Source organism: Mytilus galloprovincialis, chromosome 8 (assembly GCF_965363235.1).
Source record: "Mytilus galloprovincialis chromosome 8, xbMytGall1.hap1.1, whole genome shotgun sequence".
Lineage (NCBI taxonomy): Eukaryota > Metazoa > Mollusca > Bivalvia > Mytilida > Mytilidae > Mytilus > Mytilus galloprovincialis.
The window spans coordinates 70,653,841-70,763,792 of NC_134845.1; the positions used below are offsets into that span (position 1 = coordinate 70,653,841).

Consider the following 109,952-nt stretch of genomic DNA (forward strand, 5'->3'; position numbering starts at 1 on the left):
GCGTCTTTTATTACAAGACATAATGGCATGATAATTCGTTTTTATAGTATTGCGTTTATCTTTATACATTTGTAGTGTGGTTCAAAACATGATTTATTGCATGTCAAAGTGAATTTCCAATTTCAAATACAAAATTTTGTTTGAAAAATTGATGAACTTACATCATGCAATTGCTGGCGTTGGTCTGGTTTTAAATAAATGAGTTTTTACAACGAAAAAAAATACAGCAATTGCCAACATGCAAAATGTTAGGGTTTGTCGTAATTGTTTATAATTTAGCTGTCTGCATTTAAATAAGACCAATAATTGATAAAGAATCAACAATTGTCAGTAAATAAACATTTTCTAAGAAATCTTATCAACTTTGTTGCGTAACGCTCTTTACTTTTAAAGACTCCGAATTGGTATCTACAGTTACATAAAATCAAATTTGCCATATCTGATTTGTTTCTAGACTTCCGATGAAACTGAAAAAAAACAATGCCACAATCAGATATGAATTTGAACGGAAACCGTGAGGATTCAAGTTCTCTTTTGTTTAATACCATGGAAACGTGAGAGTAAATAAAGCCAACAGCAGAATAGGAAAACAAAGGAACAACAGAAACACTGAAGTGCAACAAAATCAAACACTAACATACATAGAAACCAAATACCGTATTTGATAACAACTGCCATATTCCTGACTTTGTAAAGGACATTTTAAGAAAACAAATGCGGGTTAAACCTCGCTTAATGGCTAGCCAAATCTCCCGCTTCAGGAAAATGTTAAAAAAAAATATCACTAAAATGAGAACACTATGTGACAGAAATAGAACACAAACACACGCAAGAACATTCACCACAGAGAAGCGCACATACAAATAAAATTATAATCGACACAACATGCAATCCATAGAACAACAACGAACATGTTCCATTACCGATCCGCGACAGACACCACGGAATATCACAACAGTGACGCGATTACGTAACTAACATAAAATCTCGAACTTTATACAATTATTTTTACCAAAGTGAATACTAGTTCAAATTTTTGTTCATGACAATTATGTTATGGAAAGGCAATTTTAACTATTTGGACTAAAACGATAAGACATAACAGATTATCAACCCGAAACCATAATAGAAACATAAAAAATAAGTACATGAATTTTGGATACATGCGGTATGGGCTTTGCTCATTTTTGAAGGCCGTGGTAGGACCTATATATAGTTGTTATTTTCTGTGAAATTTGGTCTTATATGGAGAGTTGTCTTATTGGCAATCACATCTTCTTTTTTATACTTAATAGAATACCCTAAAGCATCTAAGTACATTTTTGTAAAACGGAAAGCTACAAGAAATAAATGCATGTTGTAAATCAAGTCAGAGAACTTTAGTATCATAAATCACGTGACATCTGGTATGCAACAAAAATATAAGCAACACTCTAGTAATGGCATCCGTATTAAAGATTGATTGGAATGAAACAAACACAGATATTCATTTTACCTCAACAATTAGCAAATTGTCAGTAACCATCAACAGCAATTAAATAAATGGATGTCAGAAAAATTATCAGAAATTATGGCGGAATGCTCCAGTCACTCCGGATATCATTTGTGATGTTGCAACAAAATTCATTTAACACAATCCAACTATACCATACCGATGTATGAAATCTGGTCATAAAATCACACTAAAACTAGAATATAGAAACAGAGTAAGGAATAATGGAAGCAATGGACGATCTTTAATGGCAGTCCTGTCACGTGAAGATCATATGTCATAATGATCCAATTATATGTTATTTCAGGTACTGTAAATTCGGAAATCAATGTCTGAGTGCAAGTATTATTGCAATTTTTGAAGAAAGGACAAACATACGAGATTAAATATTGCGATTTCGGGAAATTCTGAAATACAGATATAAGTATTAGATATCATAATGTTAGTTGTTACTTCGATACTCAGCAATTCGCCTTATTCGAAATTCGAAATTATAAACCTCAATAATTTTTCAATTTACAGTATTGTATACCATTCTATTTAATATTGAATGATATGACAGTTTCTGAAATGATTTGAAAACGTTATCTGACAAAAATATGATCACTTCAACTCTAAGAATTAGTCGTTAACATACTATGGTACATGGGGTTGGTTATTTCAATTCTTCCTCAAGTTGGGTTAATGCTAGGTTAATATGCTGCCTCATACCACGGTGGCATTGGCACAGAACGTTCAGGGATCTTAAATGAGATAAGCCAAAGAATGTCTATTTGTGGAGATATTGATATTGTTTATGGAACATTTAAGCAGATGTGAAGTAAAGTTTGATATTGTTTGATTTACAAAGTATTTAGGCGACCGTGATCATTCTTGTATCTTTTACATTCGTTTTTCTTTGTGCTTGTTTGTGTTATTTGTTTCAGAAATTAAAAATTGATTGAAACAAAACCACCATAAGATGATGTATAACCTCCGAAACAAAGAAGAGTACATAAAACACGGAGAAAACATCTGCCAACGCACCATTCAGTTCTCTTCCTTAAAAAAATATCACCCTTTGAACCTGTTACCTTCGGGTTACGTCAAATTTTGCTCATGGACAAAAATACCCTATTTCAACTTTTCGCAATATCAGTTGTATTGTTGGTATTTTCTGTGATTTCGAAGACAAAACAATGCTCATTCCTATCTGAAATTTTGACCATCGTTGCTCTGCCATGTTGTACTTTATTTCGTCTTTTTGAGGATTTGAGTGCTTCTGGTGTACACGTATTTAAGCTTTGTATATTAAAGTTTTATTTGTATAGCAAAAATACATCATTGTTGTTTTAATAACTAATTAAATTGGTGTATAGAACTTTTACCCGTATGAGCTGAAGTAATAAAATACTGTGCATCTTATGGAGCTATTTTGAATGAAAAGGTAGTCGCGCATAACTTCACATATTAGTTGAGTTGAAAAGAAAGCTTGCTATAGTTGTAGTCCTATCAGATTGGCAGGTATGGGAGACATAAACGGCTAACTGTTGAAATACTTGGCTACGAGAGAGACGAGCCAGTATATCAAATTAAGTAGGCCTTTAAAACTAAATATAGACAAATAATATTCTCATAAATTCCTGATCTGGTGAAATAATTGAACAACAAGCCCTTGACAATTCCTATACTTACCACACCGCACCGTGTGTTTGATAAGGCTGATATATCAAGGGACATACTTTATGTCAGCTGCCATGCATTCCTTATTGTTTTATTGACATTTCTGTCTTTAAAGAAGCAGTATATGGCTCGAAGATGAGTCTCGTGTCACATTTGGGTTTAGAGTTTTCGATCTGATATCTGTGTCCTAATCTGGTTTTAATTAGGGTTCATAAAACATAATGTGATATTCCCTTCGGAAAATCGCCAGTTTGTTATCTTGTCAGATTTGTTTAAGACCTAACGAAATTCAGTAATTATTAGAACTGTATTTCTGTTGTTTAGATGAACATTCATATGCCGTCCAACAACGACAAACATTTTTCAAAGTTTTTGTCGTTCCAAATAGGTGATCTTAAAATACTTCTTTTACAGACGGAGGGTAACAGTTTAATGTGTTTGGTCATTATCTTATCTTTGTATGCTCAGGCCGGAATAGAGAGGGAAAATGTGGAAAAGGCTGTTATGAATGTATAAATCTAACCTACCATTGCATGGTGTATACATTTATACTAAGTCTTCTCTCTGGGTATTTGTGCGTTAAATTTGTGCTGCCGTATATTATATTTGAAATTCTAAATTCTTTGGAAAATAGCTCAGCAAATATGTATAATGATTACATATATATCTCTGTTAATGTTAACAAAGTTTCAAACGTAGTAGGCAGCAAATTAACTTTGATAATCAAATAAGATCTACACTGATGATTCGTGTAAAAGTGCACATTACCTGTTAATAAAAAAACTGTTCCGCAATAAATGTAGATTGTTCTTATAAATTTTGACACATCTTTGTAATTATTTGTATTGCTTCAGTTTAAACATTGATTTATGTTATTTAATCGACCGCAGTACTAACGCTAACATTGAATCTCTCAGATTTCCACAAACTGTATAATAACTTTATAGCATCGACTACTTTCCCCTTTATTTTTTTTTCTCATTAACAATTAAATTAAAAACCAAATTGTTAGATAACACCTAAGACATCGTTCCCGGATATTTAATTAGTATTGGGAGCATCAATAAACTCATTATATCTGCCTATGATGAATGTTTGATATGCACTTCAGATTACTTGATGTATTAAATTCACTGGAATGCTCATCACTGCCAAGTTTACATACAGCAAAGTATGACAAACCAGCTTTGTTTGTCAATAATACGAAACTACCATTGGCTTTACATTGTAATTTCCCCTGGGGTGACGAATCACAAAACATCGACTCACCACCGATCTTTATTTAACACATTGTTGTCTCCGCGTAAATTATTTTCATTTCCAGGCTTTTTCCACAGGATTAGATGGGAGTACACATACAAAGAGGCTATTCGATGATATACTCGACCCGAGGGGTATTCCAATATCTAATTTCTTTGATTAATAACATATCATTCCACATGGATTTGTCATTACTATTTTATTACATTGGTCCAGTTGTCCAGGAACAAAGAGGCATATTGATGATCGCCTACAATTCATTATTTTTATTATATTCTAGCGTACTCTTTTTACATATTCCTAAATATTTTATTAGACTACGATTTAGATCAATTTTTATGCTTAAAATATGAAGAACAGAATATGAGCTAAACCGTTATTATTAGGGATTTAAACAATGGATTGACAATTCTAACTCAGAAATACTCATATACTCCTTCGCACCATACGTTCCTGATAAAACACTATTAGTTTTAGCAAACCGCAACGGACACACCAAATAAATTGATAACACTTCCCTTTTATTTTTTGTATTTTTTGCTTTCTAAACCCATGGTTATTACGAATATCTCTGTTAATTAAAAGTTAACCCAGAAACATGTGTTGTGTTCATGAAAATCATGTCATTTTAATTGCCCTAACTCTAAATATACCTCAACACAAAGATTGCTACAGTTATTTGGCCGATATTGACGTAATTTATATCATAAACTAAGGATTTTCTTATCCCAGGCATAGATTACTTTAGTCGTATTTGGCACAACTTTTTGGAATTTTGGATCCTCAATGCTCTTCAACTTTGTACTTGTTTGGCTTTAGAAATATTTTGATATGAGCGTCACTGATGAATCATAAGTAGATGAAACGCGCGTCTGGCGTACTAAATTATAATCCTGGTACCTTTGATAACTATATCATACCATTTTTTAACTGAGTTCAAAACTGACCAAACTTCTGGAGTAAGACAACTTAAATGCGGTGCACACCGGCGGCAATACTATCACTTGCTTTTGTTTGTATTTCCGAAGCCTATTCCAAAACAACTTCGGACGTTCACATCATGAGATCACCCCCAGTTTTTGGTGGGATTCGTGTTGCCTTTTCTTTAGTTTTATATGTTGTGTCATGTGTACTATTATTGTCTGTTTGTCTTTTTCATGTTAAGCCATGGCGTTGTCAATTTATTATCGATTTATAAGTTTGACTGTCCCTTTGGTATCTTTCGTCCCCCTTTTGAGACGGTTTGATTTTTGAAGAAACATATTCAGATAGAATTTAAATTCTTTCTCTTCTTGAACTAATGCAGAATGTGACTGAAAGCGTCTATACGCCAAAAAATTGATAAATTGATGTCAACATTCATTGAAAAAATAATATTCTGAAATTGCTCCTGACATTTAAATCGTCTTTGAACTGAATCCAAGTCAGATGCTTGCTATTCAGTCGCCTTCTTTGTTGATGTGTATCGTATTTGATTTTTGTTCAGTGTGTGTTTTGTACACAAATCTGGCCTTTACGGACACAAAGTTTAGGAGTAAAATTAAAAACGAGTTGAGTCGAAATAGTGTGTTTTGCGAGTCCGGTAACAATTACATGTCTTCCTAGTCTGCGCACAATACCCTTGTAATATAGCATGTTAAAGATCCGACTCATCATGTCGAAAAAAAAATTCTCACCATTTCCACAAGAATATTTATACTGCCATTGGGATTAAGCAAATTCTTACCAGGCAGTGGAAACAGTGGAAACAGTGAAAACAATAACAGAGGAAATAGATGCTATAAAGAGCTCTATGCTATTGGATTTCGTTCTGATGAAAAATTGACTTTCAGTCAATACAGTTTCTTTTGACATTACAGTTTTACCGGCATTAATGCAGTACCGAGTTATATTAATGTCGCTTTCTTTCATTAAGTTTTTAACACAAAGTTTTCGTAAATTAACTTGAACCCTGTCAATCATTTAAGATGAGTGTCAAAATAAAAACTATTTAATAAGAATTTCAATTAGCGCTCACAGTCTTGTTTAAGCGCGTTGATGGCAACAGCAAGTTAGAAGCTTACAGGCATCGTTTCAGAAGGATTGCGTTAAATTGAGGTCGTGTTCTTTTGAAAATCACAAAATATCAGTTTAGTGCATCCTTAATATATCTGGAAAACAATTTTAACTTGAAACATAAAAAATGTTCGGTACAAGCGTTCTTATTTTCATTTAAACAATTACACAGATAATCTTTTTTTTATAATGAAAAGCGTTTCCAAATGCATAACTGCTAACATATTTTGAAGAAACTACAAATATCATTATTCCTCAAAGTGATCAAATGTAAAATTGGTGATGATTATAACGTGAAATATGAGAACGCATGTGGTTAACATGGTAAAAGGGGCGAGAGGATAACAATAGGGAGTCTGTTTTGCTTTATTCGATTTGAGACATGAAACTCATGATTATAACCTTTAAACTTTACTATCAATATAATATATTATGATTCATATTTATTTCTATTGGTTGAATTATCTATTGATTATATTTAGATTTTTTTTATAAAATCAGATTTGTACAGTCATTTATAGGTCACATGGTACATTACAATGACGAATGGTAAAATTAGATTTTATAATTTGAAATTATTGAAATTTAATTTGATAGGCATCATCATTTTAAAAAATGTAAGAACACCTGACCTTACTTTACTTGGGACTATCGTTGTTCCCAACAGAGACATCTGTTACCAACAATCTTCATATTAAGTAAGGGAGAGAGAAGCGGAAGTCAGAGAAGGAACCAGGATGAGAGGACCAGTAATACAGGTCATGTGCAAGAAAATTTGGGGAGGAAGAAGCATGCAGGAATCGGTGACTCACTTTCCACTCATCAGAGAAGCAGAAATAGAACGGAGCCATGCTTCAGAAGTATCTTTGAATTCCCTAGGTATCCGTTTCTCGAAAGTATAAGTACGCATATGCAAATCAACGTTTATTATAGGATAAAACGCATTTTTAAAGGAATTTATTTATATGTAAACCGGACCAATTCACTCAAAAACAAATAAAAGTTCGATGATATATATGCTACATTGATAGATATATCCACAACCCTTCTATAGAAAAAGTTAAAATATGAAATTATTCTTAATTATAATTCAGATTCAATAAACTTGTTTTATGATGGAAGATTGAAAGTATTCAAAGACTTAAAATTGTGGAAGTATTGGAATAACCCTTCGAAATTTGTTAACTAATGTCATGACTTAACCCATGGGCATAATTATAAAGCTGTAATACATCACTTTGATTAAGGCAATTTTAATAGCGTATTACTAAGGATGTAAAGCAGTTGACATAATTTCATTTAAATCAACAGATTTATTTAGAGCATCATCTGGAGACTGTGGTTTGTGAATTTAGAGACTAACTTTGACACTAATTCTATTTTTAAAGATTGATCTGCGTGAAACACCAAACTATGCACAATTGATGCTGTGAATATAGTACAAAATTTGTCATATAGAATAAGACAAAAATGGATTGACCCCTTTACGTTGAAGTTATTTCTAGTTTGTCTGTGTGCTCTAATAGCCCTTGATTTAACTCATGCATGCAATGTACTTATCATTTCGATTGTTTCTCGCTTTTAAACATAGTTGGCGGAATGTCTGGTTTCAACCGAAGTGGGATTGAAACCCGTGACTCTTTCATTGGACGCGACCACTTTTCCACGTGACTACCAAGGCGATTACAACTTTATATATGACTTTCTTTTTTGATGAATCTCGAGAAAAGGAAAACTAAGTCAATGAAACATTTACAATTTCTTAAATATAATTGTTATTTCATGGAACTGAATTGTCTTGACATAAGCCTATGGAGTTCATGTGGTCTATATAGGGTATACAAAGTTTATCTCATCACAGTTATACGTCTTTTTTTCTGTAATAGGGACACATTTGAGAAATCTCGGAAAACAAGACTAACCGATCTAGCAGTTGAGAGAAAATCTATCGTGTTAACATATTAACTCAAGCGTATTAATTGTGGTAAAGAGAAACGCATATAGGATTGAACTGTTCGTTTTAAGTAAAGATTTTATGAACACAAGTTATTACATAAGTTTTGAATCCGTAGCTGTTATTTTTACGGACTGTTCGTTTTAAGAAAAGATTTTATGAACACAAGTTATCACATAAGTTTTGAATCCGTAGCTGTTATTTTTACGGACTGTTCGTTTTAAGAAAAGATTTTAGGAATACAAGTTATCACATAAGTTTTGAATTCGTAGCTGTTATTTTAACGGACGGAAAAGTATGTCATACACTAATACTAAGGGTTAGCAATATTCTAAATAAGTATAAAAGAATAAATCCACATAGCTGTAAAGGAAATCAATAAGAGGGACTTTGTTATAACTGGTGACATGTATGTATTTTTTAAATGGAACAAGCAGATTATATAAACGGTCTTTTATTTAAAGGTGGAAGAATTTATGTCAACTGATACTTTGAAATAATCACAGACAGAAAGTGTTTTTTTTTTTTTTTTTTTTTTTTTTTTTTATTGCAAAGATACAATTCTTAAAAACAACTGACATTGAAGATAAAAATGGAGTTTGTACATCAGTCCTGTTGTTTTATTTAAAAGATGTTGCAAGATACAATGCGATCATCACATTTTATTACTAGGATGTTATATTGAAGTATACTCAATTGAAGAAAATTAATGTATTTTGTGTAATAAACGTTAAAATTATTGATTAAATCATGATGATGAAAATGATTATACAGATATAGCTTTAGCAATATAGGTTATTGAAATGAATGGACACACGATATGTCTTGATTTTCTATAAAAGTCAAACATCAAATTATATTAACCTGAAATCAATGAAATAATAAAAAAACACATTAGACTTACTACAAGAACAGATTGGATATTATTTAATGGACCCGAGGGCATGAAACGAAATAAAGGATAAATTGTCCAAATACTTGTTTCAGTTTTATATAGCGACTGACATTAACCGAAGACACGTTATACAAATAAAACTAGTGTTCTTGTGACTAGGACGAACGGCTAATATAATGCTAGTATTGACAACAGTATCTTACGAAAACTAGAATGTGTAAATTTCACAGCAAACTGCCACTGAGAAAAATATTTCAGATCAATCTTATCTCTACAATTGAAGTTGTAAACGTGGTGTAATGACCGTCAATTTTATATCTGTAATTTTTTTATCTATAAATATTCGTATTCCTGTTTGTAACACAAATAGATAAGAAAGTTAGTTGGAATGACTTGTGCAATGTTAAAGGTAAACTATTCCTATTTAAAATAACAGCCAAATGATTTATAGGATCGTGATCTATAATATGATATATTTGATTTAAAATGTATCTTTGATTGGTATTTACGTGTGCTTCTTTCAAACTGGCCTAGCTACGACGACCGCTTTTTGAAAAAAATCATGAAAATCCTACATTTTTTTCTCCATTGTCAATTGACCCTCGCTAAAATTTATCTCATATGATTGTCCAAATGATTAATTGATAATAAACTATTCCAACCTCGTGTAAAAGGTTCCTTGCCCGATTTCGTCTTAATCAGAATGGTATCCAAAGGGTCTGTAAATTATAGTTAACGTGTGCATTTTAAACATGCTAGTTTTAGAAGGAATAGTTTGAGGAATTACCACAGACCATATACTATTACTATTACAAGGCTTCTACTTAAGACTCCTGTGAAAGAACATATAAAACAAGACTTGAATGATTTCATATGCATACATGTAAAATATTGCCAACTGTTGAAGCAAAAGGAGCAATTCGGAAATCATATCGTTTCGTTACAATAATATTTAAGAATATTTCAAAATAATATTTGATTTTAGTTTTCTTTTTTTACAGGTCCTACTGCTATTACATTTAACCACGACTGTTTTAGTTGCAAAGGCTTCTTTTTTAACCCCACCGTTATGGCCATCATCATATTCCGTTGATTTTCAAGAAGAGGGTCATGCACCAGGATCAAAACCTTTATACACCAACAAAGGATCGTGGTATTACGACTTTAAACAAAACATAGGTCGATTTGATAAAGGTGCAGGGCAACATGATTTTGCCTGCCAACAGCAAGCACACCATCTAAGTCCAAATGATCTACACGCACCCTGTCAATTGTTATTTGCTAAAGACACAAACATGTATGTGATTTATCCTAATACCAAAGCATGCTGCACGCCATGTGGAGAGAAAGAATTCTGTAGTTTAATCAAACCTAACTGGTTGTCAAATTCCACGTACGTCGGTACACGTGTATATGAGGGAAATGCTTGCTATGGTTGGGAAATTAATGGTAGTACCAGCAAGGATTATTGGTTTGCAACCAAGATGAATGTTCCTTGTGAATACCACCAGATCCCATACAAAGTCAGTGAGGCCATTGTATCCATGAACTTCACACAGGAGAGCTACAAGACAGACGAACCTGATCAATCCTTGTTTCTCATCCCATCGTACTGCAAAGAAAAGTGTCCATCAGCAATGCATTCTTTACATGCATTTCCCTGATCACAGTTCCTGTGACCAAAAGTCAACATTACAAGTTATCAATATTTAACTAGTTTTGCGTTATATAACTAAACTGACCAGGCTACTTGAGTGGGTTTTTTTTATATAAAAGATGCCAATACTCTGTTTTAACTGTTCTATTTTTACCCTTTCGGTTAATGCACTTAAAAGATTCTCAATTTTGGCAATCAAAACTTATGTACAAGTGAACACGATGAAGGTTTTCCAGAAAAAGCGCATTGTCAGTATGGAAATACTATCTTTAGATTTTCTACCTTTAATTTCATTTCTTACTATTCTGTTTAAGCCTTTAATATATTACTCATATATCCTTTCTGATTAAAAGTTTCATGAATCAATATTCATTATGAATACCGCGATTTAAGTCCTGTATTTTTTTTTAATCATATTCAAACTTGTAAATGTTTTTATTGGAATAACGTATACACTTGAGGTGGATTTATAGATAAAAAAAAAAGAAAACCAGGACATCAATTTGTCCTTACCAACAACATTGTACTCGCGGCTCTTCCAAATGCTTTACGAAACGTCGTTCTAAATTATCAACATTTATTTCATCAGCAATCAAAACTGGGGCTTTAAAGTTATTGTGAACCTACCTATTCTAGAGGCGGTTTGAATGAGATGTTGATACACAAACAATCCAAAGCGGACATACAATCTAGACTCTTTTATCTTGCAAAAGTAATGAAACATCTGACTTTTCTATAATTTTCATAAGTACTTCTCATTCCAAACTAAAAGACAAACTGAAAGAGTCGAAAAAAGACCAATGGATATACAATTATCTTGTCGAGATACAATTATCGTGCTTTAGGCATGGATAAATTGTACCAATAAAACACTCTGATTAAAAAAAATCAATAAAACTGACATTATCAAGATGCTTTATTTCTTGATTGACAACACATTGTTACGTTGGCGGGCGTTTTTAACAAACAATCGACATTCCAATAGAAACCAACTGTGCTCCTTTTCTTGTCGACTTGTTCGTTTATTCATACGAGTTAGACTTCATATATTCAGGAGCTCATAAAACAAGATGAAAAGAGACTAGAAATATCCGTTAACTTTGTTTTCCGCAATATAGATAATTTCCTCTAGTTAAGTACTAATTAACAAAACTGTACGACAAAAGAGATGATTTTAACTGTGAACTTTCCATTTCTATGTAGTAACATTCCAACAGCGTCCGTACATGGAGTATATATATCACGGTTGATACGATATGCAAGGACTTGCGTTTCCCTTATTGAATTCATGGGTTGCTGCCCACAAAGTGCTATTAAATCAATTGCTCCAAGTGGTAAAGTTGAAATTACCCCTAGAAATTTTACATAAGTTAACCGTTACGGAATATCTGTTTCACAGATGACGACGGATATGTTTCAATCGTCGTTTCTACAAGAACTCCCTTCTTTCCCCCGAATGTGACCTACATAATTAGACTTTTCGTCGTGTTTGTACTTTCATTAACAACATGATAGATTACCCTTCCGCAGCACCTAATATCACCCTTGTTTTTGGTTGTGGTCTTGTGCTCGGTGTTTGTTTGTATGGTTTCCATATGCCATGTTTTATTAACTGTCATTTGTCATTTTGTCTTTTTCGTTTACTGTCATGGCGTTGACATTTTTTTTTTTCGAGTTTCGAGTTTGAATGTCATTTTTTGTATCTTTTAACTCTCTTTTGAAAAAAAAGAAAAAATTGGAGAAGAATTTATAGGTAGAAAAAGTAGAAAGTACAGCTTTTCAAAAATAGGGTACATATGAGTAAAGTTATTAAGCACACAAAGCAGAACATTCACTGCTTCGAACTTAGTGTTCACTAGATTAGATACTATTGGGAGAAGAGACTGATAAGAACAAAGGTTACACGCTTGAGTAAAAAAATAAAAAAAAAAAATAGACAGGAACAGAGGGATCACATAAATCAAAAGAAGGAGAAAAAAAGCACTTTGAATTAAAAAAACCTAGATACTAGAGTAAAATGTATAGGAACGAAAAAGCAGAAAACACACTGAATCTAACATTGAGTATTTTGGAGCAGAAAATATAGACGGAAAGAGCAGTCAACACACTGATTCGATCACAAAGTACACTGGAGTACATGTAGAATGCTTAGGTAGACAAAGTAAGAAGAAAATTTATTCGACCAGTAAAAAGTATGGGTATAAAAATAGAAAACACACTAATTCAGACATTGGGTGTCCTGCTGTATAATTTATCCTGCAATTGGGTGTCCTACTATACAGATACATCCTACAGATATCGCTATGCTGTATCTGTATACTATCCAGATATCGCTTTAAAGCTCCGCCCACTGCCGGACTGAGAATGTGTGTATTCCAGTTGCATTCAAATGACGATGACAATTGTCGATTTCAAAACTTGAATGTGTATGATTGTGTTACAAAATCAACCATGTCAATTTCAGCATGTTTAGTGAATGTCAAGTCAGAAGCGTAGGACAACTCGTACACTTCTGTTTCAAATTTGACAATGTTTTGTTATTTGTTTTTACTGTTGAAATTAGTTGTTATATTAAAATAGATAATTTTTCACCTTGAGCGATATATTATTGTTGACCATTCGAGATTCTTTTTTGCGAACCCGTCTTCAGCGTAATGTGTGATTTTGATATTACTACGCGGGCCTCAAGGGATTACAAATCGAAAATAAATGCTAAATATGTTAGTTTTTGTGTCTTTCAAAACACAAACAATATACAGAATTAATTGCAGGATAAAGACAATAACTGTTTAGTGTCTTTAAATATCAGTTGTATTTGTACTCGGCTCGAAACAGGTGTAGTAGCTCGCTAAAAGCTCGCATACCCCTTGTTTCCTAGCCTCGTACAAATACAGCTGATATTTAAAGACACTAAACAGTTATTGTCTATGTAAACTTAGAAAAGGAATAAACACACTGATTAGAACATGAGATTCACCGGAGGAGAAAAGTTGTGTTTGGAGAAAAAATGTAGACCCACACCTTTTTAAAACATAGACATCACCTTAGTTGAAAAGTTTTGTTGGCAGAGAAAAGACAGAGTGCATTATATCGAACATGAAGAACACCTGTACTTGATTAGCATGTCAAGTGTAGGCCGAAAAATGGCTGACTGATTTAAGCATTTAGAACACTAGCACTTAGTTGAAAAATACAGAGGGCACATCCATACGAACATATGGTACAGATAGTAGAATAATCAGTGTAAATGTAGGAAGGTCACGCCAATTCGAAGATTAAAGTTCTAAAGTAGAATGGACTGTTAGAATTATAAATGTAGACACAATAACAAACGAATATTGTTATTGTACTTGTTCGAAATTTCATGCAAAATGTTTGGTGTAATTGCACAATTGATTTATATACGGTAATATCGTTCTACGTCTACATATCTTAGATTGATTGTGTCTATTTTTGAGAATAATACATTTGCTGATATAGGTTAAGGTAAAAAAAAACAGGCATACAGATAAAGTTTTATTTTTACAGCTTTCCCCAATATTCAGGACTATCCCTTCATTTTTGAAACATTCTAACGATATTCGAGGTTTTTTTCTCGTTAACATAATTTTAAACTGAATTTTACAAATTCACTGTAACATATATATGCTATGATATGCACACAATATCTTCCTTTGTTAATATCCAACAGTTATATTCAGACAAGAATTATCCATGCTAATAAATCAAAAAAGTAATTTCTTGTATCAATTGTGATGAGATATTTTTATGTTATTGTTTTACTTATTTTTTAATTTTTTTTAATTTTTTTTTAGTTATTTTACTTTAAGGATGTATATATAATCCATGTAATACCAATTAATGCTATTTTCACAATTACTACTGAACACGAACAGCATCAATACGACAAATAGCAACAATGACAGTAAAGCGTTTTATTCTTTTTAGAATATCTTAGTTTCTTCATTGATATGGTTAAATTTATAAATCATCTCGTTACAAAACTTTGAATTGTTCCAAAATACTTAGAATTGTCTACAACAGGAATAGAGGAACTTTAAAGTATTAGGCAAAGTCTTTCGGAACTTTTTAGTTTTTCTACGCTCGTCAACTTCAGAGCTTTTTTGTTTTTATTTTTATTCGAGCGTCACTTATAAGTCCTGTGAAGAACAAAGTGCGTTTCGTCTGTTGTAAAATAAAACTATCATTTGAATAATAATGTATCTTTTTTTACATCAGATAGCCAACAATTGTGGTTGACCGAACTGTAGAGGTGTTGTATTGACATTAATGTTAAAATGAATTACATATTCTAAGTAAGAACAATTCAGCAAACGAATTTATTTAGATAAACACATATCAGTTTACTGGTAAGTGTAGGGGAAACGTTGTTACCGTAAATAAATAATCAGACTCTGATGTCATCAAAAAAAGGATTTGGACATTTTTCTTTACAGTACGTTGGTATTTTGAAGATAGTTTCTTCCGGTTGTCCTGCTTGAAAACTGGCTTGATTAAAAGTTAAGGCGTGTGAAATATTGCCTTTATATGATTTTTCCGTGTACAAACACGGTACGTTGTTGTCTGTGGCGTATAGTGTATCCAAGAAGGCAAACCCTGGCGTAGTCCAGCCATGACACGTAGATCCCTGTATAGTTTTATCTCCGATGTATGAGCCATTCGCTATCCATGTTGGTTTTAATACTGTGCAGCCTTTTTGTAGACCACAAAGATCACAACAGGTCTTCGCTTCGGGATAATAAACATACATGCTACTGTGATTTGTAAATAACAAACTGCACGGCGCATGTGGGTCTTTATCACTTAATTTTTGACCAAAACAAAAATTGTCTCTCTGTCCACGTAAATGGTCATATCTAGCTCTACCATTAGGAAAATCATAATACCATGCTCCTTTACTGTAAAATGATTGACCAGACACATGTAATTCTTCTTGAAAATTTACTGTGTAGGCTGGCGGTAGCAGTGGTACCTTCTGTGAAGCTGCTGACACCACCGCAAGTACAAGAAATTGAAATACCTCCTTCCACATCTGAAATTAATAACATTTTGTTTTTAAAAAGAGACAGAAGATACGAAGGGAATATTCCAAACGTTTAAGTCGTAAAAAAAAACTGATAATGCTATGTCAAAAATGAAAAAAAAAGACGAAAAAACTTTTCTACAATGTACTACATAGAAAATGAAAGAATAAGCAACACGACCACTTCCAAAAAATTTGGGATGATCTTAGGTCCTCCAGAAATAATTTGAGATCCTGCTCCACATTTGACATCCATCGTGTTTTATACATAAAAAAGACGAAATACCTAGAGGACTGATTTTATCGTTTTTTTTATTGTAGTATCTTTTATGCATATCATATATTCATTCTTATATTTGTATCTCATTTTAACATGACTTACTGAATGCCTACACTATATTTCAGAAATAACGCAAACGAATAAAGGTGGTAGTTTTTGCAAAGATTTTTCAACAAATGCTTACCAAAGAAAAACAATGTTACGAATGATGATTGAGTCTTTATCGTTGTTCCCTAGATACTTATAGTACTAAAGGACAGAGCTCTTATGATTTATGAGATTTACCCTATCGAATGACTACTGTTGGCTTTATTTACCATTTTATAGTAACAGTATTCAGCTTGGAACATTCAGAGCCAAATGTTGAGGGAGCGAAGTAAAACATTATGATAATTTCATTTTTGATGTAAATGATACATTTACAATACACATAACATGCAGAACCAGAAGATTTTTTCCATTTTTTCTATTATGTCCGATTTTAACAAGTTTTTTTATGCATACATGATAAACTATAATTAACTTTCAAATGACAGGTGATTTAGAGAAATCTGGCGAAGATGATTAGCGCTATCATATAATACTCATGGCTAATCAAATTGGGGATAATATTATAATACTATATTTAAACAAATATTGATTTGAAATAAATAAAATAAAACTGGGACGGTGTGTAAAGGGGGCCTGGTAGTATTTCTTTGCCCATAAGGGATCATGATAGTCTTTTTAGAATTTTCGTCACTTTCTAAAACTGCCAAAAATTCTACATAAAAGAGTTAACTGAAGTACTTTCATTGTATTATTCAGAAATGAATTTGAAAATGTAGCAGGACCGTTTAATTTTTTTTTTATATCTTTAAAAACACAAGGCCACTAGTGTTTTTATGTCTTTTATCATGCAGTGAATACAAAACTTTCTCAAAAATTAATTTTCACCAGTATGTAAAATTATTCTCAGTTTTGGAAAGTATGTTTATTTGATACTGTACTTTTTGTCCAATCAGACTGTTCAGATACATTATCTTAAGTAAGGTACACAAAAGAGCAACCTAAATTCTATTATGCAAATACCACCGTGCTACCTAAAGGACAATTGGAGCCAAACATTACGGTTTTAGCATAACATTTTTGATAATCATTGGATATACGATCGTGAAAAATCAGTATGTCTAAGAAAATGGTAAATATGCCGAAAAATTGCAATACGACTCGGAAGTACAATTACTAAGAAATAAAAGACATGCGGAAGATAGCAAAGGCACATTCAATATCGTAAAGTATGTAATACGTTACATAAAGATATATTTTGATGGTTATAAATAGGTGATAATTGTGTCACCCAATTATTATACTTAAGATTAAGGATATATGAATTGACGTCAAATTTCATTAACTTGATCAACGTATGCTACTGAGTAATATATTCAACTGCTTTCCCTCATTGTCTTCGCTGGTAAAAAGAGTATTGCTAACAAACAATATCGCAACAAATGCCTTTTTATGAAATCTCATTTCAGAACTCCGCTCATATTTTGTCTTAATGACAGAAGTTCCTTCTACCAAAGCTTTTACGTAGCAAACATTATATTCATCATCATCAACAATTTAAGGAGACCTAAATATACATTCAACAAACGCTTCCAAACCCAGAAGATCTCGGGGTAGTTTTTACAATACTACCGCTGGAAATTAAATTTGAAACATGAAACTGGTAGGATATTTGTTACCAATGTCAATACCTTCATGAAATAAAATTCACATGGAAAATCATTTTCCGTTTGTTCAAGTAGGGCGTGCAACGGAGGGAGAACCACTTTGAGAGGATCCTATTAATATAAGGAAGTCAATAGTTAAAGAAATGTTTGTTTTAGTTCTGCAAAGGACGATCTATAACAAATAAGGCGGTAAAAACTAATTTATATAATTATCATAATACCATGTACCGGACGCTATTATCTGCCCAGAATATAGGAACAAGTATTAATCAATTATGTCTGTTTTAGTCGTTCATCCTTTTGGCAATATAAAGGAACTATAAACATATCTCATGCAAATAAACTCAACATAGATACCAGGACTAAAATTTTACACTTACGCCAGACGCGCGTTTCGTCTACAAAAGACTCATCAGTGACTGACGCTCGAATCAAAAAAAATTAAAAGACCAAATAAATGACTAAGTTGAAGAGCATTAAAGACCAAGAATTCCTAAAGTTTTGCTAATTTACGTGAAGCATGGAACAATGTATTAATCAATCATTAAACCAATCGATTTATTTATGATTTTTTAAATTAAGGAAAATTGCAAATGGCAAGTAAAAATAGTAGCAGTTATGAATACAGGTTAACCCACCATTTTCTACGATAAGTTCCTGTACCAAGTGAATATGGCATTGGTTTTTAATTCGTTACGTTGGTTGATATAGTTTAACTTTTGATTTTGTCTGGTCTTATGAACTTCCCCCTTTTTTAATTTATATTGTTTGTTATTTTTATAAATACTTTTTTTTTCTATTCTGATATCGATATCATTGACAAACTTTGTAGTTGCCATTGCTGAAAGTATTAAGGAATTAAGAAATTGATATGGAATTGTGTCTTTACGATTGTTTAAAGACATTATTATCAAAAGTAGCAATGAAAATATTTAAAATATGGATATATCTCATTAAAATGTCTGGCTCACTGCATAAGACATATATGACTCACTCAGTAAAATTTGAACAGCTGTTTGGCAAAAGTTAGAACACAATTGCGTAAAAATTGTTATGACAAAATAATATATCAACTTGTGTAGTTCAGTTATACAATGACTGCTTACAAATACCTCTGTGTTGTATTTTAGAAATAGTATTTGTAACTTTTAATTTAATAAATCATAAATAAATCGATTGGATCAATGATTGATTTATACATTGTTCCATGCTCGACGTAAATTGGCAAAACAAAATGAATTGAGAAACTTTACATACCTTTATTGACCTAAACTACTGACCATTCACTGGCCTTTTATCAAAATGTACCAACGATTATATCAAGTTAAGCATACATATATCGGCCGACCATATTGCTTTAGGATTATCTTAGTTTGAACCCATTGTGGCTATCATTTAAAACTTTGTGCAAACATCTGTCATAGCTATATTAATTGCTTAGTTTGTTTCTGCATATAATTATTTCAATTATTGATAATATAAAATCACTCAGACCAACGGCATAAGAAAAAAGCGAAAGAAACAAAAAAAAAAAAAAAAAAACAAAAAAGACAACTGAAATAAAAAACAACAAAAACCAGACAGGACCGGTACGTACCACGTATCAAGTGTTAATTTTTAAACTACTGATCTGGCTTTGTTTGTTATCGTCAAATTTTCAAAAAGCACAAGATACTAAGATACCACTAAACCTAATGTACTTGTATGAGAAAACAATATAACAGAAAACACACGTTCATATTGTCATAGACCTCTATTATAAAGGTGTTTTTGGTCATTTGAGACGTTGGATTGCTGTATAGATAACTTTTTTTGATATAGAAAACGCATAAGGTACACAGATTGCCAATAAAGGCAACAGTAGTATACCGTTGTTCGGAATTCATAAATCGATTGAGAAAAAAACAAATCCGGGTTAGAAACAGAAACTGAGGGAAAGACGTCAAATATAAGAGAACAACGACACAACAGAAACACTAAAATGCAGCACACACAGAAACAAACTATAACATAACAATGGCCATTTTCCCGACATGGTACAGGACTTTTAAAGACAAAAAGGTGGGTTGAAACTGGTTTTGTAACTAGCCAAACCTCCCGATTTTATGGCAATGTTAAATATCACATTTAAACACACAAATAAACAATACAATAGAACATTACGACAAGCTTATAGAAAAAAAAGGGTTTACAAGAATAGAAAGTAAATGAATAGAAGGTAGAACGTTAATATATCTGATTTAAACATAAGATAAATTTGAGACGAGTTTTAGGGAGCAACGACAACATTGATTCAAACATAGAGTACACAAGAACACTTGAGTAGAAATGTTTGTGTAGGAATAGAAACTGCATATCTGATTCAAACATGAATTACACGTGTGTTAATTATATATAAGTGTGGAAAAGTCATGGGGCACACCCATACGTACAAATCGTACAGATTAAAAATGTTTTGTGTACATGTAAAGAAATTGAAGATTTTAGACTGCTCGGTCAATTTGAGCTTTTTCGAGTTTTTAAAAGCAAAACTGTATAGCTTAGGATTTCTTAAATGCATTCAATTGGATAAGTTGTCATTGGAAGACTGATATCTTAATTAAGCAAGAGTTATAACACATGTTACAAGTATTATTTTCTTTGCAATATTCATCAGACTCATGCAGGTTAATGAGATTCTGTAGTTCCAGTTCATGAAGATCTTCATGTAGTAGACATTCCTGGCTTAAAGAAGTTCGGGTTTTGGCGTTTTTATGACGGTTTACTTAATCGTGGAAACCGCTTTGGAGGTATGATTGTATAAAGTCTCCTTTTCTAACATATTAGTGATGCCTATAGTGGACCATATTAATAACCCCTTTTTATCTACTAGTATATTTATCCAAAACGTATCTTCTGCTAAAAACTATCAATGTTAAAAAAATCCTAACTTAACATGATTATGTAACGACGTTCCTTAAAATGTTCCAGTTAATTTCTGACCATAACAAAAATTGTCCCTCTGTTCAAGCAAATGGTCATATATATCTCTTGAATTGGGAAAATCGTAATACCCTGTTTCTTTATTGTAAAAAGATCGACAAACCCAGTGTACTTCTTCTTGGAATTCTACTTTGTATGCTGGAGGTGACACTAGTATCCTCTGAGAAGCATTTTGCTTTACAACAAGTACAATAAATTGAAATGCCGCTTTCCCCATTTTAATCTTAAATGAAGTTTTGGTTTTTAAGAGGCGGATGATACTAGAAGACATTAAAAGCTTACAAGTCGAAGATAATGAAAAACGACAAAAAAAAAACCAAAAAAGTCCACGGTACACTACATTGATAAACTACAGAATGAGCAACTCATACACCATCTAAAACTGTGATTATTTTAGGTGCTCCGAAAGGGATAGGACATCCTGATCGACTTGTGAAACCCATCATGCTACTCTACTAAAGAAGCAAATAAAATTTAATCACTATCTTTTACTTTTTGTATCTTATTTATATGCTTATTAAATATCTAAATTTATATTTTGATCACATGTTAAAATAACCTGACATAACTGTTAAGCTAAGGATGTATTAATTCCAGGACCTTCATAACCAAAAGATATCTAAATAAGGCAAAGCAAGTCATCTTAGATAAACTTTATTAATCAGTCGTAGTAAATCAAAATTATACATTATGAAAATGATGTGTGTGATGCGCATTTCCTGAACAGCAGTCATTAGTTTTGAATGTTAAATTCCAATTGTGTAGGGGCAATAAAAATTATTAGCCATTTCTGACTGTCACGTGCGTTTATAACCATGTGTTCATACATTACAGCTTAATTATAAATAACTTTATTTGTCAAATGACATTACTTTCAACGAACTTGACCATGATGATTAGGGCTATCTTATAATACTCAAGACATAGATTAAGGATAGTATTTGAACACAATCCTTAAACAATTATTTATTTGATATATGTAACAATAAACGGTGGGCAAAGGACGAGGTACGATTGGGGGCCAAATTTGTTAGTATATATATAATCTTAATTTCTTTAAATTTTTGATTCAGACCAACCTGCAAAAAAGTTATAGAGCACAATTTTAAAACAGTCATAGCCAGTGTGACAATTTAAAAAAAACTCGTTCAAGGAAAATATATAAAAAAATACGCAAAATAACTGCTAGATAATATGACATATGTAGAATATTATTAAATAAATAAGTCTTATTGATAAACATTTGTTTATTTCATAGTTGATAATGTTACAAAATTGCTGAAATTAAAACCAATGTCATTTATCATAACCTGTATTTCTTGAAGAAGCAAACAGGAATTTTTTACTAGAATGCTGGACTAAAACATTGTTAACAACATAAGTGCAATCTATTGTCGAATAGCTAAAGGTATAAGTAAATTAATATAATATTATTTTTGTTTTATCAAATATCAGCCCAAAGGGTTCAGGAAATCTAAAAAAATATTTAATGAGTTGCTTCTACCAAAGCTTCACAGAGCAATCATTCCAGATTAATTTTATCATCAGCAGCCGTTGTGGAAATCCAACGAAATTCTAAACAGTTGTTTCTAAAACAAAGTTGACCTTGTGTAATTTCCTACTGGAAGACAAAATTGTAATCTAAACCCATTATAATACTTTAATGAAACAAAATTATTAAAGAAAAATCCCTAATTTACATGAATTTGAAACAAATTGTACCATTATAGAAAACAGGAAAATAATTTGGTTAAATGTTTACTATGAAGGTTGAAAGCTGAACACAATTCTTTCCTTTCATTAAATTTCTATGTTAAACTTTCATAACTAGATCAACGAAAATGAGTCTTAAATGTAATATGTAGCATATTCTTGTACGACATTTTTGTTATCAAATGTCTGTTCACTTAAGCAAATAATTGCAACATTAGTATACCACTGTCCATAAGTCATAAATCGCTTGAGAGAAAACAAATCTGGGTTACAAACTAAATCCGAGGGTAACACACCAACTATAAAAGGAAAACAAAGGAACGCTGAAGTGCAACAAAACAAACGCCAACATAAATAGTAATGAACTATTTGATAACAAGTGCCATATACAGGACATTTTAAGAAAATAATGTGGACTAAACCTGGTTTGATTGCTAGCCGAAACCGCCCGCTTAAATAATAATGTTATAAAAATTATCACTTAAATGACAACACTACGAGACAGAAATACAACACATACATACACAAAAAAACTCATCCAAGAGAAGCGTACAAAGAAATAATATGATATTCGACACAACATGCAAACCACAGAACAACAGCGAACATCTTCCATCAACGACAGACAGCACAAGCAGTGACGCACTTATGTAACGAATATGTAAATGTGAACTATATACGAATATATTAACAATACCATGCCAAAAAAATGACGCGACTGTCTTACAAGTGAAAGTTTTAGCAAGATATAAAACCTGGTTGAATCCACCATTTTCTATATAAGAAAATGTCTGTATTAAGTTAGGAATATGGCAGTGATTGTCCATTCGTTTGATGTGTTTGAGTTTTCCATTTGATTAGGGTCTTTCCGTTTCCAATTTTCCTCGGAGTTCAGTATAATTGTGATTTAACTTTTTGTCATGACAATAACGGTATTGAAAGTTTTTTTATATTATTATTTGGACTAAAAACATCAAACATATTTAGTAACACATGAATGTTAAATATACAAAATACCGAGAGACAACGTATAGCAATGCAAATATTCACACTCGGTAAAACAGTCATATCCAGACATAAGTCAGGTTCGGTACTTAGCAGACAGACGACATAGATGTTAAACAACAATCTCAGACGTGGTAAAATATCGTTAGTTAGTTTAAACTCGGACAAAGCGTATAGATCAACCAATTCGGGATGGTGTCCTTAAAATTTACGGAGTGTTATTTTTCGTTTTCATTATAACTCTGTTGAATCAGTTTCTGCCTAAGGAGCATACTCCTGTGTATGAAGTCTGTATAGTGTAAACATAAACGAGCATAACGTATTTTTTCACACCTTCGTCTACACCTGAACAAAAGGAACAAAAGGAAAATATATAGCAACATTCAAGTAAACCTGCTCGCGAAATGCCTATTATACATTTCCTACTGTTGTTCGGTTAATGGTTTTTATGACAATGTTTTTTTTCTGATTAAGTTGTTCACCTAAATATCATCCTATTCATGTCAAAATGTAATTATACTTCCGATGCATTCAACAAATGACATGGTCTTTTCTCTTTTTCTTTGGTTTCTAACATTAGGCAATCGTTTTTCCTTCTTTCTGTTACATTTCTTTCTATTAGATCTAGCTTTAGACAATTGTCAGTTTTCCTTTATGTGACGTTCATTTCGTTAAGCTCTTACTTTAGGCAATTGCATGTTCTCCTTTATGCGACGTTTAATTGTTTTCGCTCTTACTTTGAGAATTTCTCCTTTATGTGACGGTTATTTCTTTAACATATTATTACTTCAAGCAAACTATTATTCTCTTTTATGTAACGTTTCTGTCTTTGCGATTTTACTTTTTGTCTATGCTCTTTCATGTTCAATATCATTCCCTACTTAAAGGTTTTGGTCGCTAAAACTTCCGAAATTAAAAAAAAACACAGACATAGCAATTAAAGTAACTTTATTCGTATTTCCGTTAGCAGAGATAATTAAATGGGAAGTGTGTGATAAAGCTATATACTTGATTTTGACAAACTTTGATATTCACAGAAAACAACAATAAACATATTTCAGTAATGAAAAGCTATAGACAAGGTAAATGGCTTTCCTTTCACGTGCGGAATCGTATTTTTGTAAATAAGCTAACGTTAATCCTGTCGGGAGCTGGTTTTATGTTGCTTGTCCTACTTCCGATATATTAGCACAGTAAGTTTAACCCCTACTTTATTCATTCGTTGTGTCGTTTTCTGTTATCGTTGACCTATATTTTTTTAGTTTAATGTTTGTGTTTTTCTCCTTTAACGAACAAATAAATGGTAATTGAGTAGTTTGCGATGTTGTTCGATATTATTATCAGTTTGTAAACTATCATGTCAAGTTGACCGGTCACTGATTGCATGAATCCTGATCTTCAAAATAAGTATAAAACATGTAACTCTTTCTCCTATTTTATTATTACTTGGATTCTTGAACTCTAAGGTATGTTAGATCGAAAAAAAATATGTTTTAATCGCAATACAAATTAAAGTTTTATTTTGTTCCATGTCGTTCACCGTAAGATTTGATAAATATTCACAAAGTACGGGAAAATCTTTAAGGAAAAAAATAACCCTTTTTAAAATTACAATTGTAAAGATAAGAACCGTGTTCATGTTCAAACTGGATGATTCTGTAGAAATCAATAACTTAATGACAGAACTGCTATTGTTGTTATTAAGCTAACGGTACATTTATTTTTCCAATGAGCAAACAAATAATCTACATCTATATTTCAATAAGTAATCTGTTCATAATTAAGAGAAATATTATTTCCTAGGCAGGCTTTCTTTCTTCTTAATATTTGACAGAGTTCATGAATTAAAACACGCATTGTTTCGTTGAATATGCGACGAAACGTACTGAGGTTAAGTCAAAATATATTTATTAAAGATATATTAATGTATTTATTGCAGCAGATATGGACAAACTAGGAATATCTCTCACAGTTTTGTCTGTTTGCATGCTGACTAATGCAGCTCCACCAGTTTGGCCGTCAGCTTTTAGCGTTGACTTCCAGGAAAGATCTCATTTGTCGTTTGTGACTTTATTTATAAATAACGGTTCCTGGTATTACAATTTTGACAACAAACAAGCCCGGTTTGACCATCTCCGAGGACAGAAAGATTGGTTCTGCATGAACCAACATCTCAGTGACCACGATAAAGAAGCTCCGTGCAACATGTTGTTTTCAAATGATACCAATTTATACATTCATTATCCTGAAGCAAAGACGTGCTGCCGTTTGTGTGGACAAGAAAATTATTGTACAGTTATGGAACCTAATTGGTTGAAGAATGCCACATTCATTGGTGATGAGATGTTTTATGGTTCCAAATGTCATGGATGGCAGACACCTGGATTTACTTTTATGGACACGTGGTATGTGACAGATGAGAATGTTCCCTGTCAGTACCATGAGAAATCAGACCATCTAGGCACCATTCATAATATAACATTCAATCAGAAATCTTTCAACTTAGGGTCTCCTAATCCGGATATATTCAATGTTCCTTCCTATTGTCACAAAGAGTGCCCTAATCCATTCAAAGGACAGAAAAGGTTTCTATAAAACTGTTATTCGACAAAACTTTTTAATTGAATATTATGTTATCTGAATCAGTTAAAGAATAGATGTAAAACAATGGAAGATAAACAAAACAGTGTCCAAGAAAATCCACCAAAGTTTAACAACTTCATTGCGAGAAAAAATCTATTCGCTGAAATCATTGATAAGAACGAATGTTCATATAAAATGGACGTCTTTTTGCAAGACTGAAAACGTTGTACATCATAATTCAACCTGTGCATACTATGTTATGGAACGCCATGACTGCCTTATGTTAATGATCAGCATTATATTCAGTGATCACAACATTATATTCAGTGCTCACAACATTATATGCAGTGCTCACGCCATTATATGCAGTGCTCACAACATTATATAAAGAATTTTATTTGTTTTTACACTAGATTATTGATTAGAAATGAGTAAACAGGTCAACAGGGCTTGCTCTTTCCTTTATTTTTTACATAATATGTCAACACTTTGCGTGCCTTGCACATTTCATTTAACAATTTTTATATATATAACCATTCTACTTTGTGTGTGTGATTGTTTAAAATTGTATGCTATAAGTAGAGGTCAACAGGGCTTGCTCTACATTATTGTTGTCTTATAACTTGTTAATGATTAGTATACACACTGAACAATGTACCCAGAATTTTTGCTTAACATGTATTTTATTATTTTTGGGGGGAGGAGGTGCACCTCTCATAAAACTGCATTGACCTAGGAGTTTTCGGGTGGCGGTCTCCCCAAATTTAAAATCTTTAATATTGGGGATTTTTTGGCGGTTTTTATTCGCCACCTTTGCTAATTTTTTGTCATTTATTCAGATTTGGATTTATTGCATAAATTCCATATTTGATTATATAATACAGAATATTATGATTTTATGGTATGTTTGAATAAATGACCTTTATCGCAAATAGTTATTTAATTCACAGCAAATGAACTCAAACTCCTTGGAAATTAAGGTATGGTTTTAAATAAGACCGAAACTTGGTATTATGCCTGTCTGTTATTTTCGGAGGTTGGATTTGCCCCTTTTTAGTTTACTCGACTCTACTTCCTTTCCCTATGTTTGGTATGAAAATTTAGGTGTCAAAAAATTAATTTTATTGTAAGTAAAAGGATTTTTGGCAGTAAATTTGAGTTCTCTTGTGTTATCATCACAGTGGGGAACCCCTTATCAATATCGTAATATGAAACTGGGAACTTTCCATAGCCACTGTCTATGTATTATGCAAGTCTTAATCAAATGCAGTCAAGGTCAACATGGTCATCTCATGATCACAGTATATATTAGTTGCTATTGGCTAATTATAATTAGAGTGACCAATCAGGAAACCGCACATGATAGCACCATTGCATGTGAGGGGACACTTGGTCTTTTACGATTTCGTTTTGGAAGCTGCTAGACGCCATTTTGTGATTTCAAGAGAAAAAGCCAATTCTGTTAACCCACCCTCCCACACCTTTAAGATATTGTTTTAGCATATGTTTATGTTTTGGGTTTATTTGTTTTGTTTTTTTTTTGTTTTTTTTTTTGTTTTTTCTTATTTGTGTAACATATTGTATACTTTATACTGGCGGTTTTTATTCGCAACCTTTGCTAATTTTTTGTCATTTATTCAGATTTGGATTTATTGCATAAATTCCATATTTGATTATATAATACAGAATATTATGATTTTATGGTATGTTTGAATAAATGACCTTTATCGCAAATAGTTATTTAATTCACAGCAAATGAACTCAAACTCCTTGGAAATTAAGGTATGGTTTTAAATAAGACCGAAACTTGGTATTATGCCTGTCTGTTATTTTCGGAGGTTGGATTTGCCCCTTTTTAGTTTACTCGACTCTACTTCCTTTCCCTATGTTTGGTATGAAAATTTAGGTGTCAAAAACAAACTTATTATCCGGAAAACATCTGTCTTCGGCGACGCTGACGACGACGACGTGATAGCAATATACGACCATTTTTTTTTCATTTTTTCTTGCAGTCGTATTAAAACATGTAGATTTATACACATGTATTGTGCATTTTTGAATAAATATATTCAGATTACTCGGGATTGTAATTAAGATATGTTATGACCCAGTATTTTTCAAGGAGAACCAAATATCTGTCAGAAGTAGACTGTTCATTGCATATTTTTTTTTATCAATGTTGGTCAGCAATTGCAAATAGAATTTTACTTAAACCTTTACGATTTTCAATCATATTTTAAAAAGGCATGTCACAGCAATGTTTGCAAAATAACAAGTTTGTGAATTTAAATTCTTTTAAGAATATAATTCGGACTATGCTATACATAAAAGTCAAATTAATTTCGACAATTTTCCATTTTTTTTCCGCGAGTGATCTATATCCATGAGAAAGAAGCCCCACATAAACAATCACTATCCGTCGTCAAAAGTAACTTTCCAGATAACGAAAAAAATATTCAGATATGAAATTTTCAACCTTTTACATTGATCCTAGCATGGGATATGGAAAAAAAATTAGTAGCAAAAATAACAGAAATCCCCAGACTATAGACAAGCTTGTATGTGAGAAGAATTAGAACGCCAATAACAACAACGAGAAGAATTCACAGTAAAACAATACTAGAAGTTTTCAATTAATATAATTATATTACAATTATATATTGACATAATAACGAGTATCGTTTTTTTTTTTTTGTGTGCTTCTGTTACAAAATAAATTGTATGGACTTAAAATAAAATCAAAGAAGTGTTCAGCAACAAATAGCATTCCTCTTTTATGTGTTGTTGCTATCATCTGGACCTAAACACAAATTTGAATCTTTTTTCGAGGTCCATTGTTATCAAAGAAGTGCGATCTAAAAGATATTATTCTTCTATGACTTGTAGTTAATTATATTTTGTATCTTAATGTACCTTAACCAGAATTAATTTAGGTCAAGTAGTTATCAAAGGTACCAGGATTATAATTTAGTACGCCAAATGCTCGTTTCGTCTACATAAGACTCATTAGTGACGCTCATATCAAAATATTTATAAATCCAAACAAGTACAAAGTTGAAGAGCATTGAAAATGACTCTTTTTTCATGGACAATCGTTACTATCCAATAATAGTAAATCATTCTTTTTTACTCACAGTTTGTTTCAATCTTTACCTAAATGCAAAACTTAGATGCATGTTTTTTTTTATTAGTTGTTAGTGGCATTGAACTAGCTGTCAGTAACTGCGAGTACTCTCAGATCAGTACTTATAGTGTCTTTTTGTTGTTGGGACATATAAATACCCGCCCACGTCCACTCTATTTTCTTGTTAGATGTATTTATATTTGTACCCATCTGATGAGTTAAGCCTTTTACAACTCATTTTCATAGTTCATTCTTATGCTGTTCTGTTACGCCACTGTCCCAGGTTAGAGGGAGGGTTGGTATCCCGCTAACATGTTAAACCCGCCGCACATTCTGTATATATGTGGCTGTCCCAAGTCAGGAAGAGCCTTTATTTCAGTGGTTGTCGTTTGTTAATGTGTTATATACATGTTAGTTTTTCGATCGTTTGTTTGTACATAAATTAGGATTGTTTTACGTTTATCATCTCGGGGCCTTCTATAGTTGACTATGCGGTATGGGCTTTGCTCATTGTTAAAGGCCGTACTGTGGCCGTTTAGTTGTTAATTTCTGTGATGTCATTTTGTCTCTTGTGGAAAGTTATTTCATTGGCAAGCATACCACTTTTTTATATATATCAACCGTGCAAACTGACGAACAAACGTAGTAAACGTTTTATTCATCCCAACAAACTCAGTTTTCATAAGAGATGATAACTTTAAATGAAGATGTTAAACTGGGTCTTGAAAGAGTAAATTTTTCTTATGAAAGTTTATATTTCTATATAAGACTGCTGATCATACTTAGAAGACAAACTACTTGGCGTGCTAAAAAGCTTGTAAAAAAATGGAATAATTGATGTAAAGTTATGTTAAACACCTACAATGAAATGCTTTAAACTGCATTTTCCATATCTGTTAGATACTTATTCATGTAAAAATGCCAAATTCTGAAAATCGATGCCAAAAATGACTATCATAACATATATAAGCTAGCGTAATATGGCACTTATGTGTTATAGAAAGCTGACTGTTTTATTTAAAAGGTAATTAAGGTTTAATACTGAGTACGGACTATAAAGTGGCACCTTGCTAAAGTTCTTCAGTAGGAAATGAACTCGAGGAATATATCATACAAATTTTCCTTCGATATTTCATTAAATAAACATTTTATTATTTAACTTACATTTTGCCATTCGTATTTCTTACGACGAACAGAACTACTTCAATCATTCACCTCTTAGTTTCATCTTTTCCTTACTTATTTCAATCAGTTTTAAATATTGTATACTGCCTAATATGATAACATGACTTTTAGTTTAATAACTGTTTTAATTTGTTTGCTGGGCATTACCGTAATTTACCAATTATGGATTCGGTAATTTTCGGTAAAAAACGAAGTTTACCGAATGATCTCATCATACATCAATCTCATCATACAACAAAAAACGTATAATGTTGTGACCACTTTATATAATGTTGTTAGCACTTCATATAATGTTTTGACCACTTCATATAATGTTGTGACCACTGCATATAATGTTTGGACCATTGTGTATAATGTTGTGAGCACTTAATATAATGTTGTGAGCACTTAATATAATGTTGTGAGCACTTAATATAATGTTGTGAGCACTGCATATAATGGTGTGAGCACTGCATATAATGTTGTGAGCACTGCATATAATGCTGATCATTAACATAAGGCAGTCATGGCGTTCCATACTATATATATATATATGCCATTTTTTTCTCCATAAAATCTAATTTTCTTTATTTTAGTTTATATGATTGTTAACTTAAATATATCATCTACAATAGTTCCAAAATATACCATAGCAATGATTGAGACTCACGAAAGAACAGTCACAATAACTACTTCCCACTACATTTACATAGGAAATACAAGTCCGTATCAATTGGACATATATTCCGTATACAGAAGCTTCAGTTATGGTGCAACATAGTAATGAGGGTTCAGTGGAATCCTTAACGAATGTATTATGATACTACTTCCATTGCATTGGAGAACTAATGAAAATAAACGGCCGGACTAAGTTGTGTGTGTATATCCATCCCCCTTATGTCCGAAAAATAGTTATTTGTTTTTAGATATATACTTTTCTGATATTTGACTGACGTTCCCCTTTTTAAAACAAATAGCTCTGAACATAAACTCGAACTTTAATTTGAACTTGAACTTAATGGATAGCTTCAAACATCCGAAACACATTAAAAAAACTACTGATATGGACATCGGTTTAAAAGTAGACCTTTGTTTTTTTGCAAAATGGTCACGTGGTTTTTACCTTATCATCAAATAAGCAAGTTGTCGACTTATTCTGTTAACAAGTTGAGTTGAATAGGTCGACTTCTTTTTACTTTGTCATTAGATTTATTCTAGCAAGTCGACATTGTAATGCCATTTTTTCTTCATCATTCCGACAAGTTGACTCCACATGATGATTTTATGCCAGCTTATGATACACAACATAACTAATAATTCCGACTTATTTTAACCGACCCTCATTGTCAATTTCTAGCTGTAAGTCAAGATATGAGGCAGACTTAACCACAGACTTAACCACATTATTTATGTATGTGCCTGTCCCAGTCAGGAGCCTGTAATTTAGTGGTTGTCGTTTGTTTATGTGTTACAAATTTGTTTTTCATTCATTTTTTTTTACATAAATAAGGCCGTTAGTTTGCTCGTTTGAATTGTTTTACATTGTCTTATCGGGGTCTTTTATAGCTCACTATGCGGTATGGGCTTTGCTCATTGTTGAAGGCCGTACGGTGACCTATAGTTGTTAATGTTTGTGTCATTTTGGTCTTTTGTGGATAGTTGTCTCATTGGCAATCATACCACATCTTCTTTTTTATATTAACTGTATCTGTTGTATCCTTTATCTTTAGTTCGATGGGTTCAAAAGCATATATATTATATAAACTACAATAAGTTTTTACATGGTTAGATTAAAATCATATCGGTCATGTGTTTTGCATTTCGTCATTTGCAATTTACATCATTTATCATGTGACATGCACTTCGTCATTTGCATCTTACATCAGTGATCAATCAAACATCACTTATCAAATCATTATCAAGTGCTTGTGGGTATTGACAACGTTAAACTCTTATTATAGTTATAATATTCATTTCTAATTTATACATTAATGTATTTACTTTGTTTAAAGGTGCATTTCTTTTACAAATTGTGACATGGATGGTCAATTTGCACTCAAACCCGGTCTTCTGATATCTATTTCATCAATAACTTTTAAATCGTTATCATGAGGCCTAGATTAAGTACACCCTCATGATTAAACACTACTGATATCTATTTGTAAGTATTTGATGTACGCAATAAACAGAATGCAGCTCACCAAGCTGAAATATTTGAAAAAAATTTCAAGTTAATGCAGAGAACATCAAAAAAGTGATTTTCCAAGTCCTTTTATTTTATTTTTTTTTCAATTCAATCGCTAGGATTGGTTTGTGTCATGAAGTTATCCATATATATAATCCTTATTTCCAGTGAATGAAATGTATATATTCAGTATTCATGTCATCGGCAATGGTTTCATTATGCCTTTGAAATATAATTACGACAAATTATTTTACATCGAGTATTTAAGAATTGAATTTAGAATCAAATAAATTTTATTTTAAAGTCAAATCAACCTTTTATATGAAGATACTTTGAAAGCATTAAAACCGGATTATTTTATACATTTAGCTGATTGTATGGCTCGTGTTTTAATGTTTCAAAAGTAACTTACAAAATTCATGAATTAAAGAAATTGATAAGAAAGTCACATCAACATGTTATCTAACTGAATACGCATTAACCTTTTCTCCCCATTCCATAAATATCTAAGTTGTTTACACAACTTAACAGTAAAGAAGGTTCGTGCGGTGTGATTTAAAGGGGGCATGGTAGTATTTCCTAGTCCATAAGGGATAAAGAAAGCCTTTTTAGAATTTTCACCACTTTCTAACACAGCCAAATATTCTACATAAACAGTAAACTGAAATACTTTCGCTATACTATTCAAAAGTGAATTTGAATATGTATCATGTCCGTTTATTTTTATTATATCCTTAAAAACCCAAGGCCACTAGTGCTTTTGTTCCCTTAAATTATAGTGTATTTTTACTTTATTTTTTTTTCTTTCCCTTTCTCATACATTTCTTAATTTTTTCTGGGACGGAAATGAAAGAAGAGAGCTTAAATAAACTTTTGGATGTTTTATTTTAACTGATTTTGATAGGGAAAGAGTGATTCGGACAGGTGCAAAAAGGTAATATTTACACTTTTTGGAACATCTCTTGACTTGCCTATAGGGGTATGGCTGTGTAATGACCAAATTTGTATGATGTATACCAGCAATTTTTCTGAAAATTGGATATACTTTTGGACTTGTACTGTACATTACACACACAAAAAAATTAGACAAAAAAAAACAAGAGTGCACACGCTGAAATGTCTCGCCTTCTATACTAATCATTGATATTATGTTGATAGTCCTAAGTATAAAGCTAAGCTTTATTACAACTGTCACATAAACTTAACATTAACCAAGATAACTAAACAAAGACCAATGAACCTTGAAAATGAGGTCAAGGTCAGATGAACCATACCAAGCAGACATGTACAGCTAACAATGTTTCTATACAACATATATAGTTGACCCATTACTTATAGTTTAAGAAAAATAGACCAAAACACAAAAACTTAACACTGTGCAATGAACCGTGTAAATGAGGTCAAGGTCAAATAAAACCTGCGCGACTGACATAAAGATCATAAAATATTTCCATACACCAAATATAGTTGACCTATGGCATATAGTATTAGATAAAAAGACCAAAACTCAAAAACTTAACTTTAACCACTGAACCATGAAAATGAGGTCAAGGTCACATGACATCTACCCGCTAGACATGTACACCTTACAATCATTCCATACAACAAATATAGTAGACCTATTCCATATAGTATGAGAAAAACAGACCAAAACACAAATATTTAACTATAACCACTGAACCATGAAAATGAGGTCAAGGTCAGATGACACCTTCCAGTTGGACATGTACACCTTACAGTCCTTCCATACACTGAATATACTAGCCCTATTGCTTATAGTATCTGAGATATGGACTTGACCACCAAAACTTAACCTTGTTTACTGATCCATGAAATGAGGTCGAGGTCAAGTGAAAACTGTCTGACAGACATGAGGACCTTGCAAGGTACGCACATATCAAATATAGTTATCCTATTATTTATAATAAGAGAGAATTCAACATTACAAAAAAATTGAACTTTTTTTTCAAGTGGTCACTGAACCATGAAAATGAGGTCAAGGACATTGGACATGTGACTGACAGAAACTTCGTAACATGAAGCATCTATATACAAAGTATGAAGCATCCAGGTCTTCCACCTTTTAAAATATAAAGCTTTTAAGAAGTGAGCTAACGCCGCCGCCGCCGCCGGATCACTATCCCTATGTCGAGCTTTCTGCAACAAAAGTTGCAGGCTCGACAAAAACCCAGAGCAATTGTTTTCAAAGCGACAAAACGTTATAAAGAAGTGATAGAGGAATTAATTGTGGTCTCGGGCTAATATGATACTATATTTTTAGTCCAGTCACACTGTTCAGATACATTGACTTAAAAACACAACAGAGCAACCTAAATTCTGGAATGCAAATACTACCGTGCTACCTAAAGTTATACATTTCATCAATAGTATGTACACTTTTTGACCTAATAGTTCAAGCAAAGGCCACACTTGAAGATACTGATAAATAAAGAAGTCACGTTATTTCAAGCAAACATGCACTAATTAAATATATATTATCATTGTGTGATTAAAAGTCGACATTGATTCTTGTCTTAACCTAAGAAAAGGTGAGTTTGTAAACGCTTGTTACTTTTCCATTTTAATATACAACGAAATCGAAGTTCAAAATAACAAATAAATGATTTTATAAGTGTATTGAAAATATTTGTTTGTTTTTTATTTTATCAAACAGATGCACTTGCATATTTGAAAACATATGTATATGCACTCCAAATCAAAAGTTGAAAATTTTTATTTGTCTTAAATCTATATTTCAACCTAAACGACGATATGCTTTACAAAATTAAGTAGACAAATGATTCAAAATCAAAATCATGGCCTTCGATCAGTGCTTACAAGTGGTAGAGTTATATTGTCGGCGGCCTGTCTCTTTATCGGTTATCACATATTTCCTTACATTCAAGCGATACTTATCCCAATTGTGGTAAAAGGATGTATTATTTTTAACGTTTTATCATTAGGAAACTAATTATAATGTATATGATACAAAGGAGTCAATATACTAGTAGTTTCAAGTGAGGTAACTATCAATTCGATATTTAACGTTTAATCCTGTTGTTCCCTTCATATCCGCTTATGGTATTGAAAAATATTATAGTTGGCATTAATTTATATAGTTATAAGTCGCAGAGCTAAACATCCTTTTCAAGAAAATTACCGATTGTTGAACGAGTAAGGAAAGCAATGTTTTGTCCTATTTTCCCATTAAACAGAAGACAACTACTAGTTGTGGTCAGAATTGTTTGTCCTGCATTTGGAATTCGGAAGAAGTCGACGTTGTTTTAAAACTCTCTTGATTAAATAAAAATACTATGTCCACGTTTCGATTACTTTCCGATCTGGTAATGATAATATCAGCTAATGAAATACCTGCCTATAAATTTGTGAAGGTGTAAATTATTCAAAACCCAGCAAGATAATCGTTTTGTTTTATTTCTGTCAAAAATAAATGTATATATATTTAAGAACATCCAAATACTTCAAAATCTTATTTGAATTAGTTCCGTGCTTTTAAAGAGGTTAAAAAATTCAAAATTTGAATATCTGCCACAACAGAAAAAATACTCGGTTATGATTTGTCATAAATCTATTTAAAAATGCACCAAACAGGACATAAACTCGGGGAGAAATTGGTTATTAGACAGCAAGCAAACTACAAAATTAACCTCAGGATTTCCAGAAGGCAACATATAGTTTTACCTTACTTGGTATAATATCAAAACTATACGTATGGCGATATTTATTTGGGCTTGGTGCCCCAAAACACATAAACTCCCAATAACTTGAATAAGATACATATCCAATCATATTCAAGCAAGTTCATGTAACAAAAAAATCCAATGCTAGTAATATATAAGTCTATAGTATGGCTAAAACAAGAATGTGTCCGCAGTACACGGATGCCCCACTCGCACTATCATTTTCTATGTTTAGTGGACCGTGAAATTGGGATAAAAATTTGGCATTGAAATTAGAAAGTTCATATTGTAGGCAACATGTGTACTAAGTTTCAAGTTGATTGGACTTCAACTTCATCAAAAAATAACTTGACCAAAAACTTTAACCTGAAGCGGGACAGTTTTTCTCTCTTTTGTGTTCACAACCTTATTATATGTTTTGTTTGTTTTCCATCTAGAGTAACATTGTGATTATTTTTTTGATATTCTACTTCTTGAGTATTACAATATGAAATGCTCTTATTTGAATTAGGAAACGGATTAATATATATAAGATAACAGCTCGTTTCTGAATCCTATTAATTATTCACTTGCATTAATATGCAAATGCCAATTTGTACACATTACTTAACCTGAATTTAATTAATAAAATATACTAACACTAAGTTGGACAGACGAATGAACGAACGATGGATGAACGGACAGACTCACGGACGGACGAACGGACGAACGCACGAACGAACGGACGCACAGACCAGAAAACATAATGCCCCTCAACTATCGTAGGTGGGGCATAAACAGCAGCAGTTATCACGCAAACACAACACCCTTAGTAATGCTACTGTAACCGGGTGGGTGGGAATGCAGCCATGAGCAAAGTACTGTTTAAAAGCATGTACAACTCAAACGAGGCTTGACAAATTGCGGCATGCAAAATACACAGGCACTTGTCTCAGAAAAAAAATCCTATATACCTTAATAAATCCTATATACCTTAATAAGGTATATATACCTTAATAAGGTATATAGGGGAAAAAATCCTGTGGCAAAATGCATGAGAGAAAGCGCGGTAAATTTAAACCTAGGTACGTGCTTAAAAAAATATTTACTGATAAATACAATTTTAACGGCGAACAAGTGTCTATAGCTTAACACTTATGTCAAGTTCTAAAAAGTCACGAATTTATACAAAATTTTGAATAAATTTAACAGAAACAATCAAAGAGCTGCTATTAAAACGTAATACTTCAAACCATATAAGAATTTAGGCCCTGAAAAACATGAATATTAAAATAGTTTATAATTTAAAAGTAACCAACCTTTTATTATTTCCCCTTTCAGAGAACTTTCCAATGAGCCGTGGGTTGAATCAACAGTTTTTGGGCAATGCAATCGGTATATATCATTTTATCTGCACGGTCGGATGATTCTGTAACACAAACTCGCACAATGTTAGGGTTAAGAAGGTTCAGCCGAGCAAATTGAATAACTTAAACTAATTTGTTTGGAAAGTACATATAACCTAATCAGATTGAACAAATTATACCTTACGTCACATTTATCAGAAGTTATGTAATTATGTCTATATACCACGAAGATATTCAGATAAGAAAAAAAATATTCTTGGTGTTGAAATAAACTTGTCAAAAAGTCCATATAATCGCTTGACAAAAAAGTATTAATTCTTTGGAACAAATATTCAAAACTTTCCAAATGATTTTAACAATTTCCTTATTTATTCATATTATAAATTTATGTTTTTATTTTACTTGTAGATGAACAGAAGCTTGTTAACGTGCGTTTTTACGGCTTTGGTTGTGATTCTAACATTCACTGATGCAATTCCTCCACCGGTTTGGCCATCAGCCTTTTCTATTAACTTTAGCGAAATCGCTTATCTATCATTTATAACATTATACCAAAACGATGGTACCTTATATTATAACTATTACGACAAACAAGCACGGTTTGACCATAACAGAGGACAAGGGGATTTTTTCTGTATGTTTCAACGTCTTAGTGAACATGATAAAAAGGCTCCATGCCAAGTTTTGTTCTCGAACGACACTAACCTATACGTCCACTATCCGGAGGCTAAGACTTGCTGTCGTGTGTGTGGCACGGACCATGCCTGTGGCGTCCTGAAACCTGATTGGTTAAAGAACGGCACCTACCTTGGGAGCGAAATGGTTAATGGTACCAAATGTAATGGTTGGGAGACACCCGGTTATGCTTTTATGGACAGTTGGTATCTTACAGACGCTAATATTCCCTGTCTTTATCATGAAAAATCGAATCATATTGGAGCCATACATAACATGACATTTAACCAGAAATCGTTCACTTTAGGCGCACCGAATCCAGACATTTTCAATGTTCCATCATATTGTCATAGACAATGTCCATGGGATCCTTTCCATCCTATTGGGAAATGATGTTCCTTGCTTTTAAGTTTCTTTCAGGTTTTTAGATTTTGAACAGATTAATTATCATATATAATAACAATTATATTATCATAATTATAATAATAGAATAAAGGAATACATCTGAATCATGTACATGTACATGTGTTTTATTTAACACGCGATAATACTACTTTATTTGGCCTTTTTAACTTATTTTTATTCGACCGTCACTGATGAGTCTTATGTAGACGAAAGTGCGTCTGGCGCAAATACAAAATTTCAATTCTTGTATTTATGATGAGTTTATTAACAAAATAATAAAAACAAAAACGTGAACAGACACAACTTTCTTATCCATGTAACCGACACCAAAGGGTTGACTAGGGATGAGAAATAGGACAGCCTCGAAACCTCCACTTCAGTAGTAAAACAAATGCAAAAGAGAGGCTCTCGTGCGGGATGTAAACATACGCGGCAATGCCCAGTCGAAAAAAGGGACACAATACTGCCTGCTTTTCCAGGGACAATGCCACTCTCTCTGCAGGTTAACGAATGCTTATATCAACTCTTTGAGGACTCAGTCGGTTGTATGTTTAAAGGCCAAATTTCGTTTTTTTTTATGTAGAATATCCTCCCCCTCCCCCTCCCCGTGACGAAGGCACGAATACAAGCATTTTACACCTGTCACCCATCTAGGTATGAATGTATTGTTCATATATTCACGAGCGAAAATGAACTGCAATATATTATCACACGCCTCTCTTTTCAAATATGGAGTGGATTTCACTATTCTATAATACATAATATAATGATTTGATATACTAGGAGGTTTTTATGCTTTAAATGCTTCCAATTAGCTAATACATGTAATACATTCCATCTTTAACGGTTTAAGTCAAATTTTTGAATGTTTTATAGGCGCCGACAGTTGTAAAATATTTGTATCTTTAATTGCTTAAAATGTCGTAGCAACTATCCGTCATATTTTCTTCAATTTAAAATCAATAATTACCGAATTTTCACCTTTCAACTCGCCGTGCGCCACTAGCTGAATCAGGAAGTAAGAAATATTAAACTTTTAGAGACAATAAATTCTCCACTTGTTTTATTTGGTGATGTTCGTGTTGCTCTATCTGTAGCTTCTGCATGTGGTGATTTGTTTTATTGTGTGATGTTTGTGTTACTGAGTCTGTAGCGTATATGCATGGTTATGTTTTGTTTTGTGATGTTCGTGTTGCTCAGTCTGTAGCTTCTGCATGTGGAAGTGTTTTGTTTTGTTGAATATTTTTACTCAATCTGTAGCTTTTACATGTGGCACCGTTTTTTGTTTTGATTTTCCGGTTTGTCAATCTGTAGCTTCTGCATGTAGTAATGGTTTTTTTTTATGTTCGTGTTGCTGAACCTATAGCATATGCATGTGGAAGTGTTTTTTTGGAGGATGTTCTTGATGCTCAATCGGTAGCTTCTGCATATCGAAGTGTTTTGTTTTATGTTGTGATGTTTATATTGCTAAATCTGTAGCTTCTGTACGTGATGGTTGCTACATCGGTTGTTTCTGCATGTGGTATTGTTTTGTTTTGTGATGTTCGTGTAGCTTAATATGTAGCTATTGCACGTGGTAGTGTTTTATTTTGTGATATTCATGTCGCTTAATCTGTAGCTGCTACAGGTGGTAGTGTTTTGGTTTGTGTTGTGATGTTTATGTTGCTCACTCTACAGCTTCTGCAGGTGGAACTGTTTTTTCTGGTGTTCGTGTTGCTAATTCTGTAGATAATTCTGTAGATGCTGCATGTGGAATTAGTTTACTTTGTGATGCTCGTGTTGTTCTATCTTTAGCTTCTGCATGTGGTGGTGTTTTGGTATGTGATGTTTATGCTACTCAATCTATAGCTTTTGCATGTGGAAGTGTTTTTTTTTTTTTTTTTTTTTTTTTGTGGGGGGGGGGGGGGGTGGTTCTTGATGTTTAATCTGTTGTTTCTACGTGTTGGAGTCTTTTGTTTAGTGATGTTCGTGTTTTATTAAATGATTGACGCGTAGTTTTTAACATAACCCCCAAAACACTTAATTTTTATCAAACGACAAAACAAAATCTCAATAACTTACGACAAAGTGATTTTTTTTTTTGTTTTTCTGTTTTAGAAGCATTTCCACTTACAAATCTCCATGACTGTCCTCCAATAGGTGACCTTTGATTAGATGGATTCTGTGTGTGAATTATTTATTATATCCTTTATTTTTTATCCCTATTTCGCTTTATTTTTCCGCCATTATTCTCCATTTAGTAACTGCATCCAGTCTCAGACTCTCGTATATGTATTTATAGAATGTAATTATTTTTTTTCGAATCAAGGAGGGGAGATTTGCATTTCAATCTAATGGTTTTCAGAAAAATAACACACTAAGCCTTTCAAAGATAAGTGATAAAACGAAAATGTAAAAAGGAAAAGGGACAAAGAAAATAACACTTAGTAAAGTGTAGTATTTTGAATGACAACTAGAACACACCCGCGAAATCGCGGGGAAATAGAGCGTATGTAAACTGTAAAAAAAATATGCTGACTGGAGAAGTTCAGGAGAGGTATCAAAATTCAAAGGTACTTAGGGACTGGGCACATTTTTTTGCCCTCCTCCTATTTTCCAAATACCGATTTTTTCTGTTTTTCTGTACTCTATGAACATGCATATATATACTTTAATTACTCAATACAGAGAATTTCAGGAGAGGTATCAAAAGTCAAAGGTACTTATATATATATCATTGAACGCCATGAATAGTAAAGAGTCCCCCCCCCCCCCCAAGATAACCATTGGAATTTATAGTAAATTATAACAAATACAGTAATTCATAGTAAATGTATGTAAGTATATAGAAATATATCCGCAGTGACCGCCGTTGATAGTAAACCATAGGCGGATCCCAGGGGGGGGGGGAGGGGGGCTGGGGGGGGGGGGGGCTGCCCCCTTTCGTTGGAAAAAATTGTTGATTATATGGGGAAGCATGAGAGTAACGCCCCCCCCCCCTTTTAGGTCAGTCAGCGCCCCCCTCCCTTATGAAAAGTTCTGGATCCGCCACTGTAAACTAATTGATAGTAAATAGCAAATATTATTCATTTTCGTTTTCCTCCCAAAATAACCCAAACTGAAACACGTTAAGCAAGGATGATACATGCTAGTACTCAAAATCATAGCAGAAAGCAAATTCATATACTTTATTTCATAGTCTTTGTATGTTCAAAGTACAGAAAAACACAAACCGGAAGTCTAATCTGACTTAAAGTTTTGTCCAATGACGGGAAAATATCCGGACGCATTCTTTTTCGTTTTTTATCCCAAATAACCCAAACTTAATGATCATAAGAATGGATGACAAATGCGACTGTACATGTTACCTATAGGACACAGAGGCATGATGATTAATTTATTGTGAAAGGAGGAGAAGCGACACCAAAAATGAGGTCTTCTCGTTTAATAGTATAGATGCTTGTGGAGATCTATTTATAATGTTAGATAAAAGTATGACGCAATTTTACAAATGTTAAGGCGAACTTGTCAAGTTTTATCATATATTAGTATTTGATAATCGACTTGTGACAGCCAAGGTCCATGGTATGTTATTTGTTGTAGATTAAATGCACAATTTATTAAATTTGTCAAGGTATTTTTTCAATAATAGCTACAAAATTATCTAAGTTATTCTGCTGTTTGTTTTGAATCCATGAAGTTCTTTATTTAATGAGACAAATAGGTTTTTTTCGCACTAACTTTTCTTAGAGACGGTCTGCACTAATTTAAGACTACTATCTGAGGATTTCGAAATATCTGATACAAAAATATACAGAATGCATAAAGAATATAATAAAAATGTACGAATATCTATGAATACATTATTTCCTTATTTCTGTCAAAGACATAAGAAAAAAAAATATTGTGTACATTTTAGAAAACCATGACGACTACAACATGGCTGTTGAGTTTTGTTTATGTCATGCTGGTTTCCAGTTTACAACCACCGTTACTTCCACCCGCTTTCTTCGTGTCATTTATAGAAAATTTCAATATTGATGGACTGAAGATGCAGAATAATGGATCTTGGACGTATAGCTTCCAACTAAATTCAATGGTGTACGACAAATTAGAAGGTCAGATAGACGTATGGTGTCACTTATCTAATCTCCATCCAGAAGATCGTTCTGCGCATTGTAGATTGTTATTTGCGAACGACAAACAATTTTATATATTTTATCCAGAAGTTAAAAAATGCTGCATTCAGTGTGAAAAAGACCAACATTACACAGCCCTTAAACAAACGTGGCTATCGAACTCTTCTTACATTGGAGACGTACATTTCAATGGAACGATTTGCCACGGATGGCAGATCAAAGGGGCATCAACAACAGACACATGGTATGTGACGGACAAAGGTGTACCATGCCAGCTCCACACGAAGTCTTTCAGGAGTGACATAGCCCATAACATGACATTTAATCAGAACAGTTTTATAAACAACCCTCCCCTTGATCCGACTTTATTTGCTGTTCCTAACTACTGTAAAGAAAAGTGCCCTATACCTTTCCCGGGATGACATTACTACACTTGTATTTTCAAATATTGTTCCATGCTTCAAAATTGAAGATAATAAAATTTAGATCGACTTTTAAGATGAACTAAAACGACCTTTCTACAGGATGTTACTGCAGTTGACCTTTAAATGCATCAGGGAATTGTCCTAATAAAGTAATTAGTATATCGATGTCGATTCGAGTTACTCAGTAAATGCACCTTAATTTGTCTTCCTTTCACGTCAATATTTTGTAATTTATTCAACCATCTTATTATCTTTTCTAAATGAAATATATCATGCAGGCAGTTTTAGCATTGACACTGATAGTTCATTCTAGTTTTTCTTCTTCACCTGCCCTATATTGACTGCAAACAAATTGGCTTAAATTAGATTCTTGAAAATCCTAAACAAAGAAAAAATTTCTTGTGAGTAATATTCGTTTTTAGCTCCGTCGTCCGTCGTCGTCGTCGTCGTCGTCGTCGTCGTCCGTCGTCCGTCGTCCGTCGTCGTTAACTTTTACAAAAATATTCTCCTCTGAAACTACTGGGCCAAATTAAACCAAACTTGTCCACAATCATTATTGGAGTATCTAGTTTTAAAAATGTGTGGCGTGACCCGGCCAACCAACCAAGATGGCTGCCATGGCTAAAAATAGAACAAAGGGGTAAATGTAGTTTTTGGCTTATAACTCTGAAACCAAAGCATTTAGAGCAAATCTGACACGAGGTAAAATTGTTTATCAGATCAAGATCTATCTGCCCTGTAATTTTCAGACGAATCGGACAACCCGTTGTTGGGTTGCTGCCCTGGAATTGGCAATTTTACAAATATAGTCACCATGACCGAAATGGTCAGTTGACCCCTTTAGAAGTTATTGCCCTTTATAGTCAATTTTTAACCAGTTTTCGTAAATCTTAGTAATCAATTACAAAAATGTTCTCCTCTGAAACTACTGGACCAAATTAATCCAAACTTGGCCACAATCATCTAGTTAAAAAAATGTTCAGCAAAATAAAATCTTCAAATAAGTCAACATGACCAAAATTGTCAATTGACCCCTTAAGGAGTTATTGCCCTTTATAGTCAATTGTTAACAATTTTCATAAATTTTTGTTAATTTTTGTAAATTTTTAGGAAATATTTTCCACTGTAATTACTGGGCCAAGTTCATTATAGATAGAGATAATTGTAGCAACAAGAATGTTCAGTACAGAAAGATCTACAAACACATTACCATCACCAAAACACCATTTTGTCATGAATTTATCTGTGTCCATTGTTAATATGCACATAGACCAAGGTGAGCGACACAGGCTCTTGAGAGCCTCTAGTTTTATGCCCCACCTACGATAGAAGAGGAGCATTATGATTTCTGGCCTGTGCGTCCGTCCGTTCGTCGTACCGTTCGTCCGACTGTCCCGCTTCAGTTTAAGTTTTTGGTCAAGGTAGTTTTTGATGAAGTTGAAGTCCAATCAACTTGAAACTTAGTACACATGTTCCCTGTGGTATAATATTTGTAATTTTAATGCCAAATTAGACTTTTTATCCAATTTTACGGTCCATTGAACATGGAAAATGATAGTGCGAGTGGGGCATCCGTGTTCATTGGACACATTCTTGTTTCTCCTTGTTTTTGTAACTTTTCTTACATTGCTATATAGTTTTCTCTATTTCTTGCACAATATGTTTTCTTGCGTCTAGCGTAATTTTCATTTACGGTTCGGTGATAATTTCAGGGAAACGTGTATATATACGTACGCCAATCTTGAGTTTGGGGAATTTTTATGTTACAACTTTAGTGATGAATTTTCGGACGTGAATACTAATTTATTGTTTTTAGTAACTTTAATCCTCTATCCGAACGTATTAACGTATGTTAATCGGTGCTATATTTCAATCAATAATCCCTTTTCTACTGGACATAAAATTGATTGACTATTCTATAAAACGATGTACATTTGTATGGGTAAATTGTTTTCAATTATTTCTATTTAAAAAACTAATTAAAATTACAAATAAAAACTTCTCTCAATTCAACAACTTTTATTCTTCCTTGTAACTTATTAATTAAAGCACACAAAATGAACCACTAATAATCAATCTATGGATGTGTAAAACAAAATATATGATGGCTTTCGGAAGAACATAAATGTTTTTTCATTAACTTGTGATCGGAAAAACAAGATAAATACCTCATCATTGATTTCTAATTACAGCTCACCTGCCGGGACAATATTTTTTATTTCAGTGTCACTTTCATCTTCCTCAAATTCATGATACAAAGTCTTGCATGCTAATGTCTCATTTCATTAATTGTTTATGAGTTTAAGTATAACACAAAAAGAACAAAAGAAGATGTAGGAAATCTCCTCTCTCTGTGAATTCCCTGATATATTGTGTATTGCCTTATTAAATTAATTGACAGTTGTAATCAAAACAGAATAGAACTGTGACAGAGAAACTGTAAATCTGTTTTCGATTGGTTTACTGCTGGTAATATTGATCCAATGGGAGAAGTTGTTTTATTCATATAAAGTTGCTATACGTTTTTAGTTTTGCATTTTGTACCATGCAATTCACGTAACTAAAAGCAGAATTAGTTGTTTTCGGTGCTAATCAATTTATCTTCAATGTGCCTAATTCAAAGTATATGTATCACGTGATAAATATAAGAATGCTTGGATTTGTTTTGATCATTCTATTAATTGCAATTACAGGTAAGAAAACTTTTCTAAAAAAATTTGACATTTTTAAAAGATTTGTAAAGATTTCTAATAAATTTTTGTTAAGTTTTTCATTGCCGCTATAACTATCCAATAAGTTGGCAATGCCGCATGATCATTTTAAAATGATTATGCACCTCTCTCTCTCACACCTTGTGCACAGTTGTTTCATCCTTCTCATTGTAACAGTGTTACTACGGCCATACAACAAACGATCTATTGATATATCAAATCAAAACTTTCATATAATTTTCTTAACAATTAGAATGCAAATTTACAACAACACGTTTTATAGTTTCAGATTATACTTTTGACATTTATTATGTTTTGTTACGATTTGTTTTGTTTCAACTTACATGTAGTAGAAGAAGCATTTTATCGTTCGATTGTCAATATAGTTCAAGTAAGAAAAAACATTTTTTATCTTCGTTTTAATTTCTGCAGCCTTTATATTACATTGAAGTTATACTAAAGTACCTTTAATCTTTATAAGAACAAAAAGCTATGCCATTAAAAAATATCGCATGAAAAAAAAGTTTACCAAACTAGTGTATATATCATTTGACTAACTTTATCGCTATTCTGCGACAAGTGACCAAAGATTTTATGACACTTGAAATTGAAACATCCTTCAACTACTTTTGCCTTGTGACGAAAGATGTTTCCTCTACCTTTTTGGAGTGAAATCTGAAATGCGCATGCAATAAGTGAGATTTAAGTGTTTAAGATTTTTCTAACTTTTCTGCTAAAAAGTGGTCTGAATTTCTCTTTCTTTTTCATTGTTTCATTTTGTTTTATAGTTTACGACATAAGTTGTTGATATATGTGCCAAGTTGGAGAAACGAATTGTATCATGAACATGTTAAATAATGCAGGAAATAGAGAATTAAGAAAAATCGGACATTGGAATGGTTTACGGATGTGTAATAAGAATTGTAGCCATTGCTCTCTTCCTTTTTAGATAAACTATTAGTTTTTTTGTTACCTTCTTGATATCGGACTCGGGCTTCTTTTGAACTGAGTTTTACTATGCGTATTGTCGCGTTTTTGTTTATTCTACATTGGCTATAGGTTTATCGGAGGGTTGAGATGATATGATATCACACAAAATGTTTAACCCCGCTGCATTTACACCTAAACCAAGTTAGAAGCCTTTGGCCTTTGTTAGACTTGTATGTTTTTTTTTTAATTTATATGTGTTGGAGTTTACTGTGACATCGATTTTCACTGACCAGTTTACATTTTGTTTAAGGGCTATCTCAAGAAAGCCTCCCGATGCGGGATTATTTCTCGCTGTGTTGAAGACCATTGGTCAGGTTGTTGTCTCTCTGACACATTCCACATTTCCATTCTCAATTTTACTATTCAAAAGAAGAACGTCAGCATATTTCATGTTTTCAATTTTTTTTTTTTCCTTCGCTATTTCCATTTTTTGCTGTTTCATTACACTGATAACGTGATTATTGTTTTACTTTGTTTAAAAAAAAACTTAATCTCTACTGACACCGTGGTATATAAAGTTACAAAATTGTCTACATTTCTAACATATATATTACACAGATTAATTGTCTGTGGAAAGATATTGCGTGACTTTCTCTCATTTTTGTCGTTTAGTCTCCATTTCATCAGTTAGAACCACAATGTTGCTAACGGAATCTAAAGATAATGGAAACATTTTTTTTACATTTGAAAATAAGTTTTATAATGTGATTGACAGATGCATGTGTATATTTCATATTCTTTTTAGATTTATAAAAGTAAAATATTTCTTAAAATACATTGAACATAATATGTAGTTGTGGTGTGGTTTTGTAGAGTTTTAGTGAGCGCTTAAAAGATTCCAGTTAATTGCAACAGTGCATACACCACTGATCTGCCATATAGGTTATGATTATTATTGGGGGTGGGGGTGGGGAGGGTCAAAATGCATCGGTATTATTTACCAAGGTAAATAAGGCAAACGTTTAGAATATTAGTGATAATCAGAATAAACCTATAGAAAAAGCAACTAAAATTCGCAATGAACAGACGGGTGTTAAAGCGATATATGACGCGGGTATGAAATAAATTATGTTTGTATGTAATAATTATAACATGTGTGATTGATGTGGCATTCTTACATATGTGTGTTATGTACATGTCACATGTGTGACATAGGTCCATACAAATTGTATTCTTGGTGTGTGACATAGGAACAGATTAGTTTATATTTTAACACGTGTGACTTAGAGCCAAATTAGTTGTATATTAGGTAGCAACCATTTGATTTTCGGGGGGGGGGGGGATTTTTTCTGGACAAACTTTTTTTTCGCCTGCGGCGAAAAACAATATTTTTATGGCGACAAGGCGAAAACAATTTTTTTCTTTCAATTTTAGCATTACATATAGTGGCAGCTGAGGGTGAGACAAACAATTTTTTTTTTCTCAGGGTCAAAAACAAATTATTTTTTATCTCCAAAAACTGGAAACAAATTTTTTCCCCAAAAAATCCATAGCCCCTCCCAGAAAATCAAATGGTTGATGCCTTATAATATGTGGGACATATGGACCAGATTATATACCAAATTTAGTCTTAGATACATGATTTTTTTTTATATTTTATTGACTTTGAATTAGTTTTCAGTAGCTGCGAGTAATCTCAGGTCTGTACCTAGTGTCTTTTTTTTTGTTGGGATGTACAAGTACCCGTCCACGTTCACTCTGAGTTTTTGTTAGATGAATTAAGCATTTCTTAACTTATTTTTACATTTGTTCTTATGTTGTACTGTTATATCACTGTCCCAGGTTTTGTTAAATCCCGCCACATTATCACAGGCACTTGTCTCGGCCTTAATATATTAAGGTATGTAGGACAATTTTTCTGAGACAAGTGCATGTGCACATTATGTATGTATGTGCCTGTCTTGAGTCAGGAGTCTGTAATTCAGTGGTTGTCGTTTGTTGCTGTTACACATTTGTTTTCCGTTCAAAATTTTGTACACAAACTAGACAGTTAGTTTCTCATTTAAATTGTTTTACATGAGTCATTTCTGGGTCTTTTACCACTAAATATGCGGTTCGGGTTTTGCTCATGGTTAAAGGCGACATATAGTTGTTAATTTCTGTGTCACTTGGCCTGTTGTGATGAGTGGTCTCATTGGCAATCATACCACATCTTAATTTTAGATGCATACAAGTATTCTAACATGTGTGATATAGGGCCAGATTAGTTGTGAATAGGACCAGATACGTTGTATCTTACGTGTGTGATGAAGTGATGAAGGGGCACATTATTTGTATCTATCATGCGTGATATAGGTCCAAATTAGTTGTATATTCTCATGTGTGTGATATACGGCCAAATTGAGTGTATAGTTCAACATGTGTGATGAAGGGACAAATTAGTCGTATCTAACATGTGTAAAATAAGGACAGATTAGTTGTATATATTTTATATGTGTCATGCAGGTACACGTTGGTTGTATATATAATGTGTGATATAGGGCCAGATTAGTTCGATGCATTAAGTTTGCGCGCATTACCATTAAATTTGCGCGCAAAAATCATTACGTTTGCGCGCAGCTTTTGATTACATTTGCGCGCATTTTTTTGACAGGCAAACTCAGGTAAAATACAGGTAATAAGAGTTTACCTGTAAAATGAATGCGCGCAAATGTAATCAAAAGCTGCGCGCAAACGTAAAACATTTTTATCCCCAAATGCGTTAGATATTTTTATATGTGTGATGAAGGGAATCATCAGTTGTTTCTAACATGTTTTATAGATACGAGAGTATTCTTACATGTGATATATATATAGGGCCAGATTAGTTGTATCTAACATGTGTGACAAAGGACCAGATAAGTTGTATATTCTTAGGCCTCATCATTATTTTGAGGCACTTGAACTGAAAATCTACTCCACTTTAACTGTTGACGTAATACAACAATCAGTTTCGTTTGTCCAAGGGGCGTCGGTCATTTTCTGTTGTGACGTCAAAATTTTACGGGAAATGTTGGAAAAATAGCGATGGTGAATTTTTTGTTAAATATATTTCCCAAGCATCATTGTTTTAAATATGACTATAATACCGTTTATAGAAGATACGGACAACAAATCCACGAGAGATATAAAGACTGAGTTATCTTTAGCAGAATGTACGTGATCATCTTTAAAGAGTGTCTAGCCAATTACAATCTTAATTCTCAGAAGAATAATAAAGCCTTCTGCATACGAGCAGTTTACATTTACCATACACAGCCTGTTGCTTAATTTCGTTAAATTTTGATCGACCATTAATTTTTGGGATGATCTGAATGTTGATAAATGAGTTTCGACATATATTTGTAAAAACATCAGACTATGATACGTATTATAGGTATGATATACACCAAGCGCTTGTTCTAATGAATTCAATCCCGTCTTTATTTACCCAATTATCACCGTAGTTTCACTTGCAACGAGTACACTAGTGGAACAAGCACTGCTTATCCTTTCGGGGCATTCCCGCTTTTGGGTGGAGTTTTTATGCCCCACCTTCGATAGTAGAGGGGCATTATGTTTTCTGGTCTGTGTGTCCGTTCGTTCGTTCGTCCGTCTGTCCCGCTTCAGGTTAAAGTTTTTGGTTGAGGTAATTTTTGATGAAGTTTAAGTCAACTTAGTACAAATGTTCTTTATGATATGATTTTTCTAATTTTAATGTCAAATAATAGTTTTTATCCCAATTTCACAGTCCACTGAACGAGTGCTGCATCCGTGTACTATGGACACATTCTTGTTCGTTATTGTTTTTAGTTTTGACCATAGTGTGGTCTGTTATTGGACTTATGATTTTTGTGTCCCTTTCGCAGAGTCTTTTTCCTTTTAACTTGACTTGAACTATGTCAAGAAGTATTATTATTGATAAAGTTGTAGTGAATGTCAGCCTATCCTGAATATGACTTGAAGAACCCTTATCCTCCGCTAGATTCTCTTGACAACAATTGATATTTGAAGTTGGTTAATTCCCTTGATCTATTGAAACACAACACAGCACAGTTTCCGTTTCTGTTGAACTTAAGTCTTTGTCAATACCAACACTATGTAAGACTTGTAACTTTTTATTAATATATTTGTAAAGACGTTGTGTTATTGTATATATTGGGTCGGCTGCATGACTGCCGGTCATTGTTTATACCTCTAAATCAATTTTAAACACAGTTTGATTGCAGTTGGTGATCAATGTTTTATGAACTTGGACATCCTCTGGTAATTACTTTTTGTATATAGTTACATATATATTTATCTCCTCTTTCAGAAAAGCTAGACTTTGTCGTCATTTAATTAAATTGTAGTATATTGGTATTACATCTAGAGCACAGTACGGTGATCGAGGTGATCTTCGTTGTAATGTTCAGGTTATTGTTTATTTATGATGTACTTACTAACACGTGTCTTTGATTGCTATTTGTCTGTCACAAAGAAACAATTCATCATCATTTTGTCTATAATCTATAGAATACTTTAATTACTTGTTTAGAACAGGCTCTTAAAATAGTGTCTTATAGTATTTGAAGCTGACCGTTATTATACAGATTGAGATTAAAAGGAAGAATTGAACTAACTAAAAGGCCATATCAAAGATCTTCTCTGAAACTACAGAACCAGTATCTAAAACGAACAAAAAGTACATAAAAGAAAAAAGGAGTACGACTATTTTCATATTATCTACTTTTGACAACGGAATATATATCTTTTCGACAGGTTACCTATAGTCTGGGATAGGACATTCTCAGACTGATACTTGGTAAAGTAAAAGAAACAAAACAAGTCGTGTACACATATAAAGAATACATTCAAACAGTTTTCCCCCAAAAGCTTGCACCGATTGTAAGCTTGATGGAACTTCTTTCAGTTACGCTTTTTGACCGAGTACCAAAAATGTCCGACCACATAGAAGGTAGTCTGGCGAAAAGTTGAATACTCCTGAGTCGAAAGTAGGTAATATGAAAACAGTCTAATATTTTGAAAATCAAAAAAAAAAAAAAAAATAAAGAAATTCTGATGGGATAATATTTTCAGAATATCAAGCTCTACCAAAATATCAAAGATTCCAGCTTTGTACACCACACGCGTCTACAAAAGATTCATCAATAACGCTCGAATTTAAAAAGTTCAAAGGCTGAATAAAGAAATAAGACGAAGAACACTGAGAGCCAAAAATTCTTCAAAATTGTAAGATCACTCCTAAGAGAAGTTATTGCAAATAAGAAAATTATTAGTTTTGTCTATTATCTTAAAATATATGATTAAGATAGAGAGAAACTTTACATAGCAAAAAAAATTCAGTAAGACAAGTTCTACAAATAAATCAAATGAACATTGGTATCATCAGGTTCACCATGCTTTATTTGTATCAGATATAACCGTGTAACTTAGTTATTTATTCCTTTTGATCGTATTAGTAAATCACATTGAAAAGAAATATAAAAGTAAACGTTTAAAGTAAAGAGATATTTATGCAACTGATTATACAAATTTGTACATTTTGAGCATACGACAGCCTTTATCAGTATTTATTAATACATTTGACTTCAGGTTGTAGCCTTTGATATCTGGAAGTTTAACACAGCATTATTCGATCCATCTATTTTAGACCATTTCAAGTTTTAGTTATTAGAATTTAGAAAGGTTAAACATTTAAACAAAATCGAAAAGGAATACAATGCATTGTATAATGATAAACGATTTGACACATGGAAATGCAATAACATTTCTCCGAGCCTCGTATTGAAGTCATACAGAACAAGTTTTTAAGTCTTATAAAATTGACAGTGGGAATGGGGAATATGTCAACGAGACAGTGAGTAACCCGACCTGTCTTTATTGTATGATCTTCTAAGACACGATCTAGAATTTTAAAAAACTAGAATAAATAGTACCAAATCACGACCGAAAAAGTTTCCTGTGGAAAATGTAAGATTGTATATCATACAATTTACATTAATCAACATTAACAAAAATTTTCATAACGTTTTCCCGGCCCTACTCACATTTCCTTTCATTTTCCTTTCTTTTGTATTTGTAGTGTTGTTGTTTATTTTCATTGCGTATAAGGAATCAATAATTCTGTGTATTATCCGATTGTCTTCACCTCGAGGAACTAACACGGCATCAACATGGAACTCTTGATGCCTCGCGTATAAACAAGATACAAAGGGGATTTGAACCATATAAGTCGAAGAGAAACTTACAAAGCTAGGACAAATAAAAATGAAAGACGACGAAAAAACTAAAAAATCCTCTAAAACATCATAGAAATCTAAAGACTGAGTAACACAAAACTAACAAAAATTGGGATAAACCACAGACCCTCCGGAATAGTAGGCAGATTTTTAATTACATCACTTGTCCTATGAAACTTTGGAACGGTACAAAAAGTTCTCATCTCCTGCTTATTTGAGACAGACACAGGAAAAGAACAAATATACATCAAACAGTTTTGTAAATGAAAATGTGTCTATAAATAGACGTGTAATGAGTATATGGGAAGGTTAGCATGTCCTGCAAAACCATAGGGATTTTTAAAAAAAGTACCTGAGACATAATTGAATATTCCATGTCTCGGAGGTAAATACATAACTAAGTAGGATCAATGAATATTTCTCTTTGACACCCGATAGACATTGTATAAGTGAGACAAATACTTTATTAATTCTTACTACATTAACATTTGTGAACATTAGCCTTTACGATTTCAATTTGCATAATTATTTTACAAAGGGAATGTACAATGAGGTTTCGTATACAATTCTGCTTTTTTAAAGATTACTGTGACATAACAAACATCACATGTGTATCCCCTTGTGACACTTCTTTCATATGAATAGAAGGAGATGTTTATTAAAAATTGTCAATAAATTAGATATTTATGACAAATGAGAAAAACACGCATGCTTTCATCTCTTTGCACTTTTCTGCAATTACTTTTGATGACACTTTTAACTATTTAAATTTTATTTGACAATATTTGTTCATCATAAAAAACATCAAACAAAGTCTGGGGTAACTTCATTCACAGTTGTCGTAAAAGTTATTTTAATTTTATACTCGCAACAATAGAACACATAAGAAAAGAGTGACCAAAGTTAATAATGAATTATCAGCTGTTTGGCACAGTTGTTATTCATTAGGTGGGAGAAAAAGACATTTTGACAGTCAAAACCCTCAAAATTAAAACAAATTCTTAGAAAGAATGAAAAATATTAACGCTCCATCAACAGCCCCAACACACTCAAAGGAAAAACTCGAACATTGTTTTTCAAAAAGAATAGTCTGGAACTGTGATTTAAAAATTCAGTATTATTGTTGCATATTGACAGAAAATTTTATTAACATTCCTGTGAAGAGTTCCTCATTATATATTTTTAAAAAATGCAGACAGCATATATAGCACTTTGAAACTGGAATTACTATGTTACTAGTCAGAAGCACATCAACACTGATTTTGTAGTTCGTAGAAACATTTTCTGCAGCGTTTATTTAAAATCAAAGCACATTATAGTATACTATGATATGAATTAAAGGCACCTGAGATCACCCCCAGATTTTGGTGGGGTTCGTGTTGCTCAGTCTTTAGTTTTCTATGTTATTTCTTGTGTACTATTATTTTTCTGTTTGTCTTTTTCATTTTTAGCCATGTCGTTGTCAGTTTTATTTTCGATTCATGAGTTTGACTGTTCTTCTGGTATCTTTCGCCCCCTCTCTTATCGCCGAACGGTTATCGCCCCTCCATTTTAAGTCGCTCAGCCTTCAATTTATATATATTTTCTTTCATTCGTCTGCATGTTACCTCTGAAATATAATGATTTAATGAATACAGAATTTAAACACTTTAGAATATCGAAATGCATGAAAGATCAAGCACACTCAAATAAAAGATTCTGTAAGAGTGACTTGTGTATAGAGTTATGTTGTAAGAGTGACTTGTGTATAGAGTTATGTCGACCATGGTCTTGTACCTAGATGCATTGAACCCTTGCGTGAGTGGATTGTGTGTTTCTATAAGAGTGACTTGTGTATAGAGTTATGTCGACCATGGTCTTGTACCTAGATGCATTGAACCCTTGCGTGAGTGGATTGTGTGTTGACTCTGCGGGTTGAATCAATTCACAAGCCACTGCTAATCAGAATGAGACGCAAAATCGAGGACACCAAAATTAGTAAGGATAACAGGTCTCGCCAAATCCCTTAAAGCCAATGATTAAGAGCTTTATAAGCCATTCTTATGATAAATGTTATATATGTATACAAGTGTTGGTAACTTCAAATATACATCCCTGATGTACAAATCATTCCGGCACAGATGAGTAAACGACCTTACATTTGTTATGTTGTAGTTCTCGAAATATGCTTCTTTTCAGGTAGATTGTGTGGTTGAGTTCAACATTGTTCTTGATTATTTATTATATATTTTAACATAATTGCAAAGCTATGAATTATATCGAAAACTTTAATTATATAGACTTACAAATAGTCTGTGGAATGAACTAACATGACCATTTCATTTTCATATAGAAGAAACCACGTCTATGAATAATTTTTTTTTCATCGATGTGGTTAATATTGACAAACAGGAGACCAAATCTATTGATTTATTTTGTAAAGATACCGACTTTGTAATTGCAGATAACCTACAACATGACAAAACAAAGCAGTAATTGATTGTTTACATTTTATCTAAACTGTCAATAAATCATTTGCCGCGGATCTGATGTAAACCTCTTTTTTACGATTGTCAGTTCTTACAATTAATCAATGACAATGAAATAAGAAAATTATTTACCAAAGACCTATTTAATATTTGTCATAAAAAACGTGTTTCGTTTTTTTTTTTTAAGTTATGAGTGATGACCAAGGTCATTAGCAACAGCTTGAGTTACATTGCAAGTGAGCTCTGTAACTCTGGAATGAGCTATGCTAGGGTGAATTATAGAAAAGTGGTAACCAGATGGTGATATGTATGTAGGTGTAATTTCGCATAGGTCGCCCGACAAAGGTGCAGGACAACATAATGCTCTTGTGCATTTGACATACAAGAAATGTCATCGTTGTTACTTCATCATGGATAGATATGATTAAAGGGGCACTAGCTGTCAAATTCATGTTCACCAATTTTAATAAAATTCTTATATTTGATTTATAACAATGTAAAACATTTATCGAAACTGTTAAAAGTCTAAAATAACAGGGCACGGGCATGAAAATACGTATCTTCGTTTTGCATATATTTTAGTTTAGACACCATCTAATCAAATATCGAGTTGACCTCTAAAGTCATCCGATGACCATATAAGCGTTGTAAACATAAATATAGATATAAATAGATCAAGCAAACTCGTGCTGTTGGATTAGTCTAGGTCTATTTAATTTCATATTATAGAAGAAATATAAATGTTTATCAGCGTTTTTACCTGTATAATAATGATTCTTTTGTGGATCGAATCTGTCAATCAAATGATTTACTTTTGTTTCACTTTCAATGTTGACACCTTTTACTTTAAATAACTTTACGCATACAATTCACGTGTTGTCCATCTCAAGCTAAGGGGTTAAATTGAAGTTCACATGAATACGGATTCAATGAGGTCGAATAATTCACGTGCAAGTTTTGACAAAATTAAACCATACTGACTACTAAAAGCGAATTATTATTTCACTATTTGCATTTCATTAATGATTAAGCAAAAACAATAGTATATTAGATTTTTTATACATCTCGTATCTAGTGCCCCTTTATGTACATGTGTGAATAAATCAAATCGGGTACGAAATCTGCGACATCTATCATTTCGAGTTTAAAACAAGAAGTTTTGACTAGACAACTGATAATGCGTCTCGTACTATAGCATGTAGTCATGTCTTTAAAAATTGGTTTTTATCAAGAAACTTGCACCAAAAAAAAACCTCAAATCTGTAAAAACAGAAACTGGGAAATGTTCGAGAAAACAGAGCACTAGGAACGACTACTTTTGAAAAGGAAAAATATATTTTAACCGGTACCTACCGTGCAATATATCATTTTCTACTAACTATTTCCAAAAGGACCATATCTATCTAGATCTATAGTATTGTTATTTTGCCTTTAACGTATTTATTCGTTCCAAAACACCACCCTGAATCACACAAATACCCCGAATGTGGCTTTTTGCATGTTATGTAACCTGGTCACAAATAACAACCGCTAGGAGTCGCAATACAGATTGTAGAAATCAAAAGACAAACAATTTCTTTAATATTGACCATTTACGTATGTATAACTGGTTGGACTATTTCTCTCAATCTTGGTGTCATCAATGTTGCTACCGAGGTCGGGTGATGAGTCGAAATTTATAGAACAGACGAATATCATTCAGAGCTGTGTAACCTTTGATGATAAATACGTAATGTATTATTAAACAACATAACTATATTGAAAAAGAGGGCATGTGTGAGATACAATGATGATTAAATAATTTTCTGTTAGAAATAATCAAACAATGTAATTTTTGAATGGTATATTTATCGAGCATAATTATTCTTGTAGTGTTGTATGGTTGTAAACAAACACGTTGTAGTCTTGACTGAATACATATTCTTATGCAGTGTTCCTTTAAAACGTTAGTTTCTATGTATGTTGTGGTTTGTTTTTGTTGCAGTTCAGTGTTTCTGTTTAGTTGTTTTCCTCTTAAAGATGATGCGTTTGCATCGGATTTGATTTGTTTTTCGCTAAATCGAGTTATGACAATTGAACTGCGGTATTCTACTGTTGTCTTCCATTTTTATTCTATGTTTTCCTTTAGACATCAAAGTAATTTAATAATTTAAATTAACTCGTGGGTTATTGTGCATGCATCTACAAAAGAGTTTTAATTTAAAACTTTATTACACAAACGAATATCATATTGTTTTTTTTTTCTTCTTTCATTATCTTGCCTCTTGAGACCATGAGCATGAGAGAAACCATTCAATAACACTTTACAACTTATGTACTACAAAATACAAAATTACAAAACCCTTAAAGTACGGGTTAATAAGTTTCTCAATAAAAATCTATTCAAGCAATTTGTAGATAATAATTTAATTATAGATGAGAAACCCAACACAGTAGGTCTTTGAGGATAGTGTTTCAAAGTATGTCGTTTTACTTGACTTTTGTGGAATTGACAATTAATTTTGAGTAATGTCTCGGCATCTGACACATTCACTTAGGTGAACATGTTTTCTTTGACCACTTCAAACTAAACAAGGAAGTAATATTTTTTAATGTGTTGCTCCCTCTGTAGTGATCATACAAGTGAGGTCACGTACAAACTATATTTTAAGTTAACAATTGAAAAAGATAGAAATTTTTTCTTGAAGAAAAGCTTTTTATTCGTCATTTTCAAATCATATCAATTTAGTTTGATATACTGATCAGTTAAACAATAAAAATTTCCTAGATAATATCCTGTACAGAACTCAATGCGAAAAAAAGTTTAAAAAACATTTTCTATCTTGCATTTATCATCGACGATATGTTTATAAATGCCGCTTTTATATTTAAAATTTTGAATTCCTCTGAATTATGCAAATTAGATATGCACCGAGTATGCAAACAATATAGTTATATGTGTAAACTACTTTGAAATAGCTGTTTCATAAAGAAATTATCAATCAGTGATAGCTCAATTGGAAACTCAACATGTACAGATGACGACATATATGTTCGAATTGTTGTTACTATAATCCCATCATCCTCTACTTGAATGTACCGACATAGACTTATAATCTGATTTGCACACACATGAGCAACACGTCGAGTACATAATTTGCTTACCCTTCCGGAGTACTTGAGATCACCCCCTTTTTTCTGTGGGGTTCGTGTTGCCCAGTCTTTAGTTTTCTATGCTGTGAATTGTGTACTGTCATTTTTCTTTTTGTCGTTTTCCTTTCTTTGCCGTGACATTGTCAGTTTGTTTTCGACTCGTCAGTTGGAATGTCCGTTTGGTATATTTTGCCTCTCTTTAAATACCCCACGACACTTATCAAAATAACACTGGCCTGTTAATGTTCCTTCGGATTTTAACCAAAAACGAAGTCTTGGATCTTCCTTCTCCTTATTTGAAACCTTATACTTTTCTGACTTATGAGTTTGAATATCACCTTGGTATCATCAGCTTCTATTCTATTGTAGTCAGACTATAGTTAAGTGACATTCATAATGGCACCTGGACATATTCTATCTTTATGTTAATTACATTCAAATCATTCTTAATCATCATACATAAAAGATTTTTTGGAGGTGGATTTTGTCAGGTTTGCAGTCAGTCGAATTATACATATGGTTTTGATGCAATACATAACAAAGAAAAAAAACAGCATAAAACAATTTATATCTCCTAAATTGAACAACGGAAAACAATCTCTCTAAACAAAAACTAGATAAGGATATTATAATATATTTTACCATAGCAGACATCCCGCAGACATTCACGTGTTTCCTCTTATTCATATTTTTGCAAATTAGTATTTGTATTATATAACTACATTGCATTTTCACGGAAGCGTTTGTAATCGCTAAATAATTTTTACATGTTATTTTCCCCCAAGCACGAACGTTTTACCTGTCTTGCTATTATTTTTTAATGTATTTCATCATGTTGTCTGTGATGGCTATTTATCCAAAACATAGAATAATCGATGACATGAAACGTTCTTGCCAATCTGCTGAATCACGTTGAAGCATTTCTAGAGAACACAGTTTTCGAAATTAAATTCTGTTTGAATTGTAAACCCTAGTTAGTTCCTACCAACAACAAACCTAATATAACAATTCTGAACATCGATTTGGGCTATTTTTCTGTTATAAAATTAATTTACTAATGAATAGTGAATGCATCAGACAATCAAAGTAACGTAAACTGGTATGAAGTATCGTAAACTAGTATGAAGCATGACCATTAGTATTGGTCTTCACGACAACTATAGTTATTTCCTGTTAATTAGATCAGACCTGAGCAACGACATCAACAATGACAGATACAATGTTGTGACAAATAATTGATTTAGGTCTTCGTGCACTTTAGTGGACAATCACAATACCAACAAATGAAACCGGAAATTGATAATCTAGTTTTATGCTTTTAGCCTTTTGATGTATATCAAAACCTTTTCTTAATAAGTCACCTTCAATATAAGTACATTGTCGTATACATTTGCATATCGGTACTGTTGATAGAACAGAACAACAGACATTAGAAATATGTTCATATTATAGTTAGCATTTACTGCTCATTGAAGTTGGGTATTTCTGATATTTTTTGTAATATTTGATTCGCCGAGTACTAACTGAAAATGTTGATGACTGTATGGTGAATTCTAGATGCCGTACTTTGTTATAAATAGTATCAAATCATTTTCATTAGAAAATCTAACTCTATCACATTCTCGTCATCTAGATTTTAAACCATTCTTTTAAACATATTGATGGGTTGTGTGGAATGGTCTTATGAATTTATCTTCTGTATCACTAGCCTGTCAAAACTGAGGTTGTACAAATATTAAAATTTGAATCCAGCGGTTGGCAGATGCATCATTGCTTTGATTTTTTTTCATTTTTATAATTTGTAAGTGAACGCTTTAATTCAGTTTTGCACTTCAATTTTCCCCGGAAAGCCTTTACATACACAATATTGTTTAACTATATTATGTATTTTGATTTTTCCACGATATTATAGACTATTGACTCAGTTCATTTGGTATGACATGTTTTTACTGACCATTGTAGTAAAAGGAAGGTACATCGTCAGGTAGACAAGGTTTCGTATATTCATTTACTAAAAAATGATTAGCTGTGCAATTTAATTACTTAAACCAATGCATAATAGTTATCAAAGGTACCAGGATTATAATTTAGTACGCCATACGCGATTTTTGTCTACATAAGACTCATCAGTGACGCTCACATCAAAATAGGTGTTAATCCAAACAAGTACAAAGTTGAAGAGCATTGAGGACCCAAAATGTAAGGATTTAGCTTTTGATAATTTAGTTTTTCATTTTCAGATTGCAGTTCACCGTGGCAAGAATGGTGGATGTATGAAGGCGTCTCAGGTAGGTTTTGTTTGAACATTGAACATGTTTTGCATGTACTTTACATAATCACAAATAATTCATAAATAAAATCGGTTTTTTTTTTTCACTTTCCCTGCTTGTGTCTATATTTGACGGACGTTATCTTCTCTTTCTTTAACAAAATCCACTAATACTATATTGTTCCAATATTGTTCGGTGTCCTAGGCACTTTTGCTTCAAAATTAGTAACACATCTTTTTGGCGCGTAAAGTTATAGTTTCAAAAATATAAAGCAGTTGGATTTTCTAGGTATTGAAAAATCAGTCGGCTCATATTCTGATATATTTGATCCCCGTCTTGTTAGTTATTTGCTCGTTTTAGGTAGGATTCCTGTTACTCACTCTTTAGTTTTGTATGCTATGTTTTGTATACTGTTGTTCGTCTCTTTCATCTTTTGCCATGCCGTTTTAGTTTATTTATTCTGGCCTATAAGTGTGAATATCCCTTTGGTATCTTTCACCTCTCCTTTAAGGGCATACAATACAGTTACAGGGAAGGTAATGACGTTGCTGACATATCGGGAAAAGATGCATTTTTTGACTGATTTTTATCATTCAAACTGATTTAATTTGAAAACGAGTGCATTGACCCCTATTTTTTAAAACAGCAATTTGTTTCATTTTGCAAGGAGATTATGTGACCCAAATTTTATAAAACTGTAAATAGCGCATTTTATTAATTTTGATAAACATGCAGCAAAAAATGACGTTTTTTCCTCTATTCATGAACGTTTGATAAATATAGAGTTATTTCGGAATAAAAATTGCATAATTTTTAATGATACTTATATGGTACAGAAATTACCGATTATTTAACAAAAACCATTTTGTGTTTATCGTTTAAAACAAAAAAGTTATGTCTTTCTTTCGAAAAAGAAAATACGGACACAAATCTGAATTTTGAGCAAATATACAAAATTTCGAACTCATTTCACTCAAAAAGTAGCACATGAAGGTATATTTTTTATTACATATTTGATTTAATGAGGTAAAAAATAGCCTATATGCAAATTTTCATCAACTTGTAAATACAGGTTCAAAACTGTATCGTATGCCCTTAAGCTCAATATTCTTAGAGATATAATGGACATTTAAATCAAAGTCTTTTATTTTAAATTCCGTAAAATGGACACTTTTTTGCTACTGAAAGTACAAAAATGTAGCTGCAAATGAAGAATTAGCCATTCTCTATATAACTCGAACATCACAGGCAACTCAATTCACAGAAGGTTTGAAGGTTTTATTTGTTTCATTGTGTTTATTACTTCATAAATAATCAGATTTAATTAAACATTATTGTTATTTGACAACACGCATTACTATATTAAGTCGAAATAAAATTCACATCGAACACTGCAAAACCAGCAGTAATTAAACACAGACAAATACAACTGCATCGTTTTATTCCACAAATTATGACAATGAACGTCAGTGTTTGATGAATTCACGTGTAATAATGAAAGTTTATGCTAATGTAAATATATCTCCTGACGAGCAACACAAAGCGTCGGATGATTAAATTGCTATAAATTATTCAAATACTAAGTATTTTATTATTATTTTAAATAGCACATTCAATTAAAACAAATAAAGTGCAAAATAAGTCAAGAAATCAGTCAGTCATTTAATGACACATTCGATCCCCTCCTTATTAGTTATATGTCCGTTTTTAGGAAAGGTTCGTGTTACTAACTCTTTAGTTTTGTATGCTGTGTTTCTGACTTATAAGTTTGAATGTCCCTTTGGTATCTTTCGCCTCTCCTTTAAGCTCAATACTCTTGGATATATGATTGATTTTGAGCAAATCAAGAAGTCTTTTATTTCTAAATTCCGTAGAATAGACACTTTTTGGCTACTGAAAGTACAAAAATGTAGCTGCAAATGAATATTTAGCCATTCTCTATATAACTCGAACATCACAGGCAACTCAATTCACAGAAGGTTTGAAGGTTTTATTTGTTTCATTGTGTTTATTACTTCATAAATAATCAGATTTAATTAAACATTATTGTTATTTGACAACACGCATTACTATATTAAGTCGAAATAAAATTCACATCGAACACTGCAAACACAGCAGTAATAAAACACAGACTAATACAACTGCATCGTTTTATTCCACAAATTATGACAGTGAACGTCAGTGTTTGATGAATTCACGTGTAATAATCAAAGTTTATGCTAATGTAAATATATCCCCTGACGAGCAACACAAAGCGTCGGATGATTTAATTGCTATAAATTATTCAAATAATAAGCATTTTATTATTATTTTAAATAGCACATTCAATAAAAACTAATAAAGTGCATAACCAGTCAAGAAACTCGGGAGAAAAATATATTCCTGATGGATTAAATGGATTTACTGTAATAAAGAAACCAATCATGGTAGTTCAGCTAATATGTACTTTTGTTGATGTTGAATTAAGAATTGATGACATCAAAATAGAAGACAGTTATATGCTTATGATGAATGGCACTGATAGTATATAATGTTTTATTCTAATTTAAAATTATTAGTTCGTGTACTATATGAAATAACTTTTGATGCATGAATATGAGTGAAGAGAATCTGTCCAAGTAGTATGAGTTTTTCGGATAATTTATACCCTAAAAGCCATGATTATATCGTGTTGCTATAACCTATCTTTCACATTTTTTTGTACAACAATAGAATTATTGTATAAACTGCAACATGTACACTTTGGAGCAAGCTCCGTTAATTACACATTGAAAAAAAAGTTATGTTGAAGGACAGTGAAGTTCCCATGTATGGCTCTTCATAGTTGTGACCATGTTTCATTTTATTCTTTAAGGGGCACTAACTGTCAAATTCGTGTTCACTTATTTCACTCAAATTTTCATATTTGATTTATGACCATGTAAAACATTTATCCAAAATATTAAAAGTCTAAGATAAACAATTTACAGGGCATGGGCTTGATAACATGTGGCTTCGTGTCGTGCTTTTTTTAGTCTTTATGCCATCTAATTAACTATTGAGTTGATCTCCGAAGACCTCCAATGGTCATATTGGTGATAAAAACATATATAATGATATAAATAGAAAGTGTACTCATGCAATTGGATTTTCTAGGTCTATTTAATTTCATATCATAGATTAAAAATATATGTTAATAATCGTTTTAACCTGATAAGAATGATTCTTTGTGGATCGAATCAGCCAATCAAATGATTTACCTTTGTTTTACTTTCGATGTTGACGTTCTTTTCCTTTAAATAATAGAACACGCATAATGCATGAGTTATCCATCTCTAGCAAAGGGGTTAAATTGAATTCTCATGAATACGGATGCAATGAGGTCGTATTATTCACTTGCAAGTGAATAGTTCATCATCACTGTTTTTTAGCTTAATTTGACAGAATTGAACCATACTGGCTGCTAAAAGCGAATTATTATTTCATTATTTTATTTTCATAAATGATTGAACCAAAATAAATCAAACTATACATTTTTATATATCTCGTACCTAGTACCCGTCTTACAGCCCACATTTTCTATGAAATTTATCTGAGTCAGTGTTAGGTTTTCACGTTGGTGTGAACTGTGATTAAAAAGACATACACGTTTTCAAACAAAACGAAAGATAATTATCCGAAATTCCAATTTTTAATTAATGAAAAGAATATAAGTGAACATATATGTATTTACAATTGTTTGCAACTCTTTTAAGTCAGGAATCTGTTGTTCAGAAGTTGTTGTTTGTTGATGCGGTTCATATGTGTTTCTCGTCTCTCATTTTTTTTTTTATAGATTAGACTGTTGGTTTCCCGTTTGAATGGTTTTACATTAGTATTTTTTGGAGCCCTTTATAGCTTGCTGTTAGGTGTGAGCCTAGTCTGCGTGTTGAAGACCGTACCTTGACCTATAATGGTTTACTTTTATAAATTGTGACTTGAATGGAGAGTTGTCTCATTGGCACGCACACCACATCTTCCCATATCTATTAGATTGACTCCTGGAGTACTATATGTCCTCGGAGATAAAATCTGCCCAGTAGCCAGAAATTTGGTACTTGCATGATTCGAATAGTACATATTTTTTTTGTTAAATCCATTTCATAAAATTATGTCATTGTGTTTATATCACTGTTTCTACTACCTTAGGCTAAACTGACTTTAGATTCTATTAGGAACATTTCGATTTTATTACTTTTATGCGTTTCATAATTGTGCTTTAAAGCTTATAAATTTTTAGCTATGAGCGTATCTGATGAAGGATATTCCAGAATTAAACAGAAACACGGACGGAAAACAGATCAATTGTGTTTGTCCTTATTAATCTCGACGCTCCTAATGCTGTTTAAGTGATTAAAACTGTCATAGATTTTACCTAATGACATTGCCATATGAATGTTTTATTTATTTAGACTGTATTTTTAATTTTGTAACATTCCTTGATAAATGACCAAAATTTAATTGATTATTCATACAGGTGCGACAGTACCTCTGATAGTCTATCAAGGAAATAATGTAAACGAAGCTCTCGGAAAATCGCACCAGTTTCAAATCGTATCAGACTCTTTAATTCCAATTTTACAATAAAGTTATTACAATATCCCAAGAAGACTATAAAAATATAGCACATACAATACTATACAAACTATGAAAAGGTAAATGAACGCCACGAAAGCCGAAAATTCACAACTGCTTTTTTGGGGTTTGTGTTGCTTTCTTTTTCAGTGTTTTTTCTATATATTTTCAGGTCCTCATTACTGGGGAAAAATTAACACAAAGTGGATATTATGTAGTAAAGGAAAGAATCAGTCACCAATAAATATTGAACCAAAGGATTTACTTTTTGATCCAGGCTTAAAGCACATCAAGTTAACTGGAAAACAGGTAAATAAGTAAACAATGCAAAATTTTACATACATTACTATTATTTGAAATAATTACATATTAAGAATGGTTCTCACTACAATTTGGATGTATTTCATAGATCCATCGTGTCATATGTTTTATATATTCATATTACACCGACTTTCATCAACTTTTATATTTTGACCTCGATAGTGATATAAATTCAAGGAAAAGTTTGCATATCTCTTTGTTAATTTATTTATCACAAGATCTAAACTTTAAACGATGGTGGTTGATGATTGAAAAAAAATATCAACAAATGCGAAAACTCCATTCGACAGACGAAATAGAAGTTTAAATGGTACTCTTATCATTTTTATGTAAAGACGTTTCAACATCTGCACATATAGATTTTTTTCTTTCTATATTTAAAATTGGTGTTTGATATCAGACTTTTTCTTGAGGGAACCTGTATGAATGGAGGCTGCTGGATCCTTAATTTATGCACAAAGGAGTAAGGGCTATAATGGTTTTCTAATTTAAATTGGTCACCATGATCGATAATATTTACGCAATACCAGTGTTAGAAACGCCCGCATGCATGTTTTATTTTTCATGTTCACAATCTCGTTTATGAATCATGCCTGATCTTTATGTGCAGGTTGAAACGATGAATGTCTTATAAACCGTGATCACTTACGTTAATACTTGTCCTGCACATTCTATGATAACATTGATAATTACCTTACCTGTATTTGGCAAAACTTTTAGGAATTTCGGTCCTCAGTGCTCTTTAACTTCGTACTTTATTTGGCCTTTTTAACATTTTTGGATTCGAGCGTCACTGATGAGTCGTTTGTAGACGAAACGCGCGTCTGGCTTATATACAAAATTTAATTAATGATGAGTTTATTTGTGTGTCTTATATGACCTACCGAATTAGACTATTTACCGGATTTGTAATGATATAAGCAACGCGACGGGTGCCATATGTGAAGCAGGATCTGCCTACCCTTCAGGAGCACCTTTGATCACCCCCCAGTTGTTGGTGGGGTTTGTGTTGCTTATTCTTTAGTTTTCTATGTTGTGTCTCTTCTTTACTATTATTTGCCTGTTTGTTTTTTAAATTTTGGCCATGGCGTTGATAGTCTATTTTTAGTTCATTTTTAATCTATGAGTTTGACTGTCTCTCTGGTATCTTTCGTCCCTCTTTTATCACCATGATGTAATAACGATACACGATGTCGATTAAGGAAGTGGTATTAATCGTTAGGGCTAGTATTGGTTGATGGGTGTTTGTTTTACGCCGCATAAGCGCAAAAAGGCTATATCTTTATATATCACGGCGTAAGCTAATTCAAGTTAAAACTAGTACGAATGCTACATATTCATAACTATCCCATAACTCGTCATTCATAGTGAAATTCGAAAAAAAGTTCATTTTCTTTGTAAGCGGAAATGACATTCATGACTAAAGACACAAGATAAAATTCTATAATTCTTTTTATGTTGGTGTTGACATTTTACATCTTGTTTTTCAGATAAACGGCACACTTATAAATAAAGGAACAGATTTAACGTTTGAACTGCATTCAACAAGCACAGTTTTGATATCATTAGGTCCTTTATCGTACATTTATAGATTACATCAGGTCAAGTTTCACTTTGGAGGAAATGATAATTTTGGTTCTGAGCATTCTGTAGATGGTAAACATTTTGCTGCTGAGGTAACTGGTTTATTTTATTAGTTTAAACATATTTATTTATAGTGAATTATTGGGAAACAAGTTATTGCAACTTATATTAATCCCTTTCCACTTTGCGGGTGTTTGTCCTTGTACTACTACTGTTGGGGACCTGTTGTTGGAATTGAAATAAACATGTTGAACTTTGAACTAGTATTTACAACTTATTTTAATGAAAATAATTCAATCATAAATGAGAGTCTGGATGGGGTTTACAAAAATGGACTAACATTGATGAAGAATAGAGAAAACTGATATAAAAATAAAGAATAACATGAATAAAAAAAACTAGCCTTGTAGCGGCATTAACCTTTTTTTTCGAAATCCACAAAAGTGTCTTTTACGAGCAAGAGACATGGCTCTTTCTCAACACTGGTCAGCCATTTATCGTCCCCTTTCGACGGAGTATCATCGCTTCATCAAGACCATACTTGCAAAGGGAGAGCCGACAATTCAGTCCCTGAAAGGTTCTCACCGGAGAGGAGATCGAACCAGGAACCTTTGTGTTAGTAGTCCGATGCACTAACCACTACACCACGGCTCTCATTTATTTTATTGATTTGTTAACAATGAAAACACAGTTAAACTGATTTGTAATGGTTTAGTTCATTGTAATATAGTATATGGCCAACTGATAATAGCTTTTTATTATTGGTATGAAATTGTCTTCTAAGGTAATTCATTTTTCAAAAATTCCTATTTTGATCTGTTGTATTGTATAAACAAAGTGATATATGTAATCATTACCTATGGTATGGACAAGGAAGTAGTGAACGACTAAAGTAATGATATATTAAAACTGTTGCTTTGACGTCAGTTTTCTCTTTTAAAAAATATGAGCCTGATATCTTTGAGGAGTTTTTACAGCAGGTTCTTTTCATAGATTTTAAACTAATAGGATTTGTTTGTTCCATTAAATTGTCTTCCTGTTTAAATTGGGTAATTTATGATTTCTGTTTACAAATAAATTTTGTTTAGAACAGACGAAAATTCAATGATGGTTTTTGTCAATCTCGTTTACTGTTTTCTGTTTCTTTGTTGAAACAGTTATTTGTTTTTACAGCGATTAAGAATATATTACAATGTTGATTGCTATACCCAAATTTTTGACGTTTTTATCTATTATCATTTGTTTGGCTTACACGTTATATAAAAAAAAATATCAGATCATCATGCAAGTGCACGTGAAAGATGTAACTAGCTAAACATCAAGATTTAATGAACCCTTTTCTACATCAAAAAATGAATTTATGAAGTAAGAAATATGACAGTTGTTTGCCATTTGTTTGATGTGTTTGAGCTTTTAATTTTGTTTTTTTTTTATAATGGACCTCCTGTTTTGAATTCCCTTGGACTTCGTTATTTTTGTCAATTATACTCTTTTCTGTCCTAAACTGACATTCACCATACTTTATGATTATGACTGTATCGTACAACTATATCACTTCTGCTGTTTGGGCTGGATCGCCATTTTAGTAGTGTATATAGTTTTTTGTCATATCTGAGTGGCGACCACCTCATGAAACGTCTTATAATCGATGTGTTATTCCATTGTGATAATTTTCAAGGGCCGCATGGATTTTATAATTGAAGGAATTTTTTTCGAATCTGATTCTTTTGTATTATGGTTAATCTGTTACCAATAAAGAAGTTTAGAAAAGAAGGTAAACCTTGATGAGAGAAGGGTTTTTGTGTTAGAACAACATTTTACGCTTCGTCCTTAGTTAGGTGTTATGTTACAACGTTGTTTTTTTTTTTTTACTTTTTACACTTTTCGAGTACAGGGAATAAATACATGTCACTATGTGCTTATCTGTTAAAGATGGATTAAAACCTTTTTCATGTCAGTGACAATAGCGAATACTTAATGAAATCAGTCAGTATATAGTAATAAGAGATGATATACTTATATTTTATTTTATCCTTACACATATGGTGTATAAGGGAGTCTTTTTCGTGACATAATATAAATCTTCTTTCTTTTTACATAGATACAGTTGATGTTTTATAATTCTGATTTGTATACAAATTTTACCCAAGCTGTTAATTTGTCAAGAGGTGTAGTGATATTAGCAATTTTTGTAAAAGTGAGTATTAAATACTTCAAATTTAACCAAAATATTTTAAACAATTATTTTTTATAAGCATGATTAAAAATGGAAATGATATTATTTCACAGTTGAAAGGTTCAGTTCTGTTATGAAACATTGATTTACCGTATTTCCATAATAGAACTATATTTACGAGAGAAAAAAACTGTATCAAAATAAATAAATGAAAGGTATTAGAATAACTTTTCCGACGTATTACCTTATGAAAGAGGGACGAAAGATACCAAAGGGACAGTTAAACTCATAAATCGAAAATAAACTGACAACGCCATGGTTAAAAATGAAAAAGACAAACAGACAATATGCATGTGGATAAATTAATTTCTTTCAACTAATATCTGACTTCCTTATTCATTTTACAAAGGATTGCAATTCACTGATTTGTAATTGCAATTATTTCTTTGTAACATTTATTTCTATTGGGAATTGACTCTGTTCGCTGCGAAACTATTTTATCACAAACCGTTTCCATGCTATAAATATTAGATTATCCCTAATAATATAAATCAAATATTTGTCTTCCTATAATTAATTCTTATGATATAGTATGAGGTCTTTTGAAATAATTGTTTTTATTGTATGTTAGTCAATACGTTAAAAAGTATCGACTTTTTTCCACAGCTGTTTTTTGTATAAATTTATTGTAATTAATTACAAACATCATCCGTAAGTCAGTTTTAAACATGATGGAAGATTAGTGGAAAACACATATGAAAAATAGAAGAAACCAAATACCCCAACCATAGTTTCACTGCTGTCAAGATTGTTATATTCTCATTAAGAGCTGTAGTTATTTTGGACTTCATCTCTGTCAAAAACCTATCATCTCTCAGAATAAATCCGAAACTTCATCAACACTCCATTCCTTAATGTTAGCAATAGATACATGGTTACATGCAGTATTTTGAATTTTTATCTGGCACCAGTTCGAAAAAAAACCTGGTGAAATGAACTCCATCCTTGAATACATTTAATAGATTATTGAGGGTTTGATTCAAAATGATCGAAAGCAAACCCAGTCGTTACATTTTACATTTAAAAGTCATTTTCTGCTAGTATTTGCAGTTTTCGTTCATCTAAAGCATTTTACTGACTTTCTGTGAAATGTCCTAGAGTATTAAAACAAATAACGTTATTGTTTAATTTAGAAAATCAGACTAACTTTTATAATAACACTTCAATATAAAAAAAGATTTCTTTACATTTTTCATTAGGTGAAAGACAACGAAAACCACAACGAGCTATCCAAGATAACAAACTTTATTGAAGATGTACGATATAAAGGTAATATTTCTATCAACTACTATAATAACCAGGAAAACGTTGGGGGTTTTTTTTTTTGGAAGAAAGATACATGAGTACTGAACGAACTTTATTTTCTTTTCTTTTTTGTTCTTTTTTAATTTTATAAAAACGACTTAAATTGACATATATGATTTTAAAGATCACCACCAAGAACAGGTTGTCTGATACGATGTGTCTTGCCTCATATCAATAGCAAAATATTTTGCAGTCTTAGATAATTAACAGAATTTCTCGAATCTTTAAGCGATCATGTCCTATTAAGTTGTTTTAAAAGGTGTTGTTTCAAAATGAAAATAGGACTTGATAATTTGGTGTGTCCTAAGTGTTATTCTGGATTAAATTTTCTAGGGAAAGTTCAGAATAAAATATTTTACAACCAAGGATTTATAAGTTCCGAAGTAGGTGCAGAGCTATTACAAAAATAGGCATATATTAGTAGCCTATTCAACTAACAGCTACAGTTTAACTGATCAATACTTATTTTCAATTTACCATCAGTGAAATGTTGACTGCCAAAAAAGAAGAAAAAAAAATAATGAAAAAAATCAATCGATGAACAGAAGGATCGATTGTGCATTTCATTTGTGCAACCACTAAAGATATGAATGCCCGATTGTCGTGTATGGTGTTATACCTACCTGGTACAGTGATTGAACAATTAATTGTAACACACATCAGATTTATAACTACTACTTAACCATTGTTTCATAAATAAATATGATACTTTCATATGTTGAAGAGACATCTTACCATATATTTAAAACATCATTTTTTAAATGTTTTCAAGGTGAACAAATGGACGTCAATAACATAAATTTACTGAAGCTCATTCCCGATAGTCGACATTATATGACATATGATGGTTCCATTACACAACCTGGGTGCCAGGAAACAGTCACGTGGATAATTATGAATCGACCTATTACTGTGTCAAAAGATCAGGTGAGGCGAGTACTCTTGTTAAGCAGGTCTGAATCTAATGACCTCTTTGAAATAAATATTTAAACTTATGGTTAATATTTTGGAAATGAAATTTTACTAATAGTTTATATATTTCCCATCAGTAAGAAAACCCTATAGCGGGTATATCTTTGTTATACAACGTTAAAAATTGAAATTAAAAACATATCGTGGCTCGAATGCAAAACCTGATGTTTTCCATACTGTTGAAAGTGTGTAACAATAAAAAAAAAAAAAAGAGGTAAAGCAGATTAAGTTCTTTTGGCAGGTGAAGTGCCTGTGGCTTGTGGCATTTCGTTTGAAATTTATGATAACACACTAACGAGGCCTTTTTCATTTAATGATATTATAAACATGATTTAGCAGGTGGCCATATAACCATACAGTTCGAAAAAAGTTGAATATAGTATTGTAATTATCGTTAATCGTTGCCCTTAATATACTTTACTGACAATATAACTATGTGCATTTAAACTATTTTGAATAGAGTTACTGATACAAAATGTTAATGTCTCTACTATTTAGCAACATACTTTAACAGTCTTTTAACATTTTTGTTTATCCTGGTATCTATGATGAATTTATTTGCAACCACTGGGTGATGCCTCTGCTGGTGGAGATTTATTTCCCGAGGGTTGACTTCAGTTATCATTGATATGTTCATAATTATAAATAAGCTGTTAACAAAACTATAAAGTTTTGAAAAACTAAGGTTTTTCTTCCTCATAAATAGATTACCTTAGCTGTATTTGGCAAAACTTTTAGGAATTTTTGGTCCTCAATTCTCTTCAACTTCGTACTCTATTTGGCCTTTTACACATTTTTTTTATTCGAGCGTCACTGATGAGTCTTTCGTATACGAAACGCACGTCTGGCGTAATTATATATATTTTTTGATCTTTGTTTCTATGATGAGTTAATTATATCTTTAGGTACTGAAATAGTCGTCCGATTTTTAAATTTACAGATTGTTTTATTTTCGCTATTGTGACATATTGACTGTTGATTCACATGATGGGTGGTGAATCCATATTCTAATGCAATTTGGATGTTACAATTTTTTTCATTGGCTAAAAGTTGCCGTCAAATCCACAGTTGACCAGGCGTAACTAAGGAGACCCGTCATTTTGAATTAATTGAATCAACAAATGTTCGATTACTACTATATAATCGAAAATACCTCGAATTCGCCGTTTTAATGTAATTTTATCCGAATTTGAAGCGTACAGGTAACGTAATAACCTCCAGTTTGTAAGTTTTCATTTGTATGACGTCACGTTTATCCATGACGTCTTTGTGCCAAAATCATTCATGAAGTTTCGCGGATTTTTTTCTATATGTCAAATTTAGACATTTTTTTCAAGTTTTATCGTATTTTTTTCTTTTTGTAAGGCATTAGAATCGGAATAACAGTACTGTAGTTGAAGAGTTGCCACCGTCAATTTTTATTTGACGGTCACAAATCTGCGTTTAACTGTCTCCGCTACGCGTCGCCAGTAAAACTGCATTTACGACCGTCAAATCTACAATTGACGGTGGCAACTCTTCAACTACAGTACTGTTATTCCTTAAGTAAGCAATGCTTAACATCCATGCATCATGTTTTTATATTTTTAGGGTTCAAATGATGTGTTTTGTGAACTTTATGTAGTTTTAATATATACTTAGAAAATCAAAAGGTCAAAAATAAGTTAACCAAAAACAAAACTATACTAACAACAATATTATTTAGAAATAAGTTATTTAAATACAAATTAGTCTTTTGTATACATATTGTAATCTATTCACGATTACGACCTATTAATTACCGTTGTTGTTTTTGCATGCAATGGCAGGAGACGCTTGTCTTCTTGACCCACCGGTTTGTTTTTTTAGAATTCATGCGATTCGCTCAGTTGTTTTTTGCCTAACTTGTATCTTTTTAATGGAGTTAATTGAGTTATAAAATCTTAGTATTGATTAACTACTGTTGCTTCTTTTAAACTACTACTGTTACAAAATAACAAGATTTCTCTTTATTGTATGAATGTCATGAACAGTATCTGAAAACATAAAAATAAGGAATTACATAAAAAAAAATTCTGATTTTTCAATACGACAGGTTCAGTAGTAGTTGTCGTAGTAAATCTTCCAAGTTGTAATTTAATTCATAAATAAGAATTATCAATATTTTGTCAAATATAATCGAATACATTGTTTTCACATTTATTGACGTGTTGATTAACTGTATCATATATTTCCTACATTACTTCTTGTATCTGTTATTTTACAGATTTATGCCCTGAGAACTTTACGTCAAGATTTGCCAGAAAATCCTCAAGCATTAATGTTCAACAACTATAGACCCACACAAACATTAAACCAAAGAACTGTTAGAACTAATATTAATTTTGTAAGTAATCCAAATTAGTATTTATATTCTTGTACAAAACTAACCATATTGAAAATTTTGTTTAATCAGAAAGATATATGTATAGATAGAGGCCGAAAAATAAAGAAAAACAAACACCATAAGTCAATGAAACAAACAACACAAAACAATTCATACAAAACCTTCTCGATTACCCGAAATAAAAGACATTTCGAAACGTTCATTTATTCCACTTCCATGTATATTTATGATGTCATGTCATTCATTCACACATATTTTAGCGAATTCTTGATCATAATATAACCCTGTGAACTTGAGATAAAGGATACTACCAAAAACAAGATAGTTGCTTCATATCTTGAATTTTCCCTCGAAATGAAACAGATGGACTTCACACTAGATTCTATGGCAAACTAAATGAGTTTAACTTTCCAATTATCAACTTCCCATTCATCAGCTCCTTTTCGCTCGTGTCTGTTTATACAACACGGATTATTTAAGACGTGGATATGCTAGTCACATATATGCTGCCTAAACAATGTGATGAGGAAGAAGAGATTATATCGGCGATACATAAGTTTTGATGTCACAGTCATGAATTGGTTGACCGATAGAATATATCTATGACTCAAATCACTAACGACATGTTTTAACATTTTTAGATCTTAAGATACACCAATGGTATTGAAATATAAAATTTTACTGATGTGTCCTATTTCAAATTATTACATCTGCACTGATGCAAGGACTCATCTGCCAATGATTTGCCAATGATTTGAGCATAGCGTGGAACGCCTACGTATACCATGTCGATGGATTTGTATCGGCTTTTCTGGAGTTTTCCTTTAGTTGGTGTTTTACATTGATTTTATGAATTGTTAACATCAGTAAACTACTGTTGGCTACTTGAAAAGATAGGTGTAATTGTCTTGATTTGCCATCTCCAGTTTCATGTACGTTCATTAAACTTTATTCTGTACCAACCACATATTAATCTCTGAATTGTGTTTACACAACCAGTCACTGGTTAGTCTTTGTTGCAGAAACGCGTGTTTGGCGTAAAAAATATTAGCCTTTTACCTGATATGTGTTTTATTTTTTTTTGCCTCTTTGTAAATTTATTTCGTTAGATATGTTTATGATGTCAGGTTTTCCAAGAATGTCTCCGTATTTTTTTTAAGAATTGTCTATGTAAAATTTGTGAATTTATGTACTTTACATAACATTGGATTAATTCAAAAAAAAAAGTATTTCAACTGCAGCCATATTCTACCTGATTTCTAACTTATCCCAAGTCAAGTTCTTTCATTCAATATTTGTTTCATTCTTTATCATGAATACACTTTTATGTGGTTTTTTTTTTAATTGTGTTTTTTTTTTCCGAAAAAAAATCCCCGAAAACCGTTTGCTCCAAAGGTATACTAGATTAATTTCAAAAAGAAAAGATGATGTTGGTCAATTTCTGGTATAGCTAGTTAATATATATAACATCTACACACGCTTAAAAAGCACGTGTCTCATGTCTATCTCTAGATTAGCCTTCCGTGACAAGGTAACACTACGACTATTGAAGTTATATTTTTATATAGCGGATGTGGTTGAGTGGTCTAGAGCGCTGGACATGAGGCTAAGCGATTGGTGCTGTAGTATCAAAGGTGTGAGTTCGAATCCCGCTGAGGGACGAACAAAAAAATGTCAGTAGAAAATCTAACTCTAACACTCTTACAGGAATAGCCAATGGTTTTGAATGTCCATTTATGCTCAAGTATTAGTTGTAGTAAAATATTCAAAACTTGATAATTATTGAGAAATAAATCATAACAAATCAGAAAACATTGCTTTCTGATGAACCGATAACCAGAAATGGTATATTTCGATTTATAGCCTCTATCTTTTCGTATAAATTGCTTGGTTTGATGTAAATGTCGCGTGCTTTAATTATGTAAACTACTTTCTCATAAATAATATTGATACATACAACAAAATATAATATAATTAATGAGATTTGTTCTTTGAAAACATATGTTCCTCGAATGTATCCAGAGAACTTTGGTAACTCATGTGTGATTTATAGACGTGGTAGTTCTCTATCTTTTGTCAAAGAAATGGAATTTATATTACATGATAATGAATTATTCAGAGAGAAGATGTTAAAGAATCCTTTGTTTGACATTGTTGTAATTAAATTACCACAAAGAATGGTTTGTGTGTTTGTTATATAGCTTTTAATAAAGATTTTTTTTATTCACGAAGACAAGAAGCAGTACTGACACGCATTCCCGCGGTATAAAGGTCAAGGTTTTATTGTAATTATGTACGATCCAAAGACATCAAACAGAATATTAGAGAAGTTCAATAAGAAATTATACTTGACAACTATTTTGATACAAAAACTCATTCAATATTGAAACGTTTGTGTGTTTATAGTTGTATTGATGACGTTGTGGTGTAATCTAAGACATTCTCAATACATATAACATTCGTTTTTATTCTCATGATTATGGAATTATCTAACTTAAAATTTTTATATTCTGTTAAGATAAGAGTTTTTTTTTAAAGAGCTACATAAAACAACATATAGAAGAATTATATCCGACACAAATATATGACGATTAGAACAGACTCCATGATTTTCCTTAACTATAAAAGAGAAAAAAATATATCATAAACTTAAAAAACTTCGAAAGCATCTTGTCCTAAGAATAATGCGGTAATTGTGGGGGTTATTATAACATTAAGTCCTGTTCATCAATTGACATTATAGACTGTAAAATACATCCCACTATTTACGTTTTGTTTAAATGAGTTAAGAGAGCTAGAAGATATCAAGAAGTTAATCTAATGTAGGTCGAAGAACCACTGACAGCGGACTAGAACAAAATACTCCAATGTGACTAGGAAAATACGACATGAAGACAATTTAGCGTCAACAAAACACTTTAAAGAAAACGAAAGATTCATAAGAATACAATTAACAAACGGTATTCACTAAAATACTCAGAAAGGGTCCCACTTTAATAGCTGTTCTAAACCAGGTTTGATCCACCATTTTTTATATAAGTAAATGCCTGTACCAAGTCTGGAATATGACAGTTGTTTTCCATTCGTTTGATGCATCAGAGCTCTTGATTTGTTTAATTTCCCTCTGAGTTCAATATTTTTGCAATTTTACTGTTGACTCGTGTAAGAATATGTTGGCGAATCAGGTCATATGTCAATTATTTTGTTTAACCCTAAGATACTACGAGATTTTTAGCCATTGGTAAATAATAATTAGTTTCCCATAAAAACTTATGTTTTGAGGGGGCGAGGTAAAGGAAAGAAAGTTATCGGCAAAAATAACACAGACATTTAAAAGTAAAAAGCTTCCAGGTCTATTTGGTAATCAGGTTGTCTCTTATTGTAGTGATTCCTTATAAGAACATAAACAAGACAGAGCCTTTCTTGAGCTCTACTGTTTTCTTTCCTTCTGTATGTCTTATCGTCATTTTCATTTATTTTCTCAGGTTGTAAAGGGGTGTTCTATGCAACGAGATATGCAATATAAAGGTAAGATTGGCCTTTCTAATTACCCTGGTAGATTCATTAATGAAAATTCATATCAACATCTATTTGATGAAGGTTACTTAAAAGTAGCGCATAACACACGACTTTCTCTTTATACTTGAATAATTAACGCAAAATAAGGTTACTTAAAAGTTGCACACCAAACACGACGTTCTCTTTATACTTGAATAATTAAGGCATTATGCATCGATGTCACTAGTGTATGACCGTAAAAGATCTGCTTTATAGGTCTTTTGTACTTTATATTGTCATCATATTTAAAAGTACAGCCTCGATATTGATATTCAATCTGTATCTGCTGTGTCAATACAATTTCTCCTCTTTTATTATGCATTCTAAACAATAATATTTAAGCTACCTGGCTGCATGTTCTGAGCTCATTATGTCAGTCAGCGTTATAACAAATTGGTATGAAACTTTTCATTTAAACAGCCAATTTATTTTCAGTTAACGAACAGATAATGACCAGAAATAGATAACCTAGTTCTGATGAGGGGGTTTTGTATATTTCAAGGGACAGTAAACAGACTGTTGAAAGAACGCCCGATCTGGCAATAAAGAGTTTGTAGATCCTGCTTAAATTGTAGAGGTGTGTATAGTTTAAATTCTCACTACTACTGTTGCCTTTATTAATCTCATGTAATTACCTGTTATTGGTACTGCTGTTAACAGAGATCAAAAGCTGAAAAAGACTACAACATCCATTGTATCGCAATGCCAATTGGAAACTAGGGCAAAAATCTTTTATGTACAATAGGCAAAACAGTTGCTTTTAAAATCAATCTGGAAGACATATCGTATCTACCATACAGATAGTTGGTGATAGGGTGTGTTTAAAATCAATCTGGAAGACATATCGTATCTACCATACCGATAGTTGGTGATAGGATGTGTTTTTTTATTGTAAAGTTCAAAGACAAATTTATTCTTATAAACCTTTAGTTGCAGCTTCCGCAAGCAAGCTTGGTCATATATTGTTTCGATCGTACCGTTTTGTTGTTTTTGCTATAAATTTTTTAGAACATTTAAAAGAGGGGATAAAGAAGTCAAACTCATCGAACGAAAATAAACTGACAACGCCATGGCTAACAAAGAAAAAGACAAACAGACAATATATATGTGGTTTCCAAACTTAGATATTGAGCGTTCTGGATGAAAGTTATTTCAGATATAAGAGTCGAGCAGAAATAAGTTTAAGACGGGTTTTTCACAGGACCTTGAAACAAAATAGATCACACGTTCTGTTAACTTTAGATATAGATCTTGAAAATTGTTGATATCAAATTTTTAGAATTTATATAGACATATCGATAATATCATTTTTAAACATTCATCTTTTAGAATTTGACAAAATATACTCAGTGTTTTCTTTATTTTATTGCAGGAAAAGTAAGTTGATGTTAAAGTCGATTGTTACATCGTGTAATGATGCTTTGTTTGATTGTTTAACCAGAAACTTGAACCACAGTGTTCTTAGTTCGAATAACATAGTGCGTTAACTGAGCTGACTTTGTGATCATGTTATTGCTTAATGACATCATGTGATCGCTTTTATATAAAATGATTAATTTGAGTATTTGTGTTTTGTATATGCACCATAACAACGTTTAAAATTTAGTTTGCTAATCAACATCTACACCACTGCTGGTTGACGGTTCGTCTCCGAGGGTATCACCAGCCCAGTATTCAGCACCTCGGTGTTGACATGAAGATTTTTTACATGTTTATTTTTATAAATTTACTGTTTGCAAAAGTATCAATTATTTGAAATACTCAGAATTTTTTTTATCCCAGGCATAGATTACCTTGTCCGTATTTAGCACCACTTTTGGGAATTTTTTATCTTCAATGCTTTTCAACTTTGTACTTGTTTTGATTTTCAAACTGTTTTGATCCGAGCGTCACTGATGAGTGTTATGAAGAGAAAACGCGCGTTCGGCTTATAGAATTATAAGCCTGGTACCTTTGATAACTATTATCAAACAAGAAAGCATTTTTTTTTATATTTTCATTTCAGCGTTTATCAATTTTAAGTGGTGGCGATTTAAGTCAAGGTGGTATCCTGTAATTTCAATATCTCATTTTAAATACTTTACTAGCCATTGACGCTAAAAAAAATTACTATAACTCCATCCCCAAAATACCCACTCCTAAAAACAGCTGTGCCTTTCTTGATCGCAGAATTCGAACGGCATATCACAAAATAACTGTTCCTCATATGGATAAAAGATCGATCACATCTTCCTTTAAACCGTCGGCAAATTTGTTCTTGAGGTAAAGCGGAAAAAAGGTTTCCTGAGTATTTTAAACACAGGACTTCAGGAAAGTTTGAAGAGCTCGGCGACAACTTATATGGCGTCATTATATTGTGACATATTTTACTCTTTTCCGAGGAAAAATGTGTAATATCTAAACATGCCATAGATTTAGAGAAAACAAAAATCTGTCATAGATTTGATTTGTTTGGCGTTTGTAGCGTCATATTTCCCATATATTAGGAATCTGTCATAGATTTGGAAACCGCCATAGATTTGAGTCCTACATATATAAGTCGTTTATTTAATTTCCTTTGTAATAACTCCCTATTACCCTTTCAATGTTCGTCAACAATTAATAATAGTCTTTGGTATATGTCAAGTTCTAATTCGCCTAGAGTCCAGACAGGTTTTACATGAATCCAACCGAGACAACAAAAGATATGCCATCAACAGATAATTTTGCAATGTTGAAAACGTTAAAAATATAAAGCAGACTGTAACTACTGATATGGTTCTTTTCATTCGATAGGCACAATGGCTATCATTTATCATTGGAAATGAACTAGACTTTTTGTTTCTTTTCCATTGTTGTGCTATGTGTAGGATATTCCATTTTCTGTCTATCTCTGGTTTACCTAATGGTGTTAAGAAAATATTGCTTAAGGTCTTAGGTCAACCTTTTATAATTTTAGAAACAATAGCAAATATATTTGAACTTTCAATTTCAAAATATAGGTAATTCGAAATCTAGCCATCTTAAATTCTTAGAATTTTATATGTTGGAGCACCATATTTTAAATAAAATAGTTTGAATTCCCATGCAATAATTTTCGTTCATGGTTAAACAAAACTAATTATCATAATTTCCGTCCCGTTGGAAGGCTCCGTTGTTCGTGTTGATTTTGTCGATACCCATAGAAATTCACGAAAAGTAACGATAAACCGTTATTCATTTCACGATGATGAAACGGTGTCTATAGGCGGATTGGAGATCGTAAGTTTAATACAAATTGTACCTTGGATGGAGAGTTATCTAAGTGGCACTCATACAACATCCTCTATTATCTATCTATATAAAGATTTTTTCCACGATGATCAAACCATGACTATAGATGGATAAAAAGATCAACTCAGTATTCTATCTATTTACTTTCCTCAGTAACTTTGGATACCAAAATAAGTCCTGCTGTGGGGTAGGCAACTACTGCTCCGTTCGAAACAAATGCCTGTTACTAAAAACCTTCTATCCAAAGCCTTCATTAGAATTTAACTTCTTTATATGTTTACCATTAGTAAATTGACCTCGGACAAACTTCCCTTACAATTCTTTTTTTTTATTATTAAATTTTAATTGATACACATCTAGCTGCCGGTTTTAAGAAATATGAATTCAGTTTTTTTAAAGAGTTAAATTTCATCTTGAATCGTTTATTGGAATGTTATTGGGATACATAAAATTTGTTTTCGTAATCTTGTTTATTTAAACATGTTTCGCTTATATCAGTATACATATATATACGTTGAATGTAAACGTTAAAACCCTTGTCAATGAGTTTGCAAGTTGAAAGTTTATGCCTTTTTATTGAGAGGAATAAGCGGAGAAATGGAGTGAACATCATTGAAACACAACCCAAACGACCCAAACCAAAAAGTTATAACAAATACCTATAGACGTGTACAAATTGGAATTCATTTCTTTTGGAATTACCAAAGATGACTTATTAATGACAAATAAAGAAAAAAATTAACGTTATTCCAATGATGGAGCAAACCAATAATATAAAATCGGAGTATTAATCGTTAAGAAGTGAAAATACGATATTAGATAGATCTTAGATCGATATATGTCATGTTCTAACTTCGGACATAGACTTTTATAAGAATTGAAACTCAATCTTAATTAGTATAAATAATAATTTCAATTTCTACTATAAGTTATTAAAATTTCTATTTGCAACAGACGGATTCTAGATCGTACTGAATTCCAATTTGTACTCTAACATAAATATAATTCTGAACACTTGTATTTTCATTCCTGCAAATCATATTAATTATTTTTATTGATATTATCGAATTGTTATAATCGTGATATATAATGCAATACCATTAAAGCATGCCTGTGAATGACACTAGAATTTTATTTCATAAAACATAAAACAAGATAAGATATAGTGATGCATGACTTTAAGTCAATTTCCTTATATCTTTGAATACTAGCATTTAATCACACCAGGCTGATTATTGGGAAGTCTTTAAGATTCAAAGATAAACGCAAAATATACATGACGGTTTCCTAAGGAATCATCACTCCTCAAACTAAAGGAATCCAGCAGACAACAAAATAATCAGAACAAATAAACGTCTAACAAAAGTAATAAAATACTTTTGTACACAGCTACTTTTGCATAGGTACTATTTCTGTACTAAAAATCTGTAGTACTGGAAATTTACTTTTAATATTCGGTACTATTTTGTTACTTTAAAATTATTGTAATATTTAGGTACCTGTATTTTACAGTACTTAATTTGTACTTGAAATTTAGGTACTACAGATTTTTGGTTACTAAAGTTACATTTTCAGCATTTTGAAAGTTTTCTCTTTCAAATCTCTTAAAATTATGATTTTCAAACATGGAATATTGTATTAATTCTGTACCAAAATATTTAGTACAATTCAAGTACTGTAAAAATGCAAGTACCTAAATATTACAATAATTTTAAAGTAAAGAAATAGTACTAAGTATTAAAAGTAAATTTCCAGTACTACATATTTTAGTAAAGAAATAGTACTTATGCAAAAGTAGCTGTGTAGTATATTTCTTGTACTCTAGAATATACAATAGAATTGTGGTATATGTCACACGATATCAATACAACAATAGTTGTTGACCAAAATAAACCTTTACAGACAATGAAACGTGTATCTCTGCTGACAAAAAATATTTCTATACAAAGATGACCAAACTAAATAACGTTAAATGGACACTACCAGAAAATGTCAGACATCCAATTTAAGGGGCCTGGTAGGATGTATGATTAATTTTCATACCTGTTCATTAAAACAGGAGTGTTATCTGATAAACCAGGATCCGTCTATATATTGTTTTGATTTCTTCAGCGTTCTATTATAGTTTGAAAATTATTAAAAAATAACACTTGATTGCTTTCGTGCGTTTGAAGTGGTTTTCTGTATTTGATGAAGGACTTTTTAAAGACATGCACAGTTTGCAGTGTATATCATCTCTTGTTCTCAAATCGTACCAAGAAATACGAGTATTGAACCAAGAGTTTCAAATGGTGAAGTTGAAATCATCCCTTCGTAAATTTTACGGACGCCATCACGAGTTGGTGCCCGTTATGGAATAATCGTTTCACAAATGATATCGGATATGTTCCTTACGTCGTAACTACAATCCCCTTCCCTTTCATGAATGTGACCTACCGAATTAGACTATTTGCCGGATGTTATCACATAAGCAACACGACGGGTGCCACATGTGGAGCAGGATCTGCTTACCCTTTCGGAGCACCTGAGATCACCCCTAGTTTTTTGGTGGGGTTCGTGTTGTTTATTCTTTAATTTTTGATGTTGTGTCATGTGTGCTGTTGTTTGTTTGTCTTTTTCATTTTTAGCCATGGCGTTGTCAGTTTGTTTTAGATTTATGAGTTTGACTGTCCCTTTGGTATCTTTCGTCCCTCTTTTAAAAAGAACTTTGTCAGATGTAAGCAGATAAAAAGACCACTTGGCAGGTTGTTTTAACCTTTTTCCTCATTTTTAGAATCTGTCTGCAATTAACCCATAACAAGCAGCCAGTACTTCGATTCTGGCATGAAAATGCAGATAATTTAGTTATTGGAGTTTGCTGATATAAAATTTGAAATCGTTTCAAATCAAGGATTTATCTGCATCTAGTATAGCTCTGATTCCTTGTCTGGTTTAGCTTTACTGTTGGCTCTTTTGTTTTCAGCTTTTTGCAGGTTTTGGATCACTTGAAGGATATTATTGTCGTACATAATTTCTATTGTAGTAAACCGTGTGCCATTGATGTTATTTGACCATTTTTAGTTGTTCAAGTTACTTACCTTTAAATTTTCATAACGGAAATGTAGAGTAAATGTCATATCACCAATTGAAATATCTGAAACGGTTTCAATTTTAAAAATGTCTTTGACGTTGAGTTACACAAGTTCTGCCGTACTAGAATTAATTACTAACATCAATCATTGTAAGTGTCCCATAAAGAGAATGAACATAAATAACATTCAATCAAAGTACCATTTCTGATTTAATTATAAGTTTTATGCTATAACAAATATTGGTCATAATAAAGTGACAATATATCAAACACGAACATTAAAAGGAAAATAAGTATATTAGAACTAAAAGGGTGTTTTTATGACATCTTTGCCAAAGACAGACTTCAGATATAATAAGCTGATAGGTTCTAAGATTAGACCAGACTGCTACAATTGTTAGGTAGGTGGGTGCCACTTTAATGATGACTGTTGATTTAAAAGTACACAGCTTCCCACAGAAAACTATAAACACTCATTCAGTGTGACATGGCTATGTCAATAACTGGTCACGGCAATACTTAAATCATTACCAGGTTTTATTGTTATCATTGACTATCGATTATTTTGAGTAATAAGTATAGATATCATCAAATAAATGGTACACAATAGTTTATACCTTTTAGTAAAAAAGGTTTGTCCTAGGATGCAGATAAAATGTGTCAATACGCATAAAAACCAGTCATTTTGGTATTTAGAAGAGGAATTGTGTGCATGCCTTAAAATATATATAAAATATTCCATGGAAAAATGTCTGCCTCATGAAGAATGCGTACATACATGTTTCCATATAGACAACAGTTTATTTGCAATATATTTTGTATCCCAGGACTACTGAATGCATGACGGTTCATAAATGAATAGCTTATGGGTAAACATGCTGTCCCAAGGTCGACTGCGTAGTCTCTTTAGAAGAATATATGTCCTATAACAAATTTGTGCAATGATCAGTGAGCACATTATGGTAAATTTGGTTTTCACAGAACGACGCGTACAGTCTTTTGGCAAAACTTTTTCTTAATTAGAAAAACTGTGTGAAACGTTGCTCACATAGAAATCGTCTTTTTTTAAATTGCATTTCCAAAACGTGGTTTCCGTTTGTATAATCTATATTCGTGTTATTAGATATCCCAAGGTGAATTTTTGTTCGCCTATAAAAAATAGTTTGATTATTTCAAATATAGTATCAGAGTCGTCTGAAAAAAAAATGGTTATTCATATTGGTTGTCTTTTGGTTAAATCTATTATAGAAAGACTATATTTTATGCGCACGATTGTGTATATGACTTGTTTTTTTTTTAAATTCCTATATACTAAGAGTTCTTCGATTATGCCCTAGAACAAATGTAAGAAGGTTTATTGTGCAGTTCATGCTAATCAATCGTTTTATAGTTTTTATTTTAAATATTTGCATGATAATTCACATTTGATCTACATGAAAGGTAACTGTCTTTCTATAAACGGACGTTTGCATAAATAATGGAACAGTGACTCAAGAATTTCCTTTTCTATGACTATTACACTAATTAACCTTCAGTTCATGCAGTAGGCAGTTCTATTGAAAATCAAGATAGGAAAGATAACTAAACCGAGAATATATATTCGGTTTTAGTTTGGAATCCGGATTTGTTTTCTGTTAATCGAGTATGACTTTAAAACAGCGGCATTCTTCTGTTGCCTTCGTTAGTTTATCATTACAACAACAAAAACACATAATCGAAATAGAAAGAAGACAAACAGAGGACACAGCAGTCCATAAAACGCTGCACAAAAAATAGACATAGTACAATATAATCAAATCAAATCAAATATTTTTATTGTCATATAAACTTTACAGTTTGTGACCAACATATATTAACACAATAAACATGCATATTAAACATACACAATATCAACAGCATCAAAATGTTTTAACAATAAATAAGTTGTAAAGAGTCCCCTGTCCTCAGTTCTAATGACTTTTTTAAGAAGGATCCTAACTCATTTGTTTGTAAAGGCGATGATGGATTTAGTAAATATTGATTTTTTTCTTCTTCATCTAAATTATTAAAGTTATTATTTTCAGTACATATGTGATGAAAAAATTCATTTCTTAGAGTTTTATTATACTCACAATATAGTAAAAAATGTTTCTCATCCTCTAGTATTTTACATTTATGGCAAAGTCGTTCCTCTCTTGGGATTTTAAAATATCTCCCCTTTTCAATCAAGAGGGAGTGATCGCTCATTCTAAATTTAGTGATTAATCTCCTTATCTGAAAATTAGATGTATTTAGATAAGATTCTAGTTTGTAATCTTTTTTAAGTTTTTTATAAAGAAAAAATTTACTTTTATCATCAATGTTTGAAATTTAGTTTGAATTAAATCTTCATATCTATTTTTCATTTGTAACTTAATATCGTTTTTTATTTTATTTACATCTTTTATGTACTTACAAGTAGAAAGAATATTAAGGTCAACATTAGTCTTTTTAACAATATTTTTTGCATATGTATACCATGAGTAAGTTCCTGTCAAATCTAGAGACTGTGCTAGTGAAAAAGCTTCCTTTATCAATGGATTAATATTATTATTATATAGTCTAGCTTAATATAAAAGGGTTTGTGTTTTAATAAAACATTCTATAGGCAATCTCCCTAATTCAACTCTTGCTACTAAATTGGATGCATTGTTTCTTATTTCTAGAGTAGATTTACAAAATTTAAGATGCATATTTTCAATGGGGGTTTTGTCTATAAAATCAAGTTGATTAATTTCTTTTCCTGAAGATAAGGCTCTGTTTTTGGCTCGATGAAAAGAAATATATGTATCCAAATATGTTACTTCTGAATTAATTACTTAATAAAAATGGATGAACTCAGTTCAGAAAACACTTCCTGCGACACTAATGACTCCGTCAATATGTTGATATTGCATACTGATAAATCTTGTTTTAGTTTTAAGTTTTTTTTTATGTAATTTGTTTACCTTACAGTTCAAAGGAAAGCGTTATCATAGACGTTTTTTTAAGTTACACGGTGCAATACAGCATTATCTTTATTTCAAATTAAAAACAACTGTTAAAGTACATTAATGGTATCTAGAAAGGAAAAGGATTGTTTCAAAAATATATATTTATTAAAATGTATCGTCTGTTTTGAATAACCTGCATTTTAAAAAAAAATCCTGTTAAATATAATTGAGAATGGAAATGGGGAATGTGTCAAAGAGACAACAACCCAACCATAGAGCAGACAACAGCAGAAGGTCACCAACAGGTCTTCAATGCAACTAGAAATTCTCGCATTATATCATTTAAAAAAAAACATGCAAGTAATTTAATTTGGATTTGGCTGAATTTTTTTTTTTAAACTATCAGCCTATTTACATAATATTGTCATGTGTCCGTGACGTCATCAACGTTTTTGTTTTCATAATTTATTCCTTAAAAAATAGAGTCTTGATTAAACTACGAGGACTGACTGTGATCCTTTTCTGTCCACTCAAGAAAAAAAAACACTCAAAAATGTAGTGCACACTTGTAAATAACACGTTTCGCTGTTATCTAGTGTAAACCACGTAAGTTTTTTTTTTATGTATTCGTAGACTGAAAAATATTTACGGTCATTCCTTAAGGTAAATGTATCTCATTTTCCATATTTCTGAGATATTTGGGGTAGAAGTGTTACCATGGAATATAGAAAAAAATGTTAATCTTGACTGTTACATAATGCGCATACAATATTTAAAGCTCTTTCCAATTTTCATTCTTCCTAGTAACTATTTTGTTGCTGTATATAATAATCAATGCTGTTGGTATTTTTTTAGAACTTTTCTGATCTTGCAGCATACATTTACAGATAACTGATATGTTCCAGTGAGGTAATCGGTTTCTTTTCTTATTACATTAATGTACTTTAGAAATAACCGGTTTCTGACTGCATCTTGTTTATCCTTGGTCGTTCTATAGTGAGGGAGTTTGTTAAGTTCCGCTGTTATACTGTGACTTATAATGAGAGGTTCTTATGGCGTTATGCCGAAATTAGAACTACAGAGCTTATTGACATAAGGATAGCGACGTACGATTATGTTGCTAGTCAGTAAACAACATCAAATGGAGTTTGGTACGCAAAGATTTATGAGCATAGCAACATAATAGCCAATGTTACACAAAACCACTTTGTTGTTTGGTATCAAAAAGAAGAAACTAACATTATATGATAGTTGTTACAATCTACCATTGTGAATATATAATCAAAATCGTACTTTCGGTGAACATGGAAAACAATTATCAGATTTTGTAAAAGAGGGACGAAAGATACCAAAGGGACAGTCAAACTCATAAATCTAAAACAAACTGACAACGCCATGGCTAAAAATGAAAAACACAACCAAAAAACAGCACACATGACACAACATAGAAAACCAAAGAATAAACAACACGAACCCCCCCCCCCAAAAAAAAAAACAGGAGAGGTAAGAGAGGTTAAGTTTGCCACTGAACATAAAATCCTATAAATACATTAGAAGGTAGACATGTATTGTTAAATATCAGTCGCTCGCCAAAAAAGGTTAACAAAGGACTCAGTAGGAATATTTTGCGATACAAATGTTCACCGAATAGTCTATATGGTCGATGCCACTGTTGGTGAACGTTTCGTCCCTGATGGATATCACCAGCCCAGTAGTCAGCACTTTGGTGTATACATGAATATCAATTATATGGTCTTTTATAAATTCACTGTTTGCAAAAGTATGAATTATTCGAAATACTTAGGATTTTCTTATTCCTGGCATAAATTAACTTAGCCGTATTTGGCACAACTGCTCTTCAACTTTGTACTTGCTTGGCTTTTTTAAATATTTTGATCTGAGCGTCATTGATGAGTCTTGTGTAGAATAAACGCGCGTCTGACCAATTAAGTTATAACCCTGGTACATTTAATAACTATACTGAATGGTACAAACTTCTGGTTTTCACACCATTAATATAACGTCAAACTACAATATCAATGGGTGTTAGATACGGAACAGAATCCACCGATCCTTCAAAAAACTTAAAGCTGGTTTCGATTGAAATGTAAATTTGGTCTTTTTATGTCATCATTGTCAACTTTTGCAAACGACATTTGATATATCAGTTATAAGAATCTACCCATCTTTCTATTGATTTTTTATATATATATATATATAAAAGCGGTCTTAACAGTTGAGGTAAAGCGATTGCCGGGATTATTGCATGGATTTTTTTTTCCATGTCGACTAAAATGCTCGATTTTAAATATTTACCTTTTTTCACCATTTGCAACAAAGTGACCTTTAATTTCTAATTGAATTCTAAAGCAAATATTCCATAGTTATTGAAGTATAATACCTCGTTGATTTGTTCTTATTGGGCATTTAAAGAAAACAAGAATTTGAAACATCGATAACATATGTCAATTTTATCGCTTTGTTAATGTACGAGGAAATCTCCAATTATAACAAAAATCTTTAAAATTACGAACCCCACTAATTACAAAGTCAACGATCAATTAACTTTGTGATAAACGTCTGCAAGTAAACACTAGTCTTCATTAGACGTCAGTAGTAATGACTGATTTGTATCTCACAGGAAACCATTCTCAGTGATAATCAACTACAAATGTCATTCTTTTAATTGTTTTACCTGGGACCCGGAAATAGTTCGGAAGGCTGCATTCTGTTACTATCCTAAAAGGAGAGTTATTGACCGACTGACCAATTTTTAGCGAGTGTTGTGAAACGGAACCCGGATATATTAATCCTACGTAAGAACATCATTTTCAAGAAAATTACTGAATAATTAAAGTGTGCAAAGTAGCTAAAACAAGTGATTTCCTCACTTAACCATTTGTAAAACCTTTTTGTCCTTTTCGGCAGTGCATTTTGGGTTTCGATGCTTTTTGGTTTAAACCTTATGTGTCCTTTTTGAAATTTATACTGCATTATTTATTGACTATCAGTATGTTGATTAATCAAACAAATTTCAATTGATACTATTGCAGGGTGGAAACATTTCGTTGCAAAAGAGAGGTGAAAAATACCAAAGGGACCTCCATTCCAACTCAAAGTTGGAAACATAACTAACTGAAAACGCCATGGCAAAAAAAATAACTGAAAACGCCATGCAAAAAAAAAAAAAAAAAATAAATAAATAAAAATAAAAAAATAAAAAAAACAATCAAAAGACAAATCGATATACAACGCACAACATAGAAAACTATAGACTGAGCAACACGAACGCCAAATAAAACTTGGTTGTTCTCAGGTGCTCTGGAAGAGAAAACAGAACCCGGTAAACTGATACATTTACCGACGATAACATCCTCTCGGGCTCACGAAATGATACAATTCAAAGCGTAAATTGTTGTCTTTCGAACAACAATGTGAGTTTTGTTTCTATTGAACTTTTCTTTATCAAAATTGATTGGGATCTTTTAGAAGTAAACACCTATTCCGGCTTATGTTAGATATCTAAATCTTACCCTTCCGGTGAATGTTGAATAAGAGAAAAAAAATTGAGCAGCTGTGTTCCTCAGAATTTTACTCACACATTACTTATCTATCATTTCATCGTTGATGTCACAATGGTCATTACTTTTTCATAACAACTCTGTTTGTAGATTTTGCACTTCTTATTCTACAGATAAAAGTAATCTTGGACGGCATTCTTTTTTTGACCAAGCATAGCCGACTGTCTTTAAGTGCTCCACTTTTGACCAAGAGTAAGATACAAAATTGAATATATGTTCGTCTCTCAATCAAAAGAACTTGTCTTTGAAAAAAGAAGTTACCTATATACTTCAATATTTTTTTCAGACAATTGCCTGTGATCTTACAAATAAGTTTTAAAGGTGATCGCATCTTTTAATAGATCGAAAGCATAGCTTTAAACCTCCCCATTTCAGTCGAGCTCGGCATCACGAAACCACAAATGTGAATATCAATGCTTGGAACTCGATTATAAGGATTGAAAGAGACGGCCGATCTCAGTGACATAACTTTAAAAGAATAGGCAGCTATTTAGAAAATTTCCTGTTGCCTATATGTCTAAGTACCAGTATAATCTCACTAAAGCCATGTGATAAAAATTCTACTGATCCTGTCATGGATACTTTTGCCTAGTGAAATGGATAAATGAGCATAATGCCATGGATAAATGTGTATAACGTCATGGAGAACTGTACATTGTGTCATGAATGAATTTGTATTACGTCAAGGATACATGTGCATCGTGTCATAGATAAGTGAGCAACATATATGCTCCGGCTGATAATTAAACTAATTTGAAATTGCAACTCACAGATTGATTATTAAGATCTTTTAATGGTACACAGAAATATTCTCAATTATTGTGACAGTCTCTAAAAGTCTGGAACGAGAATAGTTACCTACCGAACTGTTACTGACTTTGCTGTGACATACATCTGATTTTATCACAATAACTGATTGGTTTGTGGTTTGTTTAATGAATAAAAGTTATAACATGTGATCAGATTACATAATTTGATATTAATAATAATGGTTTTATCTTTAATATGCAACAGTTGTTGCAGTTCATTAGTTGTGTCCATATTTGTTAAAGTATTCACTTTTAGTTTCGATTAAATGTCAAAAAAACATATAAAGATTTGCGGTTAAGTTAATGCCTGTCTATTCGTGTAATAGCATATTATTTAGTATTTTATATTTCAAGTAAGCTGCTTCGTTTAAATAAATAAAGAATGTCAAACATTTAATTAATATTATCCTGCAATTAGCCAACTATTGTACAAATAACAGGTATATAAAGTCTCCTGTTACCCCGCTTCCATGTTGAGCAAGTCTTCATATGAATATTTCAGAAAAAAAATACACATTCTATAAAGATATTTAAAAGGTGAAAATGGAGTTTTAAACTATAGAAGAGCTATGATCAAAGAGGCACATTTCTTAAAGACGGCTTAAAAACGATATAAATGGACAATCAACAAGGTAAAACAAAGGTTAAATAGTATTATTCTGATTAAGAGTAATTTCTCGCAATTTGATTGGCTGATATTGACGTAATAAATTTCAGTACATTTTTTTATTACGTCAATTGGAATTATCTCCCTTATAACGTTGACCTAATAAACAAATATTTTTTTTTACGTTGCTTTATAGTCTTAATATTTTTCATTTTTCACAGTTTTAGATTAATTATATAATTATATTTGGTTGATATTGTCCTAAATATTGAATTTGAATATATAAATTTGTAATTTAACAAAATCAGAATAAATTCGTTATGTACACAGTGTGCAACTGTCCTAATACGGAATTTATCGGGTGACCCGATATGAATTTTATTGACCCGATAAATTCTCGTATTAGGACAATTACACACTGTGTAACTAATAGTATAGAGATATTTTTACATGCTCTGCTTTTATTTACTATTCTTGACTGATAACGGTTAAGAGCTAGACATATTGCATAGTCCTCGGTTGATTGTACCATACCGGTAATGTAACGTGTTGTGACTTGTGTCGTTGGGTTGCATATCACATGTTGTCGTTTCTGTCATGCGTTTCCAAATTTGAGTAGACTGTCAGTGAACTGTATTGATTAGACTATTTATGAACTGTTTTAGTAGAAATTTATAATTCATTAACATCCTATTGGAGAGTATATAACAAAGCAAAGACAATTACAGCTAGTAATCATGTGTTAGGTCTCCAAAACAGACCCCAACCATTCTACCGTAGCCATTTTGGAAATTCGAAAGTCAAAAGTCAAGTCAAAATATGCTAGCCAACATTTGTTTAAAGTTTCATTAAAATAGTATTTTGATTTTTTTTTTCATATTGTTGCACTTTCCAAGATAACGGCGGCCATTCTGAAAATTCAAAATTAAAAAGTCATGTCAACATATGCTAGGCAGTATACTCAGGACGAGTGGGAACATTTGAAATATGACCAATGTGGGTTTTTTTTAAAGAAAAATTCCTTCTTATCATTTTCACCTTCTTGTTTCATCATTTAAAAGTTTATCTTGTTGTCTCACCGGTTGCTTTTTATTCCGTTAACTATTGATTTATTAAACAGCAATGAAGTTAATGCTATTAAATCATTAAGACTAATAGAATGATGTTTCTGTAGACTAATAAAAAAATGGTTTATAACTTATTTGAGAGTTTGAGATATAAAGTAAGTCCCTTATCAAATGGCAAAAGCAAATGATAAAACACATCAAACGAATGGACAACAACTGTCATATTTCTGACTTGGTACAGGCATTTTTAAATGTTGAAAATGGTGGATTGTATAGCGCTTAACGTCTAATGTTCCAGACCATATGAGTATTTGGACCGTACGCATACGGTCTGGGCAGTATGCATATTTTTCAAAATACACATACGGTCGGACTGTACGCTTACGGGTCTGCCTAATTTTGATATGTTGGTCAAGTTCATTAGATACAAATGTATGTTACAGACCAACATAACTGAAATTCTAAAAGTTCAATTGTAAATGAAATAAAAACTTATAAATTTAACTATTTAAAAAAGTCAATTTAATCTTATTTGTTAAGCTCATGTATTTAGCATGTCAGTAAAACAGGAGATTTAATCATGCTCACTGAAACTGAAGTTATCGGGAGATAGCATAATTCTGAAAAAAAAATGATTTTAGAATATTTCGAATTCGGAACTTTACTACCAAAAACCGCCAAAGATACTAGACATAAAACTATAAAATACATTGAGAAAATGTAATAAACGCGTGTCAAAAAAATAACACAAAGAATGAATAAGGTAGATTTGTTACTCTAATAATACCAGTTGTTCATAGGATCTTTTTCGATTATTGTGTAGGGTTGATGATATAAATTTGTAAATTATATTTAAGATTTTGATAAATATTTGTATATTTGATAAAAAAATTAATCCATACGGTCTAAATACATTTATGGTTCAGATCGTCCTAGATCGTTTGAGTATACTTATAAGGTCCGACCGTACGAATATACGCATACGGTTTGGACCGTGCGCGTACGATCCAAATACTCGAATGGTTTGTCCATATAAACATGATTGTTTCAATTGTATTTAGTTTAAAGCAGAATCTTATCTAATTAAGATATTAGGAGTTATAATAGACAAGTAATGTTCTAAAACTTTAAGATTGATTACTGACAAACCTTTAAAGACTTCAATATAATAGTCTCTGAAAATTAATCTTCTTAAATATCACTTTACTCAGATTTAAATTAGAAACGTTTAACTATAGAAATTGAGACTTACTAATGCATTCTAATGTAGGGCAAAGTGTCTCCTAAATTATAAAATGTAATAAAATCGTGGCTGATTCGTTCAAATAAAGAATTCCTCGGGGATTCAAACCTTCCTTTGTGTGATTATTTGATTATCAGAAAGTCACATTGCTGAACTAATTTTAAAGCATCGTTAACCATAATTCCAAACTTCATTTAAGATCAAGATCGTATCTGAATAAAATATCATATCACATATTGTTTAATTTTAGGTGTATTGACTTTTTTTGATTTTTTTGTTCTGAGTTTGACAACTTTAGAATAAAACATGTATCAGAGAGAAATAGGAAAGAAATAAGGTTTTGAAATTTTAAGATATCATTGATTATCAGATAGTCAAACCACTGAACTAATTTTAAAGCATTGTTAACCATAATTCCAAACTTTATTTACCACATAATATTCATTGATAGCATTAAAGTATTATGAGACAGTATTAATCGCCGTTTCCATATTTGTTTTTATATACATGGCAATGTTGGTATTTGAACTCTTTATGTATGAACAGACACATTAAAATAAAGCATGTGGCGGTGTTAGACATGTGTGTGTGTGAGCGTGCAGCTCTCCCCTTTCTTGTGACAGTACATCACAACATAAGAACAAACTATAAAAATCAGTTCGATACAAAGCAGAAAAACATATACCAAAAAAGGAAGTTACATAGAAAATAAAAGATAACACTTTTAAAGGTTTTCTTGATAATATTTTTGCATTATAAAATTTTGAATTAGATTTACGTTATACTTAGTATTCAATGCTGTGCGGTGAACTTTTATTGTGATTTGTTCTTTGGTGTATAGATAGCTGTTCGATTTACAATGACACTGCAATAATCTTATTATAAAAAATATAACATCATTAGAAACGAAAATAAATTATTTTAAATGGCTTGCAGTAGTATTTTTCTTTTGCAAAATGATACAAATTTAAGATTTGAATATTTTTCTTCATGATGTCTTGGACAATATACCTGTTGAAACCCAACTTGAAATTTATTTTGTGGTGTATTCTTTTAAAATACTGTATATATCACCAGAACATAAGTATGCTTTGCCTAAAATTTAATGTGATTGCCTCGTTGAATTATATGAGTTGCTTAAATCACAAAGTGTTGACCTTACGGAGCATATTCGGATTTTTTTTGGTTTCAAGGTGATGTTGGTGTTGTTCAATCGGCAAGTTTTTTTCGTTTTATTTCTGTTAGAAATGGCATTGAATGGTTTTTTTTTTTTTTCAATTTGTGGGTTTTTGATGACTCGTTTTATTTTTCATCTTTTGTATTTGATTGGACTGTCGTAAAAGTGAGAGGTTTAGCGCTATAAAACCAGGTTCAATCCACCATTTTCTACATTTGAAAATGCCTGTACAAAGTCAGGAATAGACAGTTGGTGTCCATTCGTTTGATGTATTTTGTCATTTGATTTTGCCATGTGATTAGGGACTTTCCGATTTAATTTTCCTCGGAGTTCAGTATTTTTGTGATTTTACTTTTTTGTAATGTTTTTTCTTACATCTCAATTAAAACTAAGTTTTACGAAAATAATTGAAAGCTCTAACTAAATAGAAGAAGGAACGATTGAGCATATGAATTTAAGTGTATGTGTACTAGACAATTTGTTTTTGCATGGTTCAGGAGTTAAATCGGTCAACTCAACCAACAATCTGCTGATTTTGTCATCTGTTAATAATGTTAAAGACTATTTATGCCAATGCTTTTAACAAATCTAATTTTAGTATAGATGTAATATACATAATACCTATTGTGCTGAAGTCTCGTCGTTATAATTTCTTGTGATTTTGAGTATCAATGTTTCAAATAAAACTGTAAATATCTATTATTTTTTTACATTGTCACTGTAAAATAGATTATTTTGTCTATCTGAAACTTTAAACATGGTAATAAATTGTATTTGTATCTAAAAGCCATTTTGATATTAATCTCATATAGACAATATTCTGACTGAGCACGCACGACAAACACTTTAATGGCCAATGTCAATTCAATTGACTCTAAAATCATTTGTGCAATTTAGATCTCCCATTTTATTCTAATAGCAAATACGAATAAATAGAGGGAATAATGGTGGATAAAAGAGATCAGTATGATGTCTGTAAATATCTGATGATGGAAATGAAAATTGAGATAAAACCGAAATTCTGAAATTTCAGCTTCATTTTCCCGTGTCACTCCGTTCGGTACATCACATGATGGACTTTTTATTCATTTAATCAGGCTAGTGATAAAAATATAAAGTTGATAGAATGCGTATCGACCTAATTTATTACCGTGGTAACTGATTTCTGACGTCATATACGATATATAGAAATTATATACATGTATTTGCAAACGTTTCTTATAATGATCAAGAGGAGACAAAACTTTTGAAATGAAAAAAATATGACCCAAGCAAGAATATCATGTATGTACACATCTACAAAACCTGAAATATCCGGATGAATGATTTTGATAAAAAAAATATTTCTAAAGACAAAACTCATAAAATTGGCATCTTGCATATAAAAAGTTAATATTGGTGTTCTTTATCTTGAGGTCTTAATAAAAGTCTTCAAAAAAGTTTACACCTTATATCATGATCATGATGCCCCTGAATTCTCGATTCTGATAGTGTAACCATCACATACAAAAATGTCTAGAGCGAGCGTAGTATCAAAATTTACCATCAGTATGATAAGTGCTGCAGAACAGACTGGAAACGTGAAATATACTTTTCATATTTAAAATTCCTCCATAAATTAAGAATTAATTAAGAAACTAAGGTTGAAACTTCACCTAGGCAAAATTGGTCTCAGATGAATTTAGCTATTCTGTTTAGGTTTTTCCTGGTCATATAGCTCAAAATGTTTTAGTGTATTTACGCATCCATAGATTTCAAATCTTTAGTTTTAAGCGTTACTGGTGAAAGAGGTCAATACAGAAAGACGCAGGGCAAGTCAAACCATTATATTTTTAAAACATTTATAAATATACTATATAAGAGCAGATTAGCAGTACCACAGAGGTATAACATATTCAACACAAACAAAATTATCGTATTTTTTACTCGCGGTTACTGAATAAGGAATGCCTGATAAATGATTCGTCTCGCACATAAAGGAAACAAAACTGATTCTGATTTAATCATGTTAGCCAATAGAGACTGCATGTCACTTGACAAAGTAATCCGGTTATAGTACGAATAACAAGTTTGGGTAGAAGCCATCGATATTATTAGTACATTTCAAACAATGTCCGTATAATTGAAAGGCAATGTTAGTTATTGTCAGCGCCGTCTATTATGTGACAATGTCGTGTCGTCTGCCTCACAGGAAATTAAAAACCTTCTGTAACGATGGTAGAATAAATACAGATTAAAGACGTTTGCATTTACAATCCAATAACTTATTGTTTGCTTTTGTTCTATTGAGGAAAATTCTTATGACAAATCAAATCCAATTTAAAATTAAATTGATGAAACGGGCTGAACTCAAAAGAAAAGTAAGCAACTTAGAAACTCGTATCTGTCGTGCTTTAAAAAATTTACAAGTAAAGTTATACGTTTTCTTTTTTTTAATATGTGATACATATAAAGATTATTGCTGTAAAGCAGGAAATAATTGCCATTTTCAATTTCCCAAAGATAGAATTTGTTAAACATTCTAAGTTGTTATGAATTAAACTTTAATATAATTGTGCAATAAATGGTAAAGCACTCTACTAAATCATTATAAAATGTAGCAATAAAATATAATCAATGGTCGGAATATATTTCAGCAGAGAAAATAAATCATACATATGCTGAAGAAGCAATTCTCGATAAGGGTTAAATCAGTGGTTTCTATTACGTCATCGTTTCAAAAGAGATCTAAAAACAGGTAGAAGCAATTTCTTCTGAATTTCTTTTACACATTGTTTTAAACGTTTTCAATATTTTTTTTGGAAATGCTACCATCAAAGCTGCATGTGTGTATTTAACAAAGTATTAATACTTGGTTCTTAACATTGATTAAATCATAAATGTCTCAAATAACTTCAATTTGAGTTGATCTGAATAAACTGTGAATTATTAAAAATACAAATGTTAAAGAACATTTGGAAACGATATGTATGTAATTTCTAAAATATTATGTCAAAAATATTTTCAGCAGCAATAATGTAACCTGGAAGAATCATGCATAACATCTCAAACTATTTAAAAAGTTTTAACTCTATTATATTGACTTACTATTTCATTATACACAAATCCGCAAGTTTATAATTTGAACCCTTGAAAGAAAAAATACGGAGGTAGTCTGCACTACCTCTTTAAAAAATACTAAATAACAACACATCAATTGTAGTGAAATGGCAACCTGAGCGGAAGACAAAAGTATTCTGAACACCAAAGCAACAAATTGCTTTGAAAGGCAATCGAGAACATAAATCCTAGTTTATCTTCCTTTCTGATAGCATATTTTCCCTCCACTAATGATATGTACTATATCTTCATATCATTAAATGTTGTCCTTGTATGTATATGTAGTAAATCAGGGGTGATTTAGGCGTACCTTTGGAATATTGCATTAAAGCCTTGCATCATGTGTTTATAGTTTCAATTTGGATTTGTCTTGTATTGTTTTGTTCTAAGACGATTTCAATATTTGTGTTTGTAAAAATTCACAATATTCACTACATGATCATTTCGGTTAAAACAGCCTTTAAGGTATACGACTACGAAATTTATATTATAAGCCAATTTAATGTGAATTGGCGTTATTGTCTCTTGAAATATTTTACTTTATTGAAATCATCACCGTACATTTCATGCCTTGCAGGAGTGTAGGCAACATATCTAATTGTTTATTTGGTAATAAAGATTTTAAATATAATTTCGCGACTTGCTTTTTAAAAGAAAAAAATTGTCAATAAATGTGTGAAACCTCAAGTCATATAAAAAGTTTGGGACTATGAAGACAACAATTATTAAAAAAACTAGTCTCATCCTTTATTCTAGTACATCATAATAAACTGGTCGATCCTCTTCACTTCCGACACTCTTGGTACTCAGTAGATGATACCAAAGATGACTAACAGTCAACAATCAGAGTTCCAGTAATAAAGCAATGTTAGCATAAACGTTTAAATCAGTGTGCTGTTCTCTTCTTTGAGCAAACATCTTGACTAGATGCGCCTAAAATGTATTTCTAAATTTAAATTCATTTGGTATGTTCCATAATACACCTTATCGCTATTTGTCCGCCATTACTTGATATCACACAGGTTCCCATAATATTTTGACATCATAAAACAAAATATCTGACGCCACAATGGAAAAGTGATTGTTGTTGACGTGAAAAGTTCAAGCGGCCGGGTCAGCCGGGAATAGCGATAAGGTGTATTGTTTCGGAATTAACTTTCATTTGATACACTCCATAGTTTTTTTTCTATATGACCTTTGTTAGTTGACCTCAATTCGTTTGTCAGTGTCGGGAATATCCTTCACAAGTCATTCTTATGTATGCTATAAACGTCTTTCTGAACTAATTTTCCTGCCATGGCATTATAAGCTGGTTAGTTTGATTGTTCCTTTGGTATATTTCGACTCTCTTTCATAAGGTATGCTAAAGAGTAATTATCTTAGGTTGATGCCACTTTGTTTACTAACCTTTTTAAGACAGGATTCACATTCATTGGGTACGTTTGGTACCACCTTCGGAAATGCCATTCAAAAGGTACTCTCGGATCGTCTCTCAGTGATACTGATTATTAAAGGTGCTTGGCACGACTTTTAGGAACAACCTTTACAAAGTGTGTAAATTCAGACATTATTGTGTGCATTCATTATTTCTCTGTTCAACTGACAGTATGTCAGATTTAATAATGCAATTTCAGGAATTACTGCATGAAGCCTTCAGAATTTCAAATGCGTCTTATCAAATTGTCATGTACCAGTTACATCACATTTGCTTTAATGACAAGTATATTGCAAAATCTGAATCAACAATTATCATCTTGTCTCTTGTGGAGAGTTGTCTCAATGGCAATCATACCACACTTTTTATTTATATATAATCAACTTTCGTATATTTTTTATAAGTAACGTGGGTTAATAGATCTTCAAATTTGGTCTTTTCTCAAGTAATGCCAACAAGAATGATATGCTTGGGACGTTTATATTTAGCTAACCAAAAGACAAAACAGAAAAGCCGGATTATGAAATGTCACTAACTAGTCTAGTGATGTATAATTTCAATCATTTAATTGTTGTATATCCCGCAAGTGAATAAACTCTTTGTTATAAACACTATGAAATAAGTACCCCCAGGAATAATCTTCCTGTAGCATTCTGTCACATACGTGCCTGTTCATTTATAGAACATTAAATCTATATTACATTGATGTCTAGTCGTATCATTTCAATGAAATATTATTACCACGTAATGTCGTGGTATTTTGACGTCGGGTCTATTCATATGTATCCCAGAATTTATTGTTCAGTGTCCTCAAAGGGAAAGAAATGAATGTGATGTTATTTTGTACTAATCTTTCAGATGACGATCGCCATTCTCCCGGACATGACAGCGGAAATGGAATGTGTTGTCATTGCTTAATTAGTTTTTTGTAGCATTCGATAATGGACAGATATCCTCTTAATAATGTTAAGAGAATTTGCGTGCCTGTTTGACGTGTTGTAAGGTTTTTTTATGACCACGTAATCATGTAAAAAAATAGATGGTCTTTTTATATTTTAGAATGATTTTACTTCAAAATTTATAAATTTGATGGTTTAATAGTTCTTTTCGGAAAAGGTTTCGCCAATATATGAACTTTTCAATCATTCAAAAATTAAACAAGTGACACAATATATCCGTTATCTAGAGCTACCCATCAAGTCTTGTCACTCAACGGTCTATCTCGTTTGCATAATCATCCTTACCTTGTCATCATGTAGTGTAAGGTACATGTGTTAGTCTCTGTCTCCTGGTATAATTCAGACAAACATTTGGACTTGAATAAGAGTTGAAGAGGCTGACTGTACAATTTGATTTGCATGATATGCTAGACTTCGGAAGACAAATAACACTAAATGTGAAAAATACAACTCAGAATGTATCTTGATACGTTATACCAATACAAGTGTTACAAACATTAACGTTACCAATTTTAGTGTACGACTTGCGCATTTTGACAGTAAAACTCGATGGATAATCTTACTTTGAATTAGGAGAGCTAGTGAAACCAAAATGTATAGCCAAAGATTGAATCGAAGCATTATATGAGAAGAGAGGCATATATCCCTTGATTTAAAAATAATTTCCAACATTTTGTAAAAACAAATTTTAATTTACACCTTATCGCTATTTTGGAATCTGCGACACTTAAACTATTGACGTCATAGAAGAATTACTTTTCCTTTGTCGCGTCAGATATTTTCTATTGTGATGTCAACATTTTACGGAAATCCAACTAAGGCTTACAAATAGCAATGAGGTGGCTAACTACCATATCTGTATTGTCATGCCTGTACGAAAGTAATAGCTTCTGGGCATCATACACTTACAGTGCACCAACAGAGGTGCCAACCAAGTGGTAGTAGCATTATCTGTACCAATTTTAAAACACCTATTTTGAGGAACTTATGGTTGTGAATCCTGTCAATGTTTGACTGATCCTCTGGTATATTTCGCCCCTCTCAATGTGTTACCATTTTCCCATCTTTATAGCGTTAAAGAGGATAGTTATATGAAATTTGTGTTCGTTAATATACAAATTCTGCAACGAGTGTTATTCCTGCGTGCCTCAGTATATGCCAGAATTTTTCAGTTTGGATTCTCCTATTTGAAATAAGGTATCTGCGAAAAATAGTTTATTCATTTAGCACACTTTAACATATATATATTCGGACATATCATAAAATGTGGTGTTGTGTCTGGATTTCTAGTTGTAAAATTGCGTCAAGAACGTACAGATCGACCAGTGGAAGTCAGTTATCATTTTAAAGAATAATTTATACTGAATAATCATATAAAACAATTTTTGATGTGAAAAGTCATTCAGTCATTTACTTTCTACTCCATGGCATAACAAGTGTTAGCTAAACTTGTCACAGCTGTTTGGATTAAACTTCGTCCATGTATAAGTATTTACTTTTCTACATTGACTAGATGTATAGGGGAGGGTTGATATCTCATAAACATGTTTAACCCCGCCGCAATTTTGCGCCTGTCCCAAGTCAGGAGCCTCTGGCCTTTGTTAGTCTAGTATGATTTTTAATTTTAGTTTCTTTGGTATAATTAAGAGTTTAGTATGACGTCCATTATCACTGTACTAGTATACATATTTTTTAAGGGGCCAGCTGAAGGACGCCTATGGGTACGGGAGTTTCTTGCTACATTGAAGACCCATTGGTGGCCTTCGGCTGTTGTCTGCTCTATGGTCGGGTTGTTGTCGCTTTGACACATTCCCCATTTCCTTTCTCAACTTTATAAGTTAATGATTTGGTGTTCCATCTGTTTGTAATTTGAGATATACTTATGATCTTATTCAGATGAAACGCGCGGTAAGCATATTAAGTTGTAAGCCGAGTATCTTCGACATGTCTTTGTAGACTCGTTTAATATTACGATTGCATATATTCTAGTCCAGACTTTACAGCTGTTGATTTCTCAAGCTGTATTCACTGGTTTTATTTTGTAAGAGCAATTTCATTCCATTGGAACATAACATACTGTGCAAAAACAGAAATGTATGTGCTGTAGTATATACAAATGAACAACAAACCGCCAATGGCTCGTTAAATCAACTTTCCAAAAATTTAGCCATAAGTAAAAAAAAGTATATTGACATTTAAAAGAAAATCAACTGTATTTTTTTTTTTTTATTATTGCTTCCAGATTTTAACTCAGCGACCAACTGCAACTAGTCTTTTGAAGTACAACTGCCCTCTTAAAAAATGTATTTCCTTTTTCTGTCCTTTGAAAGAACCATGCTAACTTTGTTAAAAGGTTTTGCAAAATAATGCAGTGAATACTCAAAAGTCGAACATGGAATTGAATAACACCAGCCAACAGTGTTTTATTCAGAAAGTTGGGTTCTACCGTCAGATCTTCCGTTTTAAAAGCACACCGGTTAAGAGAGTTTATTGTCTTAATTGATACACTACTTAATGTTTGAGATTTCCGATTTGGATTTTTATCTATTTGAACTAAGGTACCTGCATGAGCATTAATTTTTAGTTAGTTTATACGTTACATCAGAGTCACGAAATTTTTGAAGAGGCTGGTTCAATTAAGACAAATTATGGCCTGTTTTTCTAATATCAATTTAATCTGTAGTAGTCTGGCCCTACCCACTCAACAGTATCATTTATTAATGTCTTAAAAGAAAAGGACAATAAGATACCACATGCAACATGATTATATTAAATAACTTTTGTTGGACACTCGAATTCATCATTTGTTGATTTAGTGAAGGTGTTAATCAATTGACATTCCCGCCTACAATAGGTAGAGCATGATGTTCTGGATTTGTGTGTACGCCCGTCTGTTCCTCCACTTTAGATTTATGAGTTTGAGTGTCCCTTTGGTATCTTTCGTCCCTCTTTTATAAACGTAATTTAGTGTCCATAGTTCCGTTTGTTTTCTGTGTGGAATGGTTGTCAAACGAAACAATTTAAGCAAATAATATCCCGATCTTTCTTCATGGCAAAAGCACCTTTGGTTGTTTAAAATGTTATTGAAACCTTTTTTTAAATAAAGATAAGAATTTTGGTTGTACGTTTGATCATTTATTGCCAGGATAAGATTCGACAACTTTCTGCTATTTGACAAAATTGTTTTATTCATTTCTTTGGTTGATATCGTTAAATGTTTGATTTTGCCAGGCTTTTTTTATATCCGCCTTTTGAAACCTTGATCTTCGGAAATTTTGTTTATATTTATTTACTTTTGCAAAAAACAGTTTACTATGCTCTGCTACGCGACGCTAGGTCAACCCAAATTGAAACAGTAAAGCCCATGTTAACTATGTGCCTAGCCTCAAATACAATACATGTACAATTATCCATTAATTCTATACTTAGATTGACTGTTTATACTGGCTTTAAATGAGTAGTATCCAACCTTTACAAAATTTACTGAAACAAAGGACTTTTCTGTCTTTGTTTATAATAAGTACATCTGTAATGGTTTAATGGCAATTTCTGACTTGAGTTCTAAAACTGGTATGAAAGAACGTGTCCTACATAATTAATTATGTATGTTGTATTTATTTTAATACATAGCGTACCAGATATAGAAGAGTACAAAAATTAGAAGTTCACATTATATTAACAATCGGGATTTTTCCTGTTTTCATTTTATTCTATGTTGGGATGAAAATTATTCTCATAGACATAATTCTCAGTCAATTCACGGAATAACAAATGAACTTAAAGGACATCATAGGTGTATGACTGAGTACAGCAATCTTATTGAAACGTTTTTTGATACAATCATTTCCTCATTGAAAGACTGACAAGAAACAAAGGAAATGAAAAACCATTTGTCTTTGTTTATTTCTACAAAAGTGTAATTGAGAACAACTAATGTTATATATTCTGATTATTTAATTGATTTTATATGAAAAGTTTCATGGTAATGGAATCATATGGCTCATATTCTCATACAAAGCTCTGATAACAGAAATGATAAAATAAATGTAGTAGTTGGAGGAGGAAAATAATAAATGTAATAGCATTAATGAATTAACTATTTCAAACAGGTCAGTATTTGTAAATTATAGGCTTTACAAACATAACCATTGCATTTGAAACAATGAAAGCTTTTTTGTTCGGGTATTTAAGAACATTGGCAATACACTGCTATTTATTGCAGTGATGAAACAGGTCTGATATAAGGAAACAAAAGACTCCAAAGGGACACAAACTGCTTGGCACTATTCTTTATCTGCAACAAAAACAATATTGGAATCATTCAGACAAAACAAAACAAAAATATCGTCAGGTTGATACAAAGTATCTGCAAAGTAAGTTAATACTCGAATTCATGGGTCTATTGTCAACATTCAAAATAAAGGATTGTTGTTTGTTATAATGCAGGTTTTGTGGGTACTACACACCTTGATATGACATTACATTTTATCTGAAAAACTGAATTATAAAATGGTAAAAATACTTTGTTTTTGAACTCTTGATTTTTTCCCGCCTCCCACTATAACATTTATTTATCTTTTCCGTATATCAGAGATTTTTACAAGAATATGAGCCATTTAAAACCATTAGCATTAATCTTTTCATATAAAATCAATTACATGATCACAATATATATCATTAGTTGTTCTCAATTATTCTTTGAAGAGATTAACATATACAAAGAGTGTGTAGGTAGTAGTAGTTTGTTATTATATAGTAATATGTTATCAAAAGATCAGTTTTGTTGACGTCTGCGCTAAATGTTCCTCATCCTTTGACTAAGTAACCTTATGACTTTACATAGCAAAATTCCTTATTTTATCTCTGCCCCATTCCCAACCGTATTTATTCCATCCAGTTACCTTAATGACTATATATAGCAACATTCTTTCTTAATCTCTGCTCCCTCTCTCTCCTATCCTTTCCATTGATTTACCTCTATATGACTATATATAACAGAGGTAAGCAATTTTCCTTTTAGTATCTCTGTTCCCCATCCTACTCCGTAAACCTACTCCGTAAACCAAGTTGTAGCATATAAATGTATAAAACAGTGGTTTAGCATATTCCTTTCTTGTGATATTCGATAATTTTTTGGCTATTTTAGAGAAGGGATGTTGAGATGTTTTCATTTTCACAAAAATTTACTAATTAGGCATTTGCTATATAACCTTATATATAATGCATGGGAGAGATTGGTACATATTACATCATATTAGAAGAATGCTGGGTTGCTCAGCAATATGATGCAAATTGTCTTTTGTTTGTTGAATGCAGGACACTGGTTATTTGCCACATTCTGTCATGTTCGGCTTAATATTTATTCATACGACAATTAAAGACTCTGGTGATCTTGACTAGTTATTCTGAAATCAAAAATTTAACTATCTGAAATACATTTGCAAGTACAAAATGTATGTTCGCCTTTGAAAGCTATTGTTGATAAAATTCCTCGATCATTTTCATCAATTTTTACAAGTTTTTCAGCTAGTATTCACTGAATCAAAAAGTTAATAAAGATTACTCTTCCATAAGAGACAATTGCTTAATTACATCATTTTCTTCTTATCACGTCTCGTTTATTCCTTTTTGAAAACTTATCAAAGCGTTTTTGTGTTATCAAATATTAATAATATGCATAGAACTAAAAGTATTGTAATACAAAACTTATACCATATATATATTCCGTTCTTTACGACAAAGTTAACAACCCAGGAAATGGAAAATGCTTCCTTTATTAAAGTTAAATGAAGTTTATGAGGCATAAATGCTACAGAAACAATCTTTATTTGACAATTAACCATGTGGAAGTCGATACTTATTGCATAATTGAAAATTCACAAAAGTCAAACCAGTATAAACTTATGATTCGTAAACCAATTATGGTAAGAATAGAGCAATATAAATAAAAATGAAATATTCATATTTCTTAGACTCTTTGAATAGAAATTGATGTTATTTTCAAGTTGACACAGGTTCTGGCTGTTAAATCGATCCCTTAAGCTAATACAGCAACGTGCAAAATATCAACATCTAATCCGACTTTAACATCATGTCGATGCTATGATAAATTCATGATAATGTATGTAAGAGTTAACAAATATAAACATCATATCGTAAGAACTCATTAAAAATATATTTTATAAACAAATCGAGCTAACTGAAGCAATTGACGTTTTTGGAAGGCCGAGGTCCGTGGAATCAAAAGAAAGGAAGTGATAATTTTGCATTCGAAAAATTCAATTCTGTCTAAACTATACACTTAATAAAACGGTTCGATTTAAAACTCTTATTTAGAAAAAAACAGAGTCAACTAAAACTATCCAGGGAGACATACATAAACATAAGCCCTTATATCATGCAATATAAGACCTACGTTTATGAAATTATCCTCAGCAATAGACTATAATGTACTAGTTACTACCTGTAAATATAAGGAGGATTTTGTACTTACGTTAGATACCATGAATTAAATTGTTTACATTGTGCAAACACTTGTATTAATTTAAATTTCTAAATAGTATAGTTAAAAATAAACAGAGTGATATGATGTATTTAAACTAAGTTTAAAACTTTGAGTGTTCAGTTTCGATATGGTCATGGATAGTCTTACCAGGTTTATCTTTCAAGAGGTTTAGACAAATATTTGGGTATTGAGTATAAGAAAAGTTATTTACTTTAACCTGGCAGCACTAGTTCTAACTTTCTTTTAAAAGAAACACACGTTATAGTGAATAATCATAACAAAGATTTTTTAACATCCACCAAGGGATTACAAGAGTTTGACATTAACTGATGTCCGATTACTAGGAACAAGTGAACGGGAAAAGCAACAGTGTACTTCGTTGGCCAAGTACAAAAATAAAAGCTATAAAAGGGGAAAATACAGAATTTAGTTTTAATTCTTTTTATAAGAAATAGCATACTAAACAACCTTGACAATGTATACAAATGTACGTATTTTTTTAGATATTTTTCTTTTTTCTTAATAAAAACGCTTAAAAACATTGGCCAATTAAGAGTTCAAATCTGTTGACGACGCATTTGTTGATAAACAATGAAGAATAGACTCGCCGAGACAAGACATAAAATTCGAGACCACCTTGATACAATATAATCGATTCTCAAAACCTTTGATCAATAGAATAAATATATTGTTAATAGACTGCATTAATTTCATCCCGTCATATTTTTTTTATTGTTCTATGAACATTTTTGTATTATTGTCTTTCATTTTTTCTTATGTGCTTTGTCTATAAGCCTTTTTGTATTTTTTTTGATACAAATGACGCGGCTCTGTTATTATACATCCAGTAATTATATTATTGCAAAACAATTTGTACTCTTGTCCTTCATTTTTGCTAACGTTTTTTGTCTATATGCCCTTTTTTTTGGTGTTTCTTTGATACATATGCCGTGACTGTGTACTTTTACATCCCGCCATAATGTTATTGTGCAATCGTACATTTTTGTATTCTTGTCTTTATTTTTTGCTAATGTGCTTTTTCTATATGCCTTTTGTGCTTCTTTGTTATATATTTGTTTGTTTTACTAGTGATTAAGATTATAACACAATGTTGACTATTGTACCCCTAGTCTCGACATTTTTACCTATCATTTAAGCGAGAAGTTTGGCTAACTATAAAAGCAGGTTTAATAAAATGCCTGTACCAAGTCAGGGATATGGCAGTTGTTATTCATTGGTTTGATCTGTTTGAGCTTTTAATATTGCCATTTGATTAGGAACTTTCTTTTTTGAATTTTCTTCGGAGTTCAGTAGTTTTGTGATTTTACTTTTTTCAACTCTATCTCTGATTATCTCTCTATATGGGATGCGTAATCTGATCAATGACACAAATGACAAATTGTATTAAAGACGCACGCTAGAGACTTCAAATTTAAAAAAAAAATGTTGAGTATATTTTACCACAAAATAAGTGTGCTTAGTCTTCCTTATTTGAGAAAATTCTTTATCTGATAAAAATCTTCAGAAATGCACAGCTATTTAATCGTTTTCTCCTCGTACCCTTATTCGATGATAGTATTCCATATGCAGGAATTTAACTATGAGAAATCGCGACAGACCTTTAGCTACCGCACAGCTACGAGGGACACCCTGTTATGAAAGATATAAACAAACGTGCATTTAATGTAAATAGTAAATAGTAAAAGTTTATTCTCATAACACAGACCAAATACACCAAATCATTTAGCAACTTTCATAAAAAAATGGAAACACATAGAAAATTAAAAAAAACATCAGTTTATTCCAATTCACGTGTTTCCTTATTTGTGTCACGTTTCGAATAACTTCGGCAACAAACTCGAAAATTAGTTAACTTGCGATCAACAATCACTAAATGAAATATTTTTGGCCAGTAAAACTTTATAATTGTAATTAGTATTTTTTAAAAAAAACGTTAATAGAGATATTCAGTGTACTATATATACATGTACATGCATTGGTTCAATAAGGTCCTATACATTATAATAAATAAACTCATCATAGATACCAGGA

General features: G+C 31.9%; 1 protein-coding gene and 4 long non-coding RNA genes across 6 annotated transcripts; 4 read left to right on the top strand and 1 right to left on the bottom strand.

Moving 5' to 3' along the window:
• Positions 1-9,613: 9,613 nt before the first annotated feature.
• LOC143042483 (uncharacterized) lies at positions 9,614-11,108 on the top strand. The gene is made up of 2 exons (XR_012968013.1): positions 9,614-9,727; positions 10,320-11,108. It is a non-coding gene; the product is annotated as an uncharacterized LOC143042483 (long non-coding RNA).
• A 4,193-nt stretch (positions 11,109-15,301) lies between these two features.
• On the bottom strand, positions 15,302-37,966 carry LOC143042485 (uncharacterized). Its single transcript, XR_012968015.1, has 2 exons — positions 37,770-37,966; positions 15,302-16,028 (listed from the first exon to the last, which is right to left on the bottom strand). It is a non-coding gene; the product is annotated as an uncharacterized LOC143042485 (long non-coding RNA).
• LOC143042484 (uncharacterized) lies at positions 35,099-39,008 on the top strand. The gene is made up of 2 exons (XR_012968014.1): positions 35,099-35,319; positions 38,226-39,008. It is a non-coding gene; the product is annotated as an uncharacterized LOC143042484 (long non-coding RNA).
• Positions 39,009-42,338: 3,330 nt separating this feature from the next.
• On the top strand, positions 42,339-43,605 carry LOC143042488 (uncharacterized). The gene is made up of 2 exons (XR_012968017.1): positions 42,339-42,461; positions 42,796-43,605. It is a non-coding gene; the product is annotated as an uncharacterized LOC143042488 (long non-coding RNA).
• Positions 43,606-45,513: 1,908 nt separating this feature from the next.
• LOC143042486 (carbonic anhydrase-related protein 10-like) lies at positions 45,514-79,706 on the top strand. 2 transcript variants are annotated; one of them, XR_012968016.1, is made up of 11 exons: positions 45,514-46,133; positions 61,182-61,229; positions 65,977-66,113; positions 67,616-67,801; positions 69,811-69,906; positions 71,145-71,214; positions 72,023-72,177; positions 74,468-74,587; positions 78,073-78,115; positions 78,581-78,722; positions 79,518-79,706. XR_012968016.1 is itself a non-coding variant. In XM_076214796.1 (10 exons), the coding sequence occupies exons 1-10, from the start codon at positions 46,067-46,069 to the stop codon at positions 78,610-78,612; spliced, it is 954 nt and encodes a 317-aa protein (XP_076070911.1). In that variant the 5' UTR covers positions 45,514-46,066; the 3' UTR covers positions 78,613-78,724. The 2 variants fall into 2 exon arrangements, 1 of the variants encoding a protein (XP_076070911.1); XM_076214796.1 differs by lacking the exon at positions 79,518-79,706 and having other exon boundaries at positions 78,581-78,724.
• Positions 79,707-109,952: the final 30,246 nt, after the last annotated feature.

What these genes read in the sequence shown, in the direction of transcription:
- LOC143042486 (XM_076214796.1), top strand. Translation starts at nt 46,067, where the DNA reads ATGTATCACGTGATAAATATAAGAATGCTTGGATTTGTTTTGATCATT. An exon ending in GTAAACATTTTGCTGCTGAG is followed by an intron (nt 67,802 to 69,810) that starts GTAACTGGTTTA and finishes CTTTTTACATAG; the next exon opens with ATACAGTTGATGTTTTATAA. An exon ending in TTACTGTGTCAAAAGATCAG is followed by an intron (nt 72,178 to 74,467) that starts GTGAGGCGAGTA and finishes GTTATTTTACAG; the next exon opens with ATTTATGCCCTGAGAACTTT.